The following is a 121378-nucleotide window of genomic DNA, read 5'->3' on the forward strand; positions in this document are numbered from 1 at the left end:
TCTAGAATGCATACAATGGAGAATGGAACACCACAAGGTAGTGTGTGCAGTCCATTAATATTCAACATAATGATTAATGGCATCTTTTCACAAGTTGAACAGAATATTGGAAAATCTTTATATGCAGATGATGGGGCTTTGTGGACTAGAGGTCGCAATATATCATATGTTCATAAAAAAATGCAAAATGCAATAGAGGAAGTTGAAAAGTGGGCTAATAAATGGGGGTTTAAATTATCTGTATCAAAAACGCAGGTCATTTGTTTCTCAAGGCGACTTAAAAGCATACCCCTCTCTTTGAAATTATATGGGAATCCTCTGGAGCAAGTTAAAGTTATAAGATTTCTTGGAGTTTGGTTTGATGAAAAACTTACATGGAAAATTAATCTGGATAAAATTAAGGACAAGTGTAAAAATATTATTAATATTCTTATGTGTTTATCAGGACGGGAGTGGGGAGCTAGTAGGACATCCCTACAGAGTATATACTGGGCACTCATGAGATCTGTCCTTGATTATGGATGCATTGCCTATATGTCAGCAGCAGAAACAAACCTCAAACAATTAGATATACTGCAAGCACAAGCCCTAAGAATCTGCAGTGGATCATTTAAATCATCGCCGGTATCATCTATGCAGGTGGAGATCGGAGAAATGCCTTTAGGTATAAGACGAATTAAGTTAATGTTGGCATATTGGGTTAATATCCAGGGACAAAGTGTTTCACATCCTGTCAAAAGTGTATTGACAGACTGTTGGGAACATAATGTAACAAATTTTATGAGTTTTGGGTGGATAGGTGACGCAAAGGCGAGGTATATAGGACTAAATCAAGTACAGTACAGCAACACAGTCTCAATATCCTCCATCCCTCCCTGGTTATTCCCCTTACCAACCGTTGACCTCAGTATACAACAGGAAATAAAGGATCAATCCAAACAACTTCCAGTGTGGTAGTGTGGAATTATATTGAGAGACATTTCCATGATTCAGTGTTTTTATTTACGGATGGATCAAAAGACCCGAAGACAGGATATGCCGGTGCAGCTGTGTATATTCCAATCAATGATTCTTACATTAAGAAAAGAGTTTCTGATCATTTATCAGTTTATGCTACAGAACTATTGGCAATTTTAATGGCCCTGCAGTGGACAGAAGAAAAGCGAATGAATAACATAGTTATTGCATCTGATAGCTACTCAGCACTGGAAAGCATAAAATCTGGTAGATCATCTTTTAGGATGGATATAATTAATGATATATTCCATAAATTGTATAACATAAAGCTTATGGGTATATCAATTCAATTTATTTGGGTTCCTGCTCATGTTGGTGTGGTAGGAAATGAGAAGGTGGATGTTCTGGCTAAACAAACTTTAAAATTAAAGCAGATAGATTTACTAGTTCCATTAAGTAAAGCAGAAGCTAAAGTGTTCATTAGGAGATATGCACAATCAATATGGCAGGTACACTGGGATGGTATTGAAACAGGAAGACACTTATATAATATTCAACAACAAGTTGGTACTGGGAGGAGAGAGAGCAGGAACAGAAATGAAGAGAATATAATAACCCGTTTGAGAATAGGTCACACAGGATTGAATAGTACACTGTTTAAAATCGGCAAACATCCAACTGGGGAATGTAATCACTGTAGTCAGCAAGAGACAGTTGAACATGTAATACTTCACTGCAGGAAATACAACAAAGAAAGACATAATTTTATTCAGTCACTAATTAAAGCTGAGCATAAAGATTTTTCAATAATAGGTATACTAAAGGAAAAGGCTATATATGATATTATTACTAAGTTTATTAAAGAAACGGAATTAAGTAAAATAATTTAGACAGTTATTTAAAAAAAAAAAAATGTTTTTTTTTAATTTATTTATTGTTTTTTTGTTCCCCATCTATCCTATTATGGTAATCCTATAAGCATGTATCTGTCCAGACTCCAGTCCAGTCGGTGGCGGTAATGCACCTACAAGTTGGTTTGCCAACCGCCAATAAACACCAAAGAAGAAGAAGAAGTTGCTGCTGAATACACGCAGAAACCGGACGTGATGCTATATTGGCGGATGTTGCGTCGATCAATTTTCCCGCGTTTTGAGTAGTTGAGGAAATAGTGGAGGGTTGTGGACACAAACAAGCGATCTCAGGTTCAGACATCTAACCACTAACAACAACAACACGCCGCTCGTGATCGCGCTCTTCATCGCGATGCCGCCGAAGAAGCGCAGCAGCGGGACCCCGCAGAAGAAAGAGCTCAAGGGGAACATGAAGAGCGGATCTTCGGACAGCAGCGAGAACGCAGTGCTGAGCCCTGAACGGTGAGCTTACACCGCGCCACTGACTCTCAGATAAACCTCAACGACACAGCACAGTAATGAATGAATAGTACTGACAGTCTTTAGTTATTGATGATGATGGCAGAGAAAGCCAGCGTCCAACTGTTTTTAAACGTGTTCATGCTCTGTTTTTGATAGCAAATAGTTTTGAATTACTTTGGTAATAACATGATCATTAGGACGCACCCAACATTTAACTGTGCTAACTATAGTATTAATACAGTAACCACCGTTAAGCTATAGGTACTACAAAAAAACTATACTGTAGCTTGTAACGTTAATTAACCTATTTATTGGCCTATATTTGCCCACAATTTCTGTTTTCACTTTTAATAGAAAAGTCAAGTAAATATTGTGTAAAATATTTCATTCAGCATTTGTGTTACATACATCCCATTTTTGTGCCTGCATCAAATAACATTTACAAAAGTGATTTTATATACATATTAAATGCAAGTAAAGTGTCTACTTTAATTTTTCAAATAACTTTTGTGAAAAAGTCAAAATAGGTTCCATTATCATTCAGTGTAATAGATATATTTGTGTAGAAATCAAACAATATGCTTATTCTGACCTGTATCTTATTAAAATATATAAAAGTAAAAATACGGCTCATGTAGTACCCAAACAGCTGACAAATGTTTGTGTATAACAAGCAATGTTGCATGACCAGTAGCCCACCCCACAATAGTGTCCATCACCTCACAATGTGTTTAGTCATGTCTGTCAACTGTGTTGTTTTACCAGACACAAGGACAAGGAGCCTGAGTTTGTGTCTCTCAGTGAGGAGCTTCAGGCCACCGATCCCATCTGTGATCATGCGTGGAGAATTTGGGAAAGGGAGATCCGATCGATGGACAAGGTTAATGTACGCCTTCCTCATATATCTACACTACCAGTCTAATGTGTTCATTTATGAATGTGTGATAACACCAACGTGTGTCCTCCATGCTAGATGCCATATTCAAACAGACAGCAGTGGGGAGCTTGTCTGTTCATTGCAGGCATGGAGCTTGATGGCCTCAGCCTCACCTTCACACAGTTCCTGAAAGTAGTTGGACTAAGGTATGTGTGGCAGATTAATAAATATCATGGAGAAGTCCTGGTTTTCTCGCTTGGGGTGAACAGTTTGAGCTTTTGGAGTGTGGTTATGTCTTTAAGGTGTTAATAATGCATATCCTACACTTTAATTAAGTTGCTCTTCCTCTGCAGTGTGAAGCAGTTCATTGGTCTTGTGAGGAAGATGGATGTAAATGTGGACACTATAAGCCCTGCAGTGAACACCGCTTTGAAACGACTGGAGAACAAATACGATGTGACACTGGCTCTCTACCAAAGATTTGTGAAGTAAGTGTTGTTGTACAGTTTTGCTTTAAATTTGTAGTAGTGATGTTTTATAATGAAAATATGATTAATTTAGCAATGTTTTGGCATTTTGTTGATTTAATCAGCATTCAAGGTCAACTGTCAATAAATAAAAAATAAATAAACAGCAATATTTAGATTTTTTTTTATATACTTTTAAAATGTAATCTTTTTTTCTTTGTTGGCAAAGCTGAATTATCAGCGTCACAAGATCATTCAGAAATCATTATAATATGCTGATTTGGTGCTCAAGAAACATTTCTTCTTATAAGTTGTGCTGCTTAATATTTTTGTGGAAACCATGATACATTTTTTCAGGATTCTTTGATAAATAAGTGCAAAAAAAACAGAACCTTTGATCAATTTCATGTTAATCTTTGCTGGAAAAAAAGTATTCATTTACTTTCAAAAAACTTGCTCACCCCAAACCTTTGAATGATAATGTATACCGAATAAAATAATTCTTTATTTCATTTCAGATATTTTTTGACTTTCTTTGAATCAGGTGCTTGAAGTACTTAAAATTGATTTTTTTTTTATTTAAGTCCTGGAAAACCCTTGAAAACAGCCATATTTATCAAAAGTTACTTGAAAAGTACTTGAATGTTTAAAAGGCAGTATATATTACATTAGTGTTCATTTTTGTTTTCGATTTTAAAAAAAAAACAACAGTATTTTCTCGCAAACTTAACGATGCAGTGCGTCTGGTCTGATAGAAGCTGTTTTGCCTAGCTTTTAGCAGTGCACGAGATCTTAATCCTTGAGGTGAAAAGCAGTCTCGAGATATCTGTAAACGTTGATTTTGTGGTAATACCTTTGATAGTGCTTGCATTATATTGTTCGGTCTTTTATTGCATGTGCTGTTTGTTTGTGTTTCATTTGGGAACGCGTGTAAAGTCTGACACGCTTTGTGCTGCACTGTTATCATTTACAAGCGTGAAACGTGTCTCCATCTCAGCTGTTCGTCCACAAACTCTTCCTCTGCGTACTGTGAGTTTGGGTTGCTTAATGTTCATCTGGGAAAACAGTGTGTGTTATCTCAATAGTTTTATAACGTAAATAATTTATAAACCTATGCCAGCACAGGAGAATACATAAACATATTTCTAAATATGTGATTTGTTGTACATCAAAATAAGTTCAAACCCTCGCTCTGAGTTTGCGTGTGGCCAAATATACATTTTTTTCTTGGATTTAAACGTCATTGAATCACGCTATAAAGTGAAGCATTGCCAGGCCGTTGGCGCCCTCTGCAGGTATGCTATAATACAGAATGTACTTAAAGCTGCAGTCCATAAATTTTTTGTTTTAAATGTACAAAACTTATATAATAAGCAAGTACACCATGAATCCATTTTCCAAACAAACCGTTACTTGTGTGAATCGTCATAGACATAAACAGAGAGAAGGAGCTCCAGCTAGTGTTCTTCCGCAACACGCACGCAGTTCTGTTTATTAACCGCTAGAGCGGGCTGCAGCTTTAAGTAGGTTATGTTCATATTATGTATAGGCATATTACATTATGTATTTTAACAGTGTTGTTCAAAGAAACCATGCGATTACTTGGTTTTGATACTTTATTTGAACCAATTATTATTGTCTCGTTGTTTTTCACTTAGGTCTATTTTTATTACTAAAAAATAACAGGTTACTCAATTGTCAAAATCAGTAGATTACTTGAATAGCAAGATAATGGTTAGTTACGGCTCTATATTAGTTAAATATTTCAAAATACAACTACATTGTTTTGCTTTTTGTGATAATATAAAAATATTTTATTGAAAACAGTATTAAAATATTATCTCGTTATAGTGAACCAAGTATCGATATTTTGTCTCATCTCGTGAGCTAAGTGTATTGTTACACCCCTAGTGTCTACGAGCAGGATATAGCTCATAACTTTCCAAGTCTATGATGAAGCTTTTACTCTTCAGGTCAATCGTATATTCAAAAAAATGCTTTGAATAAGCCATTGCATGCTTTGCATGTGCTGCACTTTATTTGTAGCCTACCATTATGTTTTATTAATTTATTAGAATTTGAAAGATGATAACGATATTGTGATCTCTGATTTTAGTCCTTGAAAATTTAAAAAAGCAGTGCTTGAAAAACCCTTAAAAATCCTGGGATTTCATGTTGCAGTTTCTGTACGAACTCTGTTGAATTGTGGATTTAATTGATTATAGTAAGGACATAGTTTTGTATGTTCAAACACTTAAATACAATGGCTTATGGCCCGTTAACCCCACAAATAAGAAGTATAACAATAATTATATTTGCGTCCATGATAATGTTCTGTTTATTATAAGCATGCATTGCAGACGAGACATGAAACGCTTTGCGTTTTTAACATTAGGCATATAAATCAAAGTACATGTTTAAAATATTATTTGCAAGTAGTTAAAAATGATTAGGCTACCTACCAACTAGAATTAGACCTAGAATTTCTGTCACTATTCTATTTCTTGATGCTTTATAAAAACACTTGGTCCCCCCCAGTGTTCAAGACATGTTTACAGGCTCATTACAGTAAAGGACTAAACAGTTACTAATCGGGTGATGTTTGGGCATGCCTCAGGGTGTGCTCACCCTTCCCTCAGCAAGTCTCTTTATTTAGATAATGCTTGCATTGCATCTTATTCAAATAATGCATGACTCATCTCACATCACTCCTTGGGTGATGAAACCTGTTGTGTATTACTTTGTTAAAACGGTTTTCTTTTTCGCCTACAATAATTGCTTAAGTTTCAGTATTGCATGATCTGCATTATAACTTGATGATTCACTTCTTAGTCCATTTGAATAGTTAAAACCTTTAAACATTTCTACATGTCATTTGTAAACCTGAAGGTGGCAGCAGCTGTCTCAGTATAAGATAGATCCGCTTTGTGTGATATTTGTGTTTGATTAAGTGCCAGTTGGCCCCAGTCCAGTCTGTTCTTCTGCAGTTACTGAAAAACAGTGCTTCATAGGTGGTGAACAGAAAGTCTAGTTATGTGATCTGATTGAAGTCTGTGATTACGATTATGGATGCCACGATTACATAAACGTTCAAAGCCGCGATTACAAAAATAAATAAACAATTAAAAATGGGTTTAACAAACTCAAACACACTGGATAAAAAGATTGTCTAACTGTGCGTGATAGATATGTTTAATGCCAAACGTGTCAAAAGCGGAACAAAATAGCGGTAGCCTACTCGTTTGAACTGTGCGCCACACTGACCTTTTATCCGCTCGCCTCAAAAGAAAACAGCGAATGAGTTTATTACAGTGACCAGTCGCGATCACACGCTAAACAACGCTGTGAAGTCCAGTAAGAAGCACTCGAGTTCAGCGCAGAGTTCTCCAGAACAAATCACGTCTCTTTAATTTAAACTAGTTTAGAGCCAAATAAATCGGAGCTGTTATTCTCATCAACACTGATGCAGAAACAGTGCAACAACGATCCAGTTAGAAGACGTTTCAATCCACAAATCACCCACATTTACCATAGCTTTACTGCAGTAACATGGTAACTACTAATGGTACGTTGACAGAAAAGTAGGATATTCTTATTGAGTATTATTATATTATTAATATACTAAATATGTTAAACGGGAAATGGAATATAATTTATATTATTTTGTTAATTATTCTATCAGTTGATGTGGATTTGTAATTGACTGAATGTCTTTAGGCTACTGTTCTTCAATGCAAACCCATAGAAACCTATAGTTAGGCTACTTTTTTACCATGGTAATGAGGTGCTGTACTTTTGGTTATGTATAAAAGATGAGGCTGTTACAGTTTTCACAATGGTACTGTCACATGTAGCTCTCGTTAATGTGCATTTCTAAGAGACAAAACTTGTAATATTACATGTTCAGTGCTACCAAATCAGGTGCTGGTGCCACTGCTCTCGAATGTTAGTCTGGAGCCCTGATCATATAAATTGTACTGTAAAATGTTACTGTAATTTGAAATTTTGTCTGTTTAATTCTAAATGAAATCTATAGCTTTAGTAAACCATTTTTTCTCTTTTTTTTTTAATTTTAGTATAACATTATTATACCATGCATAATTTTACCTTTTTTTGTTTAAAGAAGAAACTAAACCAATGTACAATTGACATTTGAGGCTCAATGCTATAGAAAAGCAATACAAGTTCAGGAAGAGTGTTTTCAGCTTTTTTTTTTTAAATATATATTTTATATAAAAATATGGAATGCATCTTCAAACAATGACATAAATCTGTTCAATATAATCGTTATTATTAATCGCAATTACAATCTCAAGGGAATAATCGACAATTATGATTTGTCCTAATCGTGCAGCCCTAGTCTGTGGTCAAGCTGCAGAGTAGTGCTTTGTTTTTGTTTTCAAGTGCATCCTGCCAGCAGATGCTGTGGTTATTTGTGGCAGCCTCCTCACTGCATCAAAAATAAAGTTTTCATGCTTGTGTGTCCATAACAGTTGATGAACTCTGTTTGACATTTATATGTGGCTTTCAGTGCATTTGTTGTTGTTGTTTTTTGGTTGTGTGGTTATAATGTACAGTATGTGCTAATGATTAGGGCTGCCACTAACAACTTTTTTTTTTTTCGATTAATCTATCGACTAATTTATCGATTAATCTAAACGATTAATTTCCCACAATAAAATCAGCAATTTTACTTAAGAAAATTTTATGAAACTATATTTTATTAGACCAAATGAAATCCAAATTTCTATTAAATCCTTTTTTTTTAAAGCAAAAGTAAAGTGAAACCGAGTGCAAGTGTCCATCTCATAGTCCAAATCACTGAAATCAAAGTTCAGTATTACAGTGTAAGAATGACAACATATCCACCTGTTCTAGTCTACTAATAATAAAATTATAATCAAAAAACACTTTTTAAAGGAGGATTTACCAGAAATATTATTTACCAGAATTTATTTAGGTGAAAAATGTACAGTATTTCTGAAACTTTTTTTTAAATATAAAATCAATTAATTGGAGATGCTTTTGATTTATTAATTTAATTTAACCATTAAAACAAAGTATAAAAAAATGAAAATGGAAAAAACTGAATTTGGAAATAAAACGGATTTCATAGGGATCTATAATTAGAATACATTTTTTTTGTGGTAATAAAAATAGATGTAAGTGAACAATAGCTTTTAAAATGACTTAAAATACATATATACTAGCAATGATGCTATAATAATTAGTTCAAATAAAGTATCAAAAGCAAGAGATCATATGGTTTTATTGAACAAAACTGTTAAAATACAATGTATTATAAACAATAGAGCTAATGTAGATTACGCATTACAACAAAGGCCTGCAGGGGACACCAACGGCCTGATTGTTTTTACACATTACTGTGCAATCTAATCCTTGTTTAATATTGACCACGCACCATTTAATTAAAATGTCCACTTAATCTTTAATATTTGGCCATTTCTTTAGGACAGAAATGCTATGGCCGCTGTAATTAAATTAATATTTGGACATCAAAACGTGTAAACTCAGAGTGAGGGTTTGAGCTTTTATTTTGAAATCGCGATGTATTCTCCTGTGTGGATTTATAAATGATTCACCTTACAAATCTGATGAAATGGCGCACGTTGCGTTCCCAGATGAACGTTATAATAAACCCAAACTCGCAACAACATGCAGAGATGAGTTTGAGACGCTCCACACATGTAAATAATAAGTTTCTGTGGAAGTACTGGGTGAACGTACTGTGGAACGGGGCCGCTGGCTGACGCACGCACTTAATCTACACGCATATAAATAATTAAAGCGCATATACTGTGTTAGAACTGCTTTGCACATAGTTATTTAATTAAATCATAGCACTTGTGAGTTCACAATTATGCTTAATTATGATTTTTAAATGGGTTTAATGTCATGCAGCCTTGGAAAATAGTCTAATAATGTGTTTTATGGATTCTCGTCCGTGAAATGCGCCACTTCCGGTATTTTGCCGGTTAGTCGACGCAAGTAAAATGAAGTCTAGTCGACTAAAATCGACGAATCTGCACCTAAATTGATAATCTAGGTATATTAAGTATTTTTTTGTTCGTTACAAATTAGCAGTTGAATAAATAAACGTGATTTTTTTTGTATTATTATTGTTAATTTGTTTTAAAAGTGCAGTTATTTATTCAGTCGTCAGTTTAATTTCTTCCATGTCAAAGATTATCTTATTAAATATTAAACCTTTTTGGCTATGATTTTTAGTCTGCTTTCTCTTTTATGCTTTTATTTTTAATAATAACAGTTAAATAATATTTTAATTATTAATATTTACAAATTTTTAGCTATTAAGTATTGTTATTTATAGCTATTATACTGTTGATATTAATAATAATAATTGTATTTATTTATTTAAAGGGGTCCTATTATGCTCTTTTACAAAGTTGATTTTGTTTTGGGGGTGTACTAGAACATGCTCATGCTTGATGGTTCAAAAATAGCTTTATTTTTCGCATACTAAGGGGAAGTTGTGGCCTAATGGTTAGAGAGTTGGACTCGTAATCCAAAGGTTGCGAGTTCGAGTCTCGGGCCGGCAGGAATTGTAGGTGGGGGGAGTGAATCTCCAGCGCTTTCTCCACTCTCAATACTACGACTGAGGTGCCCTTGAGCTGTCCCTTGAGCAAGGCACTGAACCCCCAAAGGCTCCCCGGGCGCCGCAGCATAAATGGCTGCCCACTGCTCTGGGTATGTGTTCACCGTGTGTGTTCACTGCTGTGTGTGTGTGTGTGTGTGTGTTCACTGCTGTGTGTGTGCACTTTGGATGGGTTAAATGCAGAGCACAAATTCCGAGTATGGGTCACCATACATGGCAGTATGTAACTTAATTTCACTTCACTTCATAATTTGCATTATTACAATACTTTTCTCCCCATCCTGAGACAAACGACTCGATTAGTTCCGGGTTTGATGAAGGCCCGCCTTCCGAAAAACTAAATGTGTTCTGATTGGTTAGCTGTCCCAGTGTGTTGTGATTGGCGAACAGCTTAAACAACGTTTCAGTACTGCTCCGCCCCTTGCCAAAACAGCAAGTTCGTCAATATTGCCATATCAATTCAGCCCTCGAGAATATTGAACGAGGATCGTGCAGAACCTTTGCACGCACAGATATTGCAAGACATAATAAAGTGGTAATGTTGTTTTTTTGTTTTTTTTTTGGCTAAATCACAATTTAGATAGGATGTCAACAACACCTTAAAAATAACTGCAATGACTGATAAGTGCAACAGTAATATGTATTATGTTTATTGTTCTTTAATTCTAACATTATAACATGAATTGCACTGAAACTGTTATACAGTTCAATTTATTTATACCATAGTCCCACAGACTTGCACTATTTGTGGCGGCATATATATGCAAATTAGTTCTCTGCCAGCAGGAGGCGCTGTTGGAGCAGGAGAGATTGAGGTTTCCCAGTAACGCTGTACACAAAACAGAGCTCTGCTCACAAACGCTGCTTTATCAGACATTACATGCAAGATGAAATGAAAATTACATCCAAAATTTGCAGAAAACAGTTGGTTTCCATCAGAAATACAGTGATATAAAAACACCTGCACTTGGTTTCGATTTTGAAACGTTGCAGTGCACAAGCATTCACACGTTGCAGAAATAGAGAGAGTAAGGAAAGGATGAGTTTAAGAGAATGAAAATGTGAAATCCCAAGCTCACAGCAATATGTGCTATTGCATAGACCCGAACAACCATCAATCACTTATTTATCCCTCGCTTTGAGTTTCTCAATGAGGATAAAATTTGTATTAAATGCATCAATTCAGTTAGAATCTGGAGGTTACTTGCTTGTTGCGAAGGGATTCCCTTTTGTGTAGTTGCAGTAAAGGGGGTTCTCCCAAGTTGCTGATTAGCAGAGAGTTCAGTAGTCGTGAAGTGACGTCTTGAGAAGCCAATGGTTGGGCGTTGGCTGAGGATGCGGAGTTGTGGCTGGTAGGAGTTTTGAGGCGGTCACAGACTCTAGTTGAACTCCGAGACGAGGCGTGGCGGCAAAACTTAACTGAGTACACGAAACTCGCAACGGAAAAGAAAGTAAATTAAAGTAAAAGAATAAAGGGATGTAAAGAGACTAGGTGGGTTTTCTCATCGTGGTGTTAAGTAGCCGCTGGCATGTATGCCAGAGCACGCTCAGAGTGCTAAAAGGCAGCGTCAAAATGCGGTGGCAAAAGTTTAAAAGGAGAGAGAACCAAGAGAGAGTTTGATGGTGTCCTGAGTTTTTAAACTCGACTTCTGGACACATCCCCTCTGGTGTCTTGACCAATCAGATAGGCTGTTATCTTAGCTAGGGGTGTTCCTTCCATCATAAATCAGCATGTTTTCAGTCACATGGTCCGAATTTTACACACTCTTGCAAAGTATACTTTTGGATGTGATTTCTATAACCAGAATATGATACATTTGACAGAATCAATTGGAAGAAACGTTTCAAGCTAGAATTGTCAAACTCATACATACCAAACAAGAATATGAATCCTTCAGCTATTCAAGAATGATTAAAAAGACAGACATAATATTTGATTAAAACATGATAGTCTAATGTGTGGGTTACATAATATGGAGTGATGCAGAAAAACTATTAGTTTCATTAAACTGAAAATGAAAGTCGTTTAAGATGATTTTAGGTGCACATGGAAACGACAGTCTCTGTGTACAAAGGAATTTCAGTCTGGTTCTTTGTCTTGTATGGGGGGGAGAAGTCAGTCTAAGGAAGCTCGTGACTTCCAGCGTCTTTGACCATCAGTCTTGATTACTTGCCCCCAAATTTGACTGTCTCCTTCCTGAATTGGAATTATCAATGTGTTCTTTTGTCTCAATGTTGCAAGCTGTTTTGTGAGAGTTTGTTAGTTCGCTTGCTTCAGATTAGTTGGAGCTAGGAATCTGATTTACGACGTTGTCCTGTTTTCTTGGGCCTCGGTGGAATTTCAGCTTCTCATGTTTCTATGTTCTGATCGAGTCTTAACGTTGTCTGATTCGCCCTCTGATATCCTACATGATACTAACTTGAAGTATCTTTAATTTCCCTCCAGGACTTGTGAAAAAATTTCTGCAGAGCCCGACAAAGGAAAGTGAGTAGAAATCCTGTTTCATTCTGTTGTTTGTGATCTTCTGACCAGTGATCTTAATGTCCCATGTATGTTTTCTTCAAGGAGAACAGAGCTTTGGGAAAGCAGTTGGACCATGTTCCTCTTGGCCAAGGGTGAGTCATTAAGGAAAAATGGAAATGTTTTTCACATTCCATCGTTTGCCCATGTAACTAAGCCTTGTTTACAATTTTTGCTTTTGTGAGTGGAGTTTTCTGGATTATACAGTCATGGCCAAAAATATCGGCACCCTTGGTAAATATGATCAAAGATGGCTGTGAAAATGAATCTACATTGTTAATCCTTTTGATCTTTTATTTTAAAGATTCACAAAAATCTTAACTTTCATTGGATAATAAGAATTTAAAATGGGGGGAGAATATCATTATGGAATAAATGTTTTTCTCTAATGCACATTGGCCACAATTAATGGCACCCTTTTATTTAATATTCTTTGAAACCTCCATTTGCCAGTTTAACTGCTCTAAATTTTCTCCTATAATGCCTGATGAGGTTAAAGAACACCTGACAAGAGTTCAGAGACCATTCCTTCATCCAGAATCTCTCCAGACCCTTTAGATTCCCAGCTCCATGCTGGTGGTGCTTCTCTTCATTCACCTTAGTCATTTTCTACAGGGTTCAGGTCAGAGGAAGCTTGATTTTGTGCTCAGTGACCCATTTTTGTGTTTTTGAGGTTTGTGTTTGATTATTGTACGGTTGGAAGATCTAAACATGGCCCATTATAAGAGATATATATATATATATATATATATATATATATATATATATATATATATATATAAGAGTCAGTCAATTATTGATTTTTTTATCTGTTGGTATTTGATAGAATCCATGATGCCATGTGTCTAAACAAGATGTCCAGGACCTCCAGCAGAAATATAGGCCCACAACATCAAAAATACAGCAGTATATTTCATTGTACACAAGGGGTACTGTGTGCACCAAACCCATCTTGAGTGTTTGCTGCTAAAAAGCTCATTTCTTTAGTTTCATCTGACCATAGAAGCCAGTCTCATTTGAAGTTCCAGTCGTGTCTGATAATTGAATATGCTGGAGTTTGTTTTTGGATGAGCTAGGAGAAATTTTTCTTGAAACCCTCCCAAACAACATGTGGTGATGTAAGTGCTGTTTGACAAATTTTTTTTTTTTTTTTTTTTAAGGTTTTCTGACCCCAAGACTCAACTATTTTCTGCAGTTCTCCAGCTGTGGTCCTTGGAGAGTCTTTATCCACTCAAACTCTCCTTCTCACCGTGCATTAGGACGATATAGACACACGTCCTCTTCCAGGCAGTTTCGTAACAATTTCTGTTGATTGGAAATTCTTAATTATTGCCCTGATGGTGGAAATGGGAATTTTCACTGCTCTAGCTCTTTTCTTAAAGCCACTTCACTCATTTGTGAAGCTCAATTATCTTTTGCTGCACATCAGAAATATATTCTTTGGTTTTTCTCATTGTGATGGATGATTAAGGGAATTTGGGCTTTGTTTTCCCTCCTATTTATATTTCTGTGGAACAGGAAGACATGGCTGGTTAATTTCATGTTCATAATCACCTTGGAATGCTCAAAATTGTAAATATGAATGGGAATAAACTTCAGAGATATTTTACTCATAAGAATTTCTAGGGGTACCAAATAATTGTCCAACATGTATTTGAGGAAAAAACATTTATTTCATAATATTTCACCGCATTTTAAAATCTTATTAAAGCTTAGATAATTGTGAATTTTTAAAATAAAAGATCAAAAGGATTAACAATGCAGATTAATTTTCACAGCCGCCTTTGATCATATTTACCAAGGGTGCCGATATTTTTGGGCATGACTGTATGTGTCATGGATAGAGTATCCTCATGGCCACAGGCCACATAGTCACTTCTTGTTTTTGTGTCATCTATCCTGTACAGGAACATTTCTGCAGATGGGGGATGACCTTGTGATAGCCTTCCAATTGCTGCTGTGTGTTCTGGAGTTCTTCACCAAGCGTTTCACTCCGTCTCTCCTTCAGTCACCCTATAGTGAGTGTTCCTCACATGCCTCTGCTCGGAGACTTGTTTTAAATGCCATTGAGTTAATAAGTGAAAATACTGTGAATGACTCGCTAAGGAACTTCATGAAACCAGCAAACAACCTTTTTTCCCCACAAACTTTGGGCATATAAAAAAATTGTTATACTAAATGTATTTGCAGATCTTAGTACAGTAACAATCTTTTCAGTGTCATTTTGGGGAGTGATATTTATGTGACTTACATTTGTGATGCCACCTTAAAACACCCTTATTTACATGGAATGGTAAGTGCATTACTTAAGGGCACAGTGATGATATCTCAAGGATCAGCCTTTTTTGGCTTGCAACTACCCTGTTATCTCAGATTTTGAGGTTAACCACCCTTATTTTTGGCAAAATTATGTAATTATTCCTCTATTTTGATTCCAGAGTCAGCAGTTAGTTCATCCACCTTGAGTCCTCCAACTAGGACATCCCGACGTAATCAGGGCAAAGCCAAAACCCGTTCTCCAGAGATGGACGTGCAGTTGCTGGAAACACTGTGCAAGGAGAGCGACTGCAGTGTGGATGAGGTTGGCACTCATTCAGATACAATCCTATGAGCTGTTGTAAGCTTTCAAACACAGCTTGTCCATAAAATAGATCTTATTTGCATAATCACATCTGTATTTACATAACTATGTGTGAATGGAGCTTTTTCATTTTTCTAACCAGAGGTAGTGTTATTTTCTTTTCCAGGTGAAAAACGTGTACCAGACCACTTTTTGTGCGTTCCTGGACTCCCTGGGTCTGTCGGGACTCCAAGGGCTTCCTTCTGTGAGTAATATGCAAAAAAAAAAAAGAATATGCTTCTGCTTTTGAGAGCTATAGTGTTTTTAGATAACTAATCAAATCTCCATGGGGTATTTCCCACGTTGGACTATGAATTTGAACTTGCCTATATTGTATTTTATAACTTGTTGCATGTTGGACTATGTACACAGTTTTATGGACTCTCTGTTTGCATGGTAATTAGGAATGTTATTGCATAATTAGGAATGTTATTGCAGGTTCAGCTCTGAGTATTAACAGTAAAGTAACAACTATGAGAAAGACATAAAGAACAATTTCCTTCCCAAGTCTGAATTAAAGTAATGCTTGTGGCCGTCTGTTTTGCTTTTATTATAGCTGGAAACACTTTCCAAGCAATATGAAGAGCTGTACCACAAAAACAAGGACTTTGATGCCAGGTTGTTCTTGGTTGATGATGAGACTCTTTCCCCCATCAAAACAGAAGTGTGAGTGTGGTCAAATTAAAATCATGTTGTCATATAATTTTGCAGATACATATGTTTTTGTAATAAATGTCAATATTCCTCATAGGTCAAAGATGGAAATGACTTCAAGAAAGGATCTGTCTGGAGATGATGTTGCAATTCCAGTTCCACAGACCCCAATCAGGTGCAACTTTGCTCCTTCAGTACCCAGAACATGAAAGAATGAGCCAATTCTCCTATCAACATTAACTAAATGCACCAAATCAGCATATCAGAATGATTTCCTAAATCTTTGAAACCTTTTTTTGAAGAAAAGCAGCTTGGGAATTTGCTCACTAGTCAGGGTCACTTGTGAATGGCATTATGTGCACCCAGCAGTTTTGTAATGCTCTAAGCTTGTGCCACATGATGGGATTCCCTCTGAGATCTGGTTTTGGTGTTTTCACGTGGCCCCCAAAGCTCTGACTTATCCTGGGTTTTGCTTATTACTGGGAACACACAGTACTCTAATGGATATTCGACTGGAGAGCTTTTATAAATGCACATCAGTAATTGATTTTTTGAAGGATGTATATGAGCAAAAGTACCTCTTCTAACTCCGTTTGTTGAAGTTCACTTTCCAGTAGCAAAGGTCTTCTTGAAAACATTTTACCATAATGGAAACTTGTCCAACCTTAAGTCCTGCAAGCACTTTTCGCTTTTCACTCATGTTCCATGTTTTGTTTCTCCAGGGCTGCAATGAACTCTATACAGCAGCTCAGGGTTGATCTCACCTCAGCCAGTGACCAGCCCTCAAGCAATCTCCTAGTCTATTACAAGGTAATTCCTTTAAAAATAAATTATGTTTCCTAAACAGAAAAGCCAGATCTGTATTATACAGAAACAAAGTAATATATAATATATTACTTGGAATGTGTTTGTCAGAACTGCACTGTTGACCCATCCGAAGAGATCAGAAAGAGAGTTGAAGAGCTGGGTCAGGTCTTCATCAAGAGGTTTGCACAGGCTGTGGGCCAGCACTGTGAGGGGCTGGGCAGAAAGGTACTGCCAAACATTTTTCTTATTACATTTATCGTCATCATACTGTTAAGGTTGTAGATGAGTATATCTAATTTGAATCAGACAATATAAGGCCTTTTTGTTTATGCTGCCATAATAGTGGTAATTTATTTTCTGGGACTTTTTTTTTCTTTCTAAAACCTTATCTTGATAATGTTTTATCAAAAAAAAAAAAAATCAACCCCAAACTTTTGAATGTTATGTAGCTTTTGTACAACAAAGGGCGAAACAGTTTTTTGTTTATTTTCAGCGGTTTAATCTTGGTGCCCAGCTCTACTATAAAGTAATGGCGTCCATGCTTAAATCGGTAAGCCTTTATAAAACTTTCAGTCATATTATTAGCCATACTTTTTTCTGGTGGTCACATTTGTGCTGTTTTTAGGAGGAGAAGAGATTATCTGTCCAAAACTTCAGGTAGTAACAATATGAACCTCTTCTCAGATCATTAACCATCATTTATCAAATCATTACGACCATAAACGTGATTTTGTTATGAAATATACACTGACAATTAATCATGTTACTTCCTTTTTCAGTAAACTTCTCAACAATGCAGCATTTCATACCTCATTGCTTGCATGTGCCCTGGAAGTTGTAATGGCAACCTATGTCGGTAAGTTGTTTTTAGTTCACATTCACACTTTTACAACAACTCATAGTGTTATCCAAAGCCTTTTTTAGCTTCAGTTTATAGATTGCATTTAAAATAGAACAATCTTGTATACATTAGCCCCACATGTTTCTTCCTTTTCCAGGGAACTCCTTAAAGAGTGGAGGTTTTGGCCGCAACTCAGGGACCAGCGATTCTGTGGAAACTGATCTGTGCTTCCCCTGGATCTTGGATGTCTTCCAGCTGCCTGCTTTCGACTTCTACAAGGTGATAGAGAGCTTCATTAAAGCCGAGCCCACCCTGAAACACGACATGATGAAGCACCTGGAGCAGTGCGAACACGTTATCATGGAGAGTCTCGCTTGGAAAGCGGTGAGTAACTGTCCACTGCCATTTACGTGGATTGTTTCCTTCATTCAGTCTCTAAAGCATCTGTTTAGCAAGCCTTCAGTTTAGTTTAGCTACTCTGCAACATGGCAGAGTGATCCTTTAACTGACACACACATGAAAAACAACCCTTTTTTTTTTTTTGGTAATGCTTTCTCTACAAGTTTGTGAAAAAAACGAGATGCTCAGATTTCGCTCGTCCTGTGACATAGAAAGGGGATCTTATTATAATATTACCACCCCTTAAGCTGTAAGTTTCCACCCACGGTGCTGCCACTGTGTTTTCACAAGCGACAATGGTGTACCAGTTCTAACGCCATGCCGAAAGTTGGAGCAAAGCATGCTAACTATTCTGTCTTTGGCTGCACTGATGAGCACTGAACATTTAGAGTCCCAGCCTCAGATGTGACAAGAAAGCAGTGGATTTATTGATTTGTTTACTGTATATTATGCTGCTGTCACACAGATCTAATATAAACATACAATTTCTTTACCAGCTGTTTACCTTCATAAATATAACCGACTGTGTTTTTGTAACTTGTGTTTTTAACAATTTTGTGTGTATTTGACAGTTTAAGCGCAATAAGACATGAAAGAGAGCTTAGTTTAGTACTCACATGCTATGTGACAGACGCTTTCTGTGTGCGTGCTTCAGATGTGTGCGCTCAGAAAACTGTATATCAAAAGTTAATAATAATCAAAACCAAACAGATGTTTTTTAGCAGAATATCTGAGGTACAAGCTATAAAGGCGCAGCCCTATTCTGCAAAAAGGGGGTGGGGAAAAGCAGTTCATTTGCATTTAAAGAGACATGCACCGAAAACTGCGTGTTTCTGCTTCCACTTTAAATAGGCAGTTTCAACATGATATAATAAATGATCTGTGGGGGAATTTGAGGTGAAAGTTCACAGACACATTCTCGGGACACCTGAGACTTATTGCATCTTGTAAAAAGGGGCATAACAGGTCTCCTTTAAATGACGTTTAAAACTTTTCATGCTGTATTACATCCATTTCTAGTTAAAATCTGTTCCTGGGCAAACACCTCATTGACCTCACTTCCTCTGCTGCCCGTCGGCTCTTTGTGAACCAAACTACTGGAAAAGTAGTAAATAAGGGGGTTTAGGCAGCAATTAGTGCTGGCCAGTGAGAGCACTACGGGATGAAGCGCTTTTGTGATTTGAGCCAGGCCGCAGCTGTGCACAAGGCCCACCTGTGTAAGAGTGTAACCTAGCAGATTGAGGTGATAAGGGGTAAAGCAGAGAAAAAAGACCACCAGGACCCAGTAGATGATGATGAGTGTGCGTCGGTGCCAGATCTTCCTGCGGCGTGGCAGCCTGCGGAGCACACGGAGTATGCTGCAGTAGCTGAACAGCAGGAGCAACGCAGGCAACATGTAGGCGATTTGCACCAAGCCGAGAGCAGCTAGGATTATAGTACGGTGGCGTTTGGAAGACGGATCCAAGAGGCATGACTTGTGCCATCGGGATGCCGCCGAATACAGAAAGGGCAGAGTGAGGCTTAGTGCCAGAACGAAGCACCAGATCCCAATGCTGAGCATGCGGGCGGTGTGAACCTTCCTCAGATGCTGATGTAGAGGGTGAACCACGGCAAAGTAGCGGTCTACTCCAATGCAAACCAAGAAGAAGATTCCTCCATATAGGCTGATATACTTCAACGTGAAGGTCAGCTGACAGAAAGCACCTCCTGGAGACCAGTCGCTGGTGAGGTTGGAGGTAGTGGCGGCTTTGTTGTGGTAATAATAGATGCGCAGGGGGAGGGAGATCACGAAGAAGATATCTGCAGCGGCCAGGTTGGCCATGTAGACGGCTGTGCTGGTGAACGTCCGAGGCATGTGGCAAAAACGCCGCAGTGCTGTGGCATTGCTGACTACGCCGAATATGAAGATCACGCTGTAGGAGATCTTGTAGTAGGTGAAGCGGTAGCTGGTGTCCACCGTGCAGTTGGCTTGAATAGATATGTACGTTTTATTATGGAGAGCCATGATCACTTTCAGCTTGGCTGGCCTTGGTTTGCATCAGTCAAAACCTGCTTCTTGCGGTCCAGAACCAAATGAGGAACCTGTCTTTGGCAAGAGGGAAAATAGCTTTATGGATATACCGATACTAACATGTTGAACTATAATATAATAAGAGGTTTCGGGCACCATGGTGTTAGACTTTTTTCATCATTTACCTCAAAGCGTAGAAGGAAATTTACAAAGTTACAACTTCCTCTTCATATAAAGCGAACCACCTGGTCTTAATCAGCCAGGGCAGCTATCTATATGACCGGGTCTTATGAAATGTAAATGTAAAGTGATTGAATTATGACAGAGGAGGACTTTATTTAGAAAGCAGACATTGCTGCCAGTAAAGGACCTTAGAATTTCATTAATGTTAAACTGCCTGTTATTTGCGCACATTGTAAATGTGCAAATTTAAACTTGTCTTATGTATGTTAAATTGATTGAATAGAACAAATAAATGTTGTCTGCTATATTAAAGAATATTCTCAGAAATGTTTGGTTCAACCTTAGTATTAAAAACATGGAAAAACATTCATAATTTTTTAATTATCTATAATTTTGTTCAAAATCTGAGTAGATTATATAATTTGAGTCTGTTCAAATATACTGTTTGTTATATGCTACGTATTAATGGCCACACACACCACTTCCCTTGATAGAAATGTGCATAATGTGGTAGTTTTGGTTAGAAAATGTTTTTTTTATTATTAAATTGAGTGCATATAGGATAAATAAAATTAAACAAAATAGAGCAGCCTTGTCTTGATGGGAAAATTGTAGCTAGCACTTCTAAATTGTAGATAGCATAGATAAAGTGGAATAAACTCACCATTTTGCTTTATCTCATCCATCTTTGGCTAAATTTTCACTCTGATCTCTCTTTGTTAGTTGAACATGCTCTGTTCACTCTCAAGCTTCTGTGAAGGTGCCTTTAACGGATATTAAGTCTTTATATGTATAGTCACACTAAATCAATAAACGTGTGTGTGTGTGTGTATGCATGTGCCATATAACTGTTCAAATCTGGATGGGGGAGTGGATTTATTATTAATATAGTAGTTCAGCTCTGGACACAGATGCAAAATACTTAAAATGGTAAGCAAAAAAAATGCATATTTATTTTCTCCACATGTAGGCCTACAAGTCGAACAGAATATATGTAGACTTTATTTACTGCAAATTTAAATTAATTAATTTTACTTCTGCTACTTAATTTTTGTTCTTGGAACAAACTGAATTTACAAAGTTTCATAAGCATTGGTGATTTACAAAAAAACCTAAAAGGACTTAAAAATAAGGACAGTTGACTCAAAAATGCCACTGGATTTTACATTTTTACTTTTTTGGTTTTCTGTGATATCTTGTACATTGCTGTTGCAAATTTAGCTGATTTCTCACAAAGATGTTATCTAACTGGCTAATGTAGATGATAGCAAAAATGACATGTGAGCATTACTGAAATGCATTAGTAAAAATGTGTTAAACCACAAAACTGATTTAGTAATGTTTCCGCCATATGCCATCATTTTCCAGCAAAATGAATTTATGAAGTGACATTATAGCTATTAAACTTCAAGCTGCTTGAAAATTTTCCAGTTTTATTTTTTTAATGCATTCTTGTCCCCTTTAGTAACTTGCTTTCACTTGTCTGTCTCAGTCCAATGATGTGTTGTGCTGTCCAGCTGGATTTTTCCAGGACAGTGTATGTTTTGGCCTATTTAAATGTTGAGCTCTACACAGGAAATATTAGTTGGTCTATGCATATCCAAAAACTAATCTGATTCAGTGAACGGTTTCCTTAGTTTTCTCAGAATCAAATCTTGACTGATCATCACAAACATTCACAGGCTGTATCAGATTAAAAGGCTGTTTTATCTTCTTATGTTTATTTAAGTTAAGGACCTGTTATTGATGGAGTACCCTGACACAGCCACTTGCCATGTTAATGCACAGAAATCCTGCCGCTAGTGGCACACACAACAAAGATACTATTTATGTCAGTCTACCAGTTTCCTCTCACTAGGCATTTCATTTATAACAAAAAATGCTTTTTAGGTAGCATAGTCACAGTTTCCGAATTTCCTGAGTTCTGACATTTTGCGACTCTTTTGTCCAATTTTTATGTGCATGCAAGGCATTTTATTAAGAAATAAATGACATTTTATTGAAATTTAGTTTTTTATAAGCATTTACATCCATGAACAACATTATCAGTAATCAGTAACAGTAATCACTCTCAAAAGTGCAGATTTTAACTAACAAGCTTTGAGCTGGAATTGTCTTGGCCAGTGTTGCACTTCTGTGTTCCATTCAGGCTCCTGTATGTGGCATCAAGATCACATGCAAAGCCTGCTGCCTATCGCATACTGTTTAAAATGCCCTTTAGAGGTATGACTTGAGTGTTTGTGAGCGTGGCCCCCAGGCATGTGATTGCGCAAGGAATGCAGTGTGAGTGATGGAGCAGGGCTCGTTCAGTCCTGTTCAGCACTCCTGAAATGCAGCTTTGAATTGGGACATTCAATTTCTTCATCGTATGCTTTTAAAACTGTATTCAAAATAAGGATTTTTAAGAAATAAAATAAGATAATATAAATTAGAAATCATCATAAATATATAAAATAAAAATAAAAAGATAAATACTGTTTGAGCTATTGCTGGATAAATCTCTAACCGCATATAAGCGGCACACTCTGCAGACATGTTCGTCATCAGCTTAATTTCTTACATTGACAAACCTTGATATAATCAGTAGACCAAAGCCCACATAATGTCATCGTTCTCTGAGTCACTCCCTTTTCCTTTTACTGTTTGTCCTCAGACTAAACGGGTATAATGGAATTTGTTTACCTTAATCAAGATTTGGCTTGGAAAACAATACAAACCGTCTGAATTGCCTAGGAATAAACATGAAAGGACACATGGGAATATTTCATCTGAACAGTTTTATCCGAAGTGTCATTTGTTATCAGAGACTAGTTTATGTATAGTAATATTCAGAAAAACTGCCAGAGTTTTATTGCATGAATACATTGAAATGTAAAACAAAATAATGAACTTTTAGATGGTAACACTTTACAATAAGGTTTTAACATTTAGTTAATTCAGTAGCTTATATGAAAAAACAATGAACAACAGCATTTAATTTAATTTCTATATACATTTTGTATAAATTAAGGGTATTTTGAACTAACATGAATTAACTCATTTATAAAATAAATGAGCCTGGATTATTAAATGCTGTAAAAATATTCATTATTACTTCATGATACATAAAGTTGTGTCTTTTAGACTTTTTCAATGTAAAGCAAGAAAGTTTAAGGCTTTATTTGATCTGTTGTTTGTCTTGAAATGTAGCACTTTGTACAGAAATACAGATTTTTCTTTCAGGTCGCCTTCATATGCAGTTCTTATACAATTACAGGTTCAATAATCCATTAAAGAAAATGGTAGTCGAGTTTAGCCTGTAAACACACATCCATTCTAGCACCAAGATGATGCTCAAACTTCATACTTCTGCAAGTTCGGTGGGCTTCAGTTAGTTATCAGTCATTATTTCCTCTGCTAACCAATTGCTAACATTGGCTGAGTATGTCAAATTAGAATTTAATATAAAATGGGTATAAAAAAAACAATTGCTGCATGGACTTTGGTTATACTGTAGACTCCTCGATGATCAATTTAACTTTAAGAGATGCTATTTTATTCATCGACTCATTTCTGTTAACGCTGTTGACGATTGTGTTGTGTAGCGTGTTTTTGCGGACAGCGTAAGACATCCGCTTAATAGAGTTCTGTATCGTCTCGGAGGTGAAGTAATAGATCACTGGGTCAAAGCAACAGTTGGTTACGGCGATGCAAAATGCAATTGGATAAATTGTTCGGACCACTGACTCCACAGTACAGTTTGTAATAACCTGACTTCGGACCAGTGTGTAGAAGACCAGATTGACGTTGTACGGAATGAAGCAAAAACAGAAAATAAGCAAGTGCACCACAATCATACGCAATATCTTAGCCTTGTTCAGCTGCCCTCCACGACTGATGCTGTCCGGGTGTCGTAAGGTCTGTAGGACCTTCATGGAGCAGATAAAGTTGATCATCAGCGGAATTAGGAAGCCTACGGTTTCTATAAACACCACGACTTTTGATACCTTGGCCTTCCACTGAGAGTTTGAGTAGTTTTCAAAACAGTACGTTTTGTTGTTTGTATATGAAGTGGTGTCCATTATGAAACTTGAGGTTAGGCCTCCCGACAGCAGAACCACCCAGATTACACAGCAGGTGATTCTAGCATTGCGCTTGGTCCTCAACCTTCTAGACGCGATGGGGTAAACGATCGCCAGGAAGCGGTCCACACTGATGCACGTGAGGAAGAGGATGCTGCCATACATGTTGGTGTAGAACAAGGCCACTGAGATTTTGCAGAGAGCGTCGCCAAAAGGCCACTGACGGTTAATAAAGTAGAACGCCCTGAAAGGCAAGCTGAAGACGAAAGAAATGTCTGAGACCACAAGGTTCAGCATGTATGTTGTGGTCTCGTTGCGCATTTTCAGTCTGCAGACAAAAATGTACATGGCCACCATGTTGAAGAGCAGCCCAAGAATAAAGACAATACTGAAAATGGAGCTGTATAACACATATTTAAAGTCATCTTTGGTACAGTCTGTGTTTGAATTGTTCTCGGTCATTGTCAACGATTAGAGTTTTTTTAAAAGGATTCAGTGCTTTTAAAGGTCAGAACCAAAATGTGAAATTCCATGAAGATCCATCTAAAAGTATACAAATCCAGTGTATATACATTTCACAAAGCTGCCAGAAGATTCTTACCACTCAGATGTTGCGTAATCCTACTGTCAAAGTGCAAAAAGCTCACATAAGCATTTGCATGAAAAAACAACATCAGTTTACATTATTTTTCCTCTCAACAAAGCATGCTGGATGCTTTGCCTGTGGTTGAATAAATAGCCGCCTTGTTTACCGGCATAGGAAGTTGGTTTCTAGATGTTTTTTTTCTTCATATCCACAATTCCAAATTGCTCAGAAGATTCTTCATCTCAGTCTTGAGCCTTTCGTGAAAGGAGGATCCATACCCGGTTGATGTTCTTCACGAAGAAGTGAAGTGACGTGAAATTTCCACTAACCAGCCTGGTTTCATTTCAGTTTCTTGTTCCTTTAATTGGCTTCCCATCGCTGTGTGACTTGAGGCGTGATCATCTTTGTCTCGTCTAGATCATAGTCATAGCCTGTCACTTTGTTGTAGCCATGTGAGGCTTTTAGAAACCAACCTGCTGTTAAGTCTCTGGTTTACACAATGAGTTTTTCTTCATGTGGAGGACTGGAAGGCAGACGAGAGGGTGGGGCTGGAGTTAAAGCACCACCTCTTTATCTGTTACTCTCTCATGCACGTACCAGACATGAGAAAGAGTTGCTTGAGGAGTTAACATTGGTTTGAATGCTTCTTTTAGAATCATGGGTGACGATATTATAGTCAAGCAATGTTTCTGTCATATTGAGAACCCCCCCCCTCCTCCTCCTCTCAGTTATATTTGTTTGCTTTGTTATATAATAGTAAAGAAGTCTAGCTCCATATCCAAGATTGGTGCCACCTACACCATGAATCATTGGTCATTACTTAAGAAAAAAGGTTTGTGCTAAGCGCTTCAAGTATATTATGTAGTTGTATTAATTATTTGTAATTCTCTGTTGCTAGAATGAGCGGTCTTTAAGGCTAATTTGACTAATTTTATACATAAATCAATGTGAATCCCATTGTGAAAATTAGGTTTTTGAGAAAGGCATATGCGATAGTCATACAATGTGTTGTGTTGCGGGCCCTTGATTGTTCAGACCTTTGCTAGAAAGTGGGTTGTCGTTTTTTTTACTTTTTCCTCGTTTCTTTTTGATTATAAGGTGTGTGTTGTATGCAAGAGCACATTGCTCATTGATTCCTAGGCACTGACAAAGGGGGATTGCCAGTCCAAAGTTCACACATTTAACTCGACGTGACATCGTACATACAACACATTATGCAAACTCATACAGCTTGTAAATCAGGGAGTGTCAAGTTCATTATACTTTTTGTCCAACCGGTTATTTGAATGAAATTATTTGAGTAAAAAGCTTGCAAATGTGTAAAAAAAAAAAAAAGATTCAACCTTTTACACTTTTTCCTCTTACAATTCTGTTGTTTATTATCTTTCAGGTATTAACTGTGTTTGACGTGAATTATTAAATCACCAAGGGAAAAAAAAAAAATTTTCATCTGTAAAAGTGTCTTTTTATAGCTTAATATAATTATTGAACTTTTTTACTTTATAAAACAATTGGGAATAAAATAAATGAATGAATTTATTAATCACATAGTGTTCAAATGAAATTTGCAAACAGTGCCTCATTCAGTATAACATGCATTGTATCCTCTATTCAGTTCCTCTTTGAGGCGCTCTCAGTTTCGGATCAGTGATGTAACTCAACATCTTGTTCTTCTGTGCAGGACTCTCCGCTCTTTGACCTCCTCAAACAGTCTCGTGAGGAAGGACCCGGTGAACAAGCAGAGCCGCTCTCGACATTAAACCAACCCCTACATCACAACCACACTGCTGCTGACCTGTAAGTCATCCCTCAGAACTAGAGCTGTGCAATTCTGAACCACACCACATCATGTTTAAAAGGTTATAGCATGTTAAAGAATAAATTCCTGTACTAATCTTTTGATACTAGAATTAAATTAAATTGAGGAATCAACTCTTTTAGGATAAATTTCTACCACTGCTAACAGGATGTTGCACATGCAGCTGAGACGTCTACATTTATTTGGGTTAAAGAGGAAATGTGGCCCATTCTAACATAGGATGTTGTTGCATAACCAGTGCATGGGAAAGGAGACCAAATCAGAGCAAGATCATTTTGCCGATGTGAACCTCACATCTGAAATAATATCTTTAGCGCGTTTCTCATGCTCAAACATGAAGACCTTAACCTCAGTCTTTGACACAAAATACCTCAATGCAGATTAGCAAAATGTTTATCTTAAATTTCCATTTAAAAAGGCAGTTTTAATTTTCTTAGATAACTAAATGATTTCATCTTGCGATTTGACACTTATTGGGCCATTTTTAAGGGGATTGTTTAATTGGTGTACATGAGACTGATTTTCAGAGAATGCATGAGCTGGTAAATATAAAAATATGTATACATTAATTTGAGTTTATTCTGATAATAAAATGCTTCTTGGATTTTTGAGCCTATAATTGAGTTTTTTTTTCCCCCAGCAGAGATAGTTGTTGAAATAGCTATTGTGTAATTCAAAGTCAGATTAGTCATGCTTCAGTGTATTGCAGCACTATAAGAATAATGTTTTAGGGGGGCCTTTGCGTGAGAACAAAATGGCGCGATTTCATTTGATTAGCAAACAGGGAACCAAAAGTGTGGTTTTTTTTTTTTTTTCAGGTTGCAAACACGCTCATAAATTAGTAAGCCTGGTTGCTATGCACATGAAGAGAGTGCCTGTTTGTGAGCTGTGGTAGGTCTATGGTATATAAATGTTTCTCTAAAACAAGGTCAACCACTTCCAAAAGGTCGGCTTCATACGCTAGTTTTGTGCAGTTGTGAGAAACAGTTGACAATTCAGTTCATGCAAATTCATAGACTCTGTGTTTTAAAAAAAGCTCAACATCCCCTGTGAAATCAAGTTTCAAACAAATTAAGCTTGAGCAAACCAATATTTAAATAATTTGCTGCTAATCTTCTGCACTGAGTATACTCCTCCCAAAAACCGCTGTGACTTGATCATTGATCATAAGCTAAACTCAAGGACTGAATCAGTCTGGTTTTTGAATGAATCATTCTTTTGAGCTGGGATTTTTTTAATGTATCTGTTCATCTGATTCTAAAGCTAAATCTAAAGACTGAATGTTTTGTTCACCTCAGTTGTTGTAACGGATACATAAAGATTCTTAAGTTACATTTGGATTCAAAACGTGTATATGTGTTTTACATTGTGTTAAATTGTAATATTTCACAGTATTACTGTATTTTGTTGTTTTTAAGACTTCAAAAACGTTAGCTCGCTCAAACATTTGAACAGTATTTTAACCACTGACATTCATTAACTCGCTAATTTTTTATTTTATTTCATTGGTAAAATGTGAATTTAATTTGTTTAACCTTCTCACCTTCCTAAGGTATCTGTCTCCTGTGCGGCTGAGCCATCAACCCCCAGCAACAGAGGCCGAGCCCCACACACCAGGCACCAAAGCACTCCGTTCAAACTCTCTGAGCCTCTTCTACAAAAAATGTAGGTTAAAGCAAAGCTTACATATGAGGACCCATACAAGCCATAATTCATTCTGGTGCTCTCACACACATACATTCTCCTTTCACACACATACATTTCTACTCTCTCACACACTTATATTATCTTTTCACATATATTTCTATTCTCACACACTTACATTCTCCTTTCACATACATATATTTAACTCTCATATTCATATATTTTACGCACACGTTTATACATTTTGCTCTTATGCAATTTTTTTCAAAATATACATTTAATGTTAGAAAAAAATAAATGTAAGAAGAAAATGCATGTAAGAGAAGAATATATGTATGTGTGAGAGAGTATAGTGGAAACGGAAGGCAGGTAGGCGCAGCCTGAGTCGTGTTGCCAGAGACACTTACTATAAGCGTCTATGGATTTTTTCCTCGGTGACAATTTAGGAAGTGAATAAAGTGGGAGGTGGCAGAATCAGGTTAGGGTCAGCGATATTTTTATATTATTTCCATTACTCAAAATTTGGACTCATTGCGGTTTATTTCTTTTTAGATAGTTTTGTTTGTTTTTCGTATCAATATCTGGCAACACTGCATCTCCGGCATTTAAACTGACACGTGTCTACTACACCGGACGCAAGCGGCCCGGCATGATACAATATAGAACCTATTATAATGATGCTGTATACACGGGATGTGGCACAACATGATACATCCCCGACAGTAAAACTGGTGCATCATTCTATTCATGACGTACTGACACAAAGTACAAATGATTTGCAATAGTCGCTTTGTCGCGTCCAGTGCAGACTACTAGACTGTTGCAGTGTGGCGCGTCCGGTGTAGACACCGTGTGACAAATCAAAAATGGTCCATATACAGCGCGGGAAGGTTATTCCTGACAGGACACCATTCGGTAACACAAACGTAGTGATCATCATGATATTACAAAGATGCACTGAAGACAGACACGAAGAGGAGAGAATAGTCGTGCAAGCAGATAAAATACTGTACCAGAGAACAAATTCATTGTTTGAGATGCTCGAAATGCAAGAAAAACATAAATATTGAATCGGGATGGGGTTATTATGAATGTATTTCTGAGGAGAACTGTCTTCAGAAAAGTTTTGATGGCATTTTCTTTTCCTCTTACCTCTGTAAAATAGATACAGTATTAAATGAGTGTTTATAAGTGCGGAGCTGTGTACAGCAGTGGAAACGCTATATTGCTATTGCTGTTCTATAAGCGCCACCTGCTGTCATAAAGTGAATTTGTCTTTTCATCAGAATCAGAAAGAGCTTTGTCAAGTGTTTACACACACACACACACACACACACACACAAGGAATTCGTCATGGTGTCAGGAGCTTCAGTACAGAAAGTACAGACATAGTGCAATTTGCTCTCCTAAAATATGTATATGTGTGTATATATTATATATACTTTTTATATCCACTGCGTGTGTGTATGCGTGTATATATATATATATATATATATATATATATATATATATATATATATATATATATATATATATATATATATACACACATACATATATATACATGCATACATACATGCATACATACACGTGTATACATATATACATACACACATACATACACACACACACACACACGTGTGTATATATACACGCATACACACACGCAGTGGATATAAAAAGTCTAAACGCCCCTGTTAAAGTGTCAGGTTTCTGTGATTGTAAAAAAAAAAAAAAGAAACCAAGATAAATAATTTCAGAACTTTTTCCACCTTTAATGTAAACTATAACCTGCAACCACATTATTTTAGTTTTTTATTTTTACTCCAACTTTCCTAAAAGATTTCAGTTTGTTTTTTAATTTAGTATTTTCAGGTTATAGTTTACATTAGAGGAAAAAGTTCTAAAATGATTTATCTTGGTGTAATTTTTTTTTTTTTTTACATTACAGAAACCTGGCATTTGAACAGGGGTGTTTTTTATTTCCGCTGTATGTGTATATATATGTGTGTATGTACAGTGCTATGCATATGTTTAGGCACCCATGCTAAAGTTGACTAAAAAGAGGAATAAAAAATAATCTTTTGGAAATTGAACTTAATGCCTTAATTAAAAAAATTGGGAAAAATCCAACCTTTAAGGACACCAATTTTCTTTGTGAATGAATAATGTATCGTAAATAAATAAATGTTCTTCCTTAAAATACAGGGTGCATAAGTTTGGGCACCCCTATGTTAAATTCCCATAGAGGCAGGCAGATTTTTATTTTTAAAGGCCAGTTACTTCATGGATCCAGGATACTATGCATCATGATAAAGTTCCCTTGGCTTTTCGAATTAAAATAGCCCCACATCATCACATAGCCTTCACCATACCTAGAGATTGGCATGGAGTACTTTCCATAAGATCATCTCTCAATGCAAATCAAACCAGCTATTAGGCTAACTGAAATAAATCCATGCCGATAATATAACCAGAATATTATTATATAATTATAACTAGAATTTTTTTTAATTTTTTAATTTATTTTTTTTCAATCCTTTTCACTTTTTTCATGTTCATTTTCTTTTTCTGTCTTTCAGTGTACCGCATGGCCTACCTGCGACTGAAAACACTGTTCTCACACCTGCTTACCTCACACCCAGAACTGGAGCCCGTTATATGGACCTTGCTTCAGCATACCCTCCAGAACGAGTATGAATTAATGCGAGACAGACACTTGGACCAGGTACTACCAGCTCTTTTTTCATAAATGTTATAATATCCTGCGTTTTCATTCTATTAGCTTTGCCGTATGTTCAGCATAATGTTTTAAAAACTTGACCTTCTCCCTGTTTTCTTCACAGTTGATTATGTCAGCTATGTATGCCATATGCAAGGTGAAGAATGTGGACTTGCGCTTCAAAACGATTGTGACCTCTTACAAAGAAATGCCTAATACTAATCAAGAGGTGAGAGTCAATCTGTCTTGTTCCCTTTTAAATGATTGAATTCGAATGATCATTCAAATACTTCAAGAATGATTCTAAAGTGATATTAAACAAATCATCTTTCTCTTTATTTTTCCTGAATGTGTTAGACATTTAAGCGTGTACTTATCACAGAGGGGCAGTACGACTCCATCATTGTCTTCTACAACCAGGTCTTCATGCAGAAGCTGAAGACTAACATTCTTCAGTATTCCTCTCCTCGGGTAAGACGCTCACATTGACTTTCATTGAATCAAACTTGTATTATACTGTCCCCTAGTGGCTTCAAGTAATGTTTAAATGAATTAAAGATTTCACAACAACTTTTGGTTGACCTGAGGGTGTTTCTGTTTGTCTCCCAGCCTCCTACTCTGTCTCCTATTCCCCGCATCCCCTGCAGCCCCTATAAAAACTCTCCTCTGCGGGTGCCTGGCAGCAATAACGTCTATGTCTCCCCTTTGAAAAGCAGCCGTATGTCCCCAGTGGTCATGACCCCACGGAGCAGGTCTGTGTTCACATCTGTAATTACATTCAGTAGCTCGTCTATCACTTTTAGACTCTGAATATTTACATTTTAAATCCTGAATAGTCTTTTGACTGGATAATTTTTTTTTTTTTTTTTTTTTTTAAACTGTAATATTTTGTTGACAAGCTTCAACTTGATGATTTGTGTATTTTTTGTAATAATTGTGCTGTATCTTTTCTTTTATGGTGTCCTGGACAGAATTCTTATATCTATTGGCGAATCCTTTGGGGTTAGTGATGAAAAGCACTTCTTAAATGTTCAATCTATTTTAAAAGAGAGAGATCATTTTAAAAATCTCTCTATTCATTTCAGCAGTCTGCAGACAAATTTCAGAAGATTAATGAGATGGTGAGCAGCACTGATTGGTCCCTCAAGAGAAGTCTGGATGGAGGCTCTGCCCCCAAGCCCCTGAAGAGATTACGCTTTGACATGGATGGACAAGATGAAGCTGATGGAAGGTGGGATTTATGTTCTATTTTTTTATTTGTCTCTCTAATTTGGAGTCCAGTGAATCATCAAGAATGTTTGTTCATTTTTAGCAAATCGAGTGGCGAGTCAACACTGATCCAGAAGCTGGCTGAGATGAGTAAGTTTCCTACAGTCTTCAAGCGTGTCTGTTGTCTGAATTGTGAGCTGGATTTCCCAGAACCACAAAAACACTTGAACCATCACACTTCCTCCTGTCTGTACTTTTTCTTTTGTTAGTCAGATGGTGTTTATTATATAGTACAAATTAGAGGTGCGTAGTATGACCACAATCCTTTCTTGAGTGATTACATATCACAGTAGGAAATTCAAAGAATAAATGGTTTCTTTTTGAATATATTTTAAAATGTAATTTATTCATGATGGCCAAGCTGAATTAGTGTCACGTCATCCTTCAGATTTGGTGGTCAACATCTTGACATTTCTTCTTCCTTCTTCTTTCTTCTTCTTCTTCTTCTTTCTTCTTCTTCTTCTTCCTTCTTCTTCTTCCTTCTTCTTCTTCCTTCTTCTTTCTTCTTCTTCTTCTTCTTTCTTCTTCTTCTTCTTCTTCCTTCTTTCTTCTTTTTGTGAAAATGGAGATTATTGTTTTCAGGATTTATTGAATGAAAATGTCCAAAACAGCATTTACAGGTGCATCTCAGGAAATTCGAATATGGTGAAAGTTATTTTTTTCTTGTAACTTATTTCAAAAAGTGAAACTTTCATATATCTAAAAATATTAGAATATTTACATTTGAGTTTCAATTAATGACCATCTTGGCCAGTATAAATTCTGGATATCTCTTGTTCTTTGAAACCACAATAATGGGGAAGACTGCTGACTTGGCAATGATCCATAAGACAAACATTGACGCCCTCCACAAAGAGGGTAAGTCACAGAGGGTCATTACTGAAAGGTGTGGCTGTTTACAGAGTGCTGTATCAAAGCATATTAAATGCAAAGTTGACTGGAAGGAAGAATTTGGGTAGGAAAATGTGCACAAGCAACAGGGATGACCGCAAGCTTGAGAATACTGTCAAGCAAAGCTGATTCAAACACTTGTGAGAGCTTCACAAGGAGTGGACTGAAGCTGGAGTCAGTGCATCAAGAGTCACCACGTTCAGACGTCTTCAGGAAAAGGGCTACAAAGCCACTTCTGAAACAAACATCGTCAGAAGCATCTTACCTGGGCTAAGGAGAAAAAGAACTGGACTGTTGCTCAGTGGTCCAAAGTCCTCTTTTCAGATAAAAGTAAATTTTGCATTTAATTTGGAATTCAAGGTTTGGAGTCTGGAGGAAGAGTGGAGAAGCACAGAATCCAAGCTGCTTGAAGTCCAGTGTGAAGTTTCTGAAGTCTGTGATGATTTGGGGTGCTGTGACGTCTGCTGGTGTTGGTCTATTGTGTTTTATCAAGTCCAAAGTCAATGCAGCCGTCTACCAGGAGATTTTAGAAGACTTGCTTTCATCTGCTGACAAGCTTTATGGAGATGCTGATTTGGTTTTCCAGCAGGACTTTAGCACCTGTTCCAAGTGCTTTGCTGAGCTTGATTGGCCAGCTAACATGCCTGACCTGAACCCCATATATAATCTATGGGATATTTTCAAGAGAAAGATGAGAGTCAATCCAACAATCCAGACGAGCTGAAGGCTCAATAGTGCCTCAGCAGAGCCACAGGCTGATCGCTTCCATGCCACACCTCACTGATGCTGGAGTTTGTGCTAAAGGAGCCCTGACCAAGTATTGAGTGCATAAATGAACATACTTTAAAGAACTTGAACTTTTCTGCTTTGCGAATCCTTTTTTTGATTTGATCTTAAGAAATATTATAATATTTTGAGATACTGATTTTTGACTTTCATGAGCTGTAAGCTCTAATCATCAAAATTAAAACAAAAAAAAACTTTTGAAGTGTTTTACTTTACATGTAATCAATCTAAAATATATGAAAGTTTCACTTTTTGAAATAAGTAACAAGAAAAAATTAACTTTTTCACCATATTCACATTTTCTGAGATGCACCTATATTTGAAATGGACGTTTTGTAACATTATCAATGTCTTGAGTGTCACTTTTGATCTATTTAATGCATTTAATTTGCATTTAAAAATCCTACAATAAAAATGTGATTTCCTGGATTCTTTCCCCCCATTCTGTCTCTCATAGTTGAAGTGTACCTATGATGAAAATTACAGGCCTCTCTCAACTTTTTAAGTGGGAGAACTTGTACAATTGGTGGCTGACTAAATACTTTTTTGCCCAACTGTATGTGCTTGAAAAAAATTAAGAATGATTTCTGTTGTCGTGTGACATTAAAGACTGGAGTAATGGGTGCGGCTTAATTTACACTAATATTTACAATATTACTTGTATATATATTATATTATATTATATTACTTATCAAATAAATGCTATCTTGGTGTGCATAAGAATTTTGTCTTTTATAAATAAGAATGTCAAGAATCCCATATTTCCTAGCTGAATACTCAACAAATAGAACTGATTTTCTATTCCGCCTAATTAGATTCAGATAGAAACATTGCAAAATACTGTAATCAAAAGATGCAAGTCATTATTGAATAATTCCGCATCACGTTATAGGCTGTTGCTTAAACATTTGTTCTTGTCCCTTCAGGCTCGACACGTACTCGTATGCAGGAACAGAAACTGAAGGAGGAGTCTGTTAAAGAGCATCCAGAGCCCTAAATAAATCCACTTTGTACTGCCTGAGGAAACCCACTCCACCATTGAAAGGCAAACACTGACATGCCTGAGTGTTATATGTTGCTACATTTTGGACGACTGTACCAGTTTTAATATTTAAACAGTACACTGCATTTCCTGAAATAGCACAGGTGCTTTTCCTGTGTTGTTTCATTTTAGTTTGTTTTAAGTGTGTGAGGGTCCATGAAGGAGGTTTTATTCTTTTAGTTGTTTGTTTAGGAAATAACGTGACGCATACCTCTTAAAGGGACAGTTCACCCAAAAATGAAAATTCTGTCATTTACTCACCCTCAAGCTGTTCCAATCCTGTACGGATTTTCTCCTGTTGAACACCAGAGGAGATATTTTGAAGAATGTTGGTAACCAAACAGTTGATTGACTTCCATAGAATGGGGGAAAAAAATATAATGGAAGTCAATGGGGTCTGTCGACTCAACTGTTTGGTAATTTAACATTTGGAACAACTTGAGGGGGAGTAAATGACAGAATTTTCATTTTTGGGTGAACTATCCCTTATTTGATCTACAAACATATCAAATCTGGCAGGTTTAGTGTGTCATAATTTATTGTTTTTTTTTTTTCCATTTAATTTTTAAAGCTGCCTACTTTTTCCTCATTGCTGTACAGGAAATTGAGATTTACACAGGGTGTAAGATCAAATTTGACCACAGTGTTTCCTTTAATCATGTATTGAACCCTGCTGGTGGCTTTTCTCATTTCTTTGACCCCCTGTAAATAGAATTCATTTTGCAACTGCATTATAAATTTGTTGCCGTTTGAGCATTACTGTGTTTTTAGGATATGATTGTTGTGGAAGTGCATGTGTTTGTCAACACAGACGGTCATCTGTCTGACCTTTTTATGTTCTTCCTGGACTGCATTGTTGTTTTTGCTGTTGGTTTTTAAGACCGTTTTAGAGCCTTTGTTACTAATATTCAAAAAATTATGTTATACCTCAATGTTCTTTTTTTTTAATTATGTAATGCCTCAAAAGTTTAACAACTGACTCGTTTGTTAAAGAACAACAAAATGTGTCCTGTTTTGATTTAAGGAAGACCAACTCAGACTGTAGCCATAGCACATGGTGCTAAAATGATCAATCTCACTTGTTTCGATTAACTGTTTAGGCAAGTGTTGGCAGATATACTTCCTACCGGAATGCTGTTTGTGAAGAAATGACATGCTCGCAAATGTCGCTCACATTAGTTGTATTTAAAGTTCAGAGATTAATCTCGTAGCATCTTGTTATTTTAGAAACCTTATCACTTTTACTTTGAAGTCATTTCTACACCCATGCTTCCCAAAAGTCAGCAGTGGGTTCTTTTAAAAGGTTATCAGTACATCATCATCAGAAGTGCTTGTGAAAGTTTAGTGCAGTGTAACTGGGTTAAATTCCATATTACACGAGGAAACGAAAAAGGGGACGGTAAAATCTGCATATGCTTTTGTGGTTTAAAGCTGGTATGCACAGTTCAGAGTAACTAGTGTTTTGTTTTGCATCTAAATGGCTTCTGTCACTTATCTAATAATGATGATAAGCATTGGACTTTGGATTTTTCATACATACTGTATATAAAGACATTATTCAAAACCTTTTATCTACAGCAATTGAAAGATCTGCCATAATGAACAATGCAGGTATAAGGACTGCTGCTGTTCTTATAGATGGAAATGAATCGGTCCTTTTGAAGAGATTAAAGTGATGATGGGGAGGCTGTTCTTGGGACATCCTCCTCCTACTGTGTTTTCTACTTCATACCTCCTCCTCTAGTAGCTGACAATGCTGTGCTGGTTTGGCTAGTGACAAACTGTGAGCGCTTTGGACGACCTGCTTTCACCTCTCCACACTGCAGAAAAGGTAAGATGATTTGCTTTTACAGTTTGCTGTGAAATATCTATAACTTGCTTTAAATTAGTTGCTGTTATTGTTCAAAACTGTGTGTTAACATGTGGGCAATACTGTGGAGTGAAGTTTAAAGAAGTAATTTGAGGTAAAGATTTATTTTAAGACACTTTAGTAACTGGGAATGTGAAGGAGATTGTTCACACAAGACTAGAAAAACGTTTTCAGGACCGCTTAGAAAAGTAAAAGTAAAGTAAACTTTAAGAATACAAAGAAATTGCGCTCTCAATAATAAAGGTTCCAAAAGGGGGTTTTCGCAGTCATGCAATAGAACAACCATTTTGGGTTCCTCACATAACCTTTCTTAAAAGAACCATTTTTTTCTTTAGTGTATATTTTAATAATCTGAAGAACGTTTTTTCACTGTGAAGAACCGTTTGTGGTATGGAAAGGTTCTTCATGAAACCGTTGATGCCAAAAGCAAAAAAAGAATGTTTTTATTTTTAAGAGTGTACAGGATCATATAAGGTCTGGGATAGTTCAACTAAAAATGGCTTGCTTATTCCATTGAAACAAAAGATATTCTGAAAAATATTTTCTGCCCATGCAATGAAAGTCAGTTGGGTCTAGAAGAATTTTAGGTTCAAGATTTGGAACAACATAAGGGTGATCTTTAAAAACGTTTTTTGTTTTAAATCACTAAAACTAACTTTGTAATCATTCTCCAGGGAAGAACATGAATGCGTCTCTTTCAGAGCGCTCCTGTTTGAGCTCCAACAGCACTGATGACTCAAACGCCTAGTGTATCCTGCAGCATACAATCCTTATTTTTGTCCTGGGACTCGTCGGCCACTCTTTATCTGTCTGTGTCGTCTTCAGCCAATGGTGGACCCAAAAGAGTTTCACTCCAGTCAGCTTGTTAATGGTGAACCTGTTGGTTCCGTACAAGTTAGGACCAGTCAACAAAATTTTGATTTCTGCAAATTAATTTTGATCCCTTTTTCTTTAAAAAAAAACATAAACATCTTGGTTGCTGCGAGGCAGTTACGATGAAACTGAATAGGATTCATTTCTAAACATTAACAAAACCTCAAGTAATGTCTTAATATAATTTTAGTGTGGGGGAAAAAAATACTAACCTTTTATTTATTTTATACAACATAAATTGAACATACAAATGAGTACATCTCACAGCTTTACAGTTAAAATAGGTTTTAATAGAAGTCTAATGCCTGGTTTCGCAGACCAGGCTTAAGACTAGTCCCAGACTAAAAAGCATGTTTGAGCGGTCTTAACTGAAAGCAACTTGCACTGACATACTTTAAAATATGTCAGTGCCATTGTGCACACCAGTAATGTTTTCTACTTAAGTGTTCTAATTTAAGGCCTAATCCTGGCTTAATCTATGCTCTGGCTGTGAAACCAGCCGAGTGAGTGCTTTATATAATTAAATGCAGCACAAAGCCTCTTGAAATTGGCCCCATTTATACAGGTGCTGGTCATAAAATTTGAATATCATGAAAGTTGATTTATTTCAGTAATACCATTCAAAAAGTGAAACTTATATATTTCAAATGTTTATTTCCTTTAATTTTGATGATGATAACTGACAGCTAATGAAAGTCCCAAATTCAGTATCTCAGAAAATTAGAATATTGTGAAAATGTTCAATATTGAAGACCCCTGGTGCCACACTCTAATCAGCTAATTAACTCAAAACACCTGCAAAAGCCTTTAAATTGTCTCTCAGTCTAGTTCTGTAGGCTACACAATCATGGGGAAGACTGCTGACTTGACAGTTGTCCAAAAGACGACCATTGACACCTTGCACAAGGAGGGCAACACACAAAAGGTCATTGCTAAAGAGGCTGGCTGTTCACAGAGCTCTGTGTCCAAGCACATTAATAGAGAGGCAAAGGGAAGGACAAGATGTGGTAGAAAAAAGTGTACAAGCAATAGGGATAACCGCACCCTGGAGAGGATTGTGAAACAAAACGCATTCAAAAATGTGGGGGAGATTCACAAAGAGTGGACTGCAGCTGGAGTCAGTGCTTCAAGAACCACCACGCACAGACGTATTCAAGACATGGGTTTCAGCTGTCGCATTCCTTGTGTCAAGCCACTCTTGAACAAGAGACAGCGTCAGAAGCGTCTTGACTGGACTGCTGCTGAGTGGTCCAAAGTTATGTTCTCTGATGAAAGTAAATTTTGCATTTCCTTTGGAAATCAAGGTCCCAGAGTCTGGAGGAAGAGAGGAGAGGCACATAATCCACGTTGCTTGAGGTCCAGTGTAAAGTTTCCACAGTCATTGATGGTTTGGGGTGCCATGTCATCTGCTGGTGTTGGTCCATTGTGTTTTCTGAGGTCCAAGGTCAACGCAGCCATCTACCAGGAAGTTTTAGAGCACTTCATGCTTCCTGCTGCTGACTAATTTTATGAAGATGCAGATTTCATTTTCCAACAGGACTTGGCACCTGCACACACTGCCAAAGCTACCAGTACCTGGTTTAAGGACCATGGTATCCCTGTTCTTGATTGGCCAGCAAACTCGCCTGACCTTAACCCCACAGAAAACCTATGGGGTATTGTGAAGAGGAAGATGCAATACGCCAGACCCAACAATTCAGAAGAGCTGAAGGCCACTATCAGAGCAACATGGGCTCTCATAACACCTGAGCAGTGCCACAGACTGATCGACTCCATGCTACGCCGCATTGCTGCAGTAATCCAGGCCAAAGGAGCCCCAGCTAAATATTGAGTGCTGTACATGCTCATTACATGCTCATACTTTTCATGTTCATACTTTTCAGTTGGCCAACATTTCTAAAAATCTTTGTTTTTTCATTGGTCTTAATTGATATTCTAATTTTCTGAGATACTGAATTTGGGACTTTCATTAGTTGTCAGTTATAATCATCAAAATTAAAGGAAATAAACATTTGAAATATATCAGTCTGTGTGTAATGAATGAATCTAATATACAAGTTTCACTTTTTGAATGGTATTACTGAAATAAATCAACTTTTTCACGATATTCTAATTTTATGACCAGCACCTGTAAAGATGAGTTCAGCTCATGTCAGAAAGATTTGAGTTGTTTACAAAGGTTTGTTTTTCTCCTGAGTTATGGGTGTGTTAGTGAGAAAACATGGTCAATTTGTTGCAATTAATGTTTTCCATTTACAATACAGTATTTTGTACATGCAACTAGTTTTAGTGTTGTACAATTCCTGATATATATAATGTACAAATTATATAGAATATACAAATTTAGTTTACTGTGTCTTTATAAATGTAGCAAAAATATGTAAAAAAGCAAAACATCTGATTTGCATTTTTTTTTATTCATCATTTTGTAGAAATTTAGTTAAAATTATTTTTTTGTAGTAATTTGAACACACCAAAAGTTGTAATTACAACTTTCCAACTTTTTAATGCTGCCAATGCTGTTGAATGAACATGTAATGAACCCCGGTATTTATGTCACTCTTTGCACTTTGATTGTCATTTGTCATGTATCACTGCTCACTTTCATAAAGTTAGCTTTGCTCAGCTTTGTAGCTTAGCCAGTGATTGCTCCCTGACGGTCACTTGCTCTCTGAAACTGAATGATTGCAAGTCACCTTTTTTTTTTTTTATTCACTGTTAGTGGAAACACCGCCTCAGTTTTATGGTGTTGAATGTTAATCATGCTAATATTTAGGCAATGCTGTTACACTCATAGGTGTGTACTATTGCATGTATTATATTTTCAATTAAACATGTTTTATTCTTGTATTGAAGGTTTCACTTCTCTCTGTGTCTGTGGCACGTGTCTGCAGAGTCCCATGTTAAAGTCTGCGCAATCAAGAAGCACAAGTAGTGCTAGCAAAGCATGTGCCTTCCTGCATACACCTGTTTTTCGCAGCTCTCCTTGTCGCCACATTAAAACTGCGCACATTCCCCCGTTTAGGTTTCCATACTTGACACACTTGTGTTTTGTGGTAGATATCGGTGCTGTTTGTCATCAGATTTCACACAAGGAAGCTCAGTTTTGTGTGGTGAATATCACTGTATCTTTTTCACATCTGCACATCCTTCCACTGTTCATGCTCGGAGTGAAACTGACTTTCAAACTTTTATACTTATAGTTAATGTCATGGTCACTGGTCAGATCTCATTAGAAAAACCATGCATCCCATTGCAGTACACATTTTTCTATTTAAGAAGATGCAATGCTTGAAGAGAAGATTTCCTGGAAACTGTTTCCACAGCAATTATATGTTCAATGTTTATATATAAACATTGAACAGTCTGTAAAAAAAATACTGTTTCCTCTTTCATTTCATCCATAAATGGAAGTGTTAGCTATCACTAACATTGTTCCCTTCTTAAAGCTCCACCCTTCACGGTGCATACTGCTCAAAGTACATTAGAAACATCCTCTGCATCAACACACAGGTTGTGCCTCAAAATCCTACAAACTTAGACTGCGTTTTTAGCTCAATAGAGCAATTTTGGCAACAGTGTTTATTAAGTTTACTATTGGTCATCAAACAATAATACCTTTTGATATTTTAAAAGCTCAGAGTTTAATACTTTCTTTAAATTAAATCATTTTCATTTAAATTAATCATCGATACAAACTATTAGCATGTTAGTATCATGTGGATATTAACAGACCAAATTTAAACACTCCAACTGTAACTTCAGGTATATTCAGGCATTTAGTTTTGTTTTCATTTATCCTATTCATCCCAACAGTACCAGTGGTTTTTGATACTGATCTGCTGGTCTGTTAGAAATGTTTGCTAACCTCTGATGCTGCAATGAAGCTGTTTTGTTTCTGTGACACTTCTGCGCTATGCTATTAACACAGCTCTGTTTTATATTTTGTCATTTAAAGTTATCTCGGGGCCCCCTTATTTTTCTGAGGGCCCATATTGTGTTTGTTAATTGTTTTAATGAGTCCCTTGCTACCTCCGTGGTTCCCACCTCATTCAAAAAATCCATCATTATCCCTGTGCCAAAGAACAATAAACCCTCTTGCCTGAATGACTATCGCCCAGTTGCCCTCACATCTATAGTCATGAAGGTTTTTGAGAGACTTGTAAAGAGCCACATCTGCTCCTCCATCCCTGATACTTTGGACCCTCTTCAGTTTGCCTATCGCCCAAATAGATCCACGGACGATGCCATTTCTCACGTTCTCCACTCTTCCCTTACACACTTGGACAGCAACAATGGGAATTATGTAAGGCTGCTATTCATTGACTATAGCTCAGCTTTCAACACTATAGTCCCCATCAAGCTGGCATCTAAACTCACAGACCTCGGCCTAAACTCCTCACTCTGTGACTGGATTCAAGACTTCCTCACCGGCAGACCTCAAGTGGTGAAAGTTGGCCAGTTCACCTCAAACTCCATCACTCTGAACATAGGAGCCCCACAGGGCTGTGTCCTGAGTCCCCTGCTCTACTCTCTCTACACGCATGACTGCGTGTCCTCTCACAGCTCCACATCCATTGTTAAATTCGCTGATGATACTGTGGTTCTGGGCCTCATCTCCAACAACGATGAGACCGCATACTTGGATGAGGTAGAGAGACTCACATCATGGTGCCAGGACAACTGTCTCTCACTGAATGTGGGGAAAACTAAAGAACTGATCATGGACTTTAGGAAGAGACAGCAGCAGCCCTACTCTCCTCTTATGATCAGTGGGACCCCTGTGGAGAGGGTGAGTAGCTTCAAGTACCTCGGCGTAAACATCTCCGAGAACCTGACTTGGACTACACACATCCAATCACAGGTTAAGAAAGCCAGGCAAAGACTGTACCATCTGCGACAGCTGAGGAAATTCAGGGTCTCACCAGCAATCCTGAAAACTTTCTATTCAGGGACCATAGAAAGTGTATTGACTCAGTGCATCTCAGTGTGGTATGGAAACAGCTCCAATCAGGACTGCAAAGCACTACAGAGAGTTATGCGCTTAGCTAAGCGCATCTCAGGGTCTGCTCTCCCCTCTCTGCAGGACATCTACCTCAAACGCTGCAAAAGTAGAGCTGTTAAAATCTTCAAGGACTCTAATCACCCTGGTAACTGTCTATTCACTTTGCTTCCATCTGGTAAGCGCTTCCGTAGCCTGATGGCAAAAACTGAGAGACTTAGGAGGAGCTTCTTCCCCCAGGCCATCAGGCTCCTAAACTCTAACTCTGTGTCATAATATCACTTGACTCCATGTAATATCACCATATCAACAAGTTATTCATTCATAATTTTTTCTCCATGTAAATATCATATATCAATAAGCTATTCATAATTTTTCTCTACCTCATATTGCTGCTATTCAAATACCCTGTACAACTTTTTGCACATTATTTTTTGCACATTCCTCTCATTACTATTTGTCAACAACATACTGACCTGCACATTTATATTTATATTTTTTATCCTATCTTATCTTATTTTATCTTATCTTTTATTTTATGTTTGTACTTCTTCTTAATATTTGTATACTTTATAATTGCACTGTCCTTGGAGCGGACCTGACCTACATTTCACTGCTGGTTATACTCTGTATAATTGTGTATGTGACAAATAAAACTCTTGAATCTTGAATCTTGAATCTTGTTATATAGTTGTTTTTTTTGTTTTTTTTTAGATATACTTTTACACCTTTGTAAAGTGTCTTGAGCTTTGACAATCACCAAAAATAGATGTATTATTGGTGGTGGTGCTAGTTAAAGCAGTTGTCAATTCTATGGCATGTCGTGATGTAAATATAGCTGTGCCCATGAGGGGGCGACCTGTTCAATGTAGAATAAAACAGCTGTTTGTAGAACACGCATGTATATAAAGTCTTCGTGAGATTAGCACAGTTTTAATTATATTTGTCAAAAGTAGTGTTATTTGTGAAACATTACTGCAAAAAACTTAGTGCACCCTTAATGGTATTTTCAGCAATCGCAGCACATTGATGTTATGAGTTTCTGCAATCTGGGAAAATATGTAAGAAACTGCAACAGCTTTTTAGCAGAGCATGGCACAATCTTTTAAGCATGGAAATGTTGTAAGAGTCAGACCTAAATATAACTAACGACCACCCTCTTGACTTGTGAGCGAGAGCGCGCGCGCGCGTGTGAGGAGAGAGAGAGAGAGAGCGCGCGCGTTACTTCAGCAAGTGTCACAACAAAACAGCGACAAGAAGTTGAGAACACGCCAATAACGCTGCAAGATGGAGGTATGAAATCATTTACTGTGCTTGCGCTTCAAACCGTTGTTGCCTTTTTTTTTTTTGTTCATACTTTAAGTTTATTTTCTATACTGCTCTTCACACGTTGTCTGCTACAGAGTAAACAAAAACTTGCGTTTTGGTCCATGAGATGCCACGAGATGTTTCAAGATGGTAAAGCATCAGCAATTATAGATGTCAGAAATAATTTCAAAAATGCTATAGTCTATAATACATTTTAATTACAAATTATCAGCAATTTAACTACAAAAAAAATTACGTTTCAAATTTTTTTTTATATTGGTTTATCCCATTGCTTTAATGACAACAACACTAAAACTGCATGAACTCCACACTTTTGTGAAAAACTTTGATTGTTGAATATGCCTTTTTCAGTTTACATAGGATTTTAATTCTAAAGCGTAGAAAATTCAAAAACTTATTTTCAGGTTCAAATTAGATTTTGTACTCCCCTGTATGCATATGTTTATATTTTATAGTTTTTAATTTATCACACATTTGGGTTAAATGACTTATTGTTAGTGCAGGTTTGAATTATTTTAATGCATAATGTTTTTTTTACACTACAGACAGATTAATTATGCTTTAAAATATGTGTGCTGTCAAGGTTAAGAGATAACGGTTTACATTCTACATAACACTCTCAGCATGTATTTGAGTCATATGTGACTTTGTAGTCAGTGGGTGAAAGATGAATAAAGCATAGCTAGGCCATTCAGATTGGCCAAGCCACCTGCAAACCTCCATCGATTTACATAACCTTATTTTCAAAGGCTGCTATCATTACTAGCCGTTTTATTGTTGTGTTTGTGCCAGTAACTCTTTGAATGTGTTTGACCAATGAATCCTGTTGACTTGACACTGCCTCCCTTACATGTCTCAAGTTAGAAAGTATGACTGGAATGGCAGCAAGCTAACTGACACAGGAAGTGGTGTAACCTCATCCGTATGACAGATTAAAATGGCGGGTTTGGATGGTGGACCCACGTGCTTGTGTTTGCAGATTGGAGTTTTTTTTGACAAATGATTTCAGCATGCAGTTTGTGATTAATAAAGTGGCTGAATGCTCAAACCACTTTTTCCATCTCTGAACATTTTTGAGTGATCATAGGAAAACAATTGGCTTACAAATAGACAGCCTTTTTAAAGAGCTTTGACAACTTGCTATATATTTTGAGTGCAGTTTTAGTGACTTGTGGGCAAATTATTTGACATTTTCCATAGGTTTCTGGATGCTTTTATACTGTGACGTACATAGGCTCTATATATTATATCCAACTGAAGCTGCCATACATATAATTCAGTGGCTTTTGCAAATTGGTTATTTTAATAAAATCTCTGAACATCACTATCAGTCATTGTTTGAGTTGTACATACCAAAATAAATGCTTAAAAATGCCTAAAAATTTTTTTTTATTTCATGAAAAAAAATTGAATACATTTTTAAGATATACTTGATGTTTATTAATATTTAATGAATTTTTTTCATGCAAATGAGTGCAACTGGAAACATCTGAAATTGAATGGGTTAAAGTCACTCATCAACATTAATAGTGTGCAATATTTTTTTTTTTTATCATGTCAGATGTAATTCAAGCTAAATTTAATGTGCTGCTGCTGCTTGGAAAGTGAATGTATAACATACAAAACAACTGACTGTGCATGTGCTTCTGTTGTCTGGTCCGGAAAATTACGTTGTGGTCAGGAGGAGTTTGTTTGCTCAGATATGCAATGCTAAATAACACAAATCTCACAAACAAGACAAAAGATTGATTTCTCAACTCATTTTATTATGATAGTCAACGTTTGCATACTTTAAGCCAGAGGAACCATTCTCTGGGAATATATTGTGAGCTGAGCCACATTTAAAGATGTACCTTAAAAATATATATCTTGGCTGCTAGAGGAGTTGTTAAGACTGGATTGACTTCATTGAAAGCTTGTCCGTTTTACAGCTTTGTGTTGGGTCATATTGACTCTCGGAGCACTGTACTGCGTGGACGTCGGGATATTTAAGTTGATTATCTCCTGAATGTCAGCTATGTGAGCATGCGGGTCAGTGTCAGTCCCACCTCAGCAGCTGTTAGGGCGACGGCCCTCTCTTGTCAGAGCTGTACGCAACCACAGAGTGTGTTCATAGATGAGACGGAGAGATTTGGAGAAGGAAAATGTTATTGCAACACAACATTAACCAACTACAAAAAGCTTCCTCCCCAAAAGTCTTGAATATTTGGTTTGTTCTTTGTGCTGGAGAGTGTTCTGTGCATTTAGGAGAGTGATCATTCATTACCTCAAAGAACTTGTTGAACTTTGTGCTGGGAGACTGTGAGAGCATATGCGTGTGAACTTGTCCCAGCCACCCTTCAAAATTCAGGGACATGACTTCATTTGGAGTATTAGCAAGTGATGTAAATGTTCAGTGCAGGACACAATGTCCATGTCTTTTCCATGGCATGATTTTAAAGTGTTGTTTGGTTCATAGTCGTTCCAATCAATGAGACCTTGTCAGATAATGTCAAGTGGATGCCGGTTGTCCTGTCACAGGAAATGGACTTCTATTCTGTAGATGGAGTCATTACATACTCCTGGAACACTGTGTGGCTGATTCAAGACCTGGACCCTGATGGGATCTGGGTGTGAGGTGGAGTCTGTCATCATAATTCACTGACTCATCACATAAAAGAGTGTTTTGCGAAGCCTCGACTTTTCCAGCACACCATCCACTCCAAGTATTCTGAGCCAGTATATGAGGTCATAGTACTGGGGCACTTTTGGATAGAAATCGCCCTACAAGAACGTGATTGTACTTGAACTCTGCTGCCTTTAGTAAAGAAATGGTAACTTAGGCCATAAACATACTCTATACATGTGCGAAAATGTGTGGTTTTGCTGTACATAACATGCAACCATGCATTATTGTGGGTGTAACAAACCTCAAATGCTGGTGCCATTAACATGAGTGTTATTCAGGTCACTAGCTGTACACACATAGACATTTAGCTTAACTTATAACTTTAACTTAAGAGGTCAAGGTTTGACTAGTTAGCATGACTCAGCTAGCAGCAGATCTTTCTCTATTGTCTGCTTTTTAAATGTTGCGGTCATTAAGTTTTTGCAAGGGAATAATTGTAAATATGTTATAGATGTTTTGCAAGTGACCATTGACCTTTTTGTTAATTACTATTATTTATTTTTTTTATCTTTGAGGATATTTCACCTAAAATGCTTCAAAATATTTAAAGTTAACTATCCCTTTGACCATTTTAAAAGTTTAGAATGGACTTCATAATGGACTGGATATATAATATATAACTTGGATAAGAGTAATGGGTGTTAAATTTGACATCCCAGCTCAGGATAGTTGGTAGTTAAGGACTTGGCTCTGTGCTTGTTCTTGTGGTGCCATTAGCCACTCAATGTTTTTACAGTGTCACGGATATTGAAATGAGAGCCTGCAAGCATAGAGAAAATCACAACTAGGGTCCTGCACCAGCCCAGCTACCACTGAGATGGATGATGGCTAGGACAGACCTCTTTGAGTTGACCTCTCATTTGCTCAGTTATGAATTTCTTTATACTTATGCCCACTGTGCATCCCATGCAGCAATGCTGAGAATGCAGTTTGTACCTCTACATTATAAAGTGCATTCTGACATGTTTTGAAGAGCAAAAACACATTAGGTTGAGTCTATGTAGGTAGAAGTGTCTGCGTTCACGGCCTTCTGTAGAACAAGTTTTGGGTTTTATAATGGAAATTCTCTCTTTCCTCCCTGTGCATCCTTTCATATTAGGGGATGTATTTCAGTGTAATTTGAATCATGGTTGCTTCCTCGTGTCCTTCAACTCTGACATACAACAGATTCTTTGTGGGGCACTAATAAGATTCAATTTTCCACTCTCTGGGTCATAATCAGCAGCGTGTACTGGTGGACTTCTACAACGAGGAGCGTGTTTGGGTTGAGTTTCGTTGTTTTTTTTTTACGTAATGATTTTAATATTCCAGTCACATTTGATGTTTTCACAGTTTCCAGGTTAAAGACAGATGCAACACTATATAAATATAAAATTATACTTATTTTTGTATGGTTATATTAGTATTTATAAAAACCAGGTAACATCAAAGGCTCTCTACTGTTAAAACACTTTTTGCTTTTTGCACAGATTTTTGCTTTTGAAAAAGTCTCCTATGCTGCATTTATTTGATTAAAAAACAGTCAAAACAGTCATATTGAGAAATATTATTGCAATTTATTTTTTATAATGTAATTTATTCCTGTGATGGCAACACTACATTTTCAGCAGCCATTACTCCAGTCCTCAGTGTCACATGGTCCTTCAGGAATCATTGTAATATGCTGAGTTCATATTTCATATTATTATCAAACATGAAAACAGTTGTGCTGCTTAATTTGAGTAAACAGTTAAAAAACATTATTTAAATATAAATATTTTGGGTCTCACTTTATTTTAAGGTCTAATTCTCGCTATTAACAAACCATTAAACTCCTAATGTGCTGCTTATTAATAGTTAGTAAGGTAGTTGTTAAGTTTAGGTATTGGGTCGGATTAGGGATGTAGAAAATGTTCAAGCAGAATATGTGCTTTATAAATTCTAATAAACAGCCAATATGTTAATAATAGGCATGCTAATAAATAAGCAATAAAATCTTTAAACATTTATTTTTATTTTTTGAAGAGATACTACCTCCCTTGTTGTCTCTGACAAAATGCCCCTGGTAACAATGTGGCTGAAACAGTTGAAGAGGAAACGCAGACCAAATACCCAAGAGCATAACTTAGATGTTTTTTTGTACACGGAACTGCTCCCACACTCATGATGGCCTTATGCTTAACTTAATGAGCTGATTCTTGATCCAGCTCTGCAGTGCGGTTTAAAAGCGAGTATGTCATCATGATCATGCCTCTGTTTTGGAGATGAAGAAAGGCTCATGCTGAATTGATTGTTTGTTGCACTTATTATTGTTTCATTTATTTACTCACCCTTTGTCATCTGACTGCTGCCAACTCTTGTATAGATAAAGTAAGCTTTGGAACGAATCGGTCTTTTGTTGCTAACAGTTTTTATTGAGGTAGTAAAATTGTTGAAGAAACTATTAGTGGCGATCGCAGCAGTGATGTCATCTTCAGGGGTCATCTCTGCAGGTGTGTGAGTGTTAAATGTGTGCAAAGGCACATCTGTGGGGCACACACACCCTTAGCCACCCATACTCACACGCAAATGCTGTAAATCTCACCACCCACTGGGTCTCTAGGGAAGAGCTGCCCACAGCCCCACACCCTGCCTTAAATGCGTTGTAATGAGCTCAGTGCTCTGTACTTAACATGTGAGATATATACTGCGTCTGCATTAAACCTTTCAAAAGTAAAGACCATGCCATTTGTCATTTATGTTCATGTTTTAAAGACCTGATTTACCTAAATATGAAAAGGTGCTGCTTATTTACTCACCCTCAGGCCATCCAAGATGTATGTGACTTTCTTTATTTAGTAGAACAGTAAAGTTGTAAAGATTTTTAGTTGAAACGGTGGTCCGTTTGGTGGTTTATCATATGTCAGTCAACAGGCACCTTCATTTTGTGAGTTAAAAAAAAAGCAGATACAAAAACAAACAATTAATCTGCGGCTCATGACGATATATTGAGGTCTCAAATGAATGGTCCTGCACATGCTAGTGGTTTCTCTTGCATTGACACTGTTGTTGTCTACAACAGAAAGGGAGGACTTGTTTTTTTTATTTTATTTATTTATTTATTTGCATATTATAAATCAACAAGGACGACAGTTTCAGCTAAAATCTTTACTGTTTTACTGAAGAAAGAAAGTCACCTACATCTTGGAAGACCTGAGTAAATTAACAGCAAATTTTCAGTTTTGGGTGAAATATTTTTCTCTGTAAAATATTCCCACAGAGTAGAGCAGAAATACATGTTAGCAATGACAGATTATGTTTATATTTCCATAATATCTACTGTAAAACCAAAAATTTGATTATAGAGGGCAGCTGGATGAAGGAAATCAGTGTTTTCTCAGTTGCTGATGTTAAAAATGGCAAGCATGCTCTTACGTTGCATGTCAGGCATGGGAGCTCCGCTCTGGGAGCGCTTCAGTCTCTGGGGCAGGTCCTCATCATCTTCCCATGTTGTTTTTGGCGGTTAGCATAAATTTGTCAGTGAAACTAAGAATTTCTGGACATAACATGGAATATCAAATTTTGAGGATTGCACTGATATATCAGTGAATTGTAAGCATGCCTCAATTTAAAATATCAACAAGCTATTTCACAGAACAAGCTTTTTTTTTCTGTCCATTTTTGGCACTAAATAGGGCAAATGATGTCATGATGGAATGCTTTTATCTTAAAGAGGAGTGGATCTAATGGAGCTGGAACACATGGGCAGCAGACACAGGCAGGACTGAGAGCAGCACAGACAGAAAGAGGCTGGGCAAAAGAGGGGTTTTTTTGTTTTTGTTTTTTAAATAGAGGCCTGAATGCATCATGGTCCCAGGTGTTTACCAGGTCTTATTTGGCTTTTTTAATAAGTAGCCGGCTGTCATGTGCCTAGTTTTTTTTAAAGGGCTACCAGGCTAACATAGACACTGCAGCAAGACAAAAATAATTTTAAAGGGGACCTATTATGCAAAAATCACTTTTATAAGGTGTTTGAACACAGTTGTGTGGCCGCAGTGTGAGAAAACAACCAGCCTATAATGGTAAAAATCCACGCTCTCCTTTTTTTATAAAACCAATAAATCATAAACCGTCTCTCCAAAAGAGCTGTTTCAGATTCTCCCTCTGTTCACGTCACCAAGGGGAAAGTCCCGCCCATTTGTGACGCTGCCCTATAAGCATATACACAGTCCTGAGTGAGAAGCTGTGGTCCGCCTCTGCCATTACTGATTACTTGCTGTAGCTGCTGGAGATAAACAATGTCAGTGCCGAGGCATTTCAAGTGTTGTGTTTTGGGATGCAATAACAAACATAGGAGTCTCCATAGACTCCCTCCATCTGAGCCGCTGAGGACACTGTGGTTAAGTTTCATTGTCTAAGGAATTGTCCCGGAAAAAATCGGTAAAGTCCCCAATACGTGTAGGGATCAGTACCAACGCTTCATGCAACGTCTGCTCAAAGTATCACACATTTGTTTTCCAAATGGCCCTTCTGAAAGAGCTTCTTGGCACTCTGTGAGGCTAATGATGCTAAAGCTACCATCGTTACTGTCTGTTCTCACAGGTGCTGCCCATGAATGATCGTGAATAGGAATTTGGTGGTTAAAAGTTGCATATGAAAGCAATGTGAGTCGATCGCTTGAGTTTGTTGAGCTCATAATCACGAGTGGGTCTTATAAAATTTGTGATAGGATGAGACCAGCTATGTTGTTATTTTTATCCCACCGTGCTCCCTGTCTGTGTAATTCATAAACGCAAATTTATTATGCACAGTACAATCAGATGACTGACTTTGAAACAGAGTATGTTTTCTGTAAAGATAACAGGCTTGAACTAATAGGGGAATGTTTAGTTGCAAAGTTTAGCACTCTCTGCCCTCTTCTCCAGCTCATTTGCATTTAAAGCAACATACTCAAATACAGAGCGTTTTGGCTCACACCCTAAAAGTGGCAATTTTAACAAGCTATAAAAATTATCTGTGGGGTATTTTGAGCTAAAACGTCACATACACACTCTGGGGATGTCAGATACTTATTTTAGATCTTGTAAAAAGGAGCATAATAGGTCCCCTTTTAAAGAATTGTAGTTCATTGTGTTAGCTTGACATATTTGAGTGTAGAAGTGAAGATTCAGGTTCAAATCTTAACCTAATATATTTACACATTAAAAGGGTTTAAAAGTATATTAAAGCATTGATTTAATTAAATATAATAGACTAACATACCGACTAACAGTTTTTACTCTTCAAACTAAGTCACAGTTGAAACTCTGTAGTATCTCATTTCTGGATGAATCGGTGTTTATGAATCAGTCGAGTTATTGAATCCATTGTTTTTGAATCACTGAATCCAAAATTATTCAATGACTCACTCATAAAGACAGTAGTCGCTGGTTTTGTTCCTGGCTAAATGAGCGTTTTTGAACGAATCGGTTGAGTGAATGATTAAATGACTCACTAATAAAGTCAGTCAGTTGTTGCAAACTACTAACTCTGAAGTAATTGTGCATGTATGTAATAATACAATTTATTATAAATAAAACATTTCATAAAGATAATTACGACTCAATTTGACAGACTCTGATCATCATGCATTTTCAATTCATTGAGAAGCGCAGCACTTTGGAATGATGTTATTTTTTCTGTTTATATAACATAACACTTTACTTAAAGGGATAGTTCACCTAAAAATGAAAATGCTGTCATTACTTACCCTCATGTCGTTCCAAACCTATAAAGGCAGAGACACACCAAGCCAACTTCAAAGAACTAGCGGCGAAGAAAGCCGACGGTGTTGTTGCCTTGCGTCAGACCAAAAAGCTGCACTCAAAAACACCGCACAGACTACAGCCGACGGCAAACTAACATGGGCATGCGTGAGAGGAATTAACTGTTTATTTCAGCAGCTATCAATAGTATATATTCGTCATTCAAAAGGAGAAACCAAACCAAAGATATACAAGTTAAATGCACATATACGAAATGTAAACAAAGCAAAGCTTGCTTACCATTTTGAATATCAGTAACGTTGATAACGTTAATGATTTTAAGCAGCTTATGTTATGAAAACATTCACGTATTAGAATTGTTGGGAAAGATCACGTAACATTTAAATGGCCTTCTGTCTGTACCGCCTTCATTTACGTGCTCGTTTTCATCACTTTCGCTGTAATTCTCAGGCACTGAATCGTTAGCTAAACTGAACATCTAATCAGAGTTCTCCCTCTCGCCGACGGCCCCGACGCCGATTCAGCATGTTGAATCGGGCAAACTGGTCGAGTGGAACACATCAAACAAACTAGCCCGAGTCCGACCTTAAGACCTTCAATTATCTTCGGAACACAAATTAAGATATTTTTGATTAAATCTGAGAGCTCTCTGACCCTCCGTAGACAGCAAGGACCACGATCAACATACAGAAACGTAGCAAGGACATCTGTAAAATAGTCCATGTAACATAATTTTACAAAGCTATGAGAATACTTTTTGTGCGCAAAGAAAACAATAATAACATAATTTATTCAACTATACTTCTCCCCAAGTTACTGTCTTCCGCCATTTTGGAGAGTACCCCAGATTCAACGTAATCAGCGTTGTTTACGCTCAGTAGACAGCACGCGCATGCTGAACGTAAACAACGAATCAAAGATATTATCAACAATATCTTAATTTTTTTTTTCCGAAGATGAACAAAGGTCTTACAGGTTTGGAATGACACGAGGGTGTGTAATTAATGACAGAATTATCATTTTTTGGTGAACTAACCCTTTAAAGCCTTTATGTATAATGCATTCTAAAAGTAGTTTTAATGCATTAATTATGCCTTGTAATGCACCTTTTAATGCATTGCACAGTCTCATGAATAATTGTAACCACAGTTAATACATTGGAACACTTATCAATTCCTTTTTTCACAATGCGTTTAAAATTCAATATTTTTTTACGACAAGAAATCATGTATTACAACAAACATTATGAATAATTATAATATGTTATACCCTTTAATAACCCTTTATAATGGCTTATACATAAAGGCTTTAAGTAAAGTGTAACCAACATTTTTTTGCCTGCAGACTGAGAAACTTTATTAGAAAAGTTGTATTCATAATTAACTTTGTTCAAAAGTGGTTTGGCTTTCTCAAGCACCCTTCCTGTTTTTGACTCTTCTTATATACTTCAGTCTTATCTTAAGTTGCCTCATCATTGTATAACCAACATCCTGTAAGGTATAGACTGCATGCAGCTTAGTGTTGGTGGGTTCCCACAAAGCTCTGATACTGAACGTCTTGAAAACAAACATTTATGTTAGTCCACAGACATTGCCTCAGCCCTAAAACACCACATTCTGCTATCACTTTTGACAAAGCAGCACTGGTTTCCCTTCACTGATAGTGAGAGTGCTAATGGTCATAGATGGACGAGCCTGAGACGGGAATGATGACAGCAGGCTGAAGTCATACACGGCTGAGCCCCCTGAGGATGCTTGCATGGCTCAAAAAGCACTTTCTCAAAGATTTCCTTTGAAATACACCCTTTTCATCACTTTGCTCAAATGAGCGTTCACGACTGTGGTTTCCTGTGGTGAAAAACAAGACATTTTCTTAGCGTCACTGTGGAATTCAACATAACAGAACCTAATGGCTTGTAATTAGAAAACTTTACTAGAAGATTAAGAAGTAAAAGCTGGACTAAAATCCTCTAACATAAGGTGTTGCTTTGCCCTTTGCGATATTGTGTTTTTTCATACGTTTAAGAAAATTTGTTATATGCATTTATAAAGGTTGTTTTTACAGTTAATAAATTGTCAAATTTCTTTTTTTTTAGTGCTTTGCCATGGATTTGAATGCCTTAGATTAATATTACAGAAAATATATCAAAAAGAAGGGGGCGTTCTTATTCATACACTAACATTTTTGTATTTCAGGAGCATTCTGTTGTAAAAAAGCGCTCTGTGGCTGAACTAGCTGGAAAATTCAGTTGTCCAATATCCCATATGACAGATGCTGAAGTGGTGAGGTTTCATATTATCCGAATATGATCACATCCTCTCTGCTTTCGCACTTGAACTTCCTAATATGTCCCATCTCCTTTTTTCATGACTTAGTCATTTTATTTTTTCCTGCTTTTGCTTATAGCTTACCATTTTGTTTTTAATCTTCAGTTTTTCTGCTCTCTTTTTTCCTCACTTCTTTTGAAGTAAAATGGAAAGTGAGGTTATTTATCCATAGCAAAGTATAGCATGTACTTAAGGCTAGAATGTATAATTGTATGACACAGACATGTTTCCTCATACCTTCTGTGTACATTTAAACAGGAAGTGTATAATTCAGGGGAAAATCTCAAAGATTTTCCAGGTTAGTTCTTGGTCAGTCCCTTATATTGTAGAAAAGGAAGCAAATTTCCTCGTCTCATTCTTTGGAAGTTTTGCTGTGTATTTTTAGTTCTGTGCCACCCAGATTATTGTCTTTATGAATGTGCCACTCTTGTTATATGTGCCTAGGTATTAATGTTAAGACTGGTAATGCAAATTCTCATGAACTGCTTGGCAAAGTGTCATTCTATCGCTTAGGAAACAGACACTGAAGGAAGGCGTCCTCAAGCACAGATATTAATAAGGGTGAATGTTATGCAATGCAGGAATACTATGCTGCATGTCTATGCAGGTGACAGATGTTATCTTATTTTTACCACTACTTTCCTGCCTTTTTCCCGTTTGTAAGCCCTGTCGCTCACTTTAGTTGTATTTCTTAAACATTTCCTCGTTGCAAACACTCAAGTATATATAATAGTGTTTTTTTCTCTCACAAAGTCTGTTTCAGTCATATGTGGCCAAATCTTAATGTTTGATCTAGTCATGTGTAATTTTTAAAATGTATTTTATTTTTAGATAGGGTTTTTAAAATAGTTTTATTCATTTCTTATGTTTATTAATTAGTTTTATTTTAAATATTTTTATAAATTTTTGTATTTAATATTATGTATTGATTTTGTAGTTTTTTTATCGTAATAGTTTTCTGTTAGTATATTTCTATAATTATTTATTTTCAAATATTATAAATTGTTTTATTACTAGTTTAATTTTTATAGACTGTTTTTATTTTTTTATAAGTATATTCTTTTTATTTTTTAAATATTATTGTTAATAAAATGTTTTTATTAATTTTATTTATATATATTATATTATTTAATTCTACAACTGCTTTGTATTCATTTATATTTTTATTAATTTATTTTAGTTTAAAAATAGTAAATTCATATTTATTTGTTTGAGGGGTTTCTTTCTTTCTTTCTTTTTTTGAACATGAGAATTCTGTGGAAGTAATTTGGTAGTAAGGTATGTATGTGTTTAGGCATGTGGATCTGAGTTCTTCTTTTGTTTCAGAACAAGCCTGTGAGGAGGAGACCCCCACGCTCTCTGCCGCTGCCTGCTGGTAATGACGCAGGTCAATGCCAGGATGAGGTGAGACGATCCGGGATTGACGGGAAAAAAACCCTACATTTTCAGTAATAAAACTAGCTTTCATTACAGTGTAGTTAAAACATTATCCTTAGTAGCTAAATGCATGTAAAAATTATGTTTGAACTATTTCCTCAAATCAAAATACGCAATGCGTTGTAGCAATGATGCAGACTTTCAAAGCTTTTTCTCAATTATAAACATTGGTATTGTTAAAAGTTTTTATATTTACCTAACTGATTTATTTTTTATCCATTCAGAAAGGAGCTGAAACAGTATCAACCAGGAAGAACAGAAATTCTGCCCTCATTGAGAAACTGCAGGTTTCCTAGGATTACACAACATTGTTTCCCTCTAGTGGACAGAGGTCAGTATTGCTTCAGATAATGAAAGTGATTTTACATCCCATTTCACACAGGCCAGCCTAGCACTTTCTCCCACGGGACCTCCACCCTTCCCAAAGAGCCCAGGGGTGGTGAAGTTACCAGTGCCGCCCTTCTCCCCCGGCTCTCCCAGCAGCCCCTCTAGTCCTCCTGCAGCTCTCACACCCAAACAAGAGGAAACTCCTGCCAGCTTTGAGGGTCCCACCGAGGGAACTGTTCTCAAAAGCATCAACAAGGTTTGAGGCGTCATATTTCACATGACAGTGAATTCAAAACCAATAAAAACTGTTACAATGTTTGAATTCAAGCGTATTTTGAAATCTGTGCAGGGTAGAGCTCGACTTTCCATCAAGCGACGCCCGCCGTCTCGCCGACACAGGATGTCCAGTGCAGATGAAGGTGGAGAAGAGGTGGATAAAACAGCCACCCTCGATCAAACGACTCCAAATGGGCACGAAGGAGATGTGTTTGAAGAACACAAGACATCACCAGACGCAGAATCTCTCTCCTCTAAAGAACAGATTGAGCAGGAAACTAAATCCACAGATTCTGAGAAGCCAGAACTGGAGGAAAAAGTGGAGACTGTGACTTCAGAAAAGGAAGAGGGAGAAAAGAAAGGAGAGAAAACCGAGCCAGAAGACAAAGAAGGGAATACAGAACCAGAGACAAAGGAAGAGAAAACCGAACCAGAGACAAAGGAAGAGAAAACCGAAGAGAAAACCGAACCAGAGACAAAGGAAGAGAAAACCGAACCAGAGACAAAGGAAGAGAAAACCGAACCAGAGACAAAGGAAGAGAAAACCGAACCAGAGACAAAGGAAGAGAAACTTGAAGATGAACCACAGCTGGCTAACAGTACAGAAGAAACTTGTGAAGAGCCAGTCACGCATCCACAAACAGAACCTGACACAACCGATGAGACAGAAGAGGAACAGAAAGAAGATGAAGTAAACCATTAGAGCCAAGTGAGTGCGAGTCATATCCGTTCACACTAGTTACATGCACCAACTTTTTGTCTCATTTTATCTCATTATTTATATTTTGCAGGATCGTAAAGTCTCTAAATAGAGAAAAAGTCCGATCTGCCTCAGACCGAAGAACGCTCAGCTTAACCAAAGCAAAGACATCAAGAGAAGATGAATAATGTGAATAACTTGGTTTTAGACTTCAAACATTTGAATCGTTTGAATGAGCAAGTGAAACCTGCAGGTGCAGAGAACAACAGTATTTTCTCTTCTGTAGAGTTGTATTTTGTTAATACCTCTGTTCTGAGCCGCTTGTGAATTTACGTTAGTTTGGTTTGAGAAATACTTTTGTATATAGTTAATAGTCTTCACTAAGGGACTTTTTTTTATTCTGTTTTTGTTTATAGTTGTATTCCTATCAAAAAATATGAATAGCTGATATTTGCGGAAAATAAAAAATGGGAGTATGAAAAAAATCACTTCCACATTTAATTGGAAAATATTGTAGTTTTCTCTGTGCAGTGTTGGATGTAAAAATATCATAGTATATGTAAGGATCATTAAAATGGAACCTCGAGGTCATGACCCTGGCTGGTCCTATTCTGGCCTCTAGACAAAATATTAAAAACATGCACATATATGTTCAGAGCAAAAGTACCAGAAACTTCTTATTTCTCTTATAAAATCTTGTAATCAGGGCACTGCCAGATTTTCAGCGTTAGGCCTGTGCTGACCTCATGGAAGCTCTAGTGAGGCACAGATTATCTTTTAAATAGAGCTCTATCTCGCTCATTAAGCATGTGTTCTGTTTTAATATTCAAACTACTACAAATGAGTATATGTCATATATCATGCTGCTTTTATAATTTGTGAAAGGATTCAATATAGTCCAGCAATGAGTTAATAAAAAATTGGAATCAGATATTCAAGGTCAGGGGAGGAAGGATTACTGTCCATCAACTCATGTTTCCTAATCTGGCTTTTACTGAAATACTAGCAGACTTTTTGGTTTGTCCTGATTGCTAATATTGTCACGGGAATGTGTGATGTAAAAATAAACAACATGAAATTGATTAGGATAATAACCATTGCTATGAAAATTTTCACAGAAGTGACTATTGGGTGGAATTGCAGCCTGTTCACTTTTTGCTTTACTACTGTTCTGATTGAACAATATATGTTTTACAAATAATTATACTTTTATTACAGTTGATCCTATTTACAAAATCTTGTTCAAAGACAAGTAACATCCTCCTCTTGCTCTCTGTGTCAGGTTTGAGCATGCATAGCACACGAGCTAATCACATTTCACTGTTTTTATACAATTATGTAAGTATGTTTGCATGTGTTGCACTTTGATCATTAACCCTTATGGACATTTTTGTCCATTTCAGTTTTAGTTTTTTGTTATAAGTGTGCCTGTGTTAATGCCAACTGCATAAATCTTGGCTCAGGTGTTTATTTTTATTGGAATTTTAATATTTCACCCTCATTTCCTTCAAAAAATCAATTTTACCCTCTGTACAAAAAATACTCACACTCAGGACCTTAAGTACAAAAATGTCCCCATTGAAACCCATTAAAACTGCTATTGTTAATCGCAGTGCCGTTTAACTGTAAAATTATGCTATTTTTGTTAATAGGCTTTCATTCTGTTGGCAAGGCTTCAAAATTTAATTTTTTACCAGATGGTGCCATTTTTTCATGTTTGGTCTATAAAGGGTCTATAAAGCAAATACTCCCTTCATTTCTGCTTCTGCGTATTATAGAGCCAATTGGATAAATAATGCAGCTATAATTGTGTAGGTGTGTTGGTATAGATGTCAGATATATAGGTGTGTTGGTATAGATGTCACACACTCAAAAAAACATTTGAGTGTGTGTGCTTGTAATATTTGAGAAAGAAAAACTCTACTGTAAATCACAAATCCAAGCACTGCGTGCAGCAGCAGAGTTTTGCTGGCATCTAATGGGGAAAATTTGGTACTGCGTCCAAACAAAATCAACCTCAAATTTGGAACACAGCTTGTTTAGATTTATGGCTTTGATTTTCTAGCAGGTTTAGAGTTGCACATGTAACATAAAATATATATTTTATATAAAATATTGTTCAGAAAGCATTTTCATAAACTTCTATAATGTTTCATTTTTTAAACTTTTTTTACTTCAATGATAATCTGCCATGGGTCTTCTTTAAAATGAGACCAAACTTGACTCTGTGCTCCCAAGCTAAAAGATTTGTATGCACTAGGTACACAAAATTGTTACACTCAGTGCCTTTTGGACAAAAATGTCCCCATTGAAACCCATTAAAACAGCTATTTTCAATCGCAGTGCCGTTTAACTGTAAAATGATGCAATGTTTGTTAATAGGCTTTCATTCTGTTGGAAAGGCTTCAAAATAAAAAAAATTACCAGATGGTGCCATTTTTTTCAGCTTTGGTCTATAAAGGGTCTATAAAGCAAATACTTGCTTTATTCCTGTTTTCTGCTTCTGCGTATTATAGAGCCAATTAGAAAATAATGCAGCTATAATTGTGTGGGTGTGTTGGTATAGATGTCAGAGTGTGGTTTGTATGTGTGTCATAAAAAAAAATTGTGTGTGTGTGTTCTTGTAAAAATTGAGAGAGAGTTTTGCTGGCATCTAATGGGGAAAATTTGGTACTGCGCCCAAACAAAATTTTACTGAAAGCTCATTTTTTGAGATATCAACCTCAAATTTGGAACACAACTTGCTTAGATTTGTGGCTTTGATTTTCTAGCAGGTTTAGAGTTCAACATGTTTCATATATAAAATATTCATAAAATAACAAAATATTGTTCATAAATCATTTTCATAAACTTAAACCTGTATAACTTTTGTTTTTGTTTAACTTTTTTTACTTCAACAATAATCTGCCATGGGTCTTTAAAATGAGACCACACTTAAGTCTCTGCTCCCAAGCTTCCGATTTTTATGACCGTTTTTTTGACATGGACATTTTTGTCCACTATGGACCTAAGTGTAACTTTTTTTTATTTATGCACAAGGGTTAATGTGTTCATTTGTTTTGTTCCTTCGCGTGATGTTTGACAGAGTCGCTGCTGCTAATCCCAGCATAGGAGAGTTACCTTCATGTACTGGTAGACCTTTAGAAATGTCAGGAAAGTAATGAGTTGAGAGGTTCAGGCTAATGCTCACAATGAACGTTTGAGCTAATGACTAGTCACTTAATCCCATTTACTATTAAGACCCTAACGAAGAGCACAGATCTGCCTTGTCACCACTTTCAAGTGAGAAAAGTCAGTGATTGGACTGCATGCGGACAGAACGAGGCTGGGAGATTATCAGGTCATATCTCCATAGCATCTGCATTTAAGTGTTATGCGACAACTCCATTACCCATAAATTGAAAAAAAAAAAAAAAAAACTTTCTCACTCTTCATTTCTATTTAATTCAGAAAATGAAAGCGAACAACACGTTTCTCACCTGCAACAGTATGGCGATTGTACATTTACTATGATCACTAAACAACTGTTTTTTTTTTTCAGTTTAGTTTCCATTTTAAAATGGAACTACACAATTTGCATCAGATTTTTGTAAAACTAAAGATATGGACACTTTTGCTGTTTTTGTAAAAATGTTTAGCTGGTTATGCAAAATATCTTATTTACATAAATAATTTTTTCAATTGAATTTATGCATGAATAATGCAAAACAATAAATCCTACAATAATATACTTTTATAAAGTATAAAATGTTATATTGATTATGCATGATCAGAAACTACATTATCAGTTTCTCCTATATCAGTTAATGGTCATATTTGAATTTTTTATCGATATTTAATTTTTATTAATATGATCTAAATTAAAAATATATATTTAATACTTCATAAAAATAATTTAATAGCACTTTTGAAATGTTTATATATATATATATATATATATATATATATATATATAATGTTGCAATGCCTAAATTGTAGTCTTTAAATGATTGGTTAGTTTTTTTTTGTTTGTTTACTTTTTTAATATTCAGACAAAATAGTATAGAATGTTAATGTTATCAGCCATAATATGAAAATAATCATAATAGCAAATTACAAAATGAATATCCATTTTACACAGACACACTGTATTGTTGCAATGCCAATATTTACTTGTAGTCTTTAAAATTATTGCTTATAGTTTTTTTTTATATATATTGAGACAAAATACTATAGAATTTTAATATCATTATCAGCTATGATATGAAAACATTAATCAGTATCAGCCAGAATTGTATCACTCACTAAGCTCAAGTATCAGTTGTATGTACTCACTAAGTTTTAAACTTATTTTGTAAAAATAAGAGTCATTTAAAGTCTGCATTGAGAGACGGATGGATAACTATAATTGTTGGACCTTCCAGGCCTGTAATAAAGCACAGTGAGAGTTGGCCTCTGATGCACTCTGCACTACAATGACCGCACAAACGGTTCATCTGGAGGCTGAACGCTGCATTCTCTACTCTGTGCCAGTTACTCTTTAACGGTCAAGCCTTGCCATTATCCCATTAGCAGTAGTTATTTTAAGGTGCCACCTCTTTTTATTGGTACCTGGATCTAATAGGTTCAGACATTCAGTATCGTGGAGGCCAGTCTGCACCTCACCATCAGAGCTCACAGGCCTGCAACCGCCTGGACCAGCGAGGGCTGCAGGGCACAGCCATGGGGAACACACACGTAAGTCTGGATGACATCCTCGCTGAGGACATGCACCACTGGTACAACAAGTTCATGCGGGAGTCTCCATCAGGCCTGATCACACTTTTTGAGCTCAAGTCCATCCTGGGACTGCAGGGGATGAATGAGGATGCTAACAGTTATGTGGACCAAGTGTTCTTCACTTTCGACACGGATGGGGTGAGGATTCATTCTTAAAGTGATTTATCTTGGTTACATTTGCATGTAATATCAATCAATTCTGCAATCTTGCAAATCATCTTTGCAGACCTGTTACATAGCTATCATTTATGTTGTTTGATCTTAAATGGATGTTTCAAATAAACTTGTGCACCAGAGATCAGATTGGTAAAAAAAAAAGCAAATTCTGCTGGTAAACCATTTCTCATTTACACAGGTATTACTCGGAAGAGGCAGCAAATTAATATCTGATTTCTGATTTACTTTGGATAAAACTGCACAATATTAATATTTGCAAAGCCTTCTGACCCACTGACAAAATGATCAAAATATGTGGCAAATATATGCTGATAGTAAATAAGTATATGTATAGTAAAATAAAAATAACATTTATATTGAAAATATAAAATATTGTTACCATTTTGCTTTGTTCAAATGCCAAAATATGCTAAAAAATTTACTTCAACAGCTGAGAAAATACTTCCAATGCAGTCTTAAAATGCATTTTAGGTCAGTGCAAAATGTTATTTTTAAAGTATAATTTGGACAGTATAAATATATTAAAATAATATAGCTAAAAACTGGCAAACATATATGAGGAAATATTAGCAACTAAATGTATTTTAACATTTATTCTAGCTAAATTTTTTTGGCCATTTTGTTTAATTTTTATATTTTGCTATATGGGGACTGTCGACAACATATGATGATGTTTAATAAGAAATATGGAGGTTACTTTTTTTGTGTAACTCTTCCAAGCTCACTTGATTGGTTTACTGATATTTTGAGTCAAGTACTACGTTGAGATACAGCTTAGAGGAGAAAAGCTTACAATGTAACAACGATAAAAAGCTTACATTGATTAAGGTTAAAAAAAAAAACAATCTAACATGATGATCTTGGATCTCCTGGATTGTTCATTTTAAAACAAAACATCTTGTATTATGACCTGTCCCTCTCTCTCTCTCTCTCTCTCTTTTCTTTAGGATGGATACATAGATTTTGTGGAATATATTGCTGCTGTCAGCTTAATGCTCAAGGGGGAAATCAACCAGAAACTCAAATGGTACTTTAAACTTTTTGACCAGGATGGCAATGGAAAAATTGACAAGGATGAATTGGAAACAATATTTACTGTAAGTGAACATTTTAATGTTTTTTAACATTACGACAATTAAAGCTGTCAGAGATAAGTGCATGAAGTGTCCAAAACTCCACACTTAGTTTTTTGGTTATTTAAGTGCATTATCCGCATATTTAAAGTGCACGTTTTGCTTTTTGGAATTTTCAGTGTGAACACTCGCGCACTATTTATACAACAAAACATAACAGAATAGTGCATAAGCACATAATATGGGACGCAACTGATGCCATGTTAACCTCTGCTTAGGATAATCACTGAATTATTTACATTTATATTTTCTTTGTGAACGAACCAAAAATAGAACCTGACTGCAGGTCAGGTCAGGATAACATGGACACTGGATCAGTCTGCTTAACTTGTAGATGATCTGATTTAATCCAGTTAGAGAACTGTATTTCTGGTGCTGTTTCTGTATTGAGGTCATTGAGATCGACACTTCTTAGAGTGGAAATAGTGTTGCGTGTCATGTTCAGATGACCTCAGGTGGCTGCCTGACTTCTCCATACAATAATGCTGCAGTTCTAGGGATGGGAAATCATAATAGATTTTCATCGATGTTTCTATTTAAAAAAGTTCTGAAATTCTATGTTGTTTTGTACTACAACAGGCTATACAAGACATCACAAGAAATCGTGAGATTGTGCCAGAGGAAGTAGTGGCTCTTATATTTGAAAAGATTGATGTTAACGGAGAAGGTGAGAACCAGTTGACTTATAATCCTCATCATTATGCATTTTATATATTCTACATCTCTCTTTATTTAAACTGTCAGGTGAACTGACGCTGGAGGAGTTCATTGAAGGAGCCAAAGATCATCCTGACATTATGGATATGCTGAAGAAACTGATGGACCTCACTCCAGTCCTGGTCATTATTGTTGAAGGGCGACAGAAACCAATCAATGCGAGTTAGGCTGGATAAACTCCATTTTAAGGACAGAGAAACCAGACAATTCCCCATCTGAAAACCAAATGAATTAAGAGTTTGGTATTCCCACTCTTGAGGAACAGATGCAGCTTCCCACCACACCTGTGCGATTTCCTCAACAGAAAACTCTCGGGGGAACTTAAGACTTTTGCCCAAGCAAGGCGCTGTCTGACCCAAGTGGAGATACCAAGCCTTGCATCTGAGCTGTCCTCAGCTGAACATTGATCTTCTAATGCTATAAGGGATTCAGGAGACTAATGAAGTGCTGGCAAGACTTAGGCAATGTGGGGCTTTTTAAGGAAAGGCTCCGTGGAGAACACTGAGCACATGTCTAGTGACTTTCATTGGGTGAGCACACCATATAATCCATGAACTGTTTATGGCATCGCTATATTACTCTGAGAGTGAACTCTGAGACAGTCCATTGCCGACGTGGCCTGAATTGCACTTAAAACTGTGAAATTAATGTATATAGAGCAGTGGTTCTCAACTGTTTTACACTGGACATCAAATGGCAACCCAACACAGAACAAAAATAGTTTATTGTACAAAAAGTACCTGTAAATGAAATATTTCTACAGAATGTTATATATTACAATGGACCAGAATAGGCCCAATAATTCACTCTTAAAAATAAAGGTGCTTGTTCACAATGCCATAGAAGGACCTTTGTCTAAATGGTTCCATAAAGAACCTTTAAGAACTGAAGAGCCTTTCTGTTTCACAAAAGGTTCTTTGTGGTGAAAGAAGGTTCTTCAGATTACAAAAAGGTAAGGAAGAGATGTTCTTTAAAGAACCTTTGACTGAATGGTTCTTTGTGGAACCAAAAATGGTTCTTCTATGGCATCGCTTGAAGAACCTTTTTGAAGCACCTTTATTTTTAAGAGTGTACACTAGTAATATGACCAGGCTAAATTGGAAATGTAACAATTTGGTAAATCCATAAACACAATATTTGGCCACAAAATGTTGAGATCAACATCTTTGATGTTATTAACCATGTGGGAAGTTGTGCCTGTTTATTTTTCTGTCTGTGACCCATCAGAACAAACCTAAGACCCATTTCTCATTGAGACCCACCAGTTGAGAACCACTGATATATCATCACAAATAAAGCACTTTATCGAAGGAAAGTATCAAATTTACCTGATAAAGTTAGCTGATACAGTAGGTGCAGAAGAAATTCATTAAATGCATTTCCGTATGTCTTTTTAGCTGATCTAAACTTAGCTGTCAAAACAGTAAAACTAAAAGTATTTAAAATTATGAACTGCATATTTCAGACTTGTATATACAAAGGTTTGGGTTCAGTAAGAATTTTATATTTGGAAGAAAAAAAAAATCTTATTCAGGAAGGACACATTAAACTAATCAAAAGTGACAGTAAAAACATTTATAATGTTAGCAAAGATTTCTACAAAAAAATGCTGTTATTCTATTAATCAAAACATCCTGAAAAAAGTATCAGTTTCCACAAAAATTAAGCAACACAGCAGTTTTCAATATTGATAATAAGAAAAGTATCAAATCAGCATATCAGAATGATTTCTGAAGGATCGTCTGACACTTAAGACTAGATTAATGCTGAAAATTCAGTTTTGCATCACAGGAATAAATTATACTTTAAAATGCAATAAATAAAACTGTTACTATAAATTTTAATATTTCACAATATTACTATTTTTCCTTTATTTATCAAATAAATGCAGCCTTGGTGAGCGTAAAAAAATAAAATAAACATTTAAAAAATCTTACTGATCCCAAAATTCTGAATATATAATGCACATATTTTAATGTATATTTCTATAATGTTGCTGTTTAGAGGTCTGCATGAGTTTGTGTTTTACCAGTCCTGAGTCCTTTGGATAAGCCTTGCATTGAAATACACAGGCAAATCACAAAGGGACTCTAAAAGTGCTTTTACTCTCTGAAATATTTTAACAGCATCACTAATATGCAGACAGTTACAATATGTCTGTCTAGACTCAGGCTTGATCTTTTAGCACTAAATTCTAATTGTGTAACCATAGCATACAGTGGATAAACATGAGTGAGACATTGTTCAGTTGGATGCACACCAGAAACCGGAGGTCTTGTTTATAAAATGTTGCACAGAAACCGTTCTACATTTGATCTAAGATCATTCCTCAAATATGTGTACGTGTGAACAAACATACACACAAAAAAGTGCATACACCTTCTTAGAACCTTAAGCGACACTAAGCATTTTCCACATCAATGATCGATTTTATAAATCTGAACATTGGTGTGGATTTTGTGCTATGAATGAGGCCCTGGAACTGAGGCAGTAAGATGGGATTTCTTCAGCATGATGATTTTTAAATAATGTTATTAATGGAAGCCACAAATGCTCGATATGAAGCTTTGAGATTATCGTTTTCATACCCTGCACTGCACACTTGCCTCCAGTGATGAATCTCTGTATTTGATGATTTTCACTCGAGAAATATTTCAGGAAAAACAATAAAGGTATCATTTTACCGTACTTAGAATCAGGTAATATGTCAACTGGTATGGAACATTTATGTTGCCTTATTGATAAAATGATTTCATCAAACCCATGTTTAAAAGGAGGTCATTTTAGTTTTATTTGTATACTATTAATATTTTAAATTAGCTTTTTTATACATTTTAAATGCTTTTATTTTAATGCTAATTAGTTTTGGTATCTGCTTTCATTTTTATTACCTTTTGTAGTATTTCTATTTAACTTCATTTTTAGTGATTGTAGTACTTACATTTATTTCAGCAACATTTCTTTATTTTTATGTTTTTCAGTCTAATATTTGTATATAACTTATTTCAGCTTTATTTCAAAATGCGTTTTAATAGTTTCATTTGATAATAACACTGCAGGCCATAGGCAGGTTTACTAAGCAAATACATTTATAGAAACACCTTGAAAAATAAACATTTGTATCCATACGCTACATTATATCATTGTTTAAAGAAATAAACAACTGAGAACCAAGATACTCATATCCTACAAACCATCCCCAAACAAATCCCAAGATATCAGCTCCAAATCATTCATTTTGGTCCAATGAAAATTTTTCATCCAACTCATCAGAAATGAACAGCCTCCAGCATCTGAATCACACGATTCACTGCTTTTTAATCTTTTTAGTGGTGTCTGAACACGTCAACAATGAAATGTATAGTCTGATGAAGGCATATGTCACTCCCAGTGCACAGTAAATGGAGGTGAGCATGAGAGGGAGGAAGGGAAATGTCTTCTGCCAGACTGTCAGCGGGTAAACAAACTCACAAATCAGCTCAAGAGGAATCAGGCCCAAGAGATACATCGCTTCCAGTGGGTTCAACAAGGCACCGCCCTTCCTGAAAAAACAAACGAAGAATCACATTACCAATACTTTGCTAAAACAAAGGCAATAATGGCCCAGTGATCCCATTTTAATGTACTTACCTGAACAGTGTTTTTAGCGAAGTGAGACTGAAGATTGTAAAAAGCAACATGAGAAATATTTTGATGGGCAACTCTGGAATTAAGAATTGAAATGTTTAAGAATTGCAATCAGTGATGATGCAAAACTCTTGTTGTGAGATGTAATGAACAACAGGTACCTTGAGTTGTGAAGAGGAGTGGAAATAGGGAATAATGACCGGTTATACTGAGGATTAGAAAAATCCTGGCATCCTCTCTACTCTCCACAGCGAGCAAACTGAAAATCAAGAGACCATTTTTAGTAGGCGGCTGGCAGGACGTGCTTATGTAAGAACATCATCAGATTAACACCTTAAAGGAAGAATGGCCATCAGAACAGCTTTCTCATGCACATGCCAACCAAAAATAAAGGATCCAAGGGCACAAATGACAAGGCAGCGCAAGAATCCTCTCGCTCCATTAGGTCGATGCCATATCCTGAAAAGTGCAGGCTGCAAGAGACAAAGTGACAAAAATGGTATATGCATCAGAGCTTGGCAAATCTAGAAATCAATTTTCTCTTTTGTATTGATCATTATTCATTTTGTGTCAATGAATAAAATCGAGGCCATCTATTTGAATAGTCAGAACTCACCAATATTGAGAGTAATGTACAAACAAGGGTTGCTAAAGGAGAGACTGAAGGAAGCACAGAGTGCTGAAACTCCTGAACCAGACCACCAGTCATTGAGGCCTTGGGAAGTGTGTTTATATCAAGCAGTTTGAATTTCACACCTAAATACGTGAATTAGCAATGATCAGGATAAAATAAATTGGACAGTGACATATTGTGACAATGCTCATTATATGAACATACAAATTATTAACCTATAGCAAAACAATACAATTGTTTGAGTTATTGAACATACCCAGGATGGAAAAAGCTTTATCTGCTATATTGTAAAGTGCCCAGATGTTTGGTGCCCAGTACGCATGACACAGACCACGCTTGAAAGGGAAGAGTCGTGACAGGACTTGTGGAAGCTGACCCTTGATGAATAAAGACAAATAAAATGTATCAATGAACCTCTGTGATAAAATAAAACTAATTTGCAAATCAAATTATGCTCACAAAGACTGGATTTATTTGATCAAAAGTACAGCAAAAGCAATAATATTGTGAAATAATACTATTATTATTACTATTACTATCGATATTGTTTCTTTCAAAATTAAGAAGTTTTCTATTTTAATATATTTTGTCCACAGAATAATAATTATTTATTTCTGTGATGGCAAAGCTGAATTTTCATCAGCCATTACTCCAGTTCAGTCACATGATCCCTCTAATACATACACATACATATATATATATATATATATATATATAAATAAATAAAATCATAAAATAAAATACAGAAAAGTTTAAAAGAACAGCATTTATTCAAAATAGAAATCTTAAGTATCATTAAAAAAGTCTTTACTCCCACTTTTGATCAATTTAATGCATCCTTGCTGAATAAAAATAAACATTTAAACTGACTTTACAGTTGAACAGTATGTGATTATATGAAGAGCTTTGTTCATATATTGATAACAAACCAGTGCTATAAAGGGTCCAAACGACACTGCGAATGTAGACAAGACAATAGTTCCTAGTGTTACAAGCCGCACAACACTGAAACTTCTCAACTGCAAAGATCCATCTGAAAAACAAGATTTTTATGTACAATTTTACACAAATAGTCTTTGTGCCGTCTATGTGAACACACACACACACACACACACACGCACGCATACATACATACATACACATATATATATATATATGATAAAGATTTTAGTACCTGCATTGCTCTGGATGAAACAAAAACATCTCAGCAGGTAGATACCGTATGCAGGTGCGATGTATAGATATATATGCTTCAAGTTTAAAAGTACTGAGAACAGCAAGGCCCCCTCAAAGTGTCTATTCTGTTAAGATAAAAACTCAAATTCCAAAAAACTTTGCAGAAAGTCAAAGTCAAATCAGACAACATATAATGAAATTCTATTTAAAAACATGTATAATACAAATTTATTTCAAAATTCAGATTATTAGTTATGTCTTAGTTATGTATTAATTATGAAACTCCCAAAATAACAGAAATGACAGCTAATACCTGGAAATGTCTTGCTATTGATAAAAGAAGAACTCCAAACAGGAATCCATTATACTGGAAATGAATATCTGCAGGAATTCAGTTAAGCAAAATTAATATCAGGTAAGGGAAATCAATGTCTGAGCCACATCAGGGCATGCGTGGCTTATTAGTGTGCCAGATCTCCAAGGATACGATCAACAATTAGAAGGCCGAAGTTCCACAGCAACAACACTGTCAGGATAAAAGACGGCTTTCCTTTGTCTTCTCTCAAACATTTGCAGCATCTAGAATAGTACAAATGTTCTTCATCTCAGATTCAACATAAGCAAGCCTTTAACATTGTCTTTCTTCAAAAATATCTTTCAAACCTAAAAAGAAAAAGGCACAAAAAACTACTTTGGATCAAATTGTGGCATGTAGAAGCTACATACTCTTTAACCGCATAAAAGAAGACCACGTCAGCCACAATGACTGACAGTCTTTGGAACAGGATTGTGGCTGGACTTGCATAATTCAGGTTCTGAACAACCAGCATCTCCTTATCAAAAAACTGGGCAATATGAGAAAGTCCATATTCAAACCAAGCAAACAGGGGAGGATAATCCAGTGTCCACTCAGACGTAGCCTGAAAATATTAAAAATAAACCACAAAATTAAAACCCGTGTATGTAATTGTTTGAAAACTGTATGTAATCCATATGACTACCTCATAATACCACTGTGATGCTGGCAGACTGTGAGTCAGGGCAAGCCAGTTCCGATGCACTTCAAAGTCCGTAGAATGGCTGAAATACAATAAATATTCAATTGCTTGGCATTACTATTATTTCCTCTTCGTGAAAGACAGACAGAATGAAGGGTCGCTGTTCTAACATAGTAATGGGCTTTCCGTTTTAATGTGATCACATGAGTGTAAAAGTATACTATGTGAGAGAAATTCACTTACTAGGCATTTATCAAAAGACATTTAAGAAATGAAACTCCGAGAGCCAGAGCAAAAAAAACGCTCTGATCGTTACTCATGGGCGCAGCCATGACAGTTTCCGAATGAAAATAAAACTTTATTTCTATAAGCCGAGTTATAAGCTTTGGGTGGCGCAATGTTGCTGACATGTTCTCCTGCAGGGGGCGCGCGGCGGCTCAGAAAGCTCCTCAGAGCCAAATGTATATCAGGACGTTGTTTTGTATGAGATAGCCTATTTGTTCACTAAAATACATCATTTTTGAAATTTGAAAATTAAAAGTCGGTTGCTAATATACAATAAGAAATCCGGCCCAGAAATCCCTATAAATTGATGTTTTGAACGCTTATACAGAGACTGTATAAACGACTGTGATTGGTCAATCATACAAAAGCGCTGAAGTAAGTTAAATAACATCGTGACACTTCAGTAGCGCTCTCGTCTCGAATGGATAACAGTTAATTCACGCATAACTTATCGCGATTCGCAACAATTAACTTTAATAGAAATTTGTTTATTTAAAATACATAGTGAATAGTTAAAAGTTGAAAAATATTCTTCAGAACTATCGTACCTGATAAATTTGAGACAACATCCGGGCTACTAAGCCTCACTTGTTTCATGCTAACTGGCTTCCTAGTAGCTTATTCTATTTCTACCATCAAAAAGAGAGAGAAAAAAACTCTTCGAAACGTCTTCTAAAGTGAACCAAAACAGGAAACTACATCGATTTGACCCTGAAAGGTGCTATATTATTGTCGTTCAGTGCAAAGACAGACACCAGAGTTCGTCTTGGCTGTTGTTGAGCAGTTTAGTTTACAAAAAGTATAACTTTAGAAGCTAAATGCGCATAACAATTACTTCCCACATAAATAATCATTTTAGTTTAGCCATATAACTTTATATATAACAATGTCATGCTGGGGAATGTTTATACGGAGACAATACCAGTTCTCCTCGCTGTCAAAAACTGCATCAACTCAACATCCATCCAATGTGTCATCAGAGACGTAAGTGTTGTTCGACGATACAGTGCAGTTGCACATTTCAAGGGTTTACAGACGTATAGGTTTCCGTAAAACGACTGCTGTTAATACGATGTGAGAAAAGTGGAGTTGACGCCTCTGGATAAGTACCTTTTCTAATCAGTATGGCAAGCCATTTTAATATTTATTGGTTAAAACAGGGCTGTCCAAACTCGGTCCTGGAGGGCTGGTGTCCTGCAGAGTTTAGCTCTAACTTGCCTCAACACACCTGCATGGAAGCTTCTAGTATGCCTAGTAAGAGCTTGATTAGCTGCTTCAGGTGTGTTTAATTAGGGTTGGAGCTAAACTCTGCAGGACACCGGCCCTCAAAGACCAAGTTTGGACACCCCTGGGTTAAAACGCATGACAATTTTACTGCTCCGGGACCGGGTGTGTTCACGGTGTGTGTGTTCACTGCTGTAGTGCACTTTGGATGGGTTAAATGCAGAGCACCGAGTATGGGTCACCATACTTCGCAGTATGTCACGTCACTTTCACTATTTGTTGGAGTTTTTATTTTAATTTATTGTCTTATTTAAGATTTCGAGACACAAATGGAAGTGTACAGATATTTTAAATTTACTAAATGTATTAATTATGTAATGCTTGTTTAGATCTTGCCAAAAATTAAGCATTTTCTCTGCATATGTAATCCAGGCTTTGAAAAGAGACCGGCAGAAGTGATTGTCACAGCACTGGTGACTCTTACTACAGCCAATATGGACATTGTATACAGAGACATGGTCACTGGAGCCCATCAGGTACACAGCCAACAAAACTGCTGTCAGTAGATATGATTAATAAACCCCATTGAATGATATGGTTTCTTCATCTGGTCTAGGAAATAGCTCTACAACAAATCATGGCTCATCTAGATGCTATCAGGAAAGAGACATGGTTATCCTGGAGAAGAGTGAATTTGCCAATTTACGCTCCGAAAATGCAGTAAGAATAAAGTTTAAACCTGTATTTCATCCTTTGTTTTTGGCTCTACAATCAGAACACACCAAATAAAGTAAAAACCTGTTTGTCCACAAAGTATTAATACTAATATAACTCATTGAAGTGTGTCATAGACAATGTTATTCAGTTCTTTACCTTCTCAGTTATTTCACTTGCAAAAAATGAAAACAGAGCTGGAGCAAATAAAGAACAGACTACTGGTGAGTAGAAGTAGATAGAAGAATTTTGTGTTAATTTGAATAATCATTCTGCACAGTACCATTATTTCCGTGCACTTTATTTATCTTTGTATGTTTACATTGAAGGAAGATAGCCAAAAAATCAGAGCAGATGCAAAGTTAGACATTAATTTGGAGCGAAGTAGAGTTACAGACATGGTATGTGTACATTACTTGTTAACATTTTGTGCAAGTTTGATATAAAAAAACAAAAAAAAATATACACACACATTTAATTTTATAAAATTTTTATTTTTTTATTCCAGTTTACAGAACAAGAAAAGAAACTTATGGAAGTTAGAACAGAGTTCCAAAGAATGGTAAGGTTTACAAATAATTGTGATCACAGCAAGTTTTAACAGCAACACAATCATTTGAGTTATGATTACAAGAAAGCTTTTCTATTCAGTGTAATTACATAATGCTGTTATCATAATTCATATAAAAATATAAAATTTTTACAGTCAAGTTCTTTTTCTTCATAGAAAGTGAAGCTGTAGAAACCTCAAAGAAAATAGACATACAAGTTGCCTCTTTGAAAACCCTCCTGGAATCACTCAAGCTAGAGACGATTAGATATCTTGCAGGTATGTACTCAAGATGCTTTTCAAACCATTGACAGCTACTGTATCTCTACATATGTCTGACTTAGCAGTGACTTGTTTGGAAGTCCTTCAGATTAGACATTGAATTTGATAACGGACAAAAATTAATGAATTAAATGCTTTGGTATGCCTGATATTATTATGCAATTTAATTTTATGGGCACTAAGAACGTTAATTGAATCATCTGTTTTTTTTAATTATTATTTTGTTTCACAGCATGCATCTTCACCTGCTTGGCAATTGCTTTGGGATTCTATCGCTTCTGGAAATGAATCTCACCAAACAGGAGAGAATTCATGTCTGGAGTTTTTATCTTTAAATTTCTGCCTTTTGTTTTAATGATGCAGATGTATATATGTTTTATTATATTTTTACATTTCAATATTACATGTTTTTTATGTGAGCAACATAAATGTGTTCTTTAAGTTTCTTTAGATCTGAGGGGCCTAAATGTTTAACTACGTAGGGCCAAAAATCTAAATTGTTTCAAGTCCGTGGGTCGAAAAGTAAATGTTGCATTATGTCCAAATATATTATATTAAAATAAAAATTACCTATATTCTCTACATTTAAATGCACTAATAATAATAAAGTTAAAACGAAAATATAAATTAAAATTGAAAATATTCTTTAATGACATTTCTTTCCTTTTTTTGTTGGTGGTGTTATATGATATGGTGGGCTAAATCAGAGGTCATCATGGGCCAATTTTAGTTTGGGCATCTCTGCTTTAGACCAATATATTATGCCTTTAGTATGACATATAAATTCCATCAGTTGTTTATTTTTTATTATTGGCTATAAATACAGTTTGGACATTTTTTTCATTTTTACATCAACATTTTCAACACATTTTTAAAAGATTTCTCCCAACATTACCTTTCATGCAAGTGCAAAAGAAAAAAGACATTTCAATAAAGTTTTTGTGGGCATGTTTGTGTGCATGAAGACAAATATTATCTATCTCTCTCTCTCTATAGAAAGAATTCAGACGATGCCACTTTTTTTCTGTCCTATTTTGTATAGGGGTTATTCAACCTTATCCAAAAGCTTTTTCTCATATATTGCAGTCATTTCACTTAACATATTGAACCACAGAGCTAAGCATGTGATGAAAATATACTACTTATTAGGATAAAAAAAAATCCATGGGTTACAAGGTAACACAAACAGAAATCCTGAATTATTGCTGTAATCATCATGTTTTAGCCATGACACACCTAATACATACATATGGATCAACCATGTTCATTTTGAGGGTCTATGACCACCAGCCTAATCTTATCACACTGGTGCTGGCTTTTAGAGCTCTATCCATATCACTGTAGGATATTGTTGAAGCAGTGTTGCCATGTTGGTTGACTGAGGTTTTATTGTCTTCTAAAAAAAGGAAATTAAGACATTATAGTTTAACGGCTTTAGACTATGGAAACTATGCTTAATTCTATGTTTTACAAATATTAATATACAAACTAAAAATGTGGTTGTAACTAATTTTATGGTACAAGTGAGACATTTAAACAGACATGGGTTATAATAATCATAACCAAATAAATGAACAGAGAAGGTTCCATTAGCACTGAAACTTTATTTAGGATTATGCATAAAACTGACAACTTTAAATCAGTCAAAAAGCACACAATAATCACTTTACACACGAGACACTATTTCTTCCTCAATTTTTTTATTGAATATTCTGAATAAACCAAAATTGCTCTTTGAACTTCTGCAAAAAGAGAGAAAAAAAACCCACCTTTTTTTTTTTTTTCCCTTAAAATTTTCAACAACACATTACTCCGAATCAAATACAGTAGTAAACTGAAATAACTATTTACATATTGAGGTCAAGAGAAATTCTCAGAGTAAATTATGTTCCATCAACTATTAATAATTTACAATCAGCCCCAATCCTGGATTTAGGGAATTATCAATAACTGAAAAGGGTTTTCCCTTGTTTTTAGAGGCAAAACAATAATTCATTCATAAGTTAGCATTCAACCACCATTCACCATTGTCCAAAAGTCAGAACAAATGTCTCATTGAGAGCCAAAACCAAATTCAAATTCTTTATCAATACTACACAAAGAATACCAAAAATATCTTTATTTATAAATTAAATTATACATATACATTTACCCCAAACGTACATCTTTCACAGTACATTTCATTGGGCATTCACATGGCAAAAAATACCTGAAAAGTGCAGGCAAATACAAATACAAAAATGTATTTAAAGTGACTGAGGTCCTGACCCCAGCAATATAAAAATATCCTTTACAAAAACACAAAAGACCAGCTAAAGTAACCACAAAAAGAGGTGGCTAAGGAGCAGCATAGTTAGAAAATAATTGCACTGGTTTGTGATTCTCCTTCTAACTTAACCTGAACCTCCTCTTTTACCGTTGGTGCATCCGTATCGTCCTCGGAGGGCTCTTCTTTAATACAGGAGCATGACACCTCATCACCCTGCTCTTGTTTTATGAAAGCTGTTAAAGGGTTTTCTGTGAGCATTTTATTGGGTGAGGGTGTGCAGTCCACAAAGGATGATGTCTACGGAAAAAGGGGAAGTGTTTTAATTGACTAAAGGAAAATTAAGATGGAAAGTTTTTTCTTCACATAAAAGTCTTCACACAAAAGCAGAATAATAATACAGCATGTTTCAGCCATGTGACTTCAATATGTAGATGTGATGCATGATAACGATGCTATTATCCAAATCAACACTTACATTTTTATAGTCTTCGTAACATGAGGGATGATATGTCTAAAAGAGAAGGGAAAGCAATTTAAGTGTTTTATTAAACACCAAAGCCACAACATTTGATCTTATCTTTTAATTAGTGGATTTCTTACTTTTTCATCGACTCTGATGGCATTCTTCAGGTGCCATTCTTCCTCTTCCTCCTCCCAGTACATCTCAAACTGCTCCTGGCAAATCTCACACAGCTGAGTAGAGAGAAATAAAGAAATCTTTAATTTTGCACAATTTTTCTAATACTACGAATTATCACACAGTCTGTGTACATCGTCTAACCTCGTGAACAACATCTGCTGCAGCCTTTACGCTCTGGAACTCTCTCTCTTTGGCTGCTTCCTGAGTTTTCTGTACAACCTCTTCATGAACTTTTTCAAAGAACTGACTCTTTGCCCTCTCCTCAAGATCAGCGATTTCCTCAAATTCAATCCAATCCTTAAAAAAAAAAAAGCACTTCATGTTAGGTTTTTTTCCATTTTTAAGAGGTCATTTACATTCACAGTGACAATTTTCTGACAATATACACATTTATATAATAAAAGAAATGAAATGGGATTGTTTCCAGCTTACTGTTAGACTGTAGTACCACCGACGGTGTGTAACTTTCTTACTGATGTCCTTCTCTGAACGATTGTGCCTGTAGTGCCAGTCCAAATGATCCGCATACACATCCGTCTGAGATGCAGTAAAACGCATGCCGCAGGAATAGCACTGTATTCCTGTATACAGTTTGGTGATGATGCTGTCGTGTCTCCTAAATTACACATTTCACAAAACATATGGTGTCATCAAGTCATTTTCACTGTCACACAATAATAAAAGTATTTGTCAGATTCACTTGCGTCTAACTTTCCAGAGAGTATGTAGATACTATATGTACATACAGTTTCATATCCTCCAAAACAAAGCCAGTCATATCTGGGACACTTTCATCTTCCTCTTGTTCCTCCTCCTCTTCCTCTTCAGGCACAGATAAAGTCTGACTTGCTGAAGTAGAGTCTGAAATAAATTAAAAAATCTTTAATTAGGCTCATTTGAAATAGAAGTCTGCAATTGATGCAATTTAATTGTCCAACGGTAAGAAATGAAATATGATAGTGTGCATACCAGTCGTTGAGTCTGTTTGTGCAGGTTTTATTATTCCCGTGGATAGAAGTTTTGATAACAGATCGTTCACATCTATTTGCCTCAATGGCTCGGGCTCAGGCTGCTGAAACTGGGAACCTGAATCAATAATTAACTTATTATAATACAGGTCTAAAGTAGATGTCACAATCCAAACAAATGTAGGCTGGTATGTTAACAGTAGTGTATAATTCTGTTCCAGAATATGCAAACAAATAAAATAAAAGACATTCTTACCAGGCTGGAAAGATATTTGGTTTGGTGACATGAAGGGTTGAGCTCCAATCATCTTATAATTCACAAGACAAAAACTAAACTTTAATTTTCTAAGTTTAACAAAAGGAAAACGCTTTAATTTTTTTAAAAGTGAGTGACTCCTTGAATAAGGAATACTTACAGGCTGAGGAACATTTCCAACACCTGGACCAAGGAATGGAGCAGGTATAAATGAACCCTGGAAATCCGATGTCGAAGGACCGGTCACATTGAAGTTAGATGCTTGAGAAACATTTTGCTGCATGGGAAACTGTTGGGCTGGGCCACTATACGTGTTCATGGGTGTCATGTTGAAATTAGGTGGTGGTACAGCAGGGTTTATCACAGTAGCCTGACTTTGAGTTTGATTGTACATTGTTGGCTCCTGTGGTCTCAGCTGGTTTGGAATGTTTGGACCACAGTATCTTGGAGGAACTTGTGGGTCAAATCTTGGCATGACAGGCGGTGCATCAAATCTTAAGGGTTCAGGCTGTACTGGGTTATCAAAGTGCATCCCACCTGATGGACTATCAAATCGAACTGCACCCTGCTGTTCATCATAAGTCACAATTCTAGCAGGGAACCGTGGTTCCTCGTATCCTTGTGGACCATGTTGCATGTGAGGATTATTGAACCTCGGTGGATTAACAAATCTGTTTTGGTGCATTGGTTGGTCATAATGAATTGGGGTTTGAGGGTCAAATCTCACTATGTTGTGAGGCTCTGTGTACCTCATTGGCCTGTGTGATACTGGTGGGTTGTTAAATCTCACAGGTCTTTCATGGGCTTTGGGAAATCTTTCAAACCGGTGAGGGGCATCAAAGCGATGTCCAGGATACCTTACGGGTGCACCAGACCCATCAAATCCCCCTGTACTGCCTTCATACCGAGGAGGAGGAGCATAAGGTCTTGGAGGACTATCTAGTCTTGGCTCTCTCATGTGGCTAGGTGGCCCATCAAAGGGAGCTTGAGAACTCTTATATCTATCAAATCGTTGAGAAACATTTGGTCCATCATGCCGTGTCGGGTTCACCTGTGCCATAGATCCTTCTGATGAGTGCGTTGGTGTATTCCCAGGAGATTCATCATGGTTTCGTCCGCTTCTTCCCTGTTCCAAGAAATTGTCTTTCATTGGAAGACTCTCTACATTTATAGGACCATCATCTGGACCTGTACCAGAGTGCACACTGTTGGGACTTTCAAAACGTGGGCTGATGTCTCCTGGTTGTTGATCCAATTCAACTGGAGATGATGACCGATCAAATGGCGGTCCTGTGGATTTTCCACAAGTCCCGTCTAAGTTGACTGGACTTGGAGAATTTCTGAATGTGGAACCTGTACATGATGGAGGCCTGTTGGTTCTTCTAGGATCTTCGCGGTCAGGCTTTATGGCATCACCAGACATTTTATGCACTCCTGAGCTTTCACTGTATTGTTCGTTCATTTCATGTTGAGGCTGAAAGAACATTTCATCCAAAGGTGACTGGCCCTCTTTTTGCACTGTTGAGATGGACAGTAATTCAAGTTTAGACTATCTATAAAACACCAACAACATCAACAACCTAGGGCGGGTTTAAATATTACGTGCCATGGTGAAATTGTAAAAATAAATCAAATTAAAAAAACAAATCTAAAACTTTAGGTAATATGTAAAATATGCTAAAACTCATATACATTATTTACAAACAGGACAAATCTCACCTGGACGCTGAAGCTGTGTTCTTCTCAACTTAGATTTATGCTCAAGATAAGAAAGCGCTGCATCAGAAATGGCACCTTTTTGTTTCTTTTTTGACTGATATACTCCCTCATCACACGATTCATCCCAAGAGTCAGACCGCTGTCTTTCCTCTTGATACTGAAAAAGTTGGTTTATTTGATGGGCTACATTGAGGAATTCGTCACTGGATATTTCGCCATCTGCATGTCTTTTGCTAGCCTAAAATGAAAAATGCCCAATTTAGCAATATTGAAAATTAATTATGTATTAGGAAAAATTGATTATAAAACTACCAAAAAAATACTGACACACCTTTCTTAAAAGGTCCCGTTTACTTGCAGAATTAAGTGCTTCTGGTATTTGTATGTTGCTATCAACACTCAAGCGATGCGGTTTAGGTGTACGAGGTGTGGACGGTCTTTGATTAGTGTTCCAAGTCTTGTGTCTCTGGTTGCCTAGTCGTCCATGTGAGAGATCGGAATCTGACTGTTTGGGACTGTAAAGGCAGTTTATTAATCTGAATGAGGTTACATGATCTATAATAGAAAGACAAATTATGTTTAAGTATTGACATTTTAAAAGATGAAGCCACTTACTGTTTATTCTCTTCCCATCCACTCCTCCATCTCTTGCAATCTTTTGTGTCTTTATGCTCTGCAGGAGAAATTCTCAGCTGTAGTCCATCTTTCTGATCAGCAGCTCTATCATCAAGTGGCCTTTTTGATCGTCTTGGTTCTAGGGCACTTTTCTTGGCACTTCGTTCATCTCTAAGACTCAACTGTGGAAAAGCATCATCATTATGTGAATGTTTACTTATCTTATCCCTTCCAGAGTTGGGGGGTGGAGTGATACTCCTGGTTTTTCTCTTTGGAGATGATCGCCTCTCTTTTCTTTTGGGAGAATGCAGTGGTGGGGAACGTGATCTTGACCGAGACCTTTTTCTAACATTTGCTTTGTTCACTTTAATTTCCTGTTTCAGAAATGTCTCAAGTCTTTCATGCTTGTTTAGAGAGCCATTTATAAGCTTGGCCCTGATGCTGCTGGACTTCTGATTATCCAAGTTTTTGACACTATCTTTTGAATCTGTCCTGTCATGCATCTGCTTATGTAGCCTTGGGTCCTTTTTATTCACTTCAGCAGTTTTTGAATGCTCAGACTCCATTCCTCTGGGTCTGACAAAGATACCTTTCCCAGATGGTGACACCGACTTAGATTTAAGCTTGTCCTCAACTGCAGAGTTATCCTTTTTCGGAATCTTCAACTTACTCAGTCTTTCAGCTGAGACTCGTCCTCTTTTTTCTGATGTAATCAGAAAGCTTGGTGTGACCCGACTCTCCTTCTTATTCATTACTTGTTCCTTCGCATTTACAGTTGCACCAAGTCTGTTTAATCTAGGATCTCTGGTTGCCATTTTTTCCGATGGTGCTGGAAGCCAAGGTTTGGTCTGTGGTGCAGGAACTGTATGAGTGACTTGTGGTGAGATATTGAAACGTGCAGGAACACCGACATGGTGGTTTGAAGAAATAGTAGGACTGGAAGCCTTGAGAATTAAAAAAGGGAGCAATTCTGTTTTAGGCATATATCAAGCAGTATGAAGAGTGTCGGTCAAACTACATTAGACCAACTACAGCTCCTATGCACTGCTGTTACATTTCACTTGTGCTTGGCACGTCACAGAAAACTAGTTTTATACTTCTAAAATCGGCAAATATTAACATGCAGCACTTTCTAGTTTGTCTCGTTATAAAGCACATGACTATTAAACTCACCAACTGAGCTTTCGTTTGTTCAAGTTCAAGCTCTATCTTCTTTTGTTGAAGTTCTAACAACTGCTTTTGCTTTGCAAGCAACTGTTGCCTTATCAATTGTTCTTGTGTCAAGCTCGGAGCTGGAGGTTGTGGTGCAGGAGGCTTCGGAGATTTTTCTTCAGTCTACGCAAAGAAAAAAGCACACATTTCAGATAAACCATAGCTGTACATTTCTTCCCACCTATAGGAAATAATAATAAAAAAAATTATAGTTATAACTCCTTAAATGCTTACCGGTTTTAAAAATTTTGGGTTGACATGTATGCTGGCATTCACATTTGGTGGCAATGGTTTTATAGGCCAGGCAGGATCTACTGAGTTCACACGAACATCTAGTGCATATAGTTTCTTCAAGGGGAAAATTTCATCCCATGTGGAACGCAATTTGAAGAGACTTTTTCTAGTAGCCTCATCCACCTGAAGTAAAGCAAAAAAAAAAAATGGGGGGAAAGAATATCTGACTCCTCCGTTTATTCTCAAAGAGCACTGACAAAACTACATAGATGACAAAAAATTTAAAGTTATTACTTTTAAGGTATGAAATAAACTATCAAGGTAAAGGAATGAATTAGCACAATGCAGTATTTTAAATGAGGACAAAGAGCACATGACGTTTAATCAGAAGTAACACCATGGACACAATTTCAAAGAATTATGTACCTTCTCAAATACACAAATAAAGGAATTGACTAGGTTCTTAGCAAACACTTCAAGGTATTCCCCTCCAACATTCTTCACTATGGAATCCACTAAGTACAAAACTGGGAGCTTCTCACCAGGAGGTGCCTAAAGTGATAGAAAACTGACAAGTTTAGAGAACAACATGGGAGAAATGCACAACTACATAAATTAGAGTTTGATTGTTGAGGTTATTAAATGGTTGAAGTTGGATTAAAAATACTGGCACAGAAAACAAAAATCAAGCACTTATGGGGAAGTCCGTTGTTTGCTGTTAAACAAGAAAACGGAAAGAGTTCCTCAAAAACCAGATCCATCAAAAATCAGGGAAAAGTTTCTCAGATGCAGGAACAAAAAATATCCACGTCCCAGGTTTAAAAAAATATGAAAAAAGAGAGAGGGGGGGGGGGGGGGGGGGGGGGGGTATTTTAAAAATTCTTCAATGTTCACTCTTCACTCAAGGCTCACTCCATCAAGAAAATAGTTTTGTTAGGTTGTCAGGACAATTCAGTGTCAGTTATCAGCATCTTTTTTTCTTTTCTTTTTTTAGCAAGAAGCCCAAGTCCTTTAAAGTGGAAAAAAATAAAGGATTAAAGCTTTTTCGCTTGTATTTTTTTGTACTTGACCAGGAATTCAACTCAGGGATCCATTTAAATTAAGGTTTAGATTTGATCTTCATATTGAGGGGGAAAAAAATGAAACACTTCTTGGTCTTTCATTTTACGCAAGTCCATAAAAAGATTGACAAGTTGTAACCAACATGCCCCAGTGCAGAGAGAAGCACAGTTTTTGTAAAATCCTGTAATTTTTTTTTAAAGTAACTTTTATACATTCAGATTTGTAATGTTATTACAACAGACTCTGCACCAATGCAAATATCTTTGTATTAAAGAGCACTTAGATTAGAATGAAATCAATATAGCAAACAATACCACAAAAAAATACACTGGGAAATAAAGACAAAAGGACATTTCACATAGTTTGTCACAGTTGTATACCATTTATTAACATTGCAGTAAAAATGGAAACTTAATCTAACACCCCAAACCCTTTATTGGTTCAAGTACACAGAAATTTGAAAGGCGCACATTTGTATTAAAAAACGGAGCAGCCCAACACGACTATCCGAACTAATGCAAGATTTCAGATAGGTTGCAAACATAAACAAGGATATGAAAAATTTCCACTAATTTCTCAATAATACCATCCATCTATGTACATAGGCGGCAAACCACGTGTACCAGCTGGTGACATGACATAACTACAGCTACGACTATGCAAAAAACTTGTTCCTGATTAATTGTTGGTATTAATACGGTTTGTCTCGGCATCTTCCATTTCTAATCAATCCATCTTTACAAAGTTGCTATGCAAAGTACACAATCAACTACACAACGACGATGACTCGGGTCAGCGGCTGATTACATAATACGGAAATTCCGTATCTTTCCAATCTAGGGTTCTTATGGTTTTATGAATCATAATTTATCCATATGCCATTAAATTACATTAATATGTATATACTGACATTGAGCAATAAAACGTATATTCTACTGTAACACTGGTTTAAATTGATAAATCGAAGTGGTATGAACATAATAGCGACACTGTATGTGAAGCCACAGGGCTGTTATCATGATCCGATAAGCTAATTGACAAGGTAGAACATGGATGATTAACTTAAAGCCAAATGCGTCAACAGTAAATCCGACTTTGAGCAGATGTGACCCAACAAGCAGGTAAACACGCTGCTGCAACGGGCCTAATTTGGGAATGTGGAGTGGTGTGACTTTTCCGAGCTACAAAAACAGTAGATTCGAATTAATAAAAATACTGGCATATGATATTAAACTCAATACTAGTTAACGACAATACAGCATCAAAACATGTTTTACGTCGATTTATACAAAGTGGTTAGGCAGCGAACTAGTCGCGCTGCCGCCATGTTTCAGGCCTCATGTCATTTAACTAACGTTAACTAGCCACGCTCGAGCTAAAAGACGATGACTGAAACGAAACAAAAATAAATCTATTTTCATAAAAACCTTGGCAATTTGTGCTTCAATTATTGCGACGATATCCTTGGTGAACTGGATGTTTTCTTCGGCTAGAATGGTGAGCATGTTGATGTGCGGTTTGCTGTTGAAAGTCAGATCCTCCAGCGAGGACTGATACTCGCGGCAGGCGTCCTCCCTCGCGCCTTCGTCCGACATCTTTGAGCCGTTGAGTCGAAGGCTGTCGCCACACAATTTAAACTATTATACAAACATTACTTGCAACACAGTCCTCTTAAACATCTGTATTTCCTCTTGGTTTCCTCTGTGCGTCGAATGTCGTGCCGTAACTCCTCGCGTCTTGTGTTTGAATAACGATATTTTCTGTTGGGATAAAGCGTTGCAAAATGTCCGTCGTACTTTAGCGGAGACTGCGCGTCATCTGAAATATTTTATAGTTGTAAGCGCGTCACTGCTTCCCGATTGGCTGCGCTGAAACACTCGCGTTTGATTGGGCGATGAAGACTTTGCGCTCAATGTCATTGGTCAAAACAGAACTATTATTTTCAAGAGGAGCCTATCAGAATTAAATAATAAATCAACAAAAATCACAACAGAGAGTACAATGTCGTCATCACCTTGAAAATGAGATAAACACTCTAGGATAATTTGCATAGAAGAGAGGTTCAGCGGGTTCAAAACAATATAGAGCATTATTTTTTCAGTAAGAACAGACGTATGGAAATAGGTTTACCCAGAGCCGTCGAGAGCCTTTGATCTCGCCGCCGCGCGGTCACGTGGTTCATGGAGCTCTCAATAGTTCTGTCAATAGGTTTGAATGGGATTAATCGGGTCAAACAACAGCGGGTATACTTGCAGCATTTTCCGGCAAATATTAACACAAAACGTCCATTGATTAATTCGTTTAATACAATGATAGTAGCATTTTGTCTGTGGAGTTTAATGGAAATAATATTAATGGGTTTTTCTTGTTTAGGAGGAGTAAAAACATAGTACAATGCAAGACACAGGATAAGGCGGTTACATTTCATTGTATGCAAAGTATAAATAGTGTAAGCTGCAATAAATGTAAATGTAAATGTAATAAAGATTGGAGACTTGAGGCATGACTTTGTGTGTTTTTGTGTTACACTTATTCCTGTGGATATATTTCTTTATAGACCCATGATGAAATAAATTATGCTTATTTAGAGTATAAGAAATCTAATTAGTATGTAAAATGTGTTATTGTATTAATATATATTTCTTTATCTACGGTCATCTATTATTCACATTTTAATACAATATTATGTTAAAATATAAGATACAATATGCATACACAAGTGAATATCAATGAATGCTATGGTTTTAGCCATTTTCAAAAAAAACATCTAAAGACATCTTTTTCGCCACCATCTGACCAATTAATACTAGCACTTGCCTATTCTATTCTATTTATTTATATTTATTTTTAAAAAATCATGCTATGTGAACTGTGCTAGACTAACTGAGACTTGTCACAGCACTTGTATTTTGTTGCTCTTTCGTTGGTGTGTTTGCTTCTATTTGTAAGTCGCTAAATGACTAAATGTAAATGAAAAAAAAATGTAAATTTAAGTTTTGCAAATACTTCAAAATAAAAAAGGCAACCAACTGTATTCATCAAAATATTTGATTATATAATATATCCAGGGAGAGGGCAAATTGTGTTCCTTGGCAGTCTTCATAGAAACTCATTTGACATCCTAAAAGGAGAGAAAGACTGCAGAAAACAAACAAGGAAAGGCAGATATGTTCCCAATAGCCATTGCTTTCTTTCATTTATCTTAACAATAGGAAATTCACTGGGTGAAGACTCAAACACCATCAAACACCTTGATCGTTGCCATGGAGGAGCTTGGTCTGACCGTTGCTCCAACAAATGTCTTACCAACTAATGTGGCTTTATCTTTAACCGGTATGAATGGTCACTTCTGCCTGTTTTTTTTTCTTTGGCCCCTTGTTTAAATAATTTGCACATTAGTTTCATTAAATTTTTATATGTTGTTCATATTTAACAGCCTAACAGAAAATTAGAAAAATGTGCTGCTTTTTTTGTGGTGGCGTTTGCCCCAGACGGTGCGTTTCTGATTAATTTGAGAAAATATTCTATTCTTTATTCTTTATGTTTAAGAAAAAGGACAGTATTAATGAATATTAAATGGGTATTGAAGTATTATTAATAATCTCTCTACTGTAAAATATGTATATGCTTGTATTATATTTGTAATGATGTTGTATTATTTGCCTGTATAAAATGAATAAAATAAAGAAATATTAATGAGAAAATCTTTACTGTTCAACAGCAGACAATTGAGGTAGGTATTGATGCCAGTACTCCTTTAGACTTCTCAGTCACCTACTAAAACAGAGATTAAAAAAGTTCTAAGACAATGCAAAATTAAATGTCATCCAAAAGTACATAAGCAATGATGGTACAATAAACAAATTGTAATGTTATAATCAAATATAATAAAACTTACCTTTATTCAAAATAGAGCTGCAACTCACAATTGCCCTATTTACCAGAACACAGTTTCAGGTGTACACATTTCTTTATGCACAAAGTGAATTACGTTTTTGTTTTTTTCTGGGAAATTAAATGAAAATATTTGTTATTAGTAACATGGAACAATAAACACAAGGAGTTGTGTTTTCGTTCATCACTATATTATAACAACTTATAAGCATGTCTTCTGTTCCAAGCGTATACACACAGGCAGTTATGATAACTAGGTTAGTTATTGTAGCTAGTATATCTATAATAATATAATAAAAATCTAATAGTTTCACCAGCTATTATCTAATGATAAACATTATTAAACCTGACGACATGAAAATACCACTATTAATTACTAGTCAAGAATAGGTAAGCTAAGGCGTTAAAATATTTTAAAAAGCAGTTATTTCATCAACTTACCAGTGAAAATGCTCCAAAGATACTGAAATTAATGGGGTTAATTCAACTTCCTTCAGGGAGAGAAAGATTACAGAAAGACTTAAAACAACTACGTTAGCATGATCGCTATTAAGGTGTTTCTCACGTTATCTAACCGCAAATATAGCATATACTGCCTATTATCTAAAAATAAACATTAACTATAACGCGTTTCATAAAATACAACTACTGGTCAGAATTCCGAGAGATAAACTAATGCGTTAAAATGGCAAAAAATAAATTGAATTGAATGGGCTTCAATGCTGAAACTATCGGTTGTTTGGAACTATTGGCTGCTGCATGACACGCTTAACTTCCTAAGTTCCTATGGAAGCCTATAGGAGTTTCTCAACGGCTCTGGGTTTACTCATCACTACCTGTCTAGCTTTTTAATAATCTATTTTGAATACATCAAGAATGCTGAAGTATTGGACGTGACGCTGAGCAAAATGGACACGATTTTATTGGACAAACTTTTTTTTTCTCACCCTTTTTAATTATATTTTTTTAAGTCAGAACTTTTATAATTAAACATGTTGAGTCTGTTTAATTATGATTGTATAATATAAATGCATACGAATATACAATTCTTTATGAGTTTAATTTGAGTTATTTTAATACTTCAACAAACTAAATGGAAATTAAATAATATATATATTACATTTATAAATGTGTATTTTAAATATGTATATGTATGTGTGTGTGTGTATATATATATATATATATATATATATATATATATATATATATCTATATAAAGGATTATTAGGAACACCTGTTCAATTTCTCATTAATGCAATTATCTAATCAACCAATCACATGGCAGTTGCTTCAATGCATTTAGGGGTGTGGTCCTGGTCAAGACAATCTCCTGAACTCCAAACTGAATGTCAGAATGGGAAAGAAAGGTGATTTAAGCAATTTTGAGCGTGGCATGGTTGTTGGTGCCAGACGGGCCGGTCTGAGTATTTCACAATCTGCTCAGTTACTGGGATTTTCACGCACAACCATTTCTAGGGTTTACAAAGAATGGTGTGAAAAGGGAAAAACATCCAGTATGCAGCAGTCCTGTGGGCAAAAATGCCTTGTTGATGCTAGAGGTCAGAGGAGAATGGGCCAACTGATTCAAGCTGATAGAAGAGCAACTTTGACTGAAATAACCACTCGTTACAACCGAGGTATGCAGCAAAGCATTTGTGAAGCCACAACACGCACAACCTTGAGGCGGATGGGCTACAACAGCAGAAGACCCCACCGGGTACCACTCATCTCCACTACAAATAGGAAAAAGAGGCTACAATTTGCACGAGCTCACCAAAATTGGACGGTTGAAGACTGGAAAAATGTTGCCTGGTCTGATGAGTCTCGATTTCTGTTGAGACATTCAGATGGTAGAGTCAGAATTTGGCGTAAACAGAATGAGAACATGGATCCATCATGCCTTGTTACCACTGTGCAGGCTGGTGGTGGTGGTGTAATGGTGTGGGGGATGTTTTCTTGGCACACTTTAGGCCCCTTAGTGCCAATTGGGCATCGTTTAAATGCCACGGCCTACCTGAGCATTGTTTCTGACCATGTCCATCCCTTTATGACCACCATGTACCCATCCTCTGATGGCTACTTCCAGCAGGATAATGCACCATGTCACAAAGCTCGAATCATTTCAAATTGGTTTCTTGAACATGACAATGAGTTCACTTTACTAAAATGGCCCCCACAGTCACCAGATCTCAACCCAATAGAGCATCTTTGGGATGTGGTGGAACGGGAGCTTCGTGCCCTGGATGTGCATCCCACAAATCTCCATCAACTGCAAGATGCTATCCTATCAATATGGGCCAACATTTCTAAAGAATGCTTTCAGCACCTTGTTGAATCAATGCCACGTAGAATTAAGGCAGTTCTGAAGGCGAAAGGGGGTCAAACACAGTATTAGTATGGTGTTCCTAATAATCCTTTAGGTGAGTGTATGTGTATGTATATGTATATATATATATATATATATATATATATATATATATATACAGTGCCCTCCATAAGTATTGGAGCAGTAAAGACAAAATTGTTCTGTTGGCTGTGGAGTCAAGACATTTACAAATATGATTAAAAGATGAATGTGAGACAAAACTACAGAATGTCACATTTTATTATTGGGTGATTCAACACATAGATGTCTTACCAGCTAAGAAGTTCAGCGCTTTTAGAGTTTCATCCCTCGGTCTGATGTGAGCATAAGTACTGGAACAGTTGCCTCACAGGTCTTTCTAAGTGATCAGCTGTGTCCTGTTGCATTAATTCTTCAGATATTAAAAGCAGGGAATGTGTCGTATCAGTTATATCCATTACTTCTGTATTCTGAATTTTGCATTTGATGATGACACACACAAACCAGGATGAAGATGAGGGAGCTGAGTTTGAGAGAAAAGCAAGCAATTTGGATGCTAAAAGAAAAGAGGAAGTCAGTTAGAGCTCTAGCAAAAACAAAGGGCATGGAGAAATCAAAAGTTTGGAAACCACCAGCGACGCCAGCAACCAACAACGACCTGATCGGCTGAGAAAACAACAGTAGTTGATGACAGACAAATCATAAAAGCTGTGAAAATTAATCCTAAAAGACATGTCTGTAAAATCACCAACAACTTCCAGAAAGCTGGGGTGAAGCTCTGACAATCTACTGTCCTCAGGAGACTTTGGCACACAATTACAGATGCTACACAGCAAGATGCAAACCTCTGACCAGCACCAAAAATAGAAAGGCAAGATTAGAGTTTGCAAAAAAGCACAAAGGTGAGCCAGAAGAGTTTTGGAACTGTGTTTATGGACCGATGAGACAAAGATGAACCTTTATCTAAGTGAAGGGAAAGCAAAAATGTGGAGAAAAAAAGGGAACTGCAATGATCCCAAGCAGACAGCCTCATCTGTAAAGCATGGTGGAGGTGGTGTCATGGCATGGGCATGCATGGCTGTCTCTGGAACAGGCCCTCTCAAATTTACTGATGACTTAATGTATGATGACAGTAGCAGAATGAATTTGGAAGGGTACAAAACCATATTCAAGAAAATGCCACCAGATTCATTGGGAAGTGCTTCATATTGCATCAGGACAATGACCCAAAACAAGCAACAATTGGAATTGGCTGCATTAAAGGCTGAGAAAAGCATTTCAAAGGATGAGACCAAGAGTCTGGTGATGTCTTTGGGTCACAGACTCACTGCTGTGATTGTGCGCAAGGGATCTGCAACTAAATAATAGCTTTTAATCTTTTATATCTGCCTTATGTTCAACTGTCCCAATACTTATGCTCACATCAATGAGTGGGATGAACTCTAAAAGTGCTGTGGTTTTTATTTGGTAAAACATATATGTGTTGAAACGGCCAATAATAAAATGTGACATTCTGTAGTTGCGTCTCGTATTCATCTTTTAATCTTATTTGCAAATGTCTGGACTCCACAGTCAACAGAGCAATTTTGTCTTTACTGCTCCAATACTTATATGTATGTATATATATATATATATATATATATATATATATATGTATGTGTGTGTGTGTGGTTGTACATGCACATATACGTATATAGTTTGTGTAGTATAGTGTTATGTTAGAATCATAATTATACTCTTATACATTTTGTTCTTTAAGATTTTGAATTGTTTTTAGCTTTGTTTTGTTTTTTCATTTAAATGTTAAGTTTTGAAATTTTGTTGTATGCATTTGTCATTTTTATTTAATTTCTTTATTTTTTAAATGTGTATAGGTAGTATTTATAAAGTTATAGCTTTTGGATCTGTTTTTAGTTGTTTTAATACTACAATTGATTGCTTCTGTTGTCCTCATTTGTAAGTCGCTTTGGATAAAAGCGTCTGCTAAATGACTAAATAATAATAATGTATTCATTATAATAAACATTTATAAATCATTCAAACAGCAGTTTATTAACGGTTACATTTACAAAACTGTTTATTTACAATTACTAAACAGAACAAATATTGTAATTCATCTCACTTAATTTTAATTCAAAATGAATTTTCAAAAAGATCTTTAGACCACTCATTTACAGACAAATTACAATTTGCATCCTGCATGTCAGACTTGCCTGAGAAACTCTCAGTAGACCCAACAATCGGCAACTGTTCCACCTTTTGTCGTTTATCACTTAACCTCAGATCTATGATCTTGCTTTTAAATTCACATTTAATTTTTCCGGAGCACAGTGAGTCTACACGTTTAGGGCTTCGTCTGGACTTCTGTCCACATGAGTTGTTATAATAAGAAACTGGGGTGGATTGCAAACATGGTGAAAAAAGCAGAGAACCTGAACCTCCAGGCTCTGATGTGTTGACATTCCTTGGTTCATTGACTTTAGAAATCTCTGTCACATCCGAAAGGTTCATGTCCATACTGCTCTGACCAGAAGCAAACAAATCTACAGAGCAATTGTACTTCTCCTCATGGTCATCAAACACAATACGTTCCTGCCTGACTTTGCAATTTACAGAATGGACCTCACTTTGTGCACAGTGGCTGATATATTTGCCCTTTTCATGGTTAACTGAACAAAAAGCCATGGAGGGTCTGCTCCTAGTTAATTTTCTTCTTTTTAAAGTGAGTTCTTTTTTGTCCGAAAAAGACAACCTGTTGTTTGTAGAGTGATTAAATGCACATGTAATGTCAGTACTAAAAGGAATCATCCTTTTTGAAGAATTGGTAGTGCACAAAAGAGTGGGAGTCTTATGGATCTCAGCATTGTTCATCTTAGTTTCTAGATTTTCTTGAAAGTCATTTTCATTGTTCTCTTTCCAACTTATGTTCACATTGCACATTGGTGAGGGCACTTTTTCGCTACAAAGAGTCATTGGTATAGTTTTTGAGATGCTTGCTGAATTTTCAGTCAGAGAGCATCTATTTTGCACTTGAATCATTTGATCACTTTTACCTGAACTGCGCTCCTTTGGGTCAATTACCTCTGATATCTGAGGCTCCACGCTGACAAAATCTTGTAAGCTTTCGGATAAAGGTGCGTCCTCTAAATCAAAACTGTAAAGTGACTTCTCATGTGAAGGTGCATCATATTCTTCCCTGGTTTTAGCTCTTACAAGGCATTCAGATTTAGTTATTTCAGTATTATTTCCACAGGACAAGGTGCTAAGTGGACTTATAGTGTCACATGCAGTAGAACTGTTAAAATGCACCGATGATTCAAACATGTCACAGCTCGAGGAAAAAGATTTCCTGTGACTGTTCTGCGTTTCATTCTTCAGTTCATCCTGTATACAATTAGCATGCTTCAATTGACGGGGGTTGCTTTGGGAAGTGCATTTACATGTTCTTGTCTCTTCATTCTTTGGTGAAAGAATATTACGATCAAAGTCTCTAGACTGCTGTAACACATCGTTACTTAATTCTTCCGGGGGGAAACATAACCCAGGTGATTGCCATGCGCTTGAGAGTGTGAATCCTTCATTGCTGGGTTGAGAATCCAACCTTGCACATGATGGAGGAGTATAATCAAAACTGCTGAGTTCATTTCTTTGAGAACTTTGTGAGTCTTTCTGTTGTGATGGACAGATACTGTTGGCAGAGTGAGAATTTGCTTGCAGGAGGTTTTTAAAATAACCAATTACAGTACATCCCATCAAAGACTCGCATGCAGAAATGATCTGGCAGGCCACAAACTGTCCAGACAGCGAGGAAGTGGCAACATTATGAGGGACCTGTTAGGAAAGAACAAGAAATTAGCAAAATTGATAAAAATAGGATCATCTTGATGCTCCACCCCAAATTAAATGAAGACATGCTCCATACCTTCAATCCAAAAATGACACATCTTCCTATAAAGCAGTCTTCCACAGCTTTGACAAGCAGTTGTTGAACAGTATGTGTGCCTTCAGTTTTCTCCAAATCAATAAATCTGGAAACATCACACTTTATATCAGCAATGAATCAACACAAATGTTTGTTCAAGATGTTTCAAATTTGTAAATGCTTTAAAACACACCTTTGAAGGCCACCAGCAGTAATGCCAAAGAAGGGATTTAAACAGCCCCCAAATACTGTCACACCAAATATATCTTGGTTTCTGGACACTTTAAATGACAGTCTGTATCTGTAGTCAACGTTTTGTAAGTCACAAGCGAATCCACATCTTCCACATATAGCCCTAAAGATAATGATTCAGAAGTTATTCATGATGATCAGACTCTTTTTAATTTAACACACACACACACACACACACACAAAAGTAATTTTGTTATAGCATCAGTAATTACACATAATGGTACATTCACCAAATACATTTAAAGTACATTCAAAAATAATTTGTAATTTGTAATAAAAAATTAACTTAATTTTACCACGTACCTTTTGCCTTCCTGAATTAATCTGGATAGACAGCCTTTGCAGCATGGATACACAAAACACGAGTCTTGCACAGAAAGTATTGTGCAACTCACCAGAGCCCGTTTATTGCTCATGAATGCTTAAAACACTGGCAAGGTTCACAAACAATGACCATAATCCCATTATTCTCTACTAGGAAATACAAAAAAAAGAGGACTCAAATATTAAATATTTTAAAACTGCAATCTATTAAAGACATACAACAATAAAGAAAATGATCTAATTAAAAAAGAACAGCAACAAAAAAGTGAGCTACAAAATGTGAGTTTCAAAACAAGCACGATTCTCTTCCTCGTTGGTTTCTCCCTCAATTCTCAAGCAGCACAGCTCCATCTACCGTACAATACTCTGGCGTTTTAAACGATCGATTTCAAACCTTATACTTGTATTATAATTTCATGTTTAAATGAGTCAAAGAAATGTATTGTAGGTCCTTTGTGGTCACGTTGATGTAATATGTCTTTACTCTGAGTATTGTTCATACTGCAGATGCGAGATAGATGAGCGAGACGAGGACTGGCAGTGGTGGGGATTTTAATTGTTCAAATGAATCGAATCTTATGAATCACTAAAAATATCCTCACTATTGTAAATCTTTAAGACGGCAACACAGTCATTTAAACAGGAGACGTTCAGTGAACGAAAAATATACGAATCGTTCAGTTTAAAGATTAATTCAAAAATATGATTGACTAAAACAAAAAATATTATTACCACTGTTTAAGTTTTTTATATGATTTAATAAAATATGTTAAAGCTAAAACGATGTGATATTGTATGCAGTCACTGTAGGAACCTCGACTCTGTGGACTTGTTTCCGCCGGACACTTTTGTGTGCAAACACCGCGGAAACATTTGATTTGGTTGTTTTTTGTTTTGTTTTGATTTCTTAGAATTGTCATTAAATATGAATTTACACAAACAAAGCCGTCGGTACCAATGAAATAGCACTTGTTCAAAGACTTTACGATGGTTTTATGTAAATAGGTTTATTCTGAAAATGATAAATGCTAGAGAAATACCAGTCTTTTAATTCATTAATATGCGATTGTTTATGTAGAGCGACGGGAGGTTAACTAAATATTTAATTTTACTATTTGTAGTTTTACTCAACCAAAGAATTGAATGTAAATACATTACCAGTAGTCATTTAATTTCTAAATGTGATGACTACTTCAACGACAAAAAAGGTTTATTTGGGACAGCATCGGATTGTAAAGACAAAGGGGTAAGATTGGTTGGAAATCTGAAACTGTGTTGTGCTTGTATTGATTGTGTACGTTTTACAAACATGTTTGACATGGAGCTTTTAATGGTTCACTGTTTAATCTTAACGCCTAGAAGAACTTTGTTTAATGTACACAAATAAGTAAGCTAGACTTGAAATGAGTTCCCACTGAAAACAATAGCGTTTAAATCACAGAGCTTGAGGCTATAATTCATATATTTTTCTCAGGGTGAGCTTGTTTTAACAGCATGTTTTTGCATTTGTTTGTTTTATGTCAGATGGGAAATGTAAATATTGTTGTCACTAACTGGTAGTTTTTTTATTTGTGTAGCTTAGTTCTTGCAGATGAGAAACCACATAGACAATCAAGTCACCTGAATCAAGCATGTTCTTCTGCAACAGATATAGCTGAGAACAGAAGATGTAATGAACCAAAAGTATGTTTTTTTTTTTACTTGGTTTATATAATATCATGACACTGATAAGCTTTGTTACACTAAGTGCAAAATTCACATTTTCTATTTAAAGCAAATCCAGAATAAGCAATGGATGCCAGGAGACTCCACTTTAGCAATGGATGTAGACATTTTAGAAGCTATTGATGAACTGGGTCCAGAAGTCTTGAAATTCAAAAAAGATGAAAACATTCAACAAACTGAATTGGCGTCACTTAAGGAAAACTCTGACTTTCCACAAAATATTTGTGAGCAACAAGTGCAAAATGCAGAAAACATCAGCCCTTCAAGTCCAGGCTCAGCGTGGTCACCATCAGAGCGCAAAAGAACCAGAACACAAAGCAAAAAAGACAACGACTGGAGGGATTTGGCCCAAAAGCTTTTGTTCAGTGAAACCAAAAAGACTGAAGCAGGAGGACGTAGTCGTGAGATGAAATGTGACAAGGAATATTCTTCACCTCAAAAGATTATCAACTCCACAAAAAACACACTTAAAGTAGCAAACAGCAAACAAAAGTTAAAGTTCAGAAGAGATACCAGCCCAAATGACTCTCTCAGTACCTCCAACGATTACATCCTGTTCAGTCCGACACATATGGCTGCTGCTAAAGAGCGATCCGTGTTGCAGCAGCAGAAGAGATCAATGAAAAACCTTTCAGTCTCTGTGCTGACCCCTCCTTCTGGACTGGATCTCAGTGTCCTCGGTGATGCTACGCTACCAGATGCAGGTAGATTTTCCCCTGTTGCATTTAAAGAAGGGACTTAAATTTTCAGATTTTCACTAACAGGAAGAACTATTTAATTTCATCATTCATGTTATTTATTCAGCTATTACTCCCATCTGTTGTATGATCTTTCAGAAGACATTCTGATATGCTGATTTGCTGATCAAGAAACATTTCTTATTATTGTCAATGTTTAAGACAGTTGTGTTGCGTAATAATTTAGTGGAAACTGATACTTTTTCAGGATTCTTTGAGAACAGAAAGTTCAAAAGAACAGTATTTATTTAGAGCGAATCTTTTGTAACATAAATGTCTTTACTGTCAATTTTCATCAATTTAATTTCTTTAAAACAACTTTCTGACTCCAAACTTTTTAAACTTAAAACAACGATAACAAAAAATGCTGGTATGTGAAATATTAATTCAGTTTTTGCTGTTTATTGTACCAAACAGCACAAAGCATCCATATGGGACGTCCTGCCGATCAGTCAGACAAGCTTTTGCTCTCTAGTTGGGGTCTCCCCAAGCCTGTTCTGGAGAAATACCAGAGTCTCGGTGTTCAGAGGATGTTTGAGTGGCAGGCTGAGTGTCTGACCTTGGGCAAAGTGTTAGAGGGGCAGAACCTGGTATATTCTGGTAAATAGCTTCTTATTGTTGACTGCAAATGTTTTGTTTGTACTTTGTCTTGTTTTCCTGAGAAACAGCACCTTATCACAAACTAAAAATTGAACTTATAACTACTTGTGATTACGTGATACTTTTCTAGAATACATGTAGGTATCTCATTTTTTTTCTCTTTTAAGCTCCAACCAGTGCAGGAAAAACTTTGGTTTCTGAGCTGTTAATCCTGAAGAGAGTTTTGGAAACAAGACAAAAGGCCATGTTCATTCTTCCTTTTGTGTCTGTGGCTCGTGAGAAAATGTTTTATCTACAGGTTGGTTCCCATTTGATGAGTGCATATATAATTGTCAATTATCTCAGTTGGCCCACTGATCATAGTTTATATTTTCTTCTTCAACTGTGAGTGCATTGTACAGTATATACATATAATGTGTAATTGTGGAATTCTAAATTTAATATGTTTGTCAGTATACATTTAAGAATTCTGTTGATGAGATTTTACTAATATTATACTTGCCATTTTCACCCAGAATGTATTTCAGGAGGCAGGGGTCAGAGTGGAGGGGTATATGGGTAACACTTCAGCAGCTGGTGGGTTTTCAGCTCTGGATGTAGCTGTTTGCACAATAGAGAAAGCTAACGGACTCGTCAACAGACTCATTGAAGAAGACAAATTGGATCATCTTGGTAAAATAATGACTTTTTTACTACTTAAGTTTTTTACTCTTTAAGGTACTCTTGTAAAACTTAATTTTCACCCAATTTGCAGGAATTGTTGTGGTTGATGAGCTGCACATGGTTGGGGACTCTGGTCGTGGATATCTGTTAGAACTTTTGCTGACTAAAATCCAATACATTGCCCAAAAAAACACAGCAAGGTATGTGATCATGCTATGTTTAAGCCAATAATTCTTCAGAAATGGTCCTAATAATCAGTTTCTCTGGTGAAGGTTAACATTGATTATATTTTTAGGGGTTCTGCTCAAAGTGCCTCTGCTGGTGTGCAGATTGTTGGTATGAGTGCCACACTGCCAAACTTGGACCTTCTTGCTCGCTGGTTGAATGCTGAGCTGTATAGTACTAACTATCGTCCTGTGCCACTGATGGAGTGGGTCAAGATAGGCACAAATGTCTATGATGGATCTATGAACTTGGTCAGACAGTTCACCCCAGCTCTTCCCGTAAATGTCAGAGCTTGACATATTTTTTGGCCTCTAAATACGAAATCAAATTTTTGCATGACAGAATGTACCTTCTAATGTTTACTATTACAAGATAAGATGTTCTTCTGTCTGTAGGGAGATGATGATCACGTTGTCAGCCTCTGCTTTGAGACAGTGCAGGATGGACACTCTGCACTGCTGTTCTGCCCTTCAAAGAACTGGTGTGAGAAACTAGCAGACAGCATTGGAAGAGAGTTTTACAATCTTCATCACAAAGGTTTACAGATATATCAAGTTGTATGCTTTTTACTATTCAGGTATGCGTTATGCTTTAACATTGTTTGCTTTTGCAGAAATGCAGTCAGGCTCTGGAGTGCAGAGTATATCTCTGAATCAGGAAAGTCTCCAGGATGTTGTAGCCCAGCTCAAGCGTACTCCTGCAGGCTTGGACCAGGTGCTTCAGCGAACAGTTCCCTGGGGGGTGGCCTTCCACCATGCAGGTACATGTGATTACATGATTGATTTTGGAGTATTACATTTTAATCAGAGTTTTTAGTAAGCTTTATGAACACTTTTTCTGTTTTTGAACTATTTTAAAATAAGTAAAAAAAAAAATAATAGATATAATAATAATAATAATTGTATAAATGATCCTACTGCTAGACAAGAATGTAATTAAGTCGATAATTTAAATAATACAAAATGTAAAATAAAAATTAGCAATAAAAACATCAAAAAGTATTTTTTTTTGTCAATTTAAAAAGATGAGGACATCCCAAATCCATTGTGTTTCCTTGAAATCCTTGTTTTAGGTCTGACGTTTGATGAGAGGGATATTCTAGAAGGTGCTTTTCGTCAAGGATACATTAGAGTGCTAGCTGCCACCTCCACCTTGTCGTCTGGTGTAAATCTGCCCGCCCGACGTGTGATTATCAGAACCCCTGTTTTTAATGGTCATTTGTTGGACATTCTAACCTATAAGCAGATGGTGGGACGAGCAGGCCGTAAAGGAGTAGACACCATGGGTGAGTTTTCAATCTTTTTATTAGAGATTTTTGGAGTGTTAATTATTATACATTTTGTGATGGTATATTATTACGATGCAATATATTATTTTGTTATATATTATTGTTATATAATGTACACTACTGTTAAAAAATCAGGGACACGTTAAATTGATCAAAAGTAATAGTTTTCTTTTTACATTCCAGACTTTTACAATGTGACAAATTTATTTACAATGATCAAATAATTCAAACAAAAAATATATATTTTTGCGGTTTCCAAACAATATTAAGATCCACAATCTTCGTTAAAAAACTTTAAACATTTTACAGTTAATTGGGATGGAATGCTCTGTGTTGACTCAGGTGAGAGTGTGTTGGTCTGTAAAGAGGCTGAACGTGCTAAGGGCATGAGCCTCATCCAGGGCTCGCTCAAGCCTATCAGCAGCTGCCTGGTGAAGCGGGAGAGTGAGGGCGTCACTACCAGCATGCTCAGGGCCATCCTCGAGGTGTGAATGTCTTTCACCTTATAGTATGTTGTATGATACTTTATTGGTTGAGTATGTACAGGATTTAATTTCATTATTTTGACTGAAGATCATCGTTGGAGGAGTCGCCAGTTCACCACAGGATGTGAGGATGTATGCTTCTTGCACTCTTCTTGCAGCCAGTATTGCAGCCGAACAGCCCCGTGAGGAAGAAGCTGAAACAGAAGCTCGAAACAAGGGGGCTATTGAAGCCTGCATAGATTGGCTGATGGACAATGAGTTTATACATATACAAAAGGAGGGAGATGGTAATTTATAAAAAAAAATGTTTTTTGTGGTTTGTGATAATGTTTACATTTTGATCATTTGAAAATTGTCTGTTTCACAGTGGAGAGGTACTGCCCAACGCATCTGGGTTCTGCGACTCTGTCCTCGTCTTTATCACCCCCAGAAGCCTTGGGGATTTTTGCAGATCTCCAGAGAGCAATGAAAGGATTTGTGTTGGAAAATGATCTCCATATCCTCTATCAGGTATACAAAACACTTATCATTTGTTGCACAGATTAGTTTTTTTTATTAAAAATACGAGTTATTAACAGAATCGTGTTATGTATTTTAAGATAACACCTGTGTATGTGGACTGGACTACAATCGACTGGTACCAGTTCTTCTGTCTGTGGGAGCAATTACCGTCTACAATGAAACGGGTGGCTGAGATGATAGGCATCCAAGAAGGTTTCCTTGCCCGCTCCGTTGGTGGCAAATTAATTGCTAAAACAGAAAAGCAACGTAGACAGATGGCCATTCACAAACGGTACTATGTATTTTCTGAATATAGAGTGCTACAATTAATGTTTACAGTTAAGTAGCAGTATGTTGGTATGAATTTTTCTTGTGCAGTTTTTTCACAACGTTAGTTCTCCATGACCTGGTAAGCGAAGAACCACTTGGAGCTGTCGCAAAGAAGTATGGCTGTAGCCGAGGACAGCTTCAGTCACTTCAGCAGTCTGCCTCAACATATGCAGGTATAATGACATCTCTTCATACTGTAGGCATGGGCTTGCTTACTTGTCAATATGAGATAAACAATGCCAGAGTTAAAAATTTGGCAATGATTTTTTTTCAGGTATGATTACAGTCTTCTGTAATCGACTTGGATGGCACAACCTAGAGCTGCTTCTGTCTCAGTTCCAGAGTCGTCTGAGCTTTGGAGTCCAGAGAGAGTTGTGTGATCTGGTTCGTATTTCTTTACTAAACGCCCAGAGAGCACGTACGCTCTACAGCTCCGGGTTTGTCACAGTGGCAGAGGTGGCCAGAGCTGATGTTACAGAGGTGGAGAAGGCCCTAAGGAAAGCTATCCCTTTCAAAAGGTAATGAAACCGGGAGATGATCAGCCTAAAAGGTTTATTTGATGTTACTCTTATTTTTTATAAGCTTTTTATTTACTGCAGAATGTGGTCATTTTAGAGATGTGTATCAATTATTGGCTGATATTATGTAGTTTTAAAATGATTGATTTTATTTTATTTTTTTAAATCACCCTTGCTGTTGTTGAACAGTTACTTTAAGTTAATACATTACAATGTTGTGATGCATAAATTCACTTGTGGCATTTAAAATGACTGATTTTTAGTGTTTTATTTTTTATTTAGTTGGGCATTTATTTAGTTTGTGTTATGGTTACTATCCATGAAAGTTTATTGTAATGGACAGAATTTGAATATTGGTTCATACTGTTATAATTTGAATCTCTGCAGCTCCAGGCAGGCGGTGGATGAAAGCGAGGTAGAGGCTCAAGAACGTAAGAGCATGCGCTGCATCTGGGTCAGCGGGAAAAAGGCCTTGACTGAAAGGGAGGCTGCTCAGCAAATTGTGGCTGAGGCCCAGCTGCTCCTCCAGCAGGATCTGGCTCTTCTTGGGGTGGAATGGAAACCATCATCCCTCGCAACAAAGACCCAGCCAGATTCCCATTCATCTGAGGAATCAGCCAACAAAAAACCTCTACAGTCCATGTCAAGGGGCCCAGAACATGAAGAGGGGCAAAATGTTACCACAAATGTGGACAAACAGAAGTTGTTGGTGGATAACAATTCTGACAGTTGTTCCCATCCTCCTTTGAGGCCATTAGAGGTCACTACTATTTCAGAAAAGCCAATGGATATTGATTCAGGTGTATTATCTGCTGACTGTCAGCCTGCTAAGAAATGTGAACAGCAATCAAGTACATTGCATAAAGTTCTCAAATCAATAAATGCGAAAGACAAGGGCTGTCAAAATAACCAAACAACAGATTCATCAGATTGCTCTTCAAAATCACTTCAAAAGAAATTAGGACACAATACCTGTATAAAAAGTGCCTGCAACTCTGGCAGTGACCATCATTGTTTAAGTCCAGTTTTGAAACGTAGAAGGATGGATGTTGTGGACGCTGATGCACTACCCACAGTCAGTGAATCAAAAACACCAGCTATAATCACAAAAGACCCTAAACTAATATCAAATGTTGAAGAGCTTTGCTTTAATAAACCTGAAACTGACTGTAGAATAGATAAAGATAAGATGAATCTCCAGTCATCCATTGCTGCACTGAACCAAGCCATTGAGTCAAAAACTCACTTATATGATCCACAAAAGGGTGGGAAAACCCCAGATGCCACTGCGAAAAAGTGCACATCTAAAATGAAACATTTAACTCAAAATGAAAAGCGAGAAACGGTTACTTACAGTTTTGGGAAAATCAGCAGCAGAGATGAAAATGAAACTGGCTTAAAGGTAAACACCAGAGTTAAACATGATTTAGTATGTTTTTCTGAGAAGCTTAGCTCTCCTGACTTGTACACATACGGATTAGAAGAGTTCGGTGATAGTTTTCAACTTGATACACAGACTGAGAAAATGCTTCAAGGGGATGATTTTTCACATGGCATTGGTAATTTCAATATTCTCAAAGAAAATAACAATCATGTTGATCCAGAAACAGAGATAAAAGTTGTCAACCAGTCATCTTTCCTGGAACATGAGAATCAAACGTCTAAAGACCAAAACAAAGACCCAGTTGAAGGTGTATCACCTCATAAGAATGGCCTGGCCACTGAATTCAAACCGAAATATAACATCTCGCTTACTGACAGCCAGTTGGAGAATATTTTAAATTACAGTAACCAGGTTACTGAAGAAGAATCAAGTTCCGATAAACCTGCTGAGCAAAGGGAAAATCATGAGCCCTCTGATCATGTTACTGACAACAGCTTCAACCGGAGCAGCAGTTTTCTATTTGACAGTCTCTATGACAACTCCATCTTGGATGCCATGGAGGAGGCAGCAATGGATCGAGACAACAAAGAAGAACAGGTGGTTGAAGCGCATCCTAATTCAAATGGCTCTTCTCCAGAACTCATTCCGGAGAGAAAAGATGGTGTGTCAACGGAGGATCAGGAAGCAATCCAATGGGGCGAATCATCTTTCAACCTTTCAGAATGGGGAGATTCACTACTTATTGGAGAACAGTACCTTGATAAAATGAACAATGCTGTCAAGGCTGGTGATGGCCCAACATTGGGTGCAGAGAAGCCCAGTTATACAGATGATATTGTGTCTGAACTACATATATCACAAAACAATGAGCCTCATTCAAGTGTTTCAGCTGAAAGACGCCAGTTAAACAGTTCGTTTCACATCAGCCCAGGAATGCAGGACATTTTTGACAAATGGTCTGATCAGTTTTCAACCATATCTGAGATTCCAGGGCAGTCAAATTCAACTGTGGTGGAACCAAATGCTGCTGCTGTTGTCGAAAAAGCTGTATCCCCAGTAACAAACCATGGAATTGATCAGGGAAGTCCAAGAAACTCAAGAACAGAAGATTTTGTGGTAGTCCAGGCCAAATCAGTGGCTCACAATGACCTTGTTCCTCCAACGCCAGTTTCTGAACCAGTCACACCACGAGTTAAAATGACCACTTCTGCTATACAATCACCTCTTAATGTCACCAAGCACAGGTCTGAACTGGATCCAAATTCTAAATCCAGTTCCCAGAAAGATTATCAGTCTTGTTTGAGGACAAACGCAGCATCAGAGTTAAACATGTCTCTGGCTGATGAGGGCTTTACGAGGCTTTCTCAGTGTCAATCACTTCCGGCTTCAAACTCCTGCAGTCCAGAAACATTCTCCATAATTGATGTGGCAAGTGATAAAAGGCTTTTCCATACATTTATAAGTGAGTGGAAAACAAAGGACAGATTTTCTCTTGCTCTTGCCTGTGAGAAGATAGACAACACCTCAGTGCAAGCTGAGATGGTTATAGGTGGAAAATACAAAAAACGTAAGACTTCAGAATTTTTTTTTCCTATATTTGTTTTAGTATCCCAATATACATATAAGAAAATGTAATATCCAGTTTATAAACTTGTGTAATCTGTTTGAAGCTACTACCCCAATGAGGAAAAGAAAAGATGGCTTCCTTCTTAAGGGATATGAGGATCTTGTTGTCATTGGCATATCTGTATGCTGGGGAGCAAAAGATGCTTATTTTGTGTCTCTGCAACAGGAGCTGTCAGACACAGGTAGGAAACATGTCACTGTGAACTTTTTGACCAACTTTAATGAGCTTGTTCCTTTGAATGCCTCTAAACCTACTGCTATTCTTGTCTTTTGACAGATATAAGTGCCAGCTTAGCTCCACCACCTCTCGATGAGACTCTTACAGTTGAGGAGCGGCTGAAGCAAATTCAATGCTGCTTGGAAAAAGAATCAAGTGTGACGGTCTCTTATGACTTCATTCATGTTTACAAGACACTGTTACTCACATGCGAGCTTGCTATGCGTGGCACATTTGAAGACCCAAAGGTTGGATAGAATACTGTAAAATTGAAATAAAAAAGATAACCCTTTCTATTCAGAGTTTGACGAGGATTGGATATCTAACTACATTCAATTGTTTGTCCTTCAATAGATTGCATGCTGGCTTCTGGATTCAAGCTCCAAAGAGCGCACTCTCCACAACATGGTATCCAGCTTTGCTACTGAGAATCTCCTGATGCTGGAAGGAATTAGTCCTGGTCAGGGTGTGCAGAGTTTAGGGATCTATGGAGATGCCAGTCAACCTGGACGCTACAGAGCTGCTGTTGAGTCTGTTCTGGTCTTCAGGGTCATGACGCAACTCAACTGTCGTCTTGAAAAGGATGGTTTCTTGGGTAGAAGCGACATTTGAGTCTCTCGTTTTGTCTGTTTGTCTGGGTGTCCAAATCCTGCTACTAGAGGGCATGTGTCCTGCAGAGTAGGAGCTCCAACCAGCCCCTACACACTTGCATGGAAGTTTCTAGTAATTCTGAAGACCTTGATTAGCTGGTTGAGATATTTTTGATTAGGATTTGAGAAAAACTCTGCAGGATAGTGGCACTACAGGTGCAGGATTGAACAAACCTGGTCTATATTTAAGTTGGTGATATACTAATTATTTGATGTCTTGTTCTTTTCTTTTCTAGACGCATTCAAGAAAGTAGAGATGCCCACCCAGTACTGCCTGGCGTTGTTGGAGCTAAATGGAATTGGGTTTAGTGTTGCCGAATGTGAGGCTCAGAAACATGTGATGCAGGCCAAGCTAAGTGCTCTTGAATCCCAAGCTTATCAGCTAGCAGGACACAGCTTCTCACTGACCAGTCCAGAGGATGTAGCGGAGGTTATCATTATCTCTATTCAAAATAATAATGACCTTATACATTTACCCACATAAAAATTAATTATCTTGTATGAAAAATTTAATAATCCTCCATCTCAACTTTTATAGGTGTTGTTTCTTGAGTTGAAGCTGCCTCCCAATGGAGATTTAAATGCCTCAAAGAATAAGAAGACGCTGGGTTACACTAGGAGAGCAGGAGGCCGTATCAAACTTTCAAAACAGTTCAGCACAACTAAGGTACGTTCCACAGTGTCAGCTCTTTTCTGTCATTTAAACTTGTGGTATGTACATCCTAAATGCACTCTTTTCTTATTTCATCAGGATGTTTTAGAAAAGCTCAAGGCACTGCATCAGTTACCAGGTGTTATTCTTGAGTGGAGAAGGATCACAAATGCTTTGACAAAAGTGGTTTTCCCCTTGCAACGAGAGAAGAAGTGGCACTCACATCTGAAGATGGACAGAATACATCCAATCTCACAGTCACACACCGCCACAGGTGTGTAGCATGAAGAAATACCATTTAAACTTTATATATGCATCTTCTTGTGACAGAATTTGAATGTTTGTATCTTTCTCTCACATAGGGCGTGTGAGCTTTACTGAACCAAACATTCAAAATGTCCCAAAAGATTTTGAAATTCAAATGCCAACACTTATAGAAGAAAGTCAACCATCACAGAATGGTGCAAGCAAGACATGGTACAGTCTTATATTGTTGCAGTGTTTTCCCCCTTTTTTGTTCTATATAGCAAAACACATATATATCATATGTTTAAAATTATGTTTATTTCAGGGGTAAACGATCAAAGATAGCCCGGCAGTTGGCACCCCTTTTAAAGGTATCGGACGAATCACCAGAAAAAGGAATGCCATTTTCTGTCAGCATGAGGCATGCTTTTGTTCCTTTTTCAGGTATGAAACTTTATTATTGAGGGGTCTGGGTAAAGAAGGGATGATTTAAAGGGACTTCTGTTTGCTTCTATAAACATTATTTATGCCACATTTACATGATCTCGGTTTTAATCTTGTACATGTCTTTAGGAGGTCTGATTCTGGCTGCTGATTATTCACAGTTGGAGCTCCGTATTTTAGCTCATCTGTCCCGGGACAGGCGGCTCCTCCATGTGCTCAACAGTGGTGCAGATGTGTTTAAAAGCATAGCAGCAGAGTGGAAAATGGTAGACCCTGCTTCAGTTGATGATAATATGAGGCAACAATCCAAACAGGTTTGCTACATTAGAATATATTTACATACATTTTCATGTACTAGCATTCTAAAAGCAGATTTTTTAAATGTAAATGACTATAAAGTAGTCATTAGCACATTAATATCATTTGCAATTGATGATTGAAATTTTATTTGTTGTCACTAAAATCTTAACATTTTTGTCAATAGATTTGTTATGGAATAATCTATGGCATGGGAGCAAAGTCTCTTGGAGAACAAATGGGCATCGAGGAGAATGATGCTGCTTGTTACATTGAGACGTTTAAATCCAGATACACTGGTATATGACAATTTACTATTGGTGCCTGGTCAAAAAAAAAAAAGTGTGAAATAATGATAACAGTTTCATTTCTTATTTTTCTATAAGGCATTCACAACTTTCTGTGTGAAACTGTACAGAAATGTGTGAAAAATGGTTACGTGCAGACATTACTCGGCAGGAAGCGTTTTTTGCCTGGAATAAAAGACACAAATGTGTACATAAAGTCCCACGTAAGTCTTCATGATCCCTCCATTAGAGTATACCTGGAGTGGTATAAGTGTTTAATTTCTGTCCTCATTTTTAGGCAGAGCGACAGGCAGTAAACACAACCGTGCAGGGCTCTGCTGCTGACATTGTCAAATTAGCAACCATCAACATCCAGCGTAGATTGGAGGCAGCGTTTCCTGGAGTTCCCACATCACATCAACACCCTCCAATCAGATTGAGTATGACCAACTTCATATTACAACATTTTCACTATTAAATGCGAGATGTGAATTTAATATGTTTTGTTCAGGTGGTAGGCACAGAAATCAGTTTAGACCCTCTCGAGGAGGCTTTTTTATACTTCAGCTGCACGATGAACTCATCTACGAGGTTGCAGAGGAAGATGTCATTCAGGTAATTAGGAAGACTGGTCTTTCTAATCATTACATTTACCTTGGACTATAAGAAAAGTTCAGTGGTGATAAATCTAATAGTATTGTTTTTACAGGTTGCACAGATTATGAAGCGAGAAATGGAGAGTGTTGTGAAATTGTACGTTAAGCTCAGAGTAAAAGTCAAAGTGGGTCCAAGTTGGGGTAGCCTTCAAGACCTGGACATTTAAAACAAATGTGTTTACATGTAAAGTACTGAATGAGATTATGAATTACTTGAACTGTTAAAACACTAAATGTGCAGATGTTTTTTTTTTTTATGCAGTAAATGTTTTTAATCTAAAATAAAATTCAACCGATGCTATTAAGTGTGAAGAAACTTGAAATGGAAATATTTCTGTACATTGTATTTAAACATTTGTAGTAGACATGATGTTAATGAATTAAAAAGATCAAGCATCAGACATTTGTTCAGTTTCATTGTTTTTATTGTTTCAGAAACACTATGAATTTTAAAGAAAAAATGTAATCTCAATTTACTGTTGTTTTGTTACTTGTTTAAGGGATCATTTTATGATAGGAAAGTACGGACTGTGCCTTTGACCAATCCTCTACATATGGGGCACTTGCGTAAAGAAGGCGCACAGTCTTTGCATACCACTAAGTGACCACAGGGGATGAAGACAATGTTGACCTCCTTGTCCATGCAAACTTTGCATGTGCGCTCCTCTTGAAGTCTCCTCAACTGTTCCTCCATAGGCAAATCTGTAAACATTATGGAAAGAGTCAATCACTTTATACAACCTCTCTGTTTCAGAGTGGGATCTAACTGATTCCCTTAGTGTGATGGCTAGAGATAAAAAGGGGCAAAATCAAAAGAAAACCTTTTCTCATGTTTGAATATACCTGAAAGATCTTGACTCGGTGATGCAGCTTCATTTGTCTGGGCTGAAATTGCAGTAAGAAAAAAAAATAAAAATTGGTTGTCAATATTATGTAGTGATTCTGTTTGTTGTGGATTTGTCCCTGCTCATTTTAGGATCTTTACAAAAGGCATCACCCTTTTTTTTTTTTTTTTAGCGATTCAAGTGTTCCTATCTACTGACTGTGCAGTTTCACACTAACAACATGTAACACTGAAAATTTACAGACACTTTATCTCATATCTGATTCATTTATTACATACCCATCAGTTCTCTCAGCAGGTACACATCATTCTTCTTTATCCAATTGCGGAAAACCTCTGCTGCAGCGTTTCCTTTCGAAAGGACTAAATCAATGAGCTGGCCTGTCTGCTGCTTGACTGAAGTGCAGTTACGAATAGTGTCATACTCTTTCTGAGAGATGACGTTCTCCTCCAGAAGATGATCCATTAAGCTCTGGACGCTTTTTAGACGCTGTGTCAAAGCAGCATGATGTTTCTTAAGGAAAGTAAAACCATCTGTAAAGAAACACAATGAATGTTAGATTCAGTCAAATCAAACTAAGTCAAACTCTTGAATCATTAGACACCTGGTAGAAAATACATTTGGCAATAATACCTGAAGCCATCTCCTCAGCAAGAAGCTCTTGCTCCTCCTCTCTCTTCTCATCTTCTGCACTTAGTAAATCAGAAACCAATTCTTGAACAGTTTTGTAATTCTCTCCACTTGTAAGAATTTTGCTCTGGACTGTTTGCTTCACCAGGCTACGTTCAAATCCCATCTCTAACGCCGACTTCACCACGGGATTGTTCATCATCACTGCATCTTCTGAACGATCTTCTCCAGGACCCAGGTGTACAACTACACATAGGGGGAAAAAAAAAAATCTTATTTAATCTACTTTAGTCAGAGTAAACTTGACTAAAATGAATTAATACAAAACATGACAAAATACTGACTAAATGTAAAGAAAATTAGCATCGCATGAAGGTCAACTCAATAGAAAACTTACCAGGTGGATCAACAAATTCTCTTGAGTTGCTGTCTCCATTAGTCAAAAGCTGTAAAATGTAAACTAGGTAAGATATCCATCAGTGTGCACTGTAAGGTTTGAATAACAATCGACACCAGTATTTTTAACATACCTGTTCAAATAGTCTTGGAAATCTTGCTTGAATCTGATGAACAAATTCTTGGCCCTTTTCTTGCAACAGATATTCACATCTAGAAGAACATGCATGCATAATTAATATTCACAATGTCATCATGGGATAAAAAATGATGCCACTTTTATTTACCTTGGAAACCACTTAGCATGTTCTACCCATGGATCATCACCAGATTCCCAACATCTGAGTCCACCATCACAACAAAAGCACTTCACGTCATCGTTACGACCTACCAAAACAGACAGAAAGAAATAATCCTAAACATGAGGATCCAAGAAAAAAAGTTAAATCTTGAATGACTTGTAATGTCATCAAGACTCTTACCAACATAGTAAAACCCAGCTTTAGCCAATTGGTCTGGTCGAACAGGTATTCTTGAGGGCCAGTTGACAAACGTGAGCAGCCGTTCTTCAAACTGTTGCATTGCTGAGTTGGATACATTGGAAAGGCCGCCACCAGATAACGGTACATTATCTGCACGGTCACCTCGAACAAAGTGGCAGTTAGGATAATGCCTCTGGTGCTCAGATACCGCCCGGTCTCCTGGTTCCCAGTTGCTAAGCTGGCCGCCACAACTGAAGCAAGCCACCCTGTCACCCTGGCCAAGGTAGTAGAAACCAGCTTTGGCGAGATCAGCTGGATTTACTGTAGCAAGAGTCCAATTCTGAAACGTGTCAAGGCGCTCCTGTTCCCGACGCATACTGGGATTGTGACAAGCCGGCGGTCGCTGGTGAGACATATCCTCCACTCCACGGGAGGAAATGGGACTGGAGGGTGCCAGGTTGCTGAATCCCATGTTTAGGTAACCCACCTGCTCCTCTGTTTGGCCTGAAGATGATACCGCAGTGGTCGACGCTCCTGTTGTTGCAGGGGCGGACAGCTGAAGGATGGCTACGTTGCGAAGTAGGGAAAAGGCTGAGTGGGAGGACGACAAGAGGTTTGCGGTGGCGGGTAAACTCTGGATGAAGCTGCAGTTGGGAGACAGCTGTTTGTGGCGTTCGGCAGGGCAGTCGCCAGACTGCCAGTTGTCAGCCGTCACATTGCACCGGAAACACTGGACACGGTCACCTACTCCGGTGTAATAAAAGCCAGCTCGAGCGAGACTCCTCTCCGTCACTGGCGCAGCGGTGGGGAACTTAGCATACGTGGATATGCGAAAGAGTTCTGATGAATTATCATACTGTAAATCTGCAGGGCTGCTATTGCGACACAAACCCCTCAGGAAAGCACTGTTTTGTATAATTTCCATTTAAAAAAATTAGGGGAAAGGGATGTCCAGCAGAGAGAAAGACTTAAATACCCCGTGTGTGCGCAGAGGATGAACTGTGAGATTTAGGCAAACAAGACTACACAAACATCTAAACCCTTACGAAAAAAAATCCCTCATCAATCATGTTCTTACAACATGACTCGGTTACACAACAGAAGGGTTTCTTCACAGAACTGGTGACGTGCACTGAACTAAAACTGCAAGAACATAATGTGATGCAGAACACAAGCTACCTCAAAAAAAGCTTGGTTAGATGAACAAGATTTTCCCCCAGAGCAGCTCTTGAAGCTCACCCTGGATCGCTAAGAAATACACCACAACTACACTGACCAAAACACATTTTTTAAATGGCAAATGGTGGTTTCTTTGGACCTTAACATATAGTCAACATCAAATCCAACATAAAAAAATTTAAAGTGTGACCACAGGGTGTGACCATTCAAACCTTTCTCTCTGCTGGACACCCCATGACGGGTGTTTAGTCGTCCATGACAGAACACATAATCTTATTAAAAAAAATTAAATTAACTCTTGTACAGATTAAAGATTAAAGTAGGAGGTCTGCACTTCCTTCCCCTATGATGCAGGAACCTGAAAATAACACAGAAAAATCACATGATTAATTAACAGGTCTAAATTAATTTCTTCCTTTTCCCAGCATAAAATACATGAAGCCTACAGTTAAATTTCAACAGTTCTCAACAGGAGTCTGCAAATCATGAATGAAAACTTAAGTCAAAGCATAAAACAGAAGTTGCGATTATCTTTTCTTTCCTTATTGTGATGTGAAATAGCATGTGTGTTCGTCCCAACGAAAGAAAGATGGAGATGGCGGATAAAAAACAAAAGAAGAAAGCGTCTGCGGAAGAAAAGAAGGCTCGTCTACACCAGGCGCGACAGTAGTTTACTGTCGGGGATTTGTCATGTCCCATCCAGTGTAGACAGCATTACTGATTATAACGAGTTCTTAGTAGGACCCATGTAAATATTGGATCAGTTTTCCTGTGCTGGAGAAAACTCAAGGAGCGGGAAGGCCTGGGGTCGGACGCAGCGGTTGCTTTGTTTCTTCGCGATAGGCGAGTAACATTGGTTTTGCTTTTGTTTCACAGAACTTATCGTTGCCTGGGTTGCATACGTATGTGTGGGGCAGAGCTAACAAAATAGGGGCGAGACCCTTTTGGGGGTTGGGGCATGTTTGTTTTGGTGATTTGAAATATGACAGGTCTTGCAGTCTCTACTAATGAGCTGATGAGTTGAATCAGGTGTGATAGATGAGGAGACATACAAAATGTGCAAGGCTGGGGTACTCCAGGACAGGTTTGAGAACCACTGGCCTAGGGTTTCCTTTGGCACAGGGCCTTCAGCTAGATTTACCTGATCGTTGAGATTTTTCAGTTGGAGATTTTCATTCTTTTTACTTTGATGCTCAACAGGTATTTGTTTGTTTTTTTAAATACAGATGAAACGGATGAAATGTCACATTAGAACTCCGATAACCAGACATCTGAATTCTACATGTCTATTGTACATTCTACAGGTCTGCTAAATGACAAAAGTAAAAAGTAAAGAGTGTAAAGACCATCAACTCTACCGTGCGACTCCACCGGGCAGGGACACCGGCAAGGGATAGAAGTATCGCTTTTTATTTTAGTTTTTTCATTTATGTGTTTATTATTGAAATGTTGTTATATGCGTGTCAATTTTATTTCATTTCTTTATTTTCTTAAATATGTGGGTATATAGTATTTATAGAGTTGTAGCTTTTAGTTTTAGTTACTTTTTCTTATTTGTAAGTCGCTTTGGACAAAAGCGTCTGCTAAACGACAAAAGTAAAGTAAGTAGGCCTACATGTAATAACCAGAATAGGTTCATTTAAAAAAAAGTTCAAGATTATTTAAATATCAATAAAGTGGGGCGTATCGTTTTATCGGTTTATTGTGATGAACATGACACAATATAACACTAGACTACAAGAAAATTATTTTTACTGTTCTAAAACCACATTTGTGAAAAATAGTGGAACTGAAGGCGTTTTAGAATAAATAGGAAGCACTCCACTGCAGTTATCGGTGAGTCTGACCGATCGTGAAACAGCGGAGTAGTCGTCAGGGGCCAGTTGCATAAACAGTCACTATGTTAAGTCTGTGTCTTAAAAACTAGTTTGACTAAAGTTTTACTTTACTTTACTTTAAAGGCTACTGATTTATACTCGACGCTTCCGCAAGTTCGCTTGGGTGCGCGCGCAGTCAGCGGAGGCTCGCGAAGCGGAGCCAGGCGAGAGAATAAACAAAGGCTGTTTCTCAGTACCAAACACGCAAAGTTCGACTCGGGTGTGCAAACTCCTCTGAGGACTGGAGGACACAAGTCCAGTAATTCTGCAAATGAAACAGCAGCGTACTTGATAACGTCAGTCAGCTCGCCTAAGTTATCCACACTGTATTACAATACGACGCAATACGATATCAAACACCACTGCCTCTTTTTTTTTTTTTCATGTAAACATATTAATAGCCACAAAATGTGCTTCATTCAATGCGTACACGAAATATCAACGTCATCTGGCGACTTTTCAAACTGGCTTCAGCTACTTTCCATCGAAAGAAGTCGGCAACACTGAGCTCCACCCAACTAGCCCTGCTGTGCAGTCTCTACAACCAATTGAAATATTACACCTAGTAAAAATAGGAGGGTCCTCTACGGTTTCGTTTATCTGAACTCGATTAACTTAAAACACCGAGTTTAAATCAGAATATTTAATCTTTTAATGGAAAAAAAGTCGTATTGGTAATAAAATAAAGACATCTGACATCTCTACAAATCGTCATGAGTTTGTCTAACTTACTCTTTTCAATCATTTTTTCTAAATTGTGTTCTTTGACGAATTCGAATCAAAAAGGAAATAACTTGATGCGAGTCATTTCCTATGAACAGACCGCAAGTTTATGACTCATAAGTGAGTAATCCCGGTGAAATCCCGTGTATCATCACCGCGGCGCCAGCAGCAGACAGATGTCTCTTTCCGATCCGTGACGCTGCCATTTACCGGAGACTGGGTATAACACAAGACAACTGGTTATTCTGTTTAAAGGCCAAAAACAATCCATACAACACTACAAAGGTCATCAAATCTTGATTTTGGCCAACAAAGAGTTACAAAAAGACTGACTCACCGATGCTATGCACAAAAGTGGCTTTTGCTCACAGCACAACATGTCCTTTCTTCTGTTATGCATGCAGAAGCGGAAATGACATCACAGTAGCCATCACGCATTTAAAATGCTACAGATGTCATGATTATATATTATAATTTTCTTCTTAGATGCTCTATCAGGGCTATATCTCTTGATTTTTTTTGTCATGTTTTATATTTAGTGAGTGTGAAAGAGAGGAGGGAGGAGAGAGCTTTGTTTCATTTCAAAAGTCCGGAAGTCGCATTTCCGGTGTAGTGCCGAATTCTGACCCCCGCCAGATTATTACCCCCCTAGTATAGCTAGGTTTAGGGTTAGGTGTGGGGGAGGGGTTAGGATTAGGGGTGGGGTTAGGATTAGGCAATCAGGTAGCGATTTCAACGAGGGGGGTAATAATTTGGCAGGGAGTCGAAAATAGGCACAACACCGGTCCTGTGTCAATCCCAGCGCCTGAGCCTGAAGCTTAACCAATAATTTAAGTATTCAACAATATTTTAATGTCTGGCTTAACAACTCCCATAAGAATGAACCGAAGACTGTGCCAGTGAATAATCAAGGTTGTCTCGTTGCAGGAGGACAAGCACTGCATTCCAAAGAAGGCATCACAAGGAATTTAGGCGGAAAACACAAAATTCAGCCATTTATTCACAACGTGTTGTTCGAAATCCAAATGTGGGAATATATATAATATAATATATATATATGTTTTTTGGAGCTTAAAGTCCCCCTAGACTACAGTCAATAATGTTATGGCTTAAAATTCAGCTTTGATAATCAAAATGACATACACTTTTTTCCCCCATGAAAATATTTGTCCATATCTTAAAATGGCTTGAATGTAACTCTGCACCCTTACATTTAATTGAGTAGGCTACATGGGTATATAAATATGCAAATTAGTCCCCTTAGCTTCCACTTCATCGCAGCGACTCGGACCTACTACATTTTCTCTGAAGTAAACAAGTATAGGCTACTCTCTGAAGTAAACGCTACACAGGGCTGGGAAGGTTACTTTTCAAATGTATTTCACTATAGATTACAAAATACATGCTTTAAAAAGTAATCAGTAATGTATTTCGTTAGATTACTCAGGTTTAGTAACTTAATCTAAATATATTAGAATACTTTGAATTACTTGAGCCATGTAACACACAGAAACTATTATCTTGATGTCTTGTTTTTATGTTTTCCAACTCTAAATAAACGTGATATCTTCCAGTCATACGATTTGTGTTTTCTTTGCATTTTTTAACACCAGTTTTCCACAGCATTTCTATGAACAACAACAAAAAATGTTATGTCGTTTAAATCAATATAAATTCAATTTGAATACAACGAATGGGATTCCGCACGTGCTGTTTCATGCTGCTAGCTTCAAAACGAATCCAAACACACCAAACATATCATAAAAGTAGCCAACTGGCACAGTTCTCGTTATACAACAGAATTGTTTAATGAATGGACCAAACTTTAAGTGATTACTTCATAATCCTCTCTATGGAGAAGCGATCGTCACAAAAGAATCGCTGAGTCAAGGGCTCGTTTCACAAAGCAACTATAGGCTACGGTCGCAAGTAATGTCATTATAGTTCAATGTAATTTAATAACCACAGTTCGCTAACCATGCTTTTGGGAAACATACCCAACAGCACTTATGTTTTATTTTTTTGATTTTTACTCGAAACATGAATTCTTGATTCTCACCTTTATAGATTATGTTGATCTATAGTGGGCAATGGTCAAAGTAACCTAATAATTTAATCTATTAATAAAAACCTGTCTGTTTATGGGTGTCATGACATAACATATTTTTAATACGACTGACTTTATATTTAATGTGAATTTAACATTGAAAGTTAATGTGAACAAAAACATTGCATGTTAGGCTACTAATCATAACACTTTCATTGTACAGAAAAAGAGCAAAGAACATTTTCACTGACAGTTCAAAAACTCCCATTAAAATCACTGAAGCTGTTTACACTATAATATTAATATATTACAGATTCGTACACCAGAGGTGTAAAGCTTACCTGAAAACCATACTTGAGTAAAAGTACAGATACTTTACAGTGAAAATTAAAGTTACAAGTCACCAATTCCAAACAATTTGAATAATCCCAGACTAAAATCTAAGTCTGAGCTGTTTCAACTGAAAGAAACTTGCTCTGACTGATCTTAAAATACATCAGTGCCTTTATTTTGTCTCAAAATGCACACCAGTGATGTTTTTTCTAAGACATGTTTAAAAAAATTACATCCATTACATTCAACAACTCACAAAGTACTAAAGAAACACTAGGGCTATATATATAGTACAGTAATTAGTTACATTTACTCCAATACTTTACACCTCTGTTGTACACACATTTGCACTTTGAGAGAATTCGCCAGAAAGAGGTATTCCGCCAGCGAGCGAGTGAAGAAAACACTGGCATTTTAGCGATGACTCATCTGAACACATAGTGCTGTAAAAACTCGTCTGTCTCTGGCTCAGCGCCAACCAGCGAATGCAGATTTGAATTTAGCAGCTGATGATATGACACATTGGTGTTAAATATAGAAAATATTCATCGCCTATATTTTGTCTTTTGGAAGCTGCATTCAAAATCCACTTGGCTCAAAAATCTGAATGGCATGACGCCTCTGATTTCAAGAATGCTTCTCCTTATTACAAGACGTTAAGTCATTACGAGAAAGATTCTCCTTATTACAAGATGTTAAGTCATTATGAGAAAGTTTCTCATTATTTCGAGAAAGTTTCTCATTATGTATGACATTTTTTCCCCTGAATATTATATTATAAAAAGTTTCTCATTATTATGACTTACAGAATTATATTTTTTCTCAAAGTGGCGGGAACGGGCTTCCATACAGTCCGACGCAACCGCCTCGCAAGATCAGGAGACATGGGAGGCCATGGCGGGTCAGGAGACTCGGGCAGCCATGGGGAGACAGGGGACTCGGGAGGCCATGGAGGGTCAGGAGACTCGGGAGGCCATGGCGGGTCAGGAGACTCAGGAGGCCATGGCGGGTCAGGAGACTCGGGAGGCCACGGCCTTATTTTTTCGGGCCGCCAGAGGGGTTCTGTGGCCTTGGCCCTAGGCCCGGCCACACAGGCCGTGACCCTATTACCCCCTACCAAAATTTTCTTGGGGGAGTTCCCCCCCTGGAAGCCACTGAGGAGCGGACTCTGTCGGGCGCTCTTGCAGCGCGGACTCTGTTGGGCGCTCTTGCAGCGCGGAGCTGGACGGAACCAGCGGAGACGCGGGAGGGTACGTGCGAGGAGCCGGCACTTGGGGGCGCTCTGGAAGCGCGGACACTGGGGGGCGTACGGGTTCGTGGGGGCGCTCTGGAAGCCCGGGTTGCAGAGGGCTTGGGGAAGCCGTGAACGGCCGCGGGTTGGCTCGGGCCCGGACGCTTCCTTGACACCGGTAGATTCCCTCTCTCCAACTCAGGCCGGTAGCGTCTGGGAGGTCCACGGGACGGTGGTAATTGTCCCCGAGCCAGAACAGCTTATTAAGCGTTTCATCATCCCTCTGCAAACTCGTAGAACTGATGAACCCCGCGTCAAACGCCCGAAACGCTCAATTCGCGCCGTGTCATTCGCGCCACCTCATTCGCGCGAATCGTGGCGCAGGATGTCTATTCGCGTCTTTGCATTGCAGCCAGACCCTATTGGAGATTTTTGGCACACGTCAGCATGACATCAGAGCAAAATCAGATTTTGCTCATCTCAAACAAGCCTACTGCTTTTGAATTGCTCTCCTGGTGCTTTGATGTAATAAGCGATGCATCTCGAAGAATCCTATGCTTGATTTTCACCACAGGGGGTCTCCAAAAACTACTATTGTACAGTACATCTATTGTCATTATGTGGAGTGCAGGTTGACTAAATAATGACAGATTTTTTTGTATTCCTGCATCATACAAACTGTCAGTGCATTGTCAGTGTTTTTAAATTGGATAATCACCCAGTTTCAAGGAGGATTACTCCATAAAGAATTTACTTCAGTAAGGTTGCCATAAATGAAGAATAAACCATAAATTAATTTCCCCTCACAGTAATATTGATTGGTCTATAATGATTACACACAATCCTGTGTCCCACTCAGATCATAATCAATTACAAAACTAAAAGAAATTTGTAAAGTAAAAAAAAAAAAAAAAACTTAACCCACACTTGAGTGGACATAATTCCCTAATATCTAGTACAATCTAACTTGACATTTAAGAGTGCATAACTGACCCAGCCTTGTCCGTTCTATTTACTCACCAGCTAAGACGATGGTGGAGGAATCAACAGAAAAAGTCTTGCTCTAGTCGGTAGTCAGTACTCTTAGTTTGTATTCTTGGTTTAGAAAACGTAGAAACTACGGGACTTTCCAATGTGTGTAACCTGCCCCGCACACACACCCTAGAGGCTAAGGGGCGGTCCCACATTGCACTTTTGTTCCATTGAGTTCCAGTCAGACTCATGCGATGTGTCAGATCTGAGATGTACGTCACCTCCACTCAGTGTTGCCAAGTCCGCGGTTTTCAGTTGCTGCGGGTTATTTTTCATGTCCACGGGTTGAAGCGAACCCAATAACGTGATATTTCGCCCATGCAATGCGAATTTTACCAGGGAAACTTCGCCAAAAAACGTGAATTTTACGCACCAGGAGCAGGATTTTACCGGGGGACCCCCTCGAAACGGGATTTTTTTTTTTTTTTTTTTTTTTTTATAACAATAACATACAATATTTTATCAAAAAATAATATCAAAAAAGATGTTACAACATAAAAATAAACATAAAAATAAATGACAACAAATAGGATTTATTTTTGTAACTAATAATTTGCTAAAATCTGTGAATGAGTTTATAAGAAACTTCTTTAATCTTATTTCTACAATGATATTTCTGCGGTAACAACCACACTTTTCTCCAGCAAAGCAATTTTCCATTTAATAAAGAGTTCCAATGAGACAAAACATAAGGTACAGTAACACTTTCTCTTTGAAAAGTAGTACGAATAGCTTTATTATTACTTCACGAAAAACACATTTAACCAACGTAAAAAAAAACATTAGTAACCTCAAGAGACGCTGAATTGGGAGAATGGTCTTTATCAATACCTAACATAAATAAATAAATAATTACTTGCTTACTAACATGTGAGTACCTGAAGGGATTGAACCAATAACAACTGAGGACTCTCTTTGAGGAACTGGTATTTTACAAAGAGAAATGAATTCATTTCAATGAGTGTTCCTTCCTTGTTTTATAACTGACTAAACAATTTAATATTGTTGTCAAACCAGTTCTTTAAAAAAAGAGATTTGTGTTTGTATAGAATGTTTCTATTATTTCATATGAAATAGCGATGCAGAGAAAAATTATGCTTAAATAGGCTATTAATGACCAAGATAGGAGCATTTGTTTTATTTTTGTTATTTTTTGTTATTTTGTTATACTGCTTGAAAATGTGCATTTGCATGTGTAATTTGCATTGTAGAGTAAAAGTATCGTCAAGTTATGTTTATCCCAGACCTTATTTTATAATTTTTTTGTAAAACCCCATTATAATTTCATGTTTATTGTTGAACACTTAACAATAAACATGAAACACACAACACTATCATACATTTATTTAACACACATACTTATTACATTTCAAATTTGCACCTAACATACCTGTACATACTAAATTGTCTATTTTGTATACTGTGTTTGTGCTATTTTGCACATTATCTGTTTTTTCTATTTGTATATTATTATTTTTATTATCTGTGTCTTGTCGCTGTCATTCTGTTGCACTGTGGAGCTTCTGCCACCAAAACAAATTCCTCGTATATGTAAACATACCTGGCAATAAAGCTAATTCTGATTCTGATTATAAAAACCCATCGGAAAACATTGAGGGAACCAACGGAGAACTACTCTTTACAGTATTAGTCAGGTTTTGACATCACAACTAAACACTCTATTCTCAGGGAATGCAACTAAAACCTGTTCTAAACCTATTATAAATGTATTATTATCACTTATATGTTATTGTACTGTTGCATTCACTATTTTATTATCACTCTACATTTACATTTATTCATTTAGCTGACGCTTTTATCCAAAGCAACTTACAATTGCTATATATGTCAGAGGTCGCATGCCTTTGGAGCAACTAGGGGGTTAAGTGTCTTGCTCAGGGACACATTGGTGTCTCACAGTGGATTTGAACCCGGGTCTCTCACACCAAAGGCATGTGTCTTATCCACTGCGCCATCACCACCCACTCTAGTACAATTTGTACATATACTAACACCACATATTGCTTTTACTACATTTTTACTCTACTACACTGCACTGTGTGAGTGCATAATGTTTTAGCACACTGTATCCATGAAGTATTATCTGTTACATTTCTTATTGTTTGGTGTGGAGTTTATATCTGGCTCCTGCTATGAAAATATTGAAAACAGACTACCAGTGTGTCAATTTTTGATTTGTATTTACTGATTTTATTCCATTTTATCAGTGATGGTCAATTATTAGTAGCCTACTTAAAGATGTATTATTTCGATTTGATTCCAGTATTTCAATGGGAATGAGCTGTGTTCGGACCTGAAGCACAAGAAAAGCTCAAATGTTGGGGTTGAAGACAAAGAAAGCAATTTCCACAAACAAAAAGCTTCATTTAATTTAATGTACATTAGATTATATTACATGTATATATCACAGTTATACTAAATTAATATTATAACTGTTACCAGAAAAAATCAAATCAACAAGTGTGACAAGTGTAAGCTTAATAGTTGAAGGTCTGGGTGGTAATTCGACCCAACGTGGACCTAAAACATTATTTAAAAACACAGGAAATATCACACAAAGCCAGATTAAAAGTATTCTTTTACAATGGGAAACCAACCTATTTTTGATAGAAAATTCAAGAAAAAAAAAATCATCTCATTTAATTTAATTTTTACTGTATGGCTGCATTTATCAAAAGACATGTTTGATAAAATATTTAAAATTTATTAAGCTTCAGCACCATCCATGTAATTTAAGTAATCAGCAGAGCTGGGTAGTAATACATGTAATCTGGGTTATGTAATCAGATTCAATTACATTTTAAAATACTCGTAATCAGACTACAGTTACTTTTTAGGGATTACATGATTAAATATTATTGACAAAATAGCAATAATTTATTAATAATTTATTGATTCTCCCTAATTCCTCTTTTTCATCTTTTAAATGTTCCTTTCTAAAATAGTCTACCGCTTATATACACTCAGAAAGTCTTCCAGTTTTGTGGACATTCACACAGAGATCAGTCATTAGTCAGGCATCCTTGACGTAATATAATGTCTAATGCACTTCATGTTGATAACAACAAATTGAATATATTTTCTTACTCTTTGTATTTTTATATCAATATGGTACAAGAGTATCCTATTTAAATCAATGTGAAAAACGAGATCAAAAGTGATCTAACAGTGTAATGTGATGGATTACTCTACTAACTACAATTTTTGTCACGTAAATTGGAATCAGTAACCGATTACAATTTGTCTACCCAGCTCTGGTAATCAGCAATGAAATCCTCCACAGGAAACTACCTAAAAAATCTACAGTGACATACAAATAGGTCAGAAATGCAAACAACTTTACAAGAAGCCGTTCATTTGGGATTC

The 121378-nt window shown here is 36.8% G+C and overlaps 10 protein-coding genes and 1 pseudogene across 32 annotated transcripts; 5 read left to right on the top strand and 6 right to left on the bottom strand.

Annotated features, from left to right (window-relative positions):
• Positions 1-2068: 2068 nt before the first annotated feature.
• On the top strand, positions 2069-36166 carry LOC306856378 (retinoblastoma-associated protein-like). 4 transcript variants are annotated; one of them, XM_079395628.1, is made up of 27 exons: positions 2069-2330; positions 3096-3216; positions 3304-3413; positions 3561-3695; positions 12758-12796; positions 12878-12927; positions 14740-14850; positions 15271-15413; positions 15580-15657; positions 16009-16118; positions 16204-16281; positions 16829-16916; positions 17022-17138; positions 17407-17463; positions 17539-17570; positions 17693-17769; positions 17912-18138; positions 26676-26791; positions 28366-28478; positions 31040-31185; positions 31304-31408; positions 31537-31650; positions 31789-31931; positions 32151-32181; positions 32265-32410; positions 32492-32538; positions 35052-36163. In XM_079395628.1, exons 1-27 carry the CDS (start codon positions 2221-2223, stop codon positions 35120-35122), a joined length of 2715 nt encoding a protein of 904 aa, XP_079251754.1. In that variant the 5' UTR covers positions 2069-2220; the 3' UTR covers positions 35123-36163. The 4 variants fall into 4 exon arrangements, with proteins under 4 accessions (XP_079251754.1, XP_079251755.1, XP_079251757.1 ...); XM_079395629.1 differs by having other exon boundaries at positions 2084-2330; positions 32268-32410; positions 35052-36166; XM_079395631.1 differs by having other exon boundaries at positions 2104-2330; positions 3096-3210; positions 32268-32410; positions 35052-36166.
• On the bottom strand, positions 19148-20158 carry LOC306855516 (lysophosphatidic acid receptor 6-like; the record flags this gene model as incomplete). Its single annotated transcript, XM_079394274.1, has 1 exon — positions 19148-20158. One exon carries the CDS (start codon positions 20156-20158, stop codon positions 19148-19150), a length of 1011 nt encoding a protein of 336 aa, XP_079250400.1.
• LOC306856380 (lysophosphatidic acid receptor 6-like) lies at positions 23112-26309 on the bottom strand. Its single transcript, XM_079395636.1, has one exon. The coding sequence runs from the start codon at positions 24868-24870 to the stop codon at positions 23833-23835; it is 1038 nt and encodes a 345-aa protein (XP_079251762.1). The 5' UTR covers positions 24871-26309; the 3' UTR covers positions 23112-23832.
• A 753-nt stretch (positions 36167-36919) lies between the features above and the next one.
• LOC306856379 (uncharacterized protein) lies at positions 36920-60127 on the top strand. Of its 6 annotated transcripts, XR_013783012.1 has the most exons (8): positions 43783-44205; positions 54828-54914; positions 56286-56363; positions 56621-56683; positions 56779-56979; positions 57073-57708; positions 57791-59311; positions 60043-60127. XR_013783012.1 is itself a non-coding variant. In XM_079395634.1 (7 exons), the coding sequence occupies exons 2-6, from the start codon at positions 54897-54899 to the stop codon at positions 57700-57702; spliced, it is 990 nt and encodes a 329-aa protein (XP_079251760.1). In that variant the 5' UTR covers positions 36920-36998; positions 54828-54896; the 3' UTR covers positions 57703-57708; positions 57791-60127. The 6 variants fall into 6 exon arrangements, 4 of the variants coding, with proteins under 4 accessions (XP_079251760.1, XP_079251759.1, XP_079251758.1 ...); XM_079395634.1 differs by lacking the exon at positions 43783-44205 and adding an exon at positions 36920-36998 and having other exon boundaries at positions 57791-60127; XM_079395633.1 differs by lacking the exon at positions 43783-44205 and adding an exon at positions 37797-37908 and having other exon boundaries at positions 57791-60127.
• A 2185-nt stretch (positions 60128-62312) lies between these two features.
• Positions 62313-67171, top strand: LOC306856060 (guanylyl cyclase-activating protein 3-like). The gene is made up of 4 exons (XM_079395043.1): positions 62313-62595; positions 63582-63731; positions 64347-64434; positions 64512-67171. Exons 1-4 carry the CDS (start codon positions 62401-62403, stop codon positions 64649-64651), a joined length of 573 nt encoding a protein of 190 aa, XP_079251169.1. The 5' UTR covers positions 62313-62400; the 3' UTR covers positions 64652-67171.
• LOC306856058 (dolichyl pyrophosphate Glc1Man9GlcNAc2 alpha-1,3-glucosyltransferase-like) lies at positions 66730-72289 on the bottom strand (the record flags this gene model as incomplete). Of its 6 annotated transcripts, none has more annotated exons than XM_079395032.1 (13): positions 71163-71285; positions 70923-71001; positions 70648-70841; positions 70409-70500; positions 70235-70302; positions 69920-70046; positions 69675-69778; positions 69002-69122; positions 68728-68867; positions 68445-68584; positions 68273-68370; positions 68115-68187; positions 66730-68026 (listed from the first exon to the last, which is right to left on the bottom strand). In XM_079395032.1, the coding sequence occupies exons 1-13, from the start codon at positions 71249-71251 to the stop codon at positions 67792-67794; spliced, it is 1560 nt and encodes a 519-aa protein (XP_079251158.1). In that variant the 5' UTR covers positions 71252-71285. The 6 variants fall into 6 exon arrangements, with proteins under 6 accessions (XP_079251158.1, XP_079251160.1, XP_079251161.1 ...); XM_079395034.1 differs by lacking the exon at positions 71163-71285 and adding an exon at positions 72127-72289 and having other exon boundaries at positions 67434-68026; XM_079395035.1 differs by lacking the exon at positions 71163-71285 and adding an exon at positions 71753-72160 and having other exon boundaries at positions 67434-68026.
• Positions 71574-73950, top strand: LOC306856061 (coiled-coil domain-containing protein 90B, mitochondrial-like; annotated as a pseudogene). The gene is made up of 7 exons (XR_013786115.1): positions 71574-72188; positions 72861-72964; positions 73045-73148; positions 73310-73366; positions 73472-73543; positions 73651-73704; positions 73870-73950. The product of XR_013786115.1 is annotated as a coiled-coil domain-containing protein 90B, mitochondrial-like (transcript).
• Positions 73951-75559: 1609 nt separating this feature from the next.
• On the bottom strand, positions 75560-84773 carry LOC306856057 (pre-mRNA cleavage complex 2 protein Pcf11-like). Its single transcript, XM_079395031.1, has 16 exons — positions 84377-84773; positions 82314-82439; positions 81888-82070; positions 81615-81776; positions 80442-81385; positions 80158-80341; positions 79827-80064; positions 78268-79625; positions 78108-78159; positions 77853-77969; positions 77630-77744; positions 77316-77499; positions 77025-77180; positions 76844-76936; positions 76719-76754; positions 75560-76540 (listed from the first exon to the last, which is right to left on the bottom strand). Exons 1-16 carry the CDS (start codon positions 84542-84544, stop codon positions 76328-76330), a joined length of 4329 nt encoding a protein of 1442 aa, XP_079251157.1. The 5' UTR covers positions 84545-84773; the 3' UTR covers positions 75560-76327.
• Positions 84774-91049: 6276 nt separating this feature from the next.
• On the bottom strand, positions 91050-94019 carry LOC306855823 (uncharacterized protein). Its single transcript, XM_079394717.1, has 4 exons — positions 93665-94019; positions 93303-93464; positions 93110-93215; positions 91050-93018 (listed from the first exon to the last, which is right to left on the bottom strand). The coding sequence occupies exons 1-4, from the start codon at positions 93775-93777 to the stop codon at positions 91321-91323; spliced, it is 2079 nt and encodes a 692-aa protein (XP_079250843.1). The 5' UTR covers positions 93778-94019; the 3' UTR covers positions 91050-91320.
• A 497-nt stretch (positions 94020-94516) lies between these two features.
• On the top strand, positions 94517-107622 carry LOC306855837 (DNA polymerase theta-like). Its single transcript, XM_079394743.1, has 32 exons — positions 94517-94931; positions 95263-95368; positions 95460-96114; positions 96565-96747; positions 96915-97045; positions 97263-97419; positions 97502-97610; positions 97706-97919; positions 98031-98172; positions 98249-98395; positions 98708-98920; positions 99266-99408; positions 99497-99695; positions 99776-99918; positions 100008-100201; positions 100288-100412; positions 100514-100757; positions 101145-103708; positions 103812-103949; positions 104045-104232; positions 104339-104579; positions 104871-105064; positions 105173-105301; positions 105386-105560; positions 105649-105763; positions 105858-105976; positions 106106-106290; positions 106461-106572; positions 106660-106784; positions 106859-107000; positions 107072-107175; positions 107270-107622. The coding sequence occupies exons 1-32, from the start codon at positions 94870-94872 to the stop codon at positions 107381-107383; spliced, it is 7812 nt and encodes a 2603-aa protein (XP_079250869.1). The 5' UTR covers positions 94517-94869; the 3' UTR covers positions 107384-107622.
• An 11-nt stretch (positions 107623-107633) lies between these two features.
• LOC306855838 (baculoviral IAP repeat-containing protein 3-like) lies at positions 107634-118129 on the bottom strand. 9 transcript variants are annotated; one of them, XM_079394748.1, is made up of 10 exons: positions 117980-118099; positions 116535-117378; positions 109570-111106; positions 109375-109474; positions 109222-109300; positions 109089-109137; positions 108695-108937; positions 108340-108594; positions 108060-108101; positions 107634-107918 (listed from the first exon to the last, which is right to left on the bottom strand). In XM_079394748.1, exons 3-10 carry the CDS (start codon positions 110492-110494, stop codon positions 107725-107727), a joined length of 1887 nt encoding a protein of 628 aa, XP_079250874.1. In that variant the 5' UTR covers positions 110495-111106; positions 116535-117378; positions 117980-118099; the 3' UTR covers positions 107634-107724. The 9 variants fall into 9 exon arrangements, with proteins under 9 accessions (XP_079250874.1, XP_079250873.1, XP_079250872.1 ...); XM_079394747.1 differs by lacking the exons at positions 116535-117378; positions 117980-118099 and adding exons at positions 113449-113564; positions 113686-113768; XM_079394746.1 differs by lacking the exons at positions 116535-117378; positions 117980-118099 and adding exons at positions 113358-113564; positions 113686-113759.
• Positions 118130-121378: the final 3249 nt, after the last annotated feature.

The sequence above is a fragment of the Barbus barbus genome (assembly GCF_936440315.1).
Source record: "Barbus barbus genome assembly, chromosome: 36".
Lineage (NCBI taxonomy): Eukaryota > Metazoa > Chordata > Actinopteri > Cypriniformes > Cyprinidae > Barbus > Barbus barbus.

Coding starts and splice junctions, on each gene's coding strand:
- LOC306855838 (XM_079394745.1), bottom strand. CDS start 110,494: ATGGAAATTATACAAAACAGTGCTTTCCTGAGGGGTTTGTGTCGCAAT. Junction 109,301..109,374: donor CATGCTAAGTGGTTTCCAAG/GTAAATAAAAGT, acceptor ATGTTCTTCTAG/ATGTGAATATCTGTTGCAAG. Junction 108,938..109,088: donor AGAATTTGTTGATCCACCTG/GTAAGTTTTCTA, acceptor CCCTATGTGTAG/TTGTACACCTGGGTCCTGGA.
- LOC306856380 (XM_079395636.1), bottom strand. CDS start 24,870: ATGACCGAGAACAATTCAAACACAGACTGTACCAAAGATGACTTTAAA.
- LOC306856379 (XM_079395632.1), top strand. Junction 56,364..56,620: donor CAGGTCAATGCCAGGATGAG/GTGAGACGATCC, acceptor TTATCCATTCAG/AAAGGAGCTGAAACAGTATC. Junction 56,980..57,072: donor TTCTCAAAAGCATCAACAAG/GTTTGAGGCGTC, acceptor AAATCTGTGCAG/GGTAGAGCTCGACTTTCCAT.
- LOC306855823 (XM_079394717.1), bottom strand. CDS start 93,777: ATGAGCAATAAACGGGCTCTGGTGAGTTGCACAATACTTTCTGTGCAA. Junction 93,465..93,664: donor TTAATTCAGGAAGGCAAAAG/GTACGTGGTAAA, acceptor CATTATCTTTAG/GGCTATATGTGGAAGATGTG. Junction 93,019..93,109: donor GTGTCATTTTTGGATTGAAG/GTATGGAGCATG, acceptor CTTTCCTAACAG/GTCCCTCATAATGTTGCCAC.
- LOC306855837 (XM_079394743.1), top strand. CDS start 94,870: ATGACTACTTCAACGACAAAAAAGGTTTATTTGGGACAGCATCGGATT. Junction 97,611..97,705: donor GCCCAAAAAAACACAGCAAG/GTATGTGATCAT, acceptor TTATATTTTTAG/GGGTTCTGCTCAAAGTGCCT. Junction 100,202..100,287: donor CAGATGGCCATTCACAAACG/GTACTATGTATT, acceptor TTTCTTGTGCAG/TTTTTTCACAACGTTAGTTC.
- LOC306856378 (XM_079395628.1), top strand. CDS start 2,221: ATGCCGCCGAAGAAGCGCAGCAGCGGGACCCCGCAGAAGAAAGAGCTC. Junction 16,282..16,828: donor GTTCCACAGACCCCAATCAG/GTGCAACTTTGC, acceptor TTGTTTCTCCAG/GGCTGCAATGAACTCTATAC. Junction 31,409..31,536: donor TGCCTAATACTAATCAAGAG/GTGAGAGTCAAT, acceptor TGAATGTGTTAG/ACATTTAAGCGTGTACTTAT.
- LOC306856057 (XM_079395031.1), bottom strand. CDS start 84,544: ATGTCGGACGAAGGCGCGAGGGAGGACGCCTGCCGCGAGTATCAGTCC. Junction 82,440..84,376: donor TTGAAGCACAAATTGCCAAG/GTTTTTATGAAA, acceptor CTATCACTTTAG/GCACCTCCTGGTGAGAAGCT. Junction 76,541..76,718: donor GTTACGAAGACTATAAAAAT/GTAAGTGTTGAT, acceptor CTTTTTCCGTAG/ACATCATCCTTTGTGGACTG.
- LOC306856060 (XM_079395043.1), top strand. CDS start 62,401: ATGGGGAACACACACGTAAGTCTGGATGACATCCTCGCTGAGGACATG. Junction 62,596..63,581: donor TCACTTTCGACACGGATGGG/GTGAGGATTCAT, acceptor TCTTTTCTTTAG/GATGGATACATAGATTTTGT. Junction 63,732..64,346: donor AATTGGAAACAATATTTACT/GTAAGTGAACAT, acceptor GTACTACAACAG/GCTATACAAGACATCACAAG.